This window comes from Syngnathus floridae, chromosome 18 (genome assembly GCF_059516105.1).
Source record: "Syngnathus floridae isolate MCC-2025c chromosome 18, RoL_Sflo_1.0, whole genome shotgun sequence".
NCBI classification, from domain to species: domain Eukaryota; kingdom Metazoa; phylum Chordata; class Actinopteri; order Syngnathiformes; family Syngnathidae; genus Syngnathus; species Syngnathus floridae.
In genome coordinates, this window is record NC_142430.1 from 2,566,571 (window position 1) to 2,688,466 (window position 121,896).

Sequence of the window (121,896 nt, forward strand, 5' to 3'; positions counted from 1 at the left end):
CGGAGTTTGTGATGCTGTGATAGCTCGCATGATAAGCAGCGGTGAAGTGAATTAGAAGACGCGGGACGGATTGAATAAATAGAAGAGAATCTTGTGCCCAAGTGGGAGGACAACCACCACAGTGCTGTATAATCTGCGTTCACTTACTCGACGTGCCGTCATGGATAAGCTAAATCCACTGAGCTCTATGCAACTGACTGGTAATCTTGCTGATAACTGGAAGCGTTTCAAGCAAATATTTAATATATATTTATCAGCAAGTGCAGCAGAAGGTGATGATGATGAACTAAAGGCTCACATTCTTTTGCATGTCATTGGAGAAGATGCTTCGGATATATATATATAATAGCTTTCAGATGGATGAAGCTATCTTTGGCATTGCTAATGACGAAGTTTGAAGAATACTTTGTGTCTAAACAAAATGTGACCTTTGAGAGATACAAGTTTTTCACACATGATCAGCAACAAGGGATACCTTTTGATCAATACCTGGCAGAGCTCCACACACGAAGCAAAAGTTGTGAGTCTGGCACTCTGACAGACTCATTAGTGAGAGACAGGATTGTTTGTGGTACAGCAGATAATGCACTGAGAGAAAGACTGCTTAGAGAAACTGGACTTACATTGGACAAGTGTCACTATGTGCAGAGCAGCAGAAATCACTCGAGCACAAGCAAAAGAGCTGCGGAGAAGTGACACAGCAGTGCATGATGTACATAAAGAACAGAGAAAGAAGAAAACCTGTACCAAACAAAAAGACCAAAAACAGAAATATACAGTGTTTAAATGTAGGAGATGTGGAAGCAGCCACAAGGCAAAATCTTGTCCTGCCTTTGGAAAATCCTGTAACAACTGTGGTAAAAGCAATCATTATGCAAAATGTTGCAAAGCAATGTCAAAACAGAAAGTCTATCCAGTTGAAGATGATGACAGCGAGGAGTTTATTGTGGATGTCGTACAAGCTTGTACACTGGAAAAAGAGCAATGGATTGTGCTAATCACAGTGAACGAGACAACAATACCATTTAAACTAGATACAGATGCTCACGTTAACCAAGCTCAGTGGCCTAGTGGTAGAGTGTCCGCCCTGAGACTGGAAGGTTGTGGGTTCAAACCCTGGCCGGGTCATACCAAAGACTATAAAAATGGGACCCGTTGCCTCCCTGCTTGGCACTCAGCATTAAGGGTTGGAATTGGGGGGTTAGATCACCAAATGATTCCCGGGCGCGGCACCGCTGCTGCTCACTGCTCCCTTCGGAGATGGGTTAAATACAGAGACAAATTTCACCGCACCCAGTTGTGTGTGTGACAATCATTGGGACTTTAACTTTAACTTTAACCTGTTATCTATAGAAGACTACAAAACACTGACTGTAAAGAGCAAAATCTATCCGGTGAAAACAAAAGTGACTGGATAGACTGGTGAGCGAGTTCCTGTCAAAGGCGGATGCATTGTTACCTTCAAAAACAAAAATCGACAGATAAGAGCACAGCTAGTGATTGTGGATATGAGAGTACAACCAATCCTGGGACATGCACAAAGCTCAATCTGGTGAAAAGAGTGTTTGTAGTGACTTCGACAGATACAGAAAAGACTCAAGACTTGCTAAAGGAGGTGTATAAAGATTGTTTCAAAGGACTTGGATGTCTACCTGGACTTCATAAGATATGTCTGGTTAAAAATATGACTCCTGTTAATAATAATAATAATAATAATAATAATAACAATAACAAGAATTTATTAAATTTGTATAGCACTTTTCAAAGACCCAAAGATGCTTACAGGGAAACAAGGCGAGGACGTACAGGGGGGGACAGGGAGGAGACAATAGGATAAAGTTAGGAAAAGGACACCGGTTATGGGTAGGGGAGCTTGAGACAAGAGGTACGTTTTTAGACGGGGCTTAAATATGGGGAGTGAGGGTTAGTCACAAACAGATTGAGGGAGAGGGATCCAGAGTCGGGGTGCTGTGCAGGAGAAGGCTCTGTCGCAGAAGGATTTGAGTTTGGATTTTGGAACTGTCAGACGTGAAGTAGTGGAGGATTGGAGGGAACGGGTGGGGCGGTAGGGGATAAGGAAGTCTGATAGGTAAGGGGGAGCCAGGTGGTGAAGGTGCAGGTGAGGAGGAGGATCTTGAAGATGATACACTGCTTGATCGGGAGCCAGTGAAGGGAGTGGAGAATGGGAGTGATGTGTTCGCAGGACCGGGTGTGGGTAAGGAGATGGACAGCAGAGTTGTGGACTAGTGAAGTCTATGGAGTGAGTAAGCAGTGATGCCAGTGAGAAGGGAGTTGCAGTTGTGCTGCCGGGATGAGATAAAGGCATGGATGAGGGATTCAGCGGCAGGGAAAGAGAGGCAGTGTCGGATTTTGGCGATGCGGCGGAGGTGGAAGCTGGAGGTCTTGACAACTGAGCTAACATGAGGGTGGAAGGACAGTGTAGGGTTGAAAATAACGCAGAGGTTCTGTGCCAGAAGGGAGAGAGTGATGGTTGAGGAGTCAATGGTGAGTGAGATGGGTCCAGTTTTATTGAGGGAGGATTTAGTACCTATGAGGAGTAGCTCTGTTTTGTCGCTGTTGAGTTTGAGGAAGTTTTGGGTCAGCCATGTTTTTATTGTAGAGATGCAGGTTTCAAGGTGGGTAAGGGGAGGGTTTCAGATGGGTGCGGTGCATATGTAGATCTGGGTGTCATCAGCGTAACAGTGGAAGTCCAGATTGAGTTTGCGGATGACATAACCAAGGAGGAAGAGGTAGCAGATGAATAGAAGGGGGCCAAGAACTGAGCCTTGGGGGACACCCTGTGTGACTGGGGAGAAGATGGATGTGTGGCCGGAGAGCGAGACGAACTGATTCCTGTTTGTGAGATAAGAAGTGAGCCAGTCGAGTGCAGTGCCCTCAACACTTAGTGGGCGCAGCCTTTGAAGAAGGATGGAGTGGATCATAGTGTCAATGGCTGCACTAAGGTCGAGTGGTAACAAGATGTTGAAGGCACCGGAGTCTGCAGAAATGAGGAGATGGCTTTAACAAGAGCGGTTTCGGTGCTGTAAAGTGTAAATTAAAGGTTGGAGATGGGACGGTAGTTGGAGAGGTTGACTGGGTCCAGGATGGGCTTTTTGAGGATGGGGGCGATGGCGGCAAGCTTATTGACAGTGGGAAAGTGACCAAGGGATAGAGACTGATTAAAAAGGGTGGTGAGGTGAGGGAGGAGGACAGGAAGGCAGGCCTTAGGGTCGTTGGAAGGGGGTCGAGACAGCAGGTGGTTGTCTTAGATGCGGTAATGATGTCCAGAATGGTGGAGGAGTTGACAAGGGAGAAGGCAGTGAGAGGGGGGAATGGCGGGAGGTCAGGAAGGGTGGGCAGGAGAGCAGGGGAGGTGGGGTAAGAGGAATTATTGATGGTGGCGATCAGAGAACTGTTGATTTAGGCGATTTTTTTGTTAAAGTTGAGAAGGAAAAATTTACAGAGGGCGGGTGAAGAGGGTGGGTTGGTGGCCAGTGGCTGGAGCAATTTGTTGACGGTGGAGAACAGGATGTGGGGGATCTGGTTGGTGCTGTGAATGAGGATTGAGAAGTAAGCGGATTTGGCAGCAAGAAGACCATCATGGTAGGAGGAGATGTGTTGTTTGAAGGCTTCTGCGTGGACAGTGAAGCAGGTTCTTTTGCAGAGGCGTTCAAGTTGACGGCCAGTTTGTTTCATGGAACAGAGTTCCAGGGTGTACCAGGGGGCAGAGTTGGTGAATGAGACAGAGGACGTTTTCCAGGGGGCTAGGGAGTCAAAGGAGTCAGAAAGGATGTTGTTGAGCATGATAGCGAGGTCATCAGGGGAGGAGGGGGTGGGGTCAGAGGGAAGGGCAGAGGATATGAGGTGGCAGAGTGTAAGTGGGTTTACTGTCTTGATGTTGCGGTAGGAGATGGTGTGTGTCAGGTTCAAAATCGGGAGAAAAGACTCAACATTCTGCCTCACTGGGTTTGTCTGCTGATCCTTTTGCTGATTTTGAACCTAACAGATTTTTGGGGGCTCGTCCGGGATCTCAATAGACCTACTTCGGGTTCCAACTGGCTTTTCGACGCAGGAAAAGCCCTTGGCCAAGGCATATAGATAGAGAAACCCTTTTCACGGGGCTGACTCGATCAGTCGGTTGGACGCCGGAGTGGTTGACGAGAACATCCGAGGGAAAGGCCCAGCAGACCGTGAGTATGAATGTTGATTCTGTTAAAAGGAATGAAAGTGCAGTGGCAAGAGGTCACTTGAAAACTTGACAATTCTAGACCCTATCAAGTGCATTTAGAAACAGTTAAATTCTGCATGGGATGGTGGAGTCCCCTGACGTAAACGTCAGTTAAATTCCACGGGAGGGCGGACTCCTCTGTTTTCTAAAGAAGTACAGGTATTTCGGAGCAGTTAAATCCCGCTGAGGTGTCGTGGGGCCTCCTAATTAACCTTCCTAATGTGTTAGCTTTCTGCTGCCATCTGTGGTGGTTTTTCTTAACCCTTGTTTAGCTGGTTTGGCTTCTTTATCCATGAAAAGATAGGTTTTATATCTACTTTGAGAAAAAGGTAAAAATAAGTTTTCCTTGCACAATGGGCAGGTTAAAGAGTTTGTTAAAATCCACGGGAGGGCGGGCTCCCCTGCTTGCCTGTGAGAATGCGCATTGTGTGTGTGTGTGTGTGTGTGTGTGTGTGTGTGTGTGTGTGTGTGTGTGTGTGTGTGTGTGTGTGTGTGTGTGTGTGTATGGTTTGATTGAGAGTGACCTCATTTGAGCTCAACAGTAAACAGTGGTTTTGTGTGGACGAAAGCAAGGATTCTCCGTTTCCTCCGGAGACTCACCACACATCGAATATTTAACCACTGTCCTGTGAATGAAGTTGGCTTTAGGACACTGTAGGTGCCATTCAAATTGCCAACTCCGAAATTTAGAAAATAAACCATGGGGACAGCAAATAGCAAACAAAAGCCGCTGCCCCGACATGAATTGAAATGCAAAGATTGGAAATTGATGGAAGAAGTTGACCCCGAAAATGTAAAATATCTTGACAAATGGATAACCGATTACAAATTTGATGGTCAGCTGAAAACGAATTCGTTGAATAACCTAAAGCAATCAATTGATGCTAAATGTGGTGTAAAGAGGAATAAAGACGGATATCATCTAATAGTAAAATGGGAATTGGAGGCTGAGAAGAGAAAATGTGGGCAGATAAGAGAAAAATTGAGAGATAGGGAAGACGAAGAAAAGATAAAAAAGAACTTGTTGCACAGGCAGGAGGATGATGAGACAGTGTCAGCGCGGGCTCGCTTGAAGGCCGAAGCTGACAATGCGATGAATGAGGATGAAAAAATGATCAATCTATAAAGACGGAGATTGCAGCACGCCAAAGCGAACCAATTTTCCCGTCTCTGTACCCCAAATTACCAAGCACAAATCATCCTCCTGAGTATGGTGCTTCTGCTCGTGGTATGTTGACGCGGAGCCGTGCTCGTGGTATGTTGACGCGGGGCCGTGCTAAGTTGGTTCCTGCGGCTGACGCAGACGCATACCCGATGATTGAAGTGGCAAATCCTCATGATGAGGGAGGACCCACAATTTTAGTATACAGAACATGGACCCACGCTGATATAAAATCAGCACTTGAGGGTATAGCGTTGCCCACTGAAGATGTTGATCAATACTGTACCGACATGAGACAACTCATTGCTTCGTACAATTTGAGAGGCGATGAAGTACAACAGGTTTTCATGGCATCCTTAACCAAACATTGGGCAAGCGTTAAAGGCACCTGGGATCCTTTTGATTCCCGGGGCCGTCCATTGGAATGTAACGGGGTGCCATTACAAAGAGAAATTGACCAACTATTGGGCAGGATAAAAATAAAATTTGAACGTAGAGCAAATTACACAGACATTGGCCGAACCAAACAAAAAGAAGATGAGTTGTTTGAAGACTTTAGACACAGACTCGAGAGAGTGTTCAAGGCCAATAGTGGCTTGGAGCATGGAACTGATGTTTATGACCAACAACTCAAAAATGCTCTACATGCAAATTCGCGACCAGCAATCCAAAGATGGATCACTAAACATATGATCACTTTCCCGACATCTACTGTTAGAGATTTGTTCACTCAAACAATATTTTGCAAGAACCACACGGGAGACAAGCAATTTCTTTTAGACACCTGCAGGTGGAGAGTTCACTCGCTCCAGAATGAAGTCTGAACCCTCGTTCCTGCGAGGGGATATTTATTAAGAGAAACAGAGTGGGGGTTTGGGTAAAGTGGCTAAAGCCCTTGTCCTCTAGTCTAAACATGTCAGGGGATGTTTTACGACCTTGTGATAAGGAGGACAAGGTAAGGTATTTATTACCTGTTGCATTCCAACATAATCCTATGATAAAGATAACCTGGAAAACCCTAACATCTCCCTCCTGTTTTGTCATATGATTATGCTACCCCAAATAACAAAGACAAGTAAGAAAAAAAACACATATATATGTATAATGAAGAAAGAAGAATAGGAAAAATAAAAAAAAACAATGATAGCAACAATTTCTGTCATGCGGTCACGTTTATTTTTCCGGTTTTCTGTCTCGTCGGTGTCGTAACTTTACTTCCTGTTTTATTTTGTCATCCCTTCCGTTTCAGTTCGTGTTTCCTTCCTCTGTGTTTGGTTGTCTTGTCTTCCCCGATCCTGATTGTGGCACCTGCGTGATTGGCGCTAATTGTCAGCACCTGCGTCCCAGCCCTTTTGTGTGTATTTAGTCCGCGTCTTCCCCTTGTCTTGTGCCAGTGTGTCTTGCCTCGTCCCGACCACCAGCGATTCTTTGACGTCCGAGCTCTCAGTAAGATTCCTCCGTTTTGTCTCGCCACAGAGTGACGCTTTTGTTAGTGCCTTGATCCCCATAGCCTTTTTGTCTCGCCACAGAGCGACGCTTTTTGTTAGTGCCTTGATCCCCATAGCCTTTTTTGTCTTGCCCCAGTGCGACGCTTTTGTTTGAACTTTTAGCCACGTGTTTCCCTCGCAAGAGGCGTTTTGAGTTGTACTTTTGATCAGTGTGTGTGCTGGAATAAATCAGAGAAAAAACGACTCTGCATCCGAGTCCTCCGCCTTGTTCCCTGCCTGACAACTTTCCAGTGAAGATGAGGCTTTACCTTAATACCCCAGATCAAACTTATTGTGTAAGCGAAAAACCTGCTGGCCAGATGTTATTAGCAGGAAAATTCTTACACGGTCCCTTTGGCCTAGGCGACCAGAATGCTATCTATAAAAAATAAAAAGAAAAACACAGAAACAATACATCATTGTATCCATCACTTGCGAAGCATTTTCGACGGTCAAATCAACAAGTTTCCGTAAAAAATGCTCAACAGAACAGCATCTACGCAATCCACGTCTCATTATCATCATCACATCTGTCACGTCTAAGAAGTTGTATATGTGCTCGTGTTTTCGTCAGCTGATGATGTTCTAGTCTGTAGGTGTGTTCCGTCACACACACTGGCGCACACGCTCGTGTCCAGTTGGCGGGCAGCATCGGATAAACCTTGTGACCACGAAGCCACCAGCCATTCTGTATGAAGTATGTTCCGTTCGATGGTGTAGCCATGTTGGTTGGAGAGCCCTTACACCTTGAAAACGGCTCTCTCATCCTGGCACACAGCGGTGACGTCCAAAGCTCCCATCCCATTTCCTCTTGGAGAGCAGTCGTCGTTAATGCATTTGTGGGTCCTGCAACCTTGGATGCAACACGTGTAGTCAGCAAGACTTGGAATGGTCCCTCCCGTCGTGGCTGGCCCAGTTCTTTCTTTTGATGACCTTGATGTAGACCTAGTCTCCTGGATTGATGGGGTTGTCGACCTGTGAGGAGGAAAGATCAAGCGGCAGTAAATTTGTCTTTGACACAGTTTGAGCGTCCTGATCATATAATCTGCCAAGGACTGCTCTTCATCTGTTGTTTGCAACTCTCGTAGTCAATTGTCGTGCCCATTTAACTGGCAAATAGGAGTGTTTGCGGGAAGAGTTTGAACACCTCCTAATGATTCCCTTTAACCAAAAACTATCTATGACAGGGGCGTTCCCATTTATTGCCTCCTGGTTTAAAAGAGACTCACACATGCCTTCTTTCTCCTCACACGCTCGCACCCACACAGGGCGTGCACACACACACACACGCACACAAACAAAGGGATTCTAATCCATCTCTCATGTAGCTTCTTTTGATAGAATCTCCTATCGGTAACTGTATAGCAGACGTTTTAGCATATAATCCCATACTCTGCTCTCTCGCTTCTACTTTTTCATGTCGGTGCAGTCGTAGGTGGCCCCTATTGCAGTCATCGACTTGTTAACTGTCGCCGTGTGACTCCTATGCATGATTGTGTGAATGTCAAAAATTGAACGTACCTAACTTTCTGACCATCCAACCTCCACTGTGGTACAAAAAACCTTACTATTGTATTGAGTAGGTACATTGAGCAACCTAGCTTCCTCCTGACTGCCAAATGTCCTGTTCTAAAATTTATATAACTCGACCTCTACGTCTTAAGCTTGATGAGCCAAAATATCAGATCTTGCTCTTGTTTCCTACCGTTTTAGCCTATTTGTTTTATCCAAATCCGTTCAATCTCTGATTATAATGCTTTTCTCTGTAGCCCTACGCATTTTTCAAATTTTTATTTATTTATTTATCAAATCTCCTCAGTTCTGTCAAACTCAGTGCACAATGAACCTCCCTTCCACTTTGAACCAAGCTTCACCAAATTTGGTAACGCCGTAGCAAGGAGTGCGATTTGGTTGTCGGACGCTCCAAGTCCATATCTTTTTGCCGCACTTCACCCTCTCAAGTTGGTGTTCTTTTGTTGTTGCTTCAGAGCGACCCCATCCATCACTCTTGAATGAGTCCATTGTTCAAATGAGTCAATTTTCATCATTGTGAGTTCCTCCGCTTTTCACTGTCTTTTCCGTCCCCGAGGATGTTGTCTGTCCTCCGGAGTGTACTTGTCCCCCTCCAAGCACAACAGTAGTCTTTTCTTGTCCTTCGCCAAAGGTCAAAGGTGCTTCAGAGCCAGGCACCATTTTGTAGTTTTTCATGGCTGCAGGCGAAGTATCGGATTGGGTTTCAGGGACCCTGACACTGAGAATGACAGGCTGGGACATCAAACTTGTAAGACTATCTCCAAATGTAGCTGCTTCCATCAATTTGCTGGTAACGTTTGTTTACCAAACTTCAAATTCTTCTAATAACAGCGGTCTCGTTTTTATATCGTAAATCCTTCAACTCATCCTATTTTTTGAGCTACATTTTATCTATAGTTCCAATTTAATCGGACAGTATGTTGTCTTCACTATCATTATTGAAAATCAACTCATCGAGGTCTGCGTTCCACATCAAGCCCTGATCTGTATGTCTTCACCTCTCACATGTTATTGTCATGCTTGCTCAAAAATGTGACTTAGAGAATGGTGCTGTGAATTCTCAATCTCCCCAATGAAATTGGATCCCACCTCGTAGTTCTTATCGTTCTCATGTTCCTGTTAGCCTGCAATTGTCCAAATCAAAAATGTTTTCTTTTAACTGTCTTTCTTTTGAACCTCTAAATCTCTCGTGTTGCGAACCTATCTACACCAGAACAAAAAATTTACCACAGTATAACACCAAATATATTCGAAAATTCATTGTAATAAAGTGTTGTATTCTTACTATCTTCCACTATCTCTCCTACTCACTCCCTCCTTTTGAGGCTTGGCAACGCCCATGCCTCACACCTTGACAAACTTTTTGGGAGAATGCGTTCTTTATTACATACAATTCCATCATCATTTAATTTGACTTTCTTTCCAAAAGGCTTCTCAATTTCCCAGTTGACACCTCTTCTACATGTGTTACTGGTTCTCCAGTTTTTTTCTCTAGTTAATTATCAATCCAAAAGCTACGTGTTTCTTTCTAACATTCAACCGGCTCAAAATCACTCTTTCATCAAAGTTGCTCTACTAATTTTCCATAGTAGTCGCCAACGACTTCAACCATTCAACCTTTCATTCAGGCAATCATTCATCAATGCTCATCATATGCATCTCACACAGTCTCCAAAAAGGAGTCATACTATCACATTGGTCCCAATTCATCCAAGCTCACCACACAACATTCATATATCATTTTAACTTAAGGTTTCCTGGTAGAACAATCCACCAATTCAAAGAAAACTTAACTAAAATAAACAACTGGCAAATGTATCCGAATTTTTTCTTTGTTTTTAAATTTGAAGAACTCAATCTCTCAGATTTAGCTTGCATTTAGAATTTTGTATAATCTTATAACACAACAGATCAATTATTCCTATTAAATGTAGCATTGCAAAATCTTAAATTCTCAATTTAGCTTCTTCCAATCCCTGAAAGCATGTTCTGTCGTTTTTTTTTTCCGAATTTCTCATGTGGGCTCGACACTTAACATGCACTAGTGTGGATTAGTTTCTGCTCGCAAACAGACTTCTCTCTTTTCCTCTCATTTTTTTTTGTCAAATTTTTTCTGTTCTGCGGTGTAAATTGAATAGACAACAGTCTAGCAAATTTCTTTATACTAAAAGTTTAGCCAATCTTCATCAATTTAACACATACGCACACCCATGCACAGCTCTCGCGTGCGGAAGGTAGGTCTCAGCAACAATGATTCGTCACAGGCTGGCCATTTCCTGTGGTCGATCATGAGCTGGTCCCTCCCATGCACACGAGGACAGCACATTCTAATTTTATTTATATATCTTCTAGAAGCAAGTCGTATTTCTTTACCACTTGATTTGCATATTTTAACTTTAGTGTAACACAATTTGATCTCTAGTCATTTGTAATTTGCCACCTCAAAAATATTATTATTATTATTATTATTAAACTCCTCTTGCCCCTCGCTTGAGCCGCGGCTTGAGCTGCGGCCTCGCACCCGCTCACAGGGGCCTTATTGTCTCCTGGTCTGACGAACACTTGTGACCTCATCAGTTTTCATCTTTCTAGCTTTTGTCTCTTGAATTCGTTCTCATCTCATTGTGAAGATTTCAACCACACTCTAGCACTTCTACCACTTCTTCCACATTTCAAATTTCCTTGTATTCCATACATATTCTTTCACTTCAGCATATATTGCATACAATTAAGAAATCTACTTGCCATGAACTTCTCATCTCAAAGAAGAGCAGAGCAAGAGATTTACCGTTCTTATTTCCCATCTTAATTTTAGTAGTTTAAGGTTTTACAATTTTTTTTTCAAATTTTTTTCATTGAGGATCCTCAATGCAGGTTTAAATTGACCTTTCAACAGATTACTAGCCTGTATTAATGCCGTGGATCAATGCTAGAACTGCTATTTAGTCAATTTATCCTACCAGTCACACACTCAATCACACAAACTCCAGCGCTTTTTTAGGCCTCATGGCTCGGACAAACCAAAGCCGTATCTCATAGCTCGGACAAACCAAAGCCGTATCTCATAGCTCGGACAAACCAAAGCCGTATCTCATAGCTCGGATAAACCAAAGCCGTATCTCATGGCTCGGACAAACCAAAGCCGTATCTCATGGCTCGGACAAACCAAAGCCGTATCTCATGGCTCGGACAAACCAAAGCCGTATCTCATGGCTCGGACAAACCAAAGCCGTATCTCTCGTGCACACAACTTCAGGCCTTTAACTTACTTGTCCCCTTGGTTCGTTGCACTGCCGGGTCCCGTCAATCCACCTCTGTCAGACGAAGGCAGACCTAAGATGCTGGCCCAGCGAAGAATTCTCTTCCCAGGACTTTCTTCTCCAGGTCCTCCTAACGGACACTGGCTTGTCGACAATGCAGCACGTCCTCCTTCGTCAGCCAGATAGCGGGTATGAGGGATCTCGGGTTTCGGCACCAAAATGTTAGAGATTTGTTCACTCAAACAATATTTTGCAAGAACCACACGGGAGACAAGCAAGTTCTTTTAGACACCTGCAGGTGGAGAGTTCACTCGCTCCAGAATGAAGTCTGAACCCTCGTTCCTGCGAGGGGATATTTATTAAGAGAAACAGAGTGGGGGTTTGGGTAAAGTGGCTAAAGCCCTTGTCCTCTAGTCTAAACATGTCAGGGGATGTTTTACGACCTTGTGATAAGGAGGACAAGGTAAGGTATTTATTACCTGTTGCATTCCAACATAATCCTATGATAAAGATAACCTGGAAAACCCTAACATCTACCTTGCCACAGTTCATTGATCATGCTATACACGCCGAAAAAGTTGTCAATGCAAAAAGAGCAAAAGAGAAGGGGAACACAGGCACCGTGTTTTTTGTTAACGGAGAGCAGTCTGAGGTGTTCTATCAAAATAAGGCCTTCGAACCACGCCTAGAGGGGCGTGGTCGTAACAAATTCCGTGGCAAGGGAAGAGGGGGGTACAGTCGTGATCCTCCCAATTATGGAACAAATGACCAGCCCGCCTCAGGTCAGTCAAGACGGTACAATGCTGGACCTCCTATTTGCTGGTCATGTGGGAAAACAGGCCATATAGCAAGAAACTGCCCAGATAATCACAAGGGTGGGAGTAGGCCTCCCTTATGACTAGCCGAAGGTCAAAATACAGTTGAAACAACTGTCTTGCCAACGGCTCCCCCTGTTGATGTAGATTTGAACATTCAAGATTTGTTGATGAACAATATTGAGAAGCCAGTGATAACTCTATTCGTAAACGGGACTCCAATAACCTTTTTGTGTGACTCAGGGGCATGTGTGACCACATGTCGTGACATACCTGCAGATGTGCAAAGTAACGGTAAATCCTTTTGGGTGAGAGCAGCAAATGGGCTGGCAACCCGAGTTCCCCAGTCTCGACCAGTTTGGATACGGGACCCAGAAGGGGGAAGTTGTTGCATTCCCATTTTGCTGATGCCCAGTTGCCCTATTAATTTGCTAGGTAGAGATGCTCTCACTGCCCTTGGGCTTTCCCTTGTGTCTCTTAACGGTCAAATTGTTGTCAAAAGGCGACACCAGTTACAGATTTTTGGTCAATTTCACTGCTACTATTTTTATTCATTGGATTTGGCTGATGCAGAAGTGATGGAATTTGGTTCCTGTTGGGTCTAAATACGATTAGACATTAAATCACTCGCTGGAATGAAGAGGAGAAGACAACCAGAACAGGTTTACTCGCGAGGAGAACGATAGAGAAAGAAATCTCAGTTACAACCTCCATCAGTTCTGAGTCCTTTCTCCACGTGCCCCTCTTTTTAATGTTATGGTTGCCCTGGTTACAGAGGCGTTGCTACACTAAAGGGAGGGGGGATTGTGTCTGTAGCAACGCTGATTAGCAAAAGAATGTAGTGTGGTGTGAATTAGCACTTCGTTGTTGGCTCTTGAACCCCCGCAGAGACCGTCCTCAGCCGTCTTCCCTCACAGTTGGCTGACTCCTTCTCGACTGTGGTCAAATACCCTGAAGCACGTTGATTGCCGCTTTGCTGTGGAACAAATGCAACTAGACCTTTGCTAACTTTGTCTACTTGGTAATTAACACATAATAATAATAATAAGTAACTTGTCCTAAACACTTCAACACACATTAAGCAGTTCCTTAAACAAACATTGAGTAAATATGGGATAACTTTTATGCAACTACTTCTAACTGTATGTAACCTTGAACAAAGAAAAACAGGTCTGATAAACTACAATCTATGAACCAAAACTATATCTAACTGCAAAGGAATGAAGTTCCTGTGAATCAAACAAAGAACATGTCACCTATGCAAATAAGCCTTGCTCATTGTTAGTGAAGGCCTCTTACGGGAATGAAAACACACAGACAACATAAGGACAGGAAGGATACAAATGGCTGACAGGGATCAAAAGACATCCCTATCACTAAAACGGAAGAACCTAGATAAAAGGAAAGATAAACTCGTAAAGTCGAGGCCTCCAGGTCTGGCAGGCCAAAGCTTCACTTAAAATTATTCCAACAGTTCCCCTCTTTTGGCCCGTGTGGCCACCCTTTTGCGCTGCCCTAAACAGGCAATGGAAGCCAATGAACTACACATAACTATGTGGCATAAAGACACACCTGGTCCTGATCACAACTACGAGAACATGCTTGAGGCTGCTACACCTGCCACCTTGACGACATCTTTCCTTCTGCATGATGGTGAGAGCCGTGCTTGTGTAGTCATACAAGCGGCTCCCCCTGCTGTGCAGAAGTTACACGTGTCTCCCACTCCGCTCCACATCTCTCTCTACAGGCCTCACACCGCAACATGGCAAAGTTTAGGATTTATGGCTGGTGATGCCTTGGCAGCTTCTGACTGGACTCAGGTTAATCCTGACTCCTTTTACAGTCCTTCCACCAAGCTCTTCAAACAAAATATGACTCAAGACTTGTCATTCATTAGTGGAATCCACGCTGATCCTGGTGTTGAGCAAACACCCTCATTTTGAGATTTTGTGTTGACGAGCACATCCTCGCTGAGGTCCCAAGTCATCTTTGGTCTGCGGGTCCTTCTGACGTTGGTTTCGTGAAAGGTGCACTTCCTGTTGTCATAAGACCTAAAACTGAATACCACCCTTGTGTGAGGCAGTATCCTTTAAAACCTGATGCCTTACAGGGTATAGCACCTGTTATTTCTGATTCATTAAAAGCAGGTGTTATTGTTCCTTGCCCGGATTCTCCTTGCAATACCCCAATTTTCCCTGTAAAGAAGGCACCCCCTTCTATGGGGTGGAGAATGGTGCAAGACTTGCAAGCTGTGAACGATGCTGTTATTCAGAGAGCACCTTGTGTCCCTGACCCGCATACCTTGTTGAATTAATTGACACCTGATGCAAAAATCTTCACAGTGATTGACATTAGCAATGCTTTTTTCTCTGTCCCTATTGCAAAAGAGAGTCAGTTTTGGTTTGCGTTTACATATGCTGGCTCAAGGTACACCTTTACAAGGTTACCACAAGGGTACTGTGAAAGCCCGACAATTTACTCACAGGTGATGGCAGCCAGCATGGCTAAATTTGTCCCGCCAATGGGAAGTCAAATCTTGCTTTATGTTGATGACATTTTGATAGCATCTCCTGATTTTGCCTCTTGCCAGAAAGACACGCTTGCAGTGCTGCATCACTTGGCAAGTGAAGGCCACAAGGTCAGCAAGAACAAGCTTCAACTGTGGTCCACTGAAATTAAGTATCTAGGCCACAATCTAAGTTCCCAAGGTCGATCCATAATTGAAAGCAGAAAAGCCTCTATTTTACAAGCTCCTAAGCCACTAACAAAGAAGCAAATGATGTCTTTTTTGGGTCTCACAGGTTATTGTAGAAACTGGGTACTTGATTGTGCCCAAATTGTTACTCCTCTGTCCAAATTGATGTATGTGGAAGACATCTCAATGTCCACTCACTTAAAATGGACTCCTGAAGCTGAGGATGCTTTTGTTTTGATCAAACAGGCTTTGGTCTCCAGCTCCACTCTAGCCTTACCCAACTATGATAAGGTATTTGTCCAAACTGTTGACTGCAAAGGTCATTACATGACCTCTGTTTTGCTCCAATCACATGGCTGAAAATTGCGTCCTATTGCTTTTTATTCCTCTAAACTGGACAGTGTTGCATGTGCTCTCCCACCATGCGTGAGGGCCGTGGTGGCAGCCTCCATGGCTGTGGAGAGCAGTGCTGGTGTTGTGTTGTGTTGTTTCATCCTTTGACACTGAAAGTTCCTCATGGTGTCTCGGCTCTTCTACTACAGACTAATATGACCTTTCTGTCGCCTGCGCATCATCTTTCTTGCATGGCTACGTTGCTGTCTCAGCCGCATCTGACCGTTGAACGATGCACGACACTCAATCCTGCCACTCTCATTCCCCTTCCTGACGATGGCGAATTCCATGATTGTGTCGACGCCGCCTAACAGATTGCAAAGGCTCGGCCTGATCTGGAAGATACGCCTCTGCCAGATGGTCATGTGGTTTTTGTTGATGGGTCTTCTAAGAAAAATGAATCTGGTGTGACCCTTACTGGGTATGCCATTGTTACTGCCGACGAGGTTTTGGAGGCTGCTAAACTGCCATCCAATATGTCGGCACAGGCCGCTGAGCTCATTGCTTTGACTGGGGCCTGCAAATTGTTTGCAAACAAGTCCGTCACGATCTGGACTGATAGTCAGTATGCTTTTGTTACAGTGCATGTTTTTGCTCAGCAGTGGAGCAACCGTGGCATGATAACTTCTACAGGGAAGCCCGTCTCCCATTCCGCAATACTAACTCAACTTTTGGATGCTGTCCAGCTACCTTTACAGGTAGCGGTTTGCAAGTGTGCTGCTCACAGTGCGAGCTCTGATCCTGTTTCTCTCGGTAATGCTTTTGCTGACAAATCCGCTAAGGCCGCTGCGGAAGGCCTGCTTTATTTTCCTCTCGTCTCTCACGGCTCATGATTCGATGTCACACATCTCCCCTGATGTGTTGCTTGACATGCAGTCTCAAAGCCCCTCCCAGGAATGACTCTCTTGGGACAGGCGGGGTGCGACTAAGAACACTGATGGTCTTTTTGTGTGACCTTTGGGCAAACCTGTCTTGCCTCGTAAATTGTTCAAATGGGCTGCTATTTCGAGTCATGGGGTCACCCATGTCTCGGCCGGGGGTATGGTGAAACAAGTTGAAGCTATTTATACGACATACGGCTTTGCAGCTTTTTCACAACGATTTTGCAGAGCGTGTTTGATCTGTGCTAAACATAACCCACAAGGCAATTTAAGACCTCAGAGAGGGAGATTCCCGGCTCCATTGTACCCGTTTTAGACAATACATATGGATTATATCCAACTACATAAATGTGAAGGGAAAGAATATTGATTGGTCATAATAGACGCATTTTCTAAATGGGTAGAAATATTTCCTACCAAACATGCAGATGCACTCACAGTGGCAAAGGCCTTATGCAAAGACATCATTCCAAGGTACGGTATTCCAGAAACAATTTACAGCGACAATGGTCCACATTTTGTAAATCAAATAGTGCATAACGTTGGGAGAATGTTCCACATAAATGTAAAGAACCATTGTTCGTACAGACCGCAGTCAGCTGGCCTCGTTGAAAGAGTTAACGCGACGATAAAAAACAGATTAAAGAAATGTATGGAAGAAACGAAACGACCGTGGACTCAGTGTTTAGACCTGGTCAAAATGTACATAAATATTACAAGTACAACAGGGCTAACTCCCTATGAAACTATGTTTGGAAGACCTTACAGGCTTCCTCAGTTCAAGAACATATGGGAGATCCCCGAGGAAGCCACGTTAGCTGATTATATGAGAAAAATGTTGGAACGTCAAAAGAATCTAACCAATAACACTGATGATGAACCCATTTCTCCGCAGGAAGACCCCAAAGTGGTACCGGGAGACTGGGTTTTGATCAAGAGTATCAAGAGGAAGAATTGGCATTCACCCAAGTGGGAAGGTTCCTTTTTGGTGCTACTCACGACACCTAATGCTTTGAAAATAGCCGAACGCAACACGTGGATTCATTTATCTCATTGTAAAAAGGTGATGTCCGCAGACCCAACCTAAGTACGGAAGGTGAGCAAAGTCTGGTAATAGTGCCTGATCCTGGTGCCAAGATCCAGGGTTGACACGAAAGCTAGCAGAAGCAAATTTCAAAGACACCAACCCGAAGCTCAGGGTGTTGACTCTGAGGAGATCCAAAACATGAGCATTAGAGAGTCATTTGGTGAGTGCTTTAATCGGGCTGTAGCCTGCGCAAAGTCTACCATGTGCTTTTGGTTGCTTTTGCTGGTTTGTGTTACCATTATATTTTTTTCGGGGGTTATTTTATTTGTATGGATAGAGTACCATGAGCCTCGAACATTCTTCTCTCAGGCAACTACCAACGCTAATTCTAATCAGTATGGCTCATGGGGAAAACTTGCTAGATATAAGCGCAACACTAAGTCCCCTTTTGATCATGTTGTTTGTAATCCAGGAACCGTCCGCGTTCCAACTTGCGTACCATGGCTTTTGTCTTGGACGTACAATAACTCATTAATGTTTACTGTGGCTCCTAATACATCTTCTTCTATTTTTTTACCTATGAAAAGTTTGAAAGGTTTTCATAATGGTCACCCCACTACTGGGGATAAATGGCTCGGATATTGGTGGTATTTAACTGGCCACCCGGTTAGCACCGACTGGGGCACCCTTGTCACCACACAAGTGCGAGAATATTGGCCCTCTGGTTCCAGTGAAGAGGCTGTGTTCTTTGCTAATTGAGTGACTTTAAAGAATCAGGGCACAAGCCTCCTTTTAACTCTTACACTCCCTGATGGTCGAATTCGTCCTCCAAATGCCACCTTGTTTAACACTTCTTGTTGGGGTTTTCAACTGCGGGCCTGGTCCTCTGGAATCGATCCTCACTTTCCTATTGCTATTTGCATTAATAAAACAATGTCGATCGCAGACCGTCCCGTCACGAATAATCACATCCTGTCAGCATGAGCAAAAATCACAAGTGTGCTCCTCACTGATGTAGACAGCTATTTTGTAGCCTCCACAGGAATAAGCGGTCAGACCAACAACTGGCTTCTTATGGCTGAGCAGGCCGCGAAGATGGCTAACACCATTTGCATTGCATGCATGGGTCCCATACCTCTTTTGAAAATCATACCTGCAAATATAGTTCCTAAGTGTGCTGTTGTTTTAATGTTAAGCTCGTCCATTTCACCCACTCATGATTGTTTTAAATGGGATGCGGTTTACCCTGTTGCCTCTATGACAAAGTATAAACCCCTTTTTTCGTCTGATGTAGCTAAGGGCAATTTTACATGCATTAGGTTACCTGGTACCGGTGAGAAGCTCGGCGCCCTACCTGCTCCATGGTGTGGGTCCGTGACCAATGTCACCGCCCCTTTTTTGCCCATTGTTCGTAGTGATATTTGGTTTTGGTGTAATAGTAACAAACTTTATGATAGGTTGCCTTTCAACAGCTCTGGAATTTGCGATTTGGTAACCCTATTGCTACCTGTTCATTTGATACCAATGTCCTCTTATGATCTAACGTCTTTTACTCAGTCCGTAGTGCCCAAGTTTTGGCCGAGAACAAAACGAAACGCCGAATGGCGGGGCACAGCTAATCCAACCTACATCGACGCCATTGATGTTCCTAGAGGAGTACCGGATGAGTATAGTAATCAGATAGCAGCTGGTTTGGAATCCGCCCTGTGTTGGTGGTGTACTCTTAACAAAAATGTTGACAGGATTAACTACGTCCATTACAACGTGCAGAGGCTTGGAAACTGGTCCGAGGCGGGTTTCAAGGCGGTCCACTCCCAACTGGCCGCTGCTTCCCTCATGGCTTTCCAGAATCGAATGGCCCTTGACTTGCTACTCTCAAAAGAGGGCGGTGTCTGCGCCATGTTCGGTGAGCAATGTTGCACGTTTATTCCAAATAACACTGCAGCTGGCGGAAGCCTGTCCCAGGCCCTTGAGGGTCTGCGGACCTTGAACGGGAAGATGAAGGAGCACAGTGGGGTGAACACGGAGGTTTGGACCGACTGGTTGAACGTGTTCGGAAAGTACCGCACCCTGGTTTCCTCTGCCCTGGTCTCCGTTGCCGTTTTCTCTGCCATTTTGACCTTGTGTGGATGTTGTTGCATCCCTTGTCTCCGATCCCTAATTAACAGGCTAATTACAACTGCTATCTCTCCACCAGCTGAGGCTTTCCCGTTGCTCCAAAGGGATGACCTTTCGATTTAAGGGGGTTCCTTCTCGAGTGACGACCCGGTCAGCGAATCTATTGTGGTAAACCTGTCCGATTTGTTTTCTGACCCGGGCTTTGCCGATTAAGACTCAATTTCCTCCCGAGTCTAAGTTGGTTCCTGCGAAATGTGATCCCTTGGCTGAAAATCTTTTTGAAGTGGCCATATGGGTGATGAGTTGGTCTCCGGGAACTTATGATAAAACAGGGGGGAATTGTTAGATAAATTGTACATATATGTTATCATGCGTTCCCTAATGAGTACTTATTAATAAGATTATTGCGCAGAATGCTTGCTGTTTCGCCTTGCAGACGTCCACCAGTCCACAACAAGTCAAACGATGCTGTCTGGAGCTTCCTGACCTTCTACACCTCTGGGAATCCAAGAAAGTTGCTGATAGCTCAATCCATTTTGTTGATGTCTGCACATGGCATTTTGTCCTTGCACTCCTTTCTCATGGCGTCCTGTCTGTGACTACTTGTTTCACATAGCATTTTGTCATGACGTCTTGTCTGTGACGACTTGTTTCACATAGCATTTTGTCCTTGCACTTTTTTGTTTCTCATGACGTCTTGTGAGTACTTGTTTCACATAGCATTTTGTCCTTGCACTCTTTTTTGTTTCTCATGAGACTAAGCCATGCTTTCCCCCCCACCTGTTAGGGGCTAGTCTCACATTGTGGTAGGGCATTCCAAATAAAAAGAGCGAGGGGTGTGACAGATCTTTAGTGTAGTCAGACTGCTGTAAGTCTGGATGCACTCCTCGCGAGAAAAGACTCAACATTCTGCCTCACTGGTTTTGTCTGCTGATCCTTTTTACTGATTTTGAACCTGACAGTGTGTTTTAATAAAAACAATAATAATAATAATAATAATGATAATAATAATAATAATAATATATCATTTATAAGGCGAATGACTGGAGAGCAGCAGCAGCAAGTCGCGCCAGCGTTCACTCACATCCGGTAGACAAAATTACAGCATATTATCGGAATGAAAAAAAAAAAGTGACCTACTCATACACTATATACAAAAAAGCTGTGTTAGCTTAGCTCAGGCGCCGCGCGGCTAGTTGGCGAGGGCCATGCGCGTGTCGCCGCTGAGGAAGTTGAGCACGGTCTGCACCAGCTCAGGCAGGTCGTAGCCGTGTTTCCAAGCCCAGTCACGTTTGACGATATCGGCGATGGCCTGCGGGACGGGTCCACGTTGTACGGGACCTCCAACTTGGGCACGTGCTTGCGCAGCTCCTGCACCAACAACTTTTTCACTTTACTTCTATGACCACTGATTGTACTTCTGCTGCTGTGTATGTATGTGTGTGTGTGTGTGGCGGGGGGGGGGGGGGGGGTTGTGTGTTATGTCTGTATTATGTCAATACTCTTATTACACACCGTGTGTGTGTGTGCGTGTGTGTGAATGTGAGAGAGAGTATTTTATTGTATAGTATTGCACATGTTTTATCAGCATGTTAGTGTTTGAATGACTGCAATGTGTAAGTGTGCATTGTCTGTGTTTATGTTGTGAATGAATATGTCAGAGAAAGAATTGTAAATTCAGTATGAGTAAGTTAGCTGTGTGTGTGTGTGTGTGTGTTGTGTGTGTTGTGTGTATGTGTGTGTGAGAAAGAAAGAGATTTATGTCAATGTCTTATTTAAATGTTTTTAGTTAAACTGCACATTGGAGACTGGTCAAACGCAATTTCAAACTTCTGTGGTAACCCTGTTACATAGGATTTTTGACAATAAAGTAAACTTGAACTTGAACTTGATCTGCAGATTGTCTCACTGCAAGCGCTGCCGCGCATACTGCTTGGACAGAGTCTGGCAAGGATAGAGCCACTGGATCCAATTTTTTTTTAATAAAATGCAATTGGTCTTAGTTTGCTGCCATGACTCTGCAGCAACACTGAGGTCATAAAGCCATTCCCTCAGTCTGCTGTTTGCACAAAGGTTTTATTGTAGTCTGGCAAGATAAGAGTTGTAGTTTCCATCAGAGCCTGTTTCAGCACTACAAAAGCATCATCTGCTACTGGTGTCCACATTATTTTTCTGTCATTGCCATGGGGACTCCATGCAAAATATTCAGCAGCGGTTGCGTCTTTTCTGCATAATGTGGGATCCATACTCTGCAGTAATTGCAGAGCCCCAAAAATGACATTAGTTTTATTGTTTCAGGTTTCGGTGCATCCGCAATGATTTGCTTTCTGGCTTTCTGTATCTGTCTTCCAGAAGCTGTCAACGTGTGACCTAAATAGTTCACTTCCTGTCTGACCCATTGTAGCTTGTTCTTGCTCACTTTATTCCCTGTTTTAGATAGTGTAACAATGCTAAGGAGTCTTTCTTGCAAGCAGCTTCAGTTTCAGAGGCTACCAGGAGATCATCTACATAAACTAGAAGTTGACTTTTGTTTGACATCTGAAAATCAGCCAAGTCAGGCAATCCCATTTATTGCCTCCTGCTTTAAAGGATATTGCTTAACTCTTGGACGCCACTCTGATCTTGGTTTGATCTGGACTGGAAGAATGGTTTTTAAAAATCCTACATCAGATGGGCCCTTTCTCCACAGTTTTTCAGGAAGCCCAGCCAATTCCCCCTCCTCCTTTTCATTCAAACAAATGTCAACTAGTCAGGGAAGCGCACAAGCGCATGCCCTACCAACAGCTACTTCACACACTGTTTGCTTCCACATGTCACAACAGGTACTGTAGCTCCACCCATCACCTTTGTCCTCATAATCAGTCACAGATCCAGCAAGTTTAATCCGGCAACTCACATCTGCCCATGTTATATATACTGTGAGGTTTAAACAATGAAATGTGGGGTACAGCCGACAACTTATAGTTGTCTTCCTGAGGAGCGGGCAGGAGCACAGCAGCAGCTGCAAATGACCTGCGATCAGTGTACAGAGCAGTGATTGTTAAAGTTACTTCTGTGTCACTGAGAAAACTTTCAATATAGTCATCTTGTGGATCAGTGAGAATATTCATGGTGACATGTAATACCTTACAAGTCATTTCTGATTCAGGTTGCGCCAATTGTTTTTGGGCTTCACTCAGCAAATTGCCTGGTAGCTTGGGATTCTCTTCAGCAGAGATGTCATAAGAACAGCAAATCCGCTCAGCTGCTTGTGCAGCATATAAATCTACATCTCTCACTCTACATGCTCGCATGCCATCTTTGACTGGGATTATTGCAACTCCCAATTGTTAGGGTTTTCAGGTTAGTTTGATCCTATGATTATGTTGGAATGTAACCTGTAATAATTAAACTCGCTTGTCCTGTCCTAACAAAAGTAGGAGGACAAAGTGCTAAGATCTTTTGAACTGATTGACTAGCTGCAGAGGAAGCAATCAAAGTTGTTTTGTTCACACAACATCGTGAAGGACCCCCTGCTGTGCTTTGATCAGCCAGGGGCTTCGGCCATTTGTCTACTCTGACCCCCACTCTCAACCCCCACTCTGTTTCTCTTAATAAATATCCCCTCGCAGGAACGAGGGTTCAGACTTCATTCTGGAGCGAGTGAACTCTCCACCTGCAGGTGTCCAAAAGGACTTACTTGTCTCCCGTGTGGTTCTTGCAAAATAAGTTGGAGTGAGCAAATCTCTAACATTTTGGTGCCGTGACCCGGATCCCTCATACCCGCTATCTGGCTGACGAAGGAGGACGTGCTGCATTGTCGACAAGCCAGTGTCCATTAGGAGGACCTGGAGAAGAAAGTCCTGGGAAGAGAATTCTTCGCTGGGCCAGCATCTTAGGTCTGCCTTCGTCTGATAGAGGTGGATTGACGGGACCCGGCAGTGCAACGAACCAAGGGAACAAGTAAGTTAAAGGCCTTAAGTTGTGTGCACGAGAGATACGGCTTTGGTTTGTCCGAGCCATGAGATACGGCTTTGGTTTATCCGAGCTATGAGATACGGCTTTGGTTTGTCCGAGCTATGAGATACGGCTTTGGTTTGTCCGAGCTATGAGATACGGCTTTGGTTTGTCCGAGCTATGAGGCCTAAAAAAGCGCTGGCGTTTGTGTGATTGAGTGTGTGACTGGTAGGATAAATTGACTAAATAGCAGTTCTAGCATTGATCCACGGCAATAATACAGGCTAGTAATTTGTTGAAAGGTCAATTTAAACCTGCATTGAGGATCCTCAAAGACATAAAAGAAATAAATAAGTAATAATAATAATAATATTTTTGAGAAAAAGAAATTATATAACCTAAAACTACTAGAATTAAGATGGGAAATAAAAACGGTAAATCTCTACCTCTTGACGGAGATGAGAAGTACATGGCGAGTAGATTTCTTAATTGTATGCAATATATGCCGAAGTGGAAGAAAAAGTATGGAGTAGAAGGGAAGTTGAGAGTTGAAGTGTGGAAGATAGTAGTTGATGTTTTAGAAGAGAGTGTGGAAAGAAAGAAAAATGGACTGAAAAAGAAAAGAAAAGAGAGAGAATTGAATTGTGCTAAAATGTGGTTGAAAGCTTCACAAGAGAGAAGAGAACAAATCCAAAAGACAGAAAGTTGAAAAGTGATGAAGCCGCCATTCAATTGAGATTTGAAAAAGAATTCTGGGTACATAGTGGCATCCCATTCAATGATGCAGATGAGAGTGCTTATCAGCAACATCTTAAAATTGCGCTCCTCACTGGTTTCCCCCCTGACTTGGGCAGTTGGGTGAGGAAACACTTGGTGAAAGCGGACACTGCTTGGTTTACAAAAAACATGCAGTGGCCCAGAGACGCTGACAAAGGGATTGAGAAAGGCAGAAGTTTTGATGTATTTCATCTAGATGATGATAATGATCTAAATGAAGATACAACAATCTTCTACCAAAGTTCCCAAAGGGGCAGAGGAAGAGTTAGATACCAACAACGTCGCAAGCCACCATTCAAATCAAAACCCCCATCAGATTCAGACAACTGTTGGAACTGTGGGAGACGAGGACACTTGGCACGAGAGTGTCGTTCTGCAAAGCAATATCAATCAAAGGGTGCAGGAAGGGGCAGAGGAAAAGCCAAATTTTTAGCATGACAAGCTTCCTCCTCTTTGACCGCTTATGCTCATACAGAGAAAGAAAGAATAGATGCCCATATGACAGAGAAACATGTCATTGTCAGATTATTAGAATTTTTTTAGATTATTAGAAGTCTTGTCCATCCAAGAAGTATGACAATGCTGTTTGTATGCCCAAATTACAAATGACTAGAGCTCAATTTGTGTTACACTAAAGTTAAAATATGCAAATCAAGTGGTAAAGAAATGCAACTTGCTTCTAGAAGATAAATAAATAAAATTAGAATGTGCTGTCCTCGTGTGCATGGGAGGGACCAGCTCATGATCGACCACAGGAAATGGCCAGCCTGTGACGAATCATTGTTGCTGAGACCTACCTTCCGCACGCGAGAGCTGTGCATGTGTGTGCATATGTGTTAAAGTTAAAGTTAAAGTCCCAAATTGATGAAGATTGGCTAAACTTTTAGTATAATGAAATTTGCTAGACTGTTGTCTATTCAATTTACACCGCAGAACAGAAACAATTTTGACAGATAAAAATGAGAGGAAAAGACAGAAATCTGTTTGCGAGCAGAAACTAATCCACACTAGTGCATGTTAAGTGTCGAGCTCACATGAGAAATTCGGAAAAAAAAAAGAAAAAAAAAAAAAAAAACGACAGAACATGCTTTCAGGAATTGGAAGAAGCTAAATTGTGAATTTAAGATTTTGCAATGCTACATTTAATCTGAATAATTGATTGGTTGTGTTATAAGATTATACAAAATTCTACATGCAAGCTAAATCTGAGAGATTGAGTTCTTCAAATTTAAAAAAAAACAAAGAAAAAATTCAGATTAATTTGCCAGTTGTTTGTTTTAGTTAAGTTTTGTTTGGACTGGTGGATTGTTCTACCAGGAAACCTGAGTTGAAAATGATATATGAATGTTGTGTGGTGAGCTTGGATGAATTGGGACCAATGTGATAGTATGACTCCTTTTTGGAGACTGTGTGAGATGCATATGATGAGCATTGATGAATGATTGCCTGAATGAAAGGTTGAATGGTTGAAGTCGTTGGCGACTACTATAGAAAATTAGTAGAGCGACTTTAATGAAAGAGTGATTTTGAGCAGGTTGAATGCTTAAAAGAAAACGTAGCTTTTGGATTGATAATTAACTAGAGAAAAAACTGGAGAACCAGTAACACATGTAGAAGATGTGTGAACTGAGAAATTGAGAAGTGTTTTGGAAAGACAGTCAAATTAAATGATGATGGAATCGTATGTAGTAAAGAACGCATTCTCCCAAAATGTTTGTCAAGGTGTGAGGCATGGGCGTTGCCAAGCCTCAAAAGGAGGGAGTGAGTAGGACAGATAGTGGAAGATAGTAAGAATACAACACTTTATGACAATGAATTTTCAAATACATTTGGTGTTATACTGTAGTAAATTTTTTGTTCTGGTGTAGATAGGTTAGCAACACGGGAGATTTAGAGGTTCAAAAGAAAGACAGTTAAAAGAAAACATATTGATTTGAACAATTGCAGGCTAACAGGAACATGAGAACTATAAGAACTACGAGGTGGGATCCAATTTCATTGGGGAGATTGAGAATTCACAGCACGATACTCGAAGTCACATTTTTGAGCAAGCATGACAATAACATGTGAGAGGTCAAGACATACAGATCAGGGCTTGATGTGGAACGCAGACCTCGATGAGTTGATTTTCAATAATGATACTGAAGACAACATACTGTCCGATTAAATTGGAACTATAGATAAAATGTAGCTCAAAAATAGGATGAGTTGCAGGATTCACAATATAAAAACGAGACCGCTGTTATTAAAAGAATTTGAAGTTTGGTAAACAAATGTTACCAGCAAATTGATGGAAGCAGCTACATTTGGAGATAGTCTTACAAGTTTGATGTCCCAGCCTGTCATTCTCAGTGTCAGGGTCCCTGAAACCCAATCCGAGACTTCACCTGCAGCCGTGAACAACTACAAAATGGTGCCTGGCTCTGAAGCACCTTTGACCTTTGGCGAAGGACAAGAAAAGACTACTGTTGTGCTTGGAGAGGGGCAAGTACACTCCGGAGGACAGACAACATCCTAGGGGACGGAAAAGACAGTGAAAAGCGGAGGAACTCACAATGATGAAAATTGACTCATTTGAACAATGGACTCATTCAAGAGTGATGGATGGGGTCGCTCAGAAGCAACAACAAAAGAACACCAACTTGAGAGGGTGAAGTGCGGCAAAAAGATATGGACTTGGAGTGTCCGACAACCAAATCGCACTCCTTGGTACGGCGTTACCAAATTTGGTGAAGCTTGGTTCAAAGTGGAAGGGAGGTTCATTGTGCACTGAGTTTGACAGAACTGAGGAGATTTGATAAATAAATAAATAAAAATTTGAAAAATACGTCGGGCTACAGAGAAAAGCATTATAATCAGAGATTGAACGGATTTGGGTAAAACAAATAGGCTAAAACGGTAGGAAACAAGAGCTAGATCTGATATTTTGGCTCATCAACCTTAAGACGTAGAGGTCGAGTTATATAAATTTTAGAACAGGACATTTGGCAGTCAGGAGGACGCTAGGTTGCTCAATGTACCTACTCAATACAATAATAAGGTTTTTTGTACCACAGTGGAGGTTGGATGGTCAGAAAGTTAGGTACGTTCAATTTTTGACATTCACACAATCATGCATAGGAGTCACACGGCGACCGTTAACAAGACAATGACTGCAATAGGGGCCACCTACGACTGCACCGACATGAAAAAGTAGAAGCGAGAGAGCAGAGTATGGGATTATATGCTAAAACGTCTGCTATACAGTTACCGATAGGAGATTCTATCAAAAGAAGCTACATGAGAGATGGATTAGAATCCCTTTGTCTGTGTGTTCTGTTTGTGAGTAATCTCTGTAAAATTGTGACAGTCTTGTTGTCGTTCGTCTGAACTTTGTATGCCGTTTTGTGTATGTGTGCATGCAGATGTGTGTGTGTGTGCGTGTGTGTGTGTGTGTTCACACCCTGTGTGGGTGCGAGCGTGTGAGGAGAAAGAAGGCATGGGTAAGACAATCTCTTTCAAACCAGGAGGCAATAAATGGGAACGCCCCTGTCATAAATAGTTTTTGGTTAAAGGGAAACATTAGGAGGTGTTCAAATTCTTCCCGCAAACACTCCTATTTACCAGTCAAATGGGCACTACAATTGACTACGAGAGTTGCAAGCAACAGATAAAGAGCAGTCCTTGGCAGATTATATGATCAGGACGCTCAAACTGTGTCAAAGACAAATTTACTGCCGCTTGATCTTTCCTCCTCACAGGTCGACAACCCCATCAATCCAGGAGACTGGGTCTACATCAAAGTCATCAAAAGAAGGAACTGGGCCAGCCACGACAGGAGGGACCATTCCAAGTCTTGCTGACTACACATCCAAGGTTGCAGGACCCACAAATGCATTAACGACGACTGCTCTCCAGGAGGAAACTGGATGGGAGCTTTGGACATCACCGCTGTGTGCCAGGATGAGAGAGCCGTTTTCAAGGTGTAAGGGCTCTACTACCAACATGGCTGCACCATCGGACGGGACCTACTTCATCCAGAAGTTCAGAGGCACTGCCTCACCTGCATCCTATGAGTGCACGTGCCTGTTCAGTACGGATCATGGTTTTGTGGTCACAAGAGTTGTCCGATGCTGCCTGCCAACTGGACACGAGTGTGTGCGCCAGTGTGTGTGACAGACCTCACCTACAGACTACAACATCATCAGCTGACGAAAACACGAGCACATATACAACTTCTTAGACGTGACAGATGTGATGATGATAATGAGACGTGGATTGCGTAGATGCTGTTCTGTTGAGCATGTTTTACGGAATCTTGTTGATTTGACCATCAAATATGCTTCGCAAGTAATGGATACGCTGATGTACTGTTTCTTTGTTTTTCTTTTTATTTTTTAATGATAGCATTCTGGTCGCCTGTGGCAACGGGGCCGTGTAAGAATTTTCCTGCTAATAACATCTGGCCAGCAGGTTTTTCGCTTACACAATAAGTTTGATCTGGGGTATTGAGGTAATGCCTCATCTTCACTGGAAAGTGTTGCTATCATTGTTTGTTGTTTTTATTTTTACCATTCTGCTTTCTTCATTATACGTATATATGTTTTCTTGCTTGTCTTTGTTGTTTGGGGTGGCATAATCATATGATAAATCAGGAGGGAGATGTTAGGGTTTTCAGGTTAGTTTGATCCTATGATTATGTTGGAATGTAACCTGTAATAATTAAACTCGCTTGTCCTGTCCTAACAAAAGTAGGAGGACAAAGTGCTAAGATCTTTTGAACTGATTGACTAGCTGCAGAGGAAGCAATCAAAGTTGTTTTGTTCACACAACATCGTGAAGGACCCCCTGCTGTGCTTTGATCAGCCAGGGGCTTCGGCCATTTGTCTACTCTGACCCCCACTCTCAACCCCCACTCTGTTTCTCTTAATAAATATCCCCTCGCAGGAACGAGGGTTCAGACTTCATTCTGGAGCGAGTGAACTCTCCACCTGCAGGTGTCCAAAAGGACTTACTTGTCTCCCGTGTGGTTCTTGCAAAATAAGTTGGAGTGAGCAAATCTCTAACACCAATCTAGTCATCAGATCCCGTCCCAGAATGTTTATGGGACATTTTGGGGATAAGACAATTGAGACTAAAGCCATGTTTCCTGTTTCATTATCTCTCACTTCAACTTGGTTGGAGACACTATCCTTGTGTACCTGCCCATCAGCAGACTTCACCTAAATTGTATTTTGGGAGGCCTTTAGATTTGGAACTTGAGTTTTCATTACTGTTTTACAAGCCCCGGTATCACACTAAAACTCTACTTCACTTCCTCCAATGTTTAAGGTAACATACCGTATTTGCCGGTGTATTGGTCGACCTTTTTCGATCCAAAATCGACCGAAAAAAATCGACCTCGACTTATACACCGAGTCATAAAATTTAACTTAGTATTCATCGCTTCAAATGTGATGGTAACCAAGGCCGTTTCTCATGCATCTCATTGTGCGTTGCACTTAGAAAATTTGAACCGGGCGGCGTGCGCGAGTGCGCGGCCCGCTGGAAGTCGAATGAGGCGCCGCGACCACCTCCGCGGTGCTTATAAACAGCCGATCCGCTCGGCGGGGGCTATTTTCGGCCACTTGGCTCGTGCGCACGGCCTCCCGGATGTGCCGGGCGGGTGCGCGAGCTCGCCGGCCGCTGGAAGTCGAATGAGGCGCCGCGACCACCTCCGCGGTGCTTATAAACAGCCGATCCGCTCGGCGGGGGCTATTTTCGGCCACTTGGCTCGTGCGCACGGCCTCCCGGATGTGCCGGGCGGGTGCGCGAGCTCGCCGGCTGCTGGAAGTCGAATGAGGCGCCGCGACCACCTCCGCGGTGCTTATAAACAGCCGATCCGCTCGGCGGGGGCTATTTTCGGCCACTTGGCTCGTGCGCACGGCCTCCCGGATGTGCCGGGCGGGTGCGCGAGCTCGCCGGCCGCTGGAAGTCGAATGAGGCGCCGCGACCACCTCCGCGGTGCTTATAAACAGCCGATCCGCTCGGCGGGGGCTATTTTCGGCCACTTGGCTCGTGCGCACGGCCTCCCGGATGTGCCGGGCGGGTGCGCGAGCTCGCCGGCCGCTGGAAGTCCAATGAGGCGCCGCGATCTCCTGCGCGGTGCTTATAAAGTGCCGATCCGCTCGGCTTGGAGCTATTTCCGGCCTCCCGTTGGTGCCGGGCGGCGTGCGCGAGCTCGCCGGCCGCGATCTCCTCCGCGGTGCTTATAAACAGCCGCATGCGCAAGGCCTCCCGGAATTTGAACACATTTCGTCAATAAATTTCGCATATTGAATTTTGAAGTTTAATATAATGCAACAATTGAGCTCGACTTATACAAAGGATATATCATAAAATCGTAAATTTCCGTTGAATTTTAGGGGGTCGACTTATACACCGAGTCGACCTGTACACCGGCAAATACGGTATGTTTTTTCTTTTAATGCATTCAAAATGTCCCATGCTGCATGGATATCCACTATCTCTTCCTCTGTGGGAGCACAGGAGATCAAAGGGGGGGGGAATCTAGTCATGCTGAATATTTGGCTTTTCCTCTGCCCCTTCCTCCACCCTTTGATTGGTATTGTTTTGCAAAACGACACCCTCGTGCAAAGTGTCCTCGTCTCCCACAGTTCCAACAGTTGTCTGAATCTGATGAGGGTTTTGATTTGAATGGTGGCTTGCGACCTTGTTGGGCTCTACCTCTTCCTCTGCCCCGCTGGGACCCTTGGAAGAAGACTGTTGTATCTTCATCTAGGTCATCATCATCATCGTCTAGATGAAATACATCAGAACTTTTGCCTTTTTTGATCACTTTTTCAGCATGTCTGGCCCATTGCAAAATTGTTGTCACACTTGCAATATCCACTTCTACCGAATGTTTCTTCACCCAGTTGCCTATTTCAGGGCGGAAATTAGTGAGGAGCGCATTTTTAAGCTGTTGCTGATAAGCACTCTCAGCCGCATCATTGAATAGGATGCCACTATGTACCCTGAATTCTTTTTCAAGTGAAAATGATCAGTATTTTCCCCAGGCTTGTGTTTTATTCCTGCCAAATGACCATAATTTGCTTGTCTTTGAAATATAGTCCTCACTCTTTGCACAAGATTATTCCATTGTGCTGCATACTCCCCTACCAACTGATTACCCCCAACGGGATAGGGAAAAGGCCCTTGATTATTTCTACCTGTATAAGTTCCTCTAACCTTTGCCCAGTCTTTACCCAAAGAAGACATCGCAGCTTCTCCCGCCTCATGCCCATTCAGTCTATAGGAATGTATGATTCCAGCCATGTCCTCTGCCCATTTATCTGGGTCTTCAGCAACAGGGGTAACCCCTTCAACTGCTTTTCTTGCATCTTCCAAAGTCCATGGCCGAAAAATATACGTATGTGGCGGTTGGCCTTCCCCTACAATAGGGTTTGGCACCTGTATCATTGGGCACACATCAACATTGTCTAAATTTTGGGAAAATCTAGCAGCAGTGATCAAACTTCTTGTTTGTACAGGACTTCTAATAATGCGACCCTGACTTTTTTTGCTGTTATATGGGGGAGGCTGCAAGTCTGTTAAACTTGGATACAAGTTTTGCGTACAAGCGGTAGGCCCCTCTTGCTCCTCTGCCTGAGCTGTGCCTTCAGCTGCGGCTTGAGCTGCGGCTTGAGCTGCAGCCGGGACACCGTGGCCTCTGTTAGAGATTCGCTCACTGCAACTTATTTTGCAAGAACCACACGGGAGACAAGTAAGTCCTTTCAGACACCTGCAGGTGGAGAGTCCATTCGTCGCTGTGCGTACAGCGATGTTCGAATGGAGGTCTGACTCTCAGCTCCTGCAAGAGCATTTTTATTAAGAGAAACAGGGTGGGGGTAAGAGTGGACTGAATAGAGAAAGCCCTTGTCCTCTAGTCGAAACATATCAGGGGTGTTTTATGACCTTGTGTAGGATGGGACAAGATAGGTTATTTATTACCGGTTGCATTCCAACATGATCATACGATAAGTCCGTTCTCCCCCCCCCACCATTGACCCTTTCCAGTTTGCGTACCGTGCCAAGCGGTCTTCTGAGGATGCCATCTGCCCTGCCCTCCACTCGGCCCTCACCCACCTGGAGAGAAAAGACTCATATGTGAGGTTGCTGTTTGTGGACTTCAGCTCTGCCTTCAACACCATTGTGCCGCAGCGACTCATCTGCAACTGGCTACTGGACTTCCTCTGTCAGAGGCCTCAGGTGGTGCGTGTTGGCGACAAAATCTCCGCCAGTATCACGCTGAGCACGGGGGCCCCCCAGGGCTGCGTGCTCAGTCCATTGCTCTTCACCCTGCTGACGCATGACTGCACTGCGACCTACAGCGACAACCGCATAGTGAAGTTTGCTGACGACACGACTCTGGTGGGTCTCATCACGAAGGGCGACGAGACTCGGTACAGGTCGGAAGTTGACCTTCTGACCACGTGGTGCAGGGACAACAACCTCCTGCTGAACGTAAACAAGACCAAGGAAATCGTTGTTGACTTCCGGAAGGGTCACACAAAACACCTGCTGCTGATCATCGACGGTGCTGTGGTGGAGAGGGTGAGCTGCACCAAGTTCCTGGGGGTGCACATCAGTGAGGACCTCTCCTGGTCCGCAAACACCGCGTCACTGGCAAAGAAAGCTCAGCGCCGCCTGTACTTCTTGCGGAAGCTCAGGCGTGCATGTGCTCCTCAGGCAGTCCTGTCTATATTCTACCGTGGCACCAGTGAGAGCGTCCTCACCAGTTGCATCGCTGTCTGGGGTGGTAACTGCACTGAACAGAACTTGAAGGCCCTGCAGCGCATAGTGAATATGGCTGGTAAGATTATTGGTGCTTCGCTCCCCTCCCTGAAGGACATTTACACCTCCCATCTCGCCCGCAAGGCAACCTCGATTGCGAGTGATGTGAGTCACCCGGCTCACTCTTTGTTTGACCTTCTGCCCTCTGGGAAGAGGTACAGGAGCCTGCGCTCCCGCACCACCAGACTCGCCAACAGCTTCTTTCTCCAGGCTGTTAGGGCCCTGAACTCACTACCCCCTTCTGCGTAGCGTGCGGTACTGTTGCGCTATTTTCGGGAATGTCTGCTGTACGCGCACTTGCTCCTTTTTTTTTTTTTGCTCCTCTTATTTATTTATTTATTTGTTGTGTTATTTATTCATTATTTATTCAGCACGCTTTTGTTATACTTGTTTACTTGTTTGTCTGTTGTGAGCCATGTCTTGTCACCGTGGGATGGGGGGAACGAAATTTCGGTTTCTTTGTATGTCTTTGGCATGTGGAGAAATTGACAATAAAGCTGACTTTGACTTTGACTTTGATCTCCCTCCTGTTTTATAATATGATTATGCCACCCCAAATAACAAAGGCAAGCAAGAAAATATAACGAAGAAAGAAGAATAGTAAAAATAAAAAACAACAAACAATAATAGCAACAATTTCCAGTGAAGATGAGGTTTTCCCTCAATACCCCAGATCAAACTTATTGTGCAAGCGAAAAACCTGCTGGCCAGATGTTATTAGCAGGAAAAGTCTCACACGGTCCCTCTGCCTTAGGGGACCAGAATGTTATCAATAAAAAAAGAAAAAGAAAAACACAGAAACAGCACATCATTGTATCCATTACTTGCGAAGCATTTTTGATGGTCAAATCAACAAGCTTCTCTAAAACATGCTCAACAGAACAGCATCTACGAAATTCACGTTTCATTATCATTATCACATCTGTCACGTCTAAGAAGTTGTATATGTGCTCGTGTTTTCGTCAGCTGATGATGTTCTAGTCTGTAGGTGTGGTCTGTCACACACACTGGCGCACACACTCTTGTCCAGTTGGCAGGCAGCATCGGACAACTCTTGTGACCACAAAACCACGATCCGTTTTGAACAGGCACGTGCACTCATAGGATGCAGGTGAGGCAGTGCTTCTGAACTTCTGGACCAAGTAGGTCCCATCCGATCGTGCAGCCATGTTGGTAGTAGAGCCCTTACACCTTGAAAATGGCTCTCTCATCCTGGCACACAGCGGCGATGTCCAAAGCTCCCATCCAGTTTCCTCCGTCTGCAAGTCCAGAGCGGGCTGAGTCGGCAACACTGATTGTGAAAGCTCGGTGTTGATATCCAACTCCTGGATATCGTGTGTCAGGACTCGTCCCCGATCGTGTCATAGTTCTGTTCGTGTGTCTGTGTGCTAGCCCCTCCCCTCCTGTGTGCCCATGATCAGTGTGATTATTCCCACCTGCCTCTCGTTACCTGTCGTGTATATAAGTCCTATCTGCCCCTCACTCCCTGTCGGATCATTGGTTGTGGTTGATCGGTGTTGGATTTACGTTGTGTGTTCCTGTCATGAGGTCTTTTTGGTTCCTGTTGTCGTCCGGTCTTGCTGTCATCATGTCCTGATGTCGTCTGGTTACACGTCCCGGTCAGTCATTCATGTTATTGTGGTTACGTCATGTCAGTTTGCCTTTTTTGAGTTCACCAATAAACCCTGGTCCAAGCTGCACCTGGTCGTCCTGTTCCATGCTCCACCCGACCGTGACAGAATGATCCGACCACCAAAACGACCAGCGCTTGGACCCCCCTCCACCACCAGCTCCCGCTGCGACGCCCGATCCACGTCTGAGCAGGTTCCAGCGCCGTGGGCTCCACAGCGGCCGTCGAACTTGCTCCCGCGTCACTGGACCCACGGTCGTCATCGGACTTCTTGCCAGCAACGCCGGACTTTGAGCCAGCTGCGCCAAACCAGCGATCGTCCCTGGCTCAACTCCCACTGCTGCGGCGCGTGTGACTCTTGCTGCTGCATGCGGTTCTGACTCTCCGTTTGTCCGAGTGTGGTTCGGTTCCCCAAGTCGCCGCCCGTGTGCGGTTTGCTCCCCCAAGTCACCGCCCAAGTGCGGTTCTGTCCCCCAAGTCGCCGCTCGAGTGCGGTTCTGTCCCCCAAGTCGCCGCCCGAGTGTGGTTCTGTACCCCAAGTCGCCGCCCGAGCGCGGTTCTGTTCCCCAAGTCGCCGCCCGAGCGCGGTTCTGTTCCCCAAGTCGCCGCCCGAGCGCGGTTCTGTTCCCCAAGTCGCCGCACGAGCGCGGTTCGGTTCCCCAAGTCGCCGCCTGAGCGCGGTTCGGTTCCCCAAGTCGCCGCCCGAGCGCGGTTCGGTCCCCCAAGTCGCCGCCCGAGCGCGGTTCGGTCCCCCAAGTCGCCGCCCGACCGCGGTTCGGTTCCCCAAGTCTTCGCCCGAGTGCGGTTCGGTTCCCCAAGTCGCCGCCCGAGTGCGGTTCTGTTCCCCCAAGTCGCCGCTAGAGTGCGGTTCTTTCCCCCAAGTCGCCGCCAGAGCGCGGTTCTGTCCCCCAAGTAGCCGCCCGAGCGCGGTTCGGTTCCCCAAGTAGCCGCCCGAGCGCGGTTCGGTTCCCCAAGTCGCCGCACGAGTGCGGTTCGGTTTTCCAAGTCGCCGCCCGAGTGCGGTTCGGTTCCCCTAGTTGTTTGTTTTTTGGGACGTCGGGAGCCGTCCCTTGTGGGGGGGGGTTCTGTCAGGACTCGTCCCCGATCGTGTCATAGTTCTGTTCGTGTGTCTGTGTGCTCGCCCCTCCCCTCCTGTGTGCCCATGATCAGTGTGATTATTCCCACCTGCCTCTCATTACCTGTCATGTATATAAGTCCTGTCTGCCCCTCACTCCCTGTCGGATCGTCGATGTTGTCCCGTTTGCTGTCCTTGTGGTTCCTGTCTGTTTCGAGTCTGTTTCTGTTTGCAATTCCTGTCGGTCAGTCTGTCATGTTATTAGTTTGCCTGTTCTCGTCTGTTTCCCTCGATGCCTCGTTCCACTTCCCTTTCCCCTCAATAAACCCAGGTCCAAGCTGCACTTCGTCGCCCTGCTCCATGTTCCATCCGATCCGTGACACCGTGTCCCTGTAAAACAATGCTCTAGACTTTCTTGCTACGTTTCACACAATAATAATGATGAGTAAATCATCAGATACCTCTCGTGCATACACTCCAACAAACGTTAAGTAGATGTGAGATAACTTGCATGAAGTCTACTTAACCAAACATTGAGTAAATATGGGATAACTTGAAAACTGTCTCGGTCAACAACAATTCATAAATAGAAACTACAAGGTATAATAGAGAAAGAACTTCTCTTTAGCTAGACAAAAAACAAAGGTGTTCTGTTCATAACTAGTGAGGGCCTCTCACAGATAAGACAAGGAAGGGAGTATAAGAACTCCCTAAAGCCTGGCAGATTCAAGATTCAAGAGTTTTTTATTCGCCATGTTTGAGCGTGCCAAACAAGGAATTTGACTTTGGTAAATCACAGCCTCTGTTCAACATTTAGGTGACTAACAACAACACTCAGGACATGTGAAGAACGAAAGATATTCTCAAACATCCCCTGATCTTAAACTCCCAAGAGGGCAAGGAAAAACTCAAAACTCCAGCTAGGGGAAATGAGAAACCTTGAGAAAAGACGGATGGGAGGGTCCCTCTTCTAGGATGACCAGGCTGCAATGGATGCAGAGAGGACACATAGTACAAACAGTGTAGACAAAAAAGGTGTGGAAAGCAGGATGTTATTGCACAGTAATGACTCTGAGACTCTAAGAGTGGTGTGAGTTCATCAGAGCGACAGCCTGGGGGAAGAAGCTGTCTCTGTGTCTGCTGGTTTTAGTGTACAGAGCTCTATAACGGCGGCCGGAGGGGAGTAGTTCAAACAGGCTGCAACCTGGGTGCGAAGGGTCTGTTGAGATGTTACTTGCACGTTTCCTGGTCCTGGACAGGTACAAGTCTTGGATAGATGGGAGGTTGATTCCCATTATCTTTTCTGCAGTCCTTATTGTCCGTTGCAGTCTGTGCTTGTCTTGTTTGGAGGCCGATCCAAACCAGACAGTGATGGAGGTGCAGAGGACAGACTGGATGATGGCAGTGTAGAAGGTCTTCAGCAGCTCCCGCGGCAGGTTGAACTTCTTGAGCTGTCTCAGGAAGTACAGCCTCTGCTGGGCCTTCTTCCGGACAGAGTCTATGTGGCCGGTCCATTTCAGGTCCCGAGAGATTGTGGTTCCCAGGAACTTGAAGGTGTCTGATGAGAGAATAGTATTACTGCGGATAGTGAGGGGTGAAAGTGGTGAAGGGCCTCGCCTGAAGTCCACTGTCATCTCCACGGTCTTGAGCGGGTTCAGGTCCAGGTGGTTTTGGCTGCACCAGTGGACCAGCCGCTCCACCTCCTGTCTGTACGCAGTCTCATCACCGTTCTGGATCAGTCCGATGAGAGTGGTGTCGTCTGCATACTTCAGGAGCTTCACAGAAGAGTCACTTGTGGAGAAATCGTTGGTGTAGAGGGAGAAGAGCAGTGGGGAGAGGACGCACCCCTGAGGGGCTCCAGTGTTGGTGGTCAGGGTGTCAGATGTGATGCTCCCCAGCCTCACACGCTGTCTCCTGTTGGTCAGGAAGCTGGTGATCCACTGACAGGTGGAGGCAGGCACCGCGAGCTGGATGAGCTTCTGTTGGAGGATGTCAGGAGCGATGGTGTTGAACGCCGAGCTGAAGTCCACAAACAGGATCCTGGCGTACTTTCCTGGGGTGTCCAGGTGTTGCAGGATGTAGTGCAGTCCCATGTTGACCGCATCATCCACCGACCTGTTTGCCTGGTAGGCAAACTGGAGGGGGTCCAGCAGGGGGCCCGTGACATCCTTCAGGTGGTTCAGTACTAACCTCTCGAAAGATTTCATGACCACAGATGTCAGTGCAACAGGTCTATAGTCATTCAAACCCATGATGGCGGGCTTCTTGGCCACTGGAACAATGGTGGAGCTCTTGAAGCACGCAGGCACCTCACACAGCTCCAGGGAACGATTGAAGATCCGTGCAAAGGTGGGCGCCAGCTGCTCAGCGCAGACTTTCAAGCAGGAAGGTGACACGCCGTCTGGGCCCGGTGCCTTCCTGATCTTTTGTCTCCGGAACATCTGGCGCACTTCCTCCTCGCGAATCTGGAGTGCGGGTGCGGCCTCTGCAAGAGAGAGAGTCGGTGACCACGGTGATGGAGATGTGGACAGAGCAGTTGTGGGGGGAGGTGAGTATGTGGATTGTGCTCCAGGAAGTCTCGTTGTGTGGGAGGACTGATCAAACCTGCAGTAGAACCTGTTTAGCTGGTTAGCGAGCCTTGGGCTCTCCACAGGACGGGGGGTTCGTTTCTTGAAGCCCGTGATGCTCTGCAGGCCTTTCCACACTGTTGAGGGATCAGGATTGGCAGAGAGGTGTCTCTCCAGGCTCTCCCCGTAACACCTCCTGGCTTTCCTGACCTCTTGGTTCAGTGTGTTTCTGGTCTGCTTGAACAGGTCCCGGTCGCCGCTCCTGTAGGCCTCCTCCTTGACTTTGCGCAGCCTCCTAAGGTTCGGTGTAAACCAAGGTTTGTCGTTGTTGTACGTGCAGAAGGTCTTAGTCTGCACACACAGATCCTCACAAAAACCGATGTATGATGTGACAGTGTCAGTGAGTTCATGCAAGTCTGAATCTGCAGCTTCGAAAACTCTCCAATCGGTGCAGTCAAAGCAGGCTTGGAGGTTCTGCCTTGACTCCACTGTCCACTTCCTGACAGTCCTCACCACAGGCTTAGAAGTTTTTAGTTTCTGTCTGTAGGCAGGGATCAGATGTACTAGACAGTGGTCCGAGAGTCCTAAAGCTGCACGAACCACAGAGTGGTATGCATCCTTAATTACGGTGTAGCAGTGGTCCAGTGTCTGTGCCCCTCTGGTGGGACACGTTATGTGCTGTCTGTATCTGGGGAGTTCGTGTGCGAGGTTCGCCCTGTTAAGATCACCCAGAACAATGATTAGTGAATTTGGTAGAAGTTTCTCCATGTCTGTCACCTGGTCAGCCAGCATCTGCGTGGCTTCACTCGCACGTGCGTGTGGTGGGATGTAAACAGCCGCCATGACGATCGAGGAGAACTCCCGTGGTGAATAGAACGGCCGGCAGTTTATGAAAAGTGTTTCTAGGAGAGGGCTGCAAAACTCTTTCAACACCATGACATCGGTACACCAACGTTCATTAATGTAGAAACAGAGACCACCTCCCTTTGATTTTCCGGAGAGCTCCGCGCTGCGATCTGCACGCGTTAGCCGAAACCCAGCTAACTTCATGGCGTGGTGGGGGGTTCGTTCGCTAAGCCATGTTTCAACAAAACACAGCGCGGCGGATCTGCTGAAGTCCGTGTTCCTTGAAGTGAGGAGCAGCAGTTCGTCCATCTTGTTCGCCAGGAAGCGGACATGCGCCAGATGAATTGACGGTAGGGCAGAACGGAACCCTCTCTGCCTCAGCTTTACGAGGGCTCCGGCTCGTTTTCCGCGTCGCCGCCGTCGCGCTAGCTTGTATAGCACCGCCGCTCCGGCTAAAATCTCCGACAAACAGTCTGAATCAGAGAGAACAGGAGAGAAAATACCAGAAGAAGACTGACCGATGTTTAACAGTGCTTCTCTAGTAAAAGTGATCCGGGATGGACAGCAGAAGACACAGAAAACACACAAAATAAGACAAAGAAACAGAGAGCGACTCACCGTGGCAGCCATCCGCGGCGCCATCAGATGACGTTGATATGTTGGCCTTGAGCGAAGGTATGAGACCTCTGGTTCAGGCGGCCAGCGCTTCTACAAAACTAATTATTCTAACATTTCCCACCTGTTCATCACATATTTGCTCAAATTCACACATCACCGTAAACCACCCCTTTTCTCGACTCTCAGTCGCCGGATCACATTCATGAGGACAAATATGTTTACACCAAAGGATAAACGTTGCGATGTCATCATTCAGAATCCCACGGATCTGGGAAAAGTCTGGTAACACAGATGCAGAAATTTTGCCATCAACATCATCACGTTGCCGCTCAGACATTAGGTATATCTGAGCAATCTCGTCCTCCATGGGCGATATTACTGTAGTGACGAGACGATTAAACAGAGCACGAAGACATGGTATGCAACATCCATACAAGGTGAGCATAGCAGCAAACACTGCAACTGATGGTAAAATTGAGGACACAAGGACGTTATACTTCCCAAAAGCAGTCATCCACTTGTAGTGCTCTTTCATCCTTGTTTTGAGGGCTCGCAGGCCTGCAATCGCCTCCGTTGGGCTCCCATCAGGGGCGGTGTCGTTCCGAATGAAGGTGCAGCATTGTTTTCCGAACATTGCGCAGACCCCTCTTTTCTCAGACAACAACATATCATGAGCATTGTGGTTCTGGATCGACATTAGGGAAGGCGTGGCTAGCTGTTCATGCACTGCCTCGAGCCCCGCCAGTGTCCGTTTGCCCAATTTCTGCATGTTGTAATGGATGTAATTTATCCTGTTCGTCGTTCACCAGCAGCAAATGGAGGACTCCCATCCCGCTGCAATTTGGTCATTTAATTCTTATTAATCAGGAACTCCTCTAGGGACTCCAATTGCATCAATTTCGGTCAGATCATCATCGCCTCTCAAATTTAAAGATATTTTGGTTTTTACCAGCTTTTTTCCCAGATCTTGGCATGTTGATGTTTATACAATTTTGCTTGACTACATTCTCTGAAAGCAATGGCTTCTTTTTTTTCTTTTTTCTCTCAATGGATTGATGGGGTGGTCGACCTGTGAGGAGGAAAGAAGCTAGGTTATCTATTACCGGTTGCATTCCAACATAATCATACGATAAGTGTACTGTTATCCCGTTTATTCTTTCGTTAAACGCTCTAACACTGCCCCCTAGTGACCGAATTTAGGTTAGGTTTCATTCGTTCATTCATTTCCGGTTACTCGACCCCCACTCAGCCACTACGCAGGTCGTACGCAGCTACCAGACAGTGCACATCGTCGCAGCGGGTTCGTGGCTCAGCCTTGGGGTATCTTAGTCTGTAAGTTATACATTCTAGTTGACTTTCTGTATATGTGTGTTTATAAAATGTACGCTAACATCCTAAGCTCCATTTGCCTGTGAATGCTACGCTAGTATTGCAAATGTGATTGTTTAGCGCTACTTTTGGCTACAATGCTATGCTAGGTTTACGCATGTGACGGTTAGGTAGGCTAATCGTCTCCATTTAAGTTTATATGTTTTCATTTCTACATCTTCTGTGATTTTGATGTACATTCTACTGATGCACTGTTGTTGTGTGAATTACAGTTTTACAAAATACCTGTACAAGAAATAACTGTCTGTGTGCCAAGTAAAGCAGCTACAAACTACGCGGCCGCAGCGTCCTTTTTCTTCAGTTGTTCGCTATCTGTCTAGCCTTGGCAGACGTCACGCCAGCGTGAGGACAGAATAATAAGGATAATCTGAAAAACCCTGACAGCCTCATTGCCTGACAAACATAGTCGCAGCCTCATCACTTTTCAACTTCCTATCTCTTGTCTTTTGGATTTGTTCTCTTCTTTCTTGTGAAGCTTTCAACCACCCTCCAGCACAATTCAATTCTCTCTCTTTTTCTTTCTTTTTCAGTCCTACCTTCCTAGCTACAAATGTCGGCATAACGTTTTTTTTCCAATCTTTTATTCAAACACAAACACATTCGATATAATAACACCATCAACTACAAGCCAACAAATACAAAATTAAAACATCAATGTTGGCATAACGTGTGTCGGCTGGCAATGGCATAGCGGCAATGCTGTCTGTCACTCATTCGTGAATCTTCGCGAACCACCAATCAGCAGCGAGTGATAGATGGAGGCGGGACTTTACCAGTCCGTGACGTAATTTCCCGTTCACGAACAGTCAGTGACGCAACTTCCCGTTCACGACTGGGTGAGAGACTATTGCCAACGGATCAGTGTGTAGTTGTTGTATTATAGAAAGAAATGTGTTGATTACCTGAGCCAATTATGTTTATATACAATATTTGTGTGTGTGTGTGTGTGTGGAGGGGGGGGGGGGGGGTTGTAGTTGTATTTTTGATGTGTATGGGTTGTTTCCACGGGATTTTGTAAAAAAAAAAAAAAAACGGATCAGTGTGTGTTTGTGAGGGGAAGGACGATAGCGTTGAACGATTCGTTTGAACGAATGTTTTGAGTGAAATGATTTTAAAGATTCAGTTTACTTAAAAGAGCTGGAATGCACATCACTAACTCGTTCGTGAACGGGAAGATACGTCATTTTCTTCTTCGTTTTGTTTTACGGCGAGCTTAAATGGGCATTACCGACACCCACTGGTTAAAGTCATATGAACTGAAAAAAGAACGAATCATTTTAGGAAGTGATTCGTTCACTATGCTTCACTGAAAAGATTCGTTCTTTTGAACGAATCGTTCACTCACGAGCTAACACTAGTATCTGCAGCACCTGGAGGGATGTATAGTAATCCCTTGTTTATCGCAGATAATTGGTTCCAAGACCACCCGCGATAAGTGAAAATCCGCGTAGTCACCCTCTCATATTTAACATACATACATTTTTTCTGTATCAATAAATGTATATTAAATACATTTATTAAATAAATAAGTGGTTGCTGCTTAAACTTAAAGGGCATTTCTTATGATTGAGGACCTTGTTTTCTAATACAAAAACAGAAATTGGCCTTTTTACAGACAAAAGCATGTTCTTTTTCAAACCAGAATGGCAAAAACTATAATACTAAAACAACAGATGTTATTACCTTTTAGCTGTGGTCTAATCTGTAGGACATTTTTTTTTTAAATATAAAAGCATTATCTCTCCCTTCTCACAGTCCAGTCTGCTTCTTTTCTCGTGCATCACATTCCCAGCAGTATAAAACAAGTTGTTTTTGCTTATCAAGCAGAGTGCGAATGTGTGTTGCAATAACTTGGTACAGAATTTGTAAACAAGTACCTGAAAAGTAGTAAAATATTGCTGTATGCCCCAGACTTTAGTCTGCAAGGACAGTGCAGGGCTGACATCACCAAGTAAAGACCCTGTTGTTTTCTTGGATTGAGCAGTTTAGCGAAGAGGAATGAGCAGGAATGCTTCAAGATGAGTGAATGGAAGAAAACTCCACTCCGGTTTTTGGTGAGGAATTAGCATTTTAGCTAAAATGCAGTTCAAATGCAGGTCAAGCAACATCCTCAGAGACTGAATACAGCCAAGAAGTTTATCAGACTGATAAGAGTTAAGAGCTGGCTACATTCCTGTGTTGCAAAATCGCGAGAAAACAAACAACACAGGCAACAAGTTCATTCTTATCCATTTTTTTCAGAATGCAACTTGAATGTTTGTGAACCCTTTCGCATGGATTAGCATTGTGGACAGTATTCATACATACAAATAGGACCATAAATATTAGGATAGCTGCAATATTCTCATTTAATTGGCTCAAAACATCGCAGTGGATTTGAAATGAAACGAACAAGATGCACTTCAATTGAAGATGTTCAGCTTTAATCTGGTGGTATTTATTCAAATCAGGTGAATGTTGTAGAAAATACAACATTTTGTAATTATGTTTCTCGCTTTTTAAGGGCTTGATCATTGTATTCCTAATAATGACAATGTTGATAACACACAGTGACTTTGATAAGTAACTTCATTCTGACTCCCGGTCTGGAACAAGTAACATGTTAGAACACGCATCATCATAAAAGTGGTCATATCAGATTAACATGTACTGCACTGGGACTGGTTCTGGTAGATCTAATGAGAGTTTTCTTTTTCTGTTTGGGGCCGGTCAGAGCATTCTTTTTGCAGCACGTTTGTGCGTGTTTTGTTAGATTCCTTCATGACAGATGAAGTAATAGAGGCCTTTGATCCCTTAATTTTTCTTCTTCTATTAGAACTGCTGGTTAGGGGTTTTATGTTAAAAATACTGAGGACTTTTTAAAGAAAAATATTGAGGTTCAAGTTTTGTACACTCTCGAGAAATGTCACAGAAGAAAGGAACAACGATGTTTAGGTGTGGAGGCAGATCATACACACCCATTTCTCAGTGGTATTCCAGCATACAAAAATACATGCCCACATTCTTGGGCAAGTTGAAACACTTTGGACCAAGTTTCAGACGGTGGGAAATGCAGTCGTCAGTTTAACGTTGCTGTATTTGACATTGTTTTTGCTATTGATTTATGACGAATGAAGATTTTACATGACACAAACTACAGGGTGGTGAAGGGGTTTTCTTCAGTGGTTCCTGCACAGGTTTCACTCTAGTGGCAGCACAAGATCGGGTTCCTTTGCTCCCCGCGTTTTCTGTGTTTTGGCACTCATAGTAACTTGGTACCTGTGTCTGTGGGGCTTTTGTAGTTGGGTTGGGATGTGCTGAGTATCTTGCTGCTCTTGTTAGAGGTTGAATGCAATTATATATCTGCACGATAAATCAACACCCACTGCAATAATGTCCATCATTTCCACAATTGGTGCGACACCTGCTCTATGTATGGATCTCACGATTAAAAAGTAATTAGATTTTTACTTTTTTTCTTACTCGGCTCAGTTCTGCTCGCCGCTTGTGGAGTTTGTGATCATTAAGTGCCGTCCTTTTTATCTGCCGAGGAAATTTACCGCGATTCTGCTAGTCACGGTATACATCCCGCCTTCCAACAACGAAGGCGACAGGATTGCGGCGCTTGGTGAACTGTACCAGGCTGGCAGTGAACAGCAAACACGGACCCTGACGGTTTCACCATCTTCGCTGGAGACTTCAATCATGCCAACCTGAAGTCTGTTTTCCCGAGGCTTCACCAGCATGTTACTTTTCCGACACGTGGAGACAGCTTCCTGGACCTAGTCTACTCGGCGCAAAAGGGAGCTTTCAAAGCCACCCCCCTCCCCCATCTGGGGCTTTCTGACCATCTCACTGTTTTGCTTTTGGCCGCATACAGACAATTGGTAAAGGCATCCAGGCGGGTTCGGAGGCGGGTTCGGGTGTGGCCTGAGGGTGCCTCCGATGCACTTCGTGACTGCTTCGACACCACTGACTGGGACTTGTTTAAGCAGGCAGCCACCTACAACGATTGGACGGACATAGAGGAGTATACTGACTCTGTTACCTCTTACATCACGAAGTGCATCGATGATGTGACTTCCTCGAAATCCGTCGTCACTCGCGCGAACTGGAAGCCGTGGCTGACGGGGGCTGTCCTCAGACTGTTGAGGGCCAGGGACAAGGCTTTCAGAGCGGGGGATGAGGCTGGCTTGAGGACAGCGAGGGCCGACCTGTCCCGAGGCATCAAAGAAGCGAAGAAGGCGTTCTCGTGCAAGGTCTCCACCCACTTCAAGGACAGCAAAGACGCACGTAGCCTTTGGCGGGGCATTCAGACCATCACGGACGACAAGCCCGCGCCGAGGAGCTGTGAGGGCGACGTCCGTCTGCTGAACGATCTGAACCGCTTCTTTGCTCGCTTCGACGCCCAGAACAGCACTTGCCCGCTGAAGACCACTCCCCCCCCCACACGAGCAGCCCCTGCGCCTCTCTGCCGACGGTGTGAGGAGGGCGCTTGCCGCAATTGACACCCGTAAGGCGGCGGGCCCTGACAACATCCCGGGTCGAGCGCTGAAGGACTGCGCTGGGGAGCTGTCGGGTGTCTTCACGGACATTTTTAACGTTTCCCTGCAGCAGGCCATCGTCCCCTCGTGTTTCAAGGCTGCCACCATCGTTCCTGTGCCGAAGAAACCTGCACCGCCCTGCTTCAATGACTACCACCCCGTGGCACTGACGCCCATCATCATGAAGTGCTTTGAGCGGCTTGTCATGGAGCACATCAAGTCCGTTCTCCCCCCCACCATTGACCCTTTCCAGTTTGCGTACCGTGCCAAGCGGTCCTCTGAGGATGCCATCTGCTCTGCCCTCCACTCGGCCCTCACCCACCTGGAGAGAAAGGACTCATATGTGAGGTTGCTGTTTGTGGACTTCAGCTCTGCCTTCAACACCATTGTGCCGCAGCGACTCATCTGCAAACTCGACGAGCTGGGCCTCAGTACCTCCCTCTGCAACTGGCTACTGGACTTCCTCTGTCAGAGGCCTCAGGTGGTGCGTGTTGGCGACAAAATCTCCGCCAGCATCACGCTGAGCACGGGGGTCCCCCAGGGCTGCGTGCTCAGTCCATTGCTCTTCACCCTGCTGACGCATGACTGCACTGCGACCTACAGCGACAACCGCATAGTGAAGTTTGCTGATGACACGACTCTGGTTGGTCTCATCACGAAGGGCGACGAGACTCGGTACAGGTCGGAAGTTGACCTTCTGACCACGTGGTGCAGGGACAACAACCTCCTGCTGAACGTCAATAAGACAGAGGATATCGTTCCGGAAGGGTCACACAACACACCTGCCGCTGATCATCGACGGTGAGGTGGTGGAGAGGGTGAGCTGCACCAAGTTCCTGGGGGTGCACATCAGTGAGGACCTCTCCTGGTCCGCAAACACCTCGTCACTGGCAAAGAAAGCTCAGGCGTCCATGTGCTCCTCAGGCAGTCTTGTCTACATTCTACCGTGGCACCATTGAGAGCGTCCTCACCAGTTGCATCGCTGTCTGGGGTGGTAACTGCACTGAACAGAACTTGAAGGCCCTGCAGCGCATAGTGAATACAGCTGGTAAGATTATTGGTGCTTCGCTCCCCTCCCTGAAGGACATTTACACCTCCCATCTCGCCCGCAAGGCAACCTCGATTGCCAGAGATGTGAGGCACCCGGCTCACTCTTTGTTTGACCTTCTGCCCTCTGGGAAGAGGTACAGGAGCCTGCGCTCCCGCACCACCAGACTCGCCAACAGCTTCTTTCTCCAGGCTGTTAGGGCCCTGAACTCGCTACCCCCTTCTGCATAGCGTGCGGCATTGTTGCGCTATTTTCGGGAATGTCTGCTGTACGCGCACTTGCTCCTTTTTTTTTGCTCCTCTTATTTATTTATTTATTTGTTGTGTTATTTATTCATTATTTATTCAGCACGCTTTTGTTATACCTGTTTACTTGTTTGTCTGTTGTGAGCCATGTCTTGTCACCGTGGGATAGGGGGGAACGAAATTTCGGTTTCTTTGTGTGTCTTTGGCATGTGGAGAAATTGACAATAAAGCTGACTTTGACTTTGACTTTTCTGTAAATTTACAGGCATAGTTAATAAACATTTCTGCTCCAGGACAAAAAATTTCGTTCCTCATAAATTTTAGTTTTTTTTTTTTCCTAGCCAGTTTTGACAAACCATAAATGAACATGCAGACCATTACAGGCAAAACAAAATCGAAATTTCTCTGTGATTGGCTGGCTCCTGGGTATCCCGATTCTTGCTCAAATTCATCTCCAGCAGACTCCAGCTCAACTGTGATCCCAAATAATGCAAAAGAAATGCAGACTATATGATTTTATAAAAGCTTTCATGGTACATTTTTTTAAATTATTTAATCATCTTTGATGTCATTTTATCTGGATTGCATTGATAATTTGGGTTGAAAAATAAACCAGCATGCCCTTCGTCACCAAGGTACATATTTTGGTCAAAGTTACCTGGCAGATTGAGACGAGGATTTCTTATGAATATTTTTAAGTTTTCCTCAGCTTACTGTTCCGCCTAACCGTACTCCCTCGGAGACATGCTCACCAAATGTTCATTCACTTTCTTTGTTATCACACATACCAGAGACGAGAAAATAACCTTTGGTACCAAGATCATTCCTTATTTCATAATTAATCTGTGTGTGTGTGTGTGTGTGTGTGTGTGTGTGTGTGTGTGTGTGTGTGTGTGTGTGTGTGTGTGTGTGTGTGTGTGTGTGTGTGTGTGTGTGTGTGTGTGTGTGTGTGTGTGTGTGTGTGTGTGTGTGTGTGTGTGTGTGTGTGTGTGTGTGTGTGTGTGCATGCATGTGTGCACGCGCGCACGGGCGTGTGTGTGTGTGCGTGCGTGTGTGTCTATCATCATGTTCGTCCTTCGCTTTCGAAGATGACCATATGACTTCACAGTGTCTTATGTGTATGGAGATGGCTGATGAGGCCAATACCTGCACGGAATGACCGGTTGCAGTGGGGGCAGGTTAGGGTTGAGGGCTGGTTGGGTGGGGAAGAAGAACTGTCATTTGTTTTGCGAAGCTGTCGTTTCCGTTCCGCTTCGTGGATGCGTCGCTTTTCAAAGTCTGCAACGCCGTGCTTGACTGCAGAGCGCCAGTTTGGTTGGTGTTGGGCATCGGCCTCCCAGGTCTCTAGGTCCAGACCGCAGCTTTTGAGACTGGCCTTTAGGGTGTCCTTGTACCGCTTCCGCTGGCCGCTGCGAGAGCACTTGCCAAGGTGTAAATCGCCGCCGTACAGAAGCCTTTTTGGAAGGCGTTCGTCTGGCATGCGGCAGACATGACCAGCCCATCTCAGCTGGGAGTGCTTGAGGATGGCATAGATGCTTTCCATCTCTGCCCTGTGGAGGACCTCAGTGTCTGGTTATCTTGTCCTGCCATCTGATGTTCAGTAGCTTCCTGAGGCATCTCATGTGGAAGGCATTGAGCTGCTTTGCATGTCGGCTGTAGACGGTCCATGTCTCACAGGCATAGAGCAGGGAGGGGAGGACAACAGCACAGTAGACCATGAGTTTAGTCAGCAGGCAGAGCCCTCTACGTTCCCAGACAGAGCTGCGTAGTCTGCCGAAGGCTGCACTCCCATGTGCCACCCTGTGCATGATTTCCTTATCTATATTGGCCATACGGGACAGGGTGCTACCTAGGTAGATGAACTTTTCAGCTGCCTTGAGATGTTCAGCATTCACGCTGATGAGGGGCTCAGTGTAAAGGGCTCCAGGAGCAGGTTGGTACATCACCTCTGTCTTTTTTGTGCTGATGGTGAGGCCAAAGTCAGAGCATGCTGTGGCAAAGATGTCCATGCTCAGTTGCATTCCCATCTGGCTGAATACATTGAGTGCGCAATCGTCCGCAAAGAGGAAGTCGCGGACTGTGGTCGTCTGCACTCTAGTTTTTGCCTGTAGTCTCCGTAGGTTGAACAGCTTGCCATCGGTGTGGTAGCACAGGTCTATTCCCATGTCCCTAAAACGGTATGCGTCTGTCAGCATGGCTGAGAACATCATGCTGAACAGAGTGGGTGCCAGAACACAGCCCCGCTTGACTCCGTTTTCCACCTGGAAGGGCTCAGATTATGCACCGCTGTCTTGGACTCGTGCCTGCATTCCATCATGGAACTCGCGGACCATGTGGATAAAGATGTTGGGACAGCCAAACTTTGACATAATCTTCCAGAGCCCCTCATGGCAAACAGTGTCGAAGGCCTTCGTCAGATCTACAAAGGTGGAGTACAGACCGACGTTCTGTTCACGCCACTTCTCTTGGAGTTGGCGGGCAGCAAAGATCATGTCAACAGTTCCACGACCCTGCCTGAATCCGCACTGGCTCTCTGGGAGGACAATTTCATGCTCAAGATGTTCTGTCAGACGGTTCAGCAGAATTCTGGCCAGGATCTTGCCTGCCACAGACAGCAGAGCAATGCCACGATGGTTGTTGCAGTCCTGCCGATTGCCCTTTCGCTTGTATAGGTGGACGATCGAGGCATTTTTGAACTCCTGAGGTAGCTTCCCTTGACTCCACTTGGTGCAAAAGAGGTTTGTCAGATGTTTGGTCAGGGGAGGTCCTGCATAGAGTTCTGCTGGAATTGCGTCAGCACCAGGTGCTTTGCCGTTAGGAAGTCCTCTGATGGCTTTGGTGACTAGCTTCAGTCGGTGGCTCATCAAGAGCAGTGTTGACTGTCACTTGAGGGAGGCGCGCAATGGCCTCATCATTGATGACTGAGGGGCGGTTGAGGATGCCACTGAAGTGCTCAGTCCAGCGCTCGAGGATTTTCTCTCCGTCTGTGACCAGGGTGTTGCCATCAGAGCTGAGGAGAGGGGGAGATCCTGAAGAGGAGGGACCATAGATGGCTTTGAGGGCGCTGTAGAAGTTCTTGCTGTCATTCTGGTCTACATCAAATAGACTGGAGAAACAGTGGTTTGGCAAATATTGTGTTGACGAATTTCTCAGATTTTTTCGAAACCCACGGTTTAAACAAACATTTGTTGCACATAATGCGAGGTTTTGGTTCATACATCTTGATAAGGAGAATGCTTGAACTAGGTATCAAACTTGACATTCTGATGCAGGGGAGTAAAGTTCTGTCATTTGTCGATTTAGACACAAAATCTCGATTCATAGACTCGCTCTCATTCCTGACCATGCCTCTAAGTGCAATGCCTAAGGCCCTGGGGTTTGAAGTTTTCCACACAAATTCAGCTCTTTAGAACATTTAAACTACGTGGGGTGTCACCCTGACCCTCCGTACTACGATATCGAGAGAATGTCACCCTCTCAATGAGCTATGTTCGATGAATGGTATGCCAAAGAAGCTAACGATGTGTTCGATTTTGCCAAACAGGCGATAGCCTACTGCGAGAATGATATTGACCTGTTAATTAATGCAGGGGTGTGAGAAATTCAGGAGCGAGTTTTTTGAGGCCACCGGAATAGACCCATTCAATGCTGTGACAATAGCCTCTGCGTGCATGAAAGTTTTTCGCACTAATTTCCTCACCCCTCAAACAGCCATTAGACTTTCAGACAACTATATGCGTCAGTACAAAGCTTTTTCGCATGACGCTATTCAATACCTGCAATGGATCATGCATAGCCAAAGTATTCACATTAGACATGCATTGAACGGGGGCGAGGTTAAGATAGATAACTACATGGTAGATGGATATTCTGAAATTGGGGGCGTAAAAAATAGTGTTTGAGTATTTTGGTTGTTATCACCACGGCTGCGCAGAATGCTACGACCTCTCTAAAATATGTCCGACAACAAAACGCCCCTTTCAGGAGAGGTTTGATAACACCCAAAAGAAAATTCAGGAACTACAGCTTAAACAGGATGTGTACCTTGTAATTTTGTGGGAGTACGGATGGTTGCAAATGAAAAAGTTGAACATAGAGGTGAAGGAATTCCTGAAAAAAGCCAAATTTCCTACAGCGCTCAAGCCAAGGCAGGCCCTCTTTGGGGGTCGAACAAACGCATTCGTTTTAAGATACACGGCAGAACCTGACGAGTGTGTGTTGTATGTTGATGTGACGTCATTATACCCTTTCATCAATAGTACAGGCATTACCCCATCGGTCATCCAACGATTATCCACGGGAATTTTAAAAACCCCAGGTCATATTTCGGTTTCATCGGCGCCACAGTCAACCCACCCCGTGGTTTGTATTTTCCTGTTTTACCCTTCAAAACAGCTAAAGGTAAACTCGTCTTCACACTGTGTCGTACATGCGCTGAGCGTAACAACCAGCAGACAGCGTGTACACAGAATGATGAGCAAAGATCGTTAACACGTATTTGGACAACCCCTGAAGTTAAGGCACTTGATCTCGGCTTCACAGTTGCAGATATTACAGAAGTATGGAGCGAGCGACACAATTTTCCGTGATTACATGCGAACATTTCTAAAAGGTAAACAGGAATTTTCAGGTTATCCGGCTCACGTGGTCAATCAGGCTGGTAGAGAAAGATACATAAAAGAGTATCAGTGTATCGAACTAGACCCTTCCAAAATTGCTGTAAACCAGGGAAAAAGACAAGTTTCAAAACTCTGTCTTAACAATATATGGGAGAAACTCCCGCAGCGTGAGAACATGACAAATACAAAAATTGTAACAAAATCTGAAGAATTTTTTGAACTTCTTTTTTCAGGTCTGTACGATGTGAAATTCTTCCACTTCATCAGCGAAACGCGTTCGATTGTACAGTATTGTTTCAACATAAACAATGAGATACCCGCATCAAAAACATCAAATGTGGCTGCAGCGTGTTTCACAAAAGCCTATGCACGTCTGAAAATGTACAGCTATTTAGAAATTTTACAAAGGAGAGTCCTTTACACCGATACACACACACACACACGTGCGTAGGGATAGAGAGAAATGTCAATAGCCAAACGGTTCAGTGGTGCCTCGTCTAGCAGCCTTCTTTTATCATACACCACACGAAGCCGCTTGGAAAATGATGTGTTTCTGAGATGAAACCCTCTCTTATCGCGAACAATGCTGTGTTGGGGGGCGTATAGTACATCTGAGGTTGCACCTGCTGTGTCGATGTACCCCTGAACCAAACCGAGCATGCTATCGAGATTGATGCTCTGACCGCTCTCGTGAGTTTGCTTGATTCCCTTCACCTTCATTACTGTGTGATCTGTCTCCCTCGTCCTGTAAGCGTATGTTTTTGGCCCTGCTGAGACAAATTCTAAAATGCTGTCATTCGAAAGCTCATCTATCAAATACGTGTGTCTGTGTGGAAATGGCTTTTAACCAGATTGAATTTGACCCTAGATTAGAACTTCCTTTTTCATCTCTAGTAGCAGGGCCTTCAGGTTGTGGCAAGACTTTCTTCGTAAAAAATGTATTGGAAAATCCTGAACATGTTATGAGAAAAAAAACCTGATAATATATTGTCTGGGTTTATACTTCATATTAGCCAATGTACGATGAGCTCAAAAACCTGAATAAAGACATCATTTTTATCAAGGGACTGCCTGAATCTTTTGATGACGAGCCGTTGCTCCTGCCACAGCAGCAGCATCTATTGATTCTGGATGACATCATCTTCCAAGCTTCGGATAATCCGGAAATGGTTCGACTATTCACCCAATATAGAAATCATAAAAATGTAAGCGTTATAATGCTAACACAGAATGTATTCCATCAGGGCAAATTCAGCCGTACTATTAGTTTAAACAGTAAATATTTGATTTTGTTCAAAAACCCCTGCGCTAAATTGCAAGTGAATGTTTTGGCGAATCAAATTTCTCCCAACAACCGGAAGTTTTTCCTGGAGTGTTTTGAGGATGCTACAAGGAAGCTGCACGGGTATTTAGTGATAGATTTGACACCTTCGTGCCCAGAACAATATAGACTACGTACAGGTGTACTACATAACCAGTGGCCTGTAGTTTATATCCCCAAACAATAAAACGATGACAAAGCTTTTAAAAACAAATTACTTACGTTACTCAAGTCTTTGTTTACATCCAAACCGACCAAACGTAAGCATTTACTCCTCAGAGGTCCTACGAGTTTAGTGAAAGCATTGTGTGAGATTGCTCTAAATCTTTTTAAAGGACATCTGCCCCTAAAATCAAAACTCTACAAGAAACTTAAAAAGCAAAAGAAAAATATCCGCTTTTTGGCTTATAAGAAAAATACTTTGAAGACGAAAAGAGCTGTGTTAGTTCAGAAAGGTGGTTTTATATTGCCTTTACTAGCCGCATTCACACTTGTTCTGGGAAACATCATTAGTGGTTTTATGAACAAATAATAAAAATGAGTTTGAAAACGGCGCAGAAAATGTACCTGGTCTCCTCTTATCAGCTCGAGAGGCTGAACCGGCCTGCCAAAACCTTTCGCAATACAGCCAAGTATTATTTGGATGAAGAGATGAAGCAGGTTTTGGATAATAAAAATGTAAATCAATATGAAAAGATCAAAATTTATCAAGCCCTGATGCAACGTTACATAGGGTTGGTCAAACAAAAAGACTCCGAACAAATTCATATTGCGATTCACAACAAAGGCAATGAGGCGGGTGAAAGAAAAAAGACCGATAAGGTGGCCGGTGAAGAATGGGAGGGTATCTGGGACGCCGCAGGTCCACGTTATCGGCGCAACACCATCTATGTGTTGAAAAGATTATCGGCAGAAGCTGTAGGGTGGATGCCGCTAAGTGAATTTATTTTTTGAGGAAAAACTGTCAAAGGCTCACATATGAGCAATTTGTTAAAACATTTAGCCGTGAGTGGAAAAACCCTAACCGGTCAACCGGGAGGATGGACCGAATTTCTGCGTACATTAGCACAACTTAATCTACCTAAATCAAGCGTCTCGAATCCCTTGGCTCGTGCTTTTAAACGTTTAAAATACGCTAGGGATGAAGATGAGGATGTTTCTTACGCAAAAGACATAAGCGTGATAAATAAAAGAAAAAGAAAGAAGACCTCACCGGGAGTAAAGTGGGTTAGTTATTACACGTTAGATACTCTATTGTTGTTACTGTTACTGGAAAAAAAAACGCATGACTCTGTAACTCTCTTTAACAATGTTTATTGAATAAAATAGATTTTATAAAACATTAACATGGTTTCAGACAATGACATTTTTTAAATTTATGCAATGAACATGATGTTTGTCCGCCACACATCTGGTCTGGCCTCCGACATTTTTTGACAAACTCGCTAAACATTGCGTCGTTATTCAGAGGATCAAGAGTGTAATGAGTCATCACTTCATGGTAAATAAGACCCCATCCACGTTGGCACAAATAATACACGCAGTGCTGACCGCAGGTGTCTGTCAGCTCGTGTTGCAGTTGGCTGTTCTGGTATTCTACCCGACTAGAATGCTTCTTCAGAAATCTGTATATACGTACTTGACGGGTAATATGGATTGTCCAATGGCAGACCAAAAGGGTCAAACAATTGGCGGAACCATCCTCTTCTAGAGTTAAAGCAAGCCAGTGCTCGCCGGGGAGGTGCCTCGGATGCATGTTTACAATGTAATGTCTAGGGGGTGTGTCTTTGACGTCAACTAACTCGTCTGATGCAAAAACACCTCCAAACAACGCTCTTTGCATCTGAGTCATAATCAAGTCCAATTCACGACCGTTCATAGTGTTAATAATAGTCCATCAATACTTCCCTCTTGGCATTAATCTCAATAAGGGAATCATAAGCCGCGTATACAATAAGCGTGGCTGTGTGCGGGAGCGGGGTACGAAAACATAAATCTATTCATAAAACACCGTTATTTACGGGTGACAAAGCCCCGGAGTCATCTGCCTGACTTAGATTGAAATCAAAAAGTGAGTAGCCTTGACTAAAATCCTGTTGATCGATACAAAGAGGTAAATCTTTCAAAAAATGCCCTGTCGCTGTGTAAAAATTATGAAAATCACATGTACATATCCCAGCTTCGAAATGGGGCTGAAATGCTTTGGCAGGTATTTGTCGACCTTCATGGCCAAGAGCCAAGTACTCTATGTTATGATGAAAAAAATTAAACTGATTTAAATTTCTCCGTCCCATGAAGCTGTTATGATTTACCATCGCTAATACAATTTGTTTAGGGATATGTCCGAGAAAGAGATTGTCTTGATGACAAATCCGCGAGTTTTGAGGTTCGGAGAATGTCTTCATATTGATTCTGGTTAATGGATACAATGCGTTACCTTTCTGTAAAGCTGTGGCGTGGTTTATTGCTACGGCTGGTGAGACTCTTACTTTTTTCACAAACAGTGATGCTCCTAGTATCTTGAGACACGAATCGCTGTCTGGAGCGCTCATGAGACAAAAATCATCAGGAGCTCTAGTTAACTTCAGACCCATATCCACGTTATTCAATAGATGGCGTTCAGAAAAGAAAATATCTCCATGAAGCGGTCCCGTTAGGTGGAATTCACGTGACCCTGCTATCAGCTGCGCGCGTCTGAGTAAACCCTCATTGACCCCCGCCCCTTCGAATGCGATGGAGTCCATACGACCTCTTGTATCCTTCGCAAACATTCCTGCTGTGAATTATGACTCCAAACAATCGTTTGAAAAGTTTAACAATAACTCAATTATGGACCGATAGGCGTGCGTGGCGCTAGATTGTGAGATTAGCCGCCCGCCCAGCGAAACATCTAATTGACTAAAAATTGTGTTTACTGGAAAATTTATAATACCAACTTGCTCCTGTGGCGGTAGATTAGTTCCATCTCTACGTGTTACTTTTAAACACATGTGTAGTCATGTGTCGGATGAATCTAAATATTTTGAGCTGTCCCCGGGTATAAAAAATTCAATTGGACCCTGATCCACAATGGCGGGTAAAGGGAGAAATTCCACAGAAGAAATGTCTTCGATGGAGAGTTGCGTCAAGGGGACCGAAAACAGATCCAAGCTTGAAAGAACACACTCTTGGCTTTTAAAATGTAGAAGGGCCATTTCAAGAGAAAATATGTCTTCCGTCACCCCCCACCTTTTCTTAACAATTGATCTGAGATCGGCCGAGCGCCTTTTTCTTTTAACGCTTCTTTTTCTCTGCCCACCAGGCTGCAGCCCTCTGCGTGATGAAACTGCAAGTCCCGAACCTTCTTGAGTGGTTTCCGGTTTCCGGTGAATCCTCTCTATGACCCGCCCGGCTACATCTTTCAAGACATCTCTCCCCACCCATTGTTAGATGTGGTCTGGTGCATATCGGAGTGTGGTGCGGTTAATGAAGCATACAGGTATGAGATTTTGTGATTTTTTTAATTGAATGAACATAGAAAAACAATCACTTCGTTGGTCACAATAGTTTATTACAAAAAAGAAAATTCAGTTAGTTCTTAAAAACAAGACACACATTAAAAACATGACTAATGAGTAGAAAAAAAATCTGTATAAAACACACAGCAGTAAAAATAAAAATAAAAACATGGTAAAAAAGAAATTCAACATGGTAAAAAAAATGTTTTTCTACAGCTCCTAAGATTTAACATCAGTGAATATAACACAGACGGTGCTACTTTAGACTCAATTAGGGTTTTAAATCTCTTTAGCTCCCCAGTTATATCGATTGGCAAATTATTATGCAAATGGTATTTAATACAGTCTATAAACAATGTTAGAACAGTCGCCAATTGTCTGACACCAATTTGGGTCCATACATTGAGAATAATGTTAATTTTTTTAGACAGCCCCCCCTATGACAGAGTGCACGACTAAAATATCCCATGGAGTTTTAAATGTTGATTCTGACAACGATCAAACTTTTGACATTATTAAAAGTATTTTCTCCACAAAAACATCCATCCATCCATCCATCCATTTACGCGGGTGTGCCGGAGCCTATCCCAGTCATCCTGCCTATCCATAACCTGGTGATCCTGAAAGGGGGATCCTTCCATCTGTGGTCCCTTGTCAATTTTTGGCTATGTGAAGCCCTTTGAGACTCTTTGTGATTTAGGGCTCTACAAATAAACTTGACTTGACTTGACTCATCAACGGGCAGTAGGCGGGGGACACCCTGAACGGGTTGCCAGCCAATCGCAGGGCACACAGAGACAAACAACCATCCGCACTCGCACTCACACCTAGGGACAACTCAATCGGCCTACCAAGCATGTTTCTGGGATGTGGGAGGAAACCGGAGTGCCCGGAGAAAACCCACGTGGGCCCGGGGAGAACATGCAAACTCCACACAGGGAGGGCCGGAGGTGGAATCGAACCCGCACCCTCCTAATGGTGAGGCGGACGTGCTACCCAGTGTTCCACCGAGCCGCCCTCCACAGAAACAGTGACACTCTTTTGTGAGATGACGCGCTCTAAAATATCTGTCCAATTGTGCAATCTTTAGTCGTATCTTACAGTCATTTTTCTCACAATATTTCCCATTGTTTCTTTCCAAAAGTTCTAAATAATAGATTGATTCCAATATTGCTCAACACCACGATGTCACTAAATTCTTGTTTGATAGACCTAAGACGAGCAAAGACCTTGCATTCGTGAGCTAGGTCGTACAAAATGGCAGCAGCCGTGTTGCGGATGTTTTTAAGAGAGGCGGATATCCTAAAATAGAAAAGCATGGTCGATAAAGTGTGGAGGAACTTAGCATTGCATAACTCAGCCGTTACTGTTTCATAATATGCATTAAAAATAAAAGCAGCGGTCCTCAATAAACAGGCATGTGTGATGCAACTGGCTAAGGTCGTCAAGGGTACACCCGTCAAATGTAATTTTTGCATGTTTAATTAATGCATCGTACAAAAGATGAACGACCATTAGTTTCACACGTATGTAATCTTCCACCACCAGCCACGAAAGGGACTCTACCTTCATAGCGTATTCATCTTGCTCAGCGTCGACTCTCGCAGGCGTTGATGTCAGCGGCGGTATTAGTTCACAGTCCATGTCAATCAGCGGGGAGTCCTGCATCGGAATGTTGCCCCCAGCGGTGGGTGAGGGTGGGCGGCCAGATCCATGTAGCCCGCAAAATCACAGTCACCGGTTACCATGACCTCTGGCTCTGGATTGAGCATGTGAGCAATGTCAGTGACAGATAATGGTGGCAAGTCCATACCGTTTTCAGGGTAAAGAGCGCATGCGTCGTCAAACAGGTCGATGGCAGGAGACGAGGACCAATGTTCATGCTGCTCTATCCCGTTTGATAAGCGGCTCTCGCCGCCGTACCCTGGGCTCGCAGGAAGGGTTGCAGGACTCTCAAACACCTCGAAGGTTGATGACGAAGCTCTGAAGAGACGATCGAACCGTTGATCGTCATAGCACAGCGATGGTAGCTGTCATCATCATCAGGTGTCTTGCCTGGAACAGGCATTGACGGCCATGGCCCTCCATTCTTCTCTGTCATCCGAAGCTTTCATCGTCGATTTAAGCATTGAATGTCTTTCCATGGCTTTCTTTGCAATTTTACAGACAGTAGGTTGCAATTGCTTTCTGTCCGAGCAGTGCCCATACTGGGCGGCTGTCCTGACCATTGTACCTAAGGGTATCCTCTGCTCAGAACGACGAAGTCCAAAACCAGTAACAAAGATACTCTCTGGCTGCCTTCAAACTTCATCGTGACCCTGACAAGGGGGGCTGAATGGGTACTCAGTCTTGCCCAAGGACCTCCCATAGGCTAGCGGAGGGAAGGAGCGCCTTACACTTCCTTTGTCAAAGCAAGCTCTGACCCGCCACCCGGTAGCTGTAGCATCGGTGATAAGAGGGCGCTCACCCCCTCAGCTGTCTGTGACATCGTGACGCTCGGTTCGGGCGTAGGCATCGGTAAGATGTCAAACCCCTCTGGTGCTGACCACGTTGTAGCCGCGGGTGGTGATTCTGTTGTAGCCAATGATAAGGCGGATCTCGACCCCTCAGCCGGCGCGTTTGGTCGTGGAGATGCGATGAAAGCTGTCTCGCCCTGGTTTGGCTCTGTGCCAGAGTTGTCAGGGGTCGACCAGAGTGTGATCGTACAGTGCGGTACAGTTTGCACACCTCTGGAAAGCTTTTCTCCTGGCCCGTTCTCCACATGTGGAAAACTTGGTAAAAGTCGTCTGGCGGGTCTTTTTTGAGCCATCTTCTTATTTCTCTGACGGGTAGAGCGATCTCTCTCTTGGTGGTAGGTTTGAAGGCTGGGTCCGAAAGCCCGCGCTTATACAGTTTAGACAGGTATGCTAATGACTACAGCCCCACCTTTCTGTGACACTAGGTAAAAAGAGGAGGGCTAGGAACGGTTGTGCTGAAGAGGCGTGAGGAGGGCAGGGTGGGGGGAGTTTAAAGTTATTTTTTAGTAAGGGTTAATCTGAAGTCAATTTACCGTATTTTCCGGACTATAAGTCGCTCCGGAGTATAAGTCGCACTAGCCATAAAATGCCCCAAAAAGTGAAAAAAAACACATAAGTCGCTCCAGAGTATAAGTCGCATTTTGGGGGCAATTTATTCGACAAAATCCCACACCAAAAACAGTCATGAACGAGCAACAACAGGCTAAACGATAGCAACAACAGGCTAAACGATAGGTATGCTAACGTGACAAACACAAACAAAGAGCTGAGAACGGGCCTGACGTAACATATAGAGTGATTAAGGACAACTATTACATGAATAACATGTTTATAAATTCATCGGTGTCACTCCAATTCATTAAATCCATCGATCGTTCTTTGTCAACAATGGGTGTGCACGGCTGAGGGCGCTTGCACTTCAAAACATTCCACAGGCTCATATAACGATAGATAAACTATATTTCAAATAACTATAATACAAGCCAATAATATTATCAAACCATCCGTGCACTTTAAATCCATTAAATCCATCGATCAAATTCCTCGTCCTTTGTCAACATCGCTGCGCGTGCGCCCTGACGTCAGCCTCGTCTTTATTCCACAGATCCAGTATATAACTATGTTGTAGCGTTAACAAAGTACAAGGATAGACGTGGGTTTGGTAAACGGCTCTTTATTAAACAAAACAAACTTCCAAGCGTGTGGTGGCGTGGACTTCCAGACATGAGAGCTCCATGGCATAGGACCGGGCGTGCGTAATGGCCATGTCCGAGCCCCACGCACCGTTCGCGGACAGCCACTCGGCCGAGCGCCGGCCCCAAACTCAGTAGAGTAGGACCGGGCGTGCGTAAAAGCCCTAATAGTTTTTCAAACCTTCTATGTCACTCCAAATCCTTAGTTCCTTCAAACTCTTTGTCCTCCGTGTCACTTAGAAATGATCACCGCTAATGATGCCGGCAGTCCTTATGTGGGTACGTTTGTATGTAAATAACCGCCGCGCCACTGACGTCACTTGAAATAGTAATCCATTGGTACATCACGGTTCTCCAAACTTTCTTTCTGCTGCTCGATTACTGTTTTCAGCTGCATATTTTACAACTTGAAGTTTGTAACCTGCAAAATATGAGTTTCTTTTTTGTGCCATTTTTCTTAAGCCCACCCAGTTGATGAGTCACGGCCAACGGTGAAATTTAGAGCGCCCTCATCCAGTTTCGTCTGAAAATATAATTTTTTGGGGTTGTTTTATCAAAGTCAAAGTCTCCTTTATGGTCGATTTTTTTTAATGTACTAAGACACACAAAGAGATTGAAATTACGTTCCCACTATCGCTTGGTGAGATAGTACACATATGCATACAAGCAACACAAAAAAAACCAAGAAGGCACAAACAATGAATAAATAAGAGTGTTGAATAAATGATAAATAAACAAATAATAATAAATAATAATAATAAATATAAGAGGAGCAAAAATGGAGCAAGTGTACATACAGCAGACAGTGGACTTGGATATGGTGCTTTAAAGTGTTAATTGTTTTATTTGATGTTTTCTCTATTTTTTATGTTTTGAATATGTTCAAGATAAAGATATAAAAGCATGTGAAGTGATCAACTATACTAAAAATAACATGGGAAGTGGTCAACTATACTTGTAAGTAAGTGATGTCTTAATGATCAAGTAAAAATTTGTGAAAAAAAACATATATAAGTCGCTCCTGAGTATAAGTCGCCCCTCCACCCAAACTATGAAAAAAACTGCGACTTATATTCCGGAAATTACGGTACGTTTCACTCCGATGATCTTTGTCCAGACACGGCTAGATAGAAAGAGTCCCGTAATACTGTCACCAAATGCTTGCATCCGTTTATACCAGACCCGGGCAAAATACGGCCCGCGGGCCATATCCGGCCCTTTGTGCGTCTCTGTCCGGCCCGCAATCATAAATTACATTTGATTACAACTTAATAAATTTAAAAAAATCTGTGTCGTACATGCAATACAACTGTGCTGCTTTTATTTTGAAAGGCGTCGCACTTCCGTGTAGCGTGCGTGCAAGCTGTGCGTGTAGGTGAACAGCGCGAAGTAATGCTGCCCTCAAAATCTGTGCTGACGCAAAGAAAAGAAATGTTGACAAGGAGTGCCGTGTTTTCAACAAGACATGGACTGCCAAGTATTTCTTTACAGAGCTGAAAGGTAAAGCCGTGTTCCTGGTTTGTGGCACACAGGTCGCTGTGTTTAAAGAATATAATTTGAGTCGCCACTACACGACCAAGCATGAGGAAAAATACAGAAATCTGTCTAATAAAGAGCGCGCAACAGAGGTTGATGCATTGCTAGCAAAACTGCAAGCCCAACAAGGACTTTTTATCAAACTTCACACCCACAGAGATGCAGCGGTCAGGACAAGTTTTGTCGTTTCCCGCAAAATTGCCAGAAAAAGTAAGCCGTTTACTGACGGAGACTTTATTAAGGAGTGCTTATTGGACTCTGTTGCATTGATATGCCCGGAGAAAAAGAGCGCATTTGAGAATGTGTCACTCTCCCGACGTACCGTAACAAGGCGGGTTGAGGACACATTGATATGTTTCTATAAATGTGTTGTAATTCACAGTTTGAGGAAAAGTTAAAGAAGTTAAGAATAAATTGTACTGATTAGTGATTTTTTTTATTTGACCTATACACCACAATTTCACATAGCCTAATATAAATATAAAAAGAATAATTGTAGCCTTGTAATTACCAGTACCAGCTATTTAAAATAAATAATTTAGTGCATATTACAATGGAATAAAGTTGAGCAGGTTTAAATTATCGTTGGTGTGGCCCTCTGACATAACTCAGGTTTTTCATGTGGCCCCTTGTAAAAATTAATTGCCCACCCCTGGTTTATACCATTCTGAAAGTGGTTCATTCACTATTTGAAAAACTCCACATTCGCTATTAAACATTTCTAGTGTCAGATACAGTAGATCGATTAGCTCACCATCTTCTGTTCCATCAACACTTTGAGGAGAAACTTTAAGCCGGAAAAAACATCTCCCGCTCGCTGTAATTCTTGAGACCCATGTTATATTCAGATCACCTTGTAATCCGTATTCATCAAGATATTCAATCAAAACCTCAGGTAGGAGTTGATTTAAAACACCCCAGTCATTCGAGTTCAACGAACCATACGTGCTGGCTGCCTCACAGTCGTTGGCTGGTCCAAAGCCCCCTTGGTTTCTCATAAAAAAAGATAGCTCGCCGACCTCATAAAAATTTTTAAATCCCCACAGAGTCTCCCGTGTTAGATACCAGTTTTGCTCAAGTTTTTCTGTACGAGGCTGTTGCATACGCTTAAGATACATATGTTTTTTCCTAGTCGCATCTAGCAACCCATCAGGGCCTTTATGGCAAAGATGAATACTGACCGGTGTTTCAGCTATCATGATTTGAGCTTCAGGTTTGCAGTTTAACACCAAAGCTTTATCTTAGCTCTTTTCTGTGAACTAGCCGCTCGACACTCTGGCGTAATATAGCCGCAGCAGGTCCAGCCCCTCTCTCAAACCACACCTCTGTGTATCACGTGTTTTTAGTCAGGACATGTTTTTAACTTAGGTAACTTTCATAAAACTATCTAAACAAATTGTAACATACAAAATATGCTGGAGGCACATCAAATATACTGAAATATAAGGCCTTCAGAGGCCTTCATCTGTCTCACTCTGAAATTAAATATTCCCAACACCTAGTCTCTTTCTTTCAGATAACTTCGTCAGCATATTGACGACGCTTTAATGACTCAACCTCAGCTCGAACTATTGTATGTTAAATTAGGTGTACCAACACCTTGCCTTTCTACTTCAGATGCCTTTTTCAACAAAGTTACACATAGACAACTCTGAGCCAATAAATGTTGACTCTCCTGGCTCTCCAATGACTCAACTATCGGAGGCCCCACAAGCTATTGTATGTCAAATTAGGTGCAGCAACACCTTGCTTATCTCCTTCAGATGCCTTTTTTTCAACAAAACTCCCCCCTTGACCCTTAGACGCATTGGTTGATAGCAAATCTAGCTCAGATGTATCACTTCTTTGGTTTGTAACCGTTTCACAAAAACGGTTGCAAATCTATTTCATCAATGTTTGTTAGAAAATCTGACTCCGCTGACGAGAGTTTAGAATGACCCATTATATTTCATTTTTACAAAACACAACGGAAGAAACATGGAATAGTGAAACGTAAACTCAAACTATTGAACGGACCCCGCTAACTATTGAATGTCAAATTAGATACACCAACATCCGTTGAATGTCAAATTAGATACACCAACATCTGGCTACTAATACAGTCCCCATACATGTCCCCATAAAAATGGCGCCAGCCAAAGATGGCGCCGTCTCGACTGGCGCCATCTTGGCGCCCGCCAGACTGGCGCCTATCTCATTAGCATATACATTTGCATACAATAGACATCAAAGGTTTATATAGACATCAAAGGTGTATACACTATTATATTGTGTTAGAACAATGGACTAAAAACTCAGCTGAACTCATTTGCCCCCCCTCAAAACCCGGACTGTTTCATTCCCCCACTCTGCTCCCTGGTTCTCTCCTCATCTACGCAATTTGAAAGCTAAAGGACGACAGTTGGAGCGGCTTTCTAGAAAAACTGGACTCACCATTCACAAATAAGTCATTCCACACCCACATTCTTCAATATTAATCAAATAAATTTTTATTTGCCAAGTTTGAGCATGCCAAACAAGGAATTTGACTTCGGTGCATCTCGTTTTCTGTACAACATTTAGGTAGCTAACAACATTCAGGACAACATGTGCAAAAATTGACAATTATTCTCAAACATCCCCTGATCTTAAACTCCCAGGAAAGGAAGGAAAAACTCAAAACTCCTACTAGGGGAAATGAGAAACCTTGAGAAGAGACCACAGATGGGAGGATCCCTCTTCCAGGATGACCAGGCTGCAACGGATGCAGAGAGTACAAATAATAAAGACAATTCAAAGATGAAGCGTCGAGAGCAGGATATTATTGCACAGCAATGTCTCTGAGACTCTACGAGTGGTGTGAGTTCATCGAAGCGACAGTCTGGGGGAAGAAGCAGTCTCTATGTCTGCTGGTTTTGGCGTACAGCGCTCTGTAACGCTGTCCGGAGGGGAGTACTTCAAACAGACTGCAACCTGGGTGAGAAGGGTCTGTAGAGATGTTACTTGCACGTTTCCTGGTCCAGGACAGGTACAAGTCACAGATAGATGGGAGGTTGGTCCCTGTTAGAGATTTGCTCACTCAAACAATATTTTGCAAGAACCACACGGGAGACAAGCAAGTTCTTTTTGCACACCTGCAGGTGGAGAGTTCACTCGCTCCAGAATGAAGTCTGAAACTCTCCCAACTGCAAGGACATATTTATTAAGAGAAAGAGTGGGGGCAAGAGTGGACTGAATAGGAAGCCCTTGTGCTCTAGTCAAAACATATCAGGGGGTGTTTTACGACCTTGTGTAGAATGGGATTCATTACCGGTTGCATTCCAACATAATCATACGATAAGGATACTCTGTAAAACCCTAACAGTCCCAATTATCTTTTCTAAAGTTAAAGTTAAAGTCCCAATGATTGTCACACACACAACTGGGTGCGGTGGAATTTGTCTCTGCATTTAACCCATCCCCGAAGGGAGCAGTGGGCAGCAGCGGTGCCACGCCCGGGAATCATTTGGTGATCTAACCCCCTAATTCCAACCCTTAATGCTGAGTGCCAAGCAGGGAGGCAATGGGTCCCATTTTTATAGTCTTTGATATGACCCAGCCGGGGTTTGAACCCACAACCTTCCAGTCTCAGGGCGGACACTCTACTACTAGGCCACTGAGCTGGCGCAGTCCTGATTGTCCGTTGATCCCAGGAACTTGAAGCTGTCTGTGGAGAGAATAGTATTACTGTGGATAGTGAGGGGTGAAAGTGGTGAAGGGTCTCGCCTGAAGTCCACTGTGATCTCCACGGTCTTGAGCGGGTTCAGCTCCAGGTGGTTTTGGCTGCACCAGTGGACCAGCTGCTCCACCTCCTGTCTGCACGCAGTCTTGTCACCGTCCCGGATCAGTCTGATGAGAGTGGTGTCGTCCGCATACTTCAGGAGCTTTACAGAAGAGTCGCCTGAGGAGCAATCATTAGTGTAGAGAGAGAAGAGCAGTGGGGAGGGGACGCACCCTGGGGGGCACCAGTACTGGTGGTCCGAGTGTCAGATGTGATGGTCCCCAGCCTCACACGCTGTGTCCTGCTGGTCAGGAAGCTGGTGATCCACTGACAGGTGGAGGCAGGCACCGTGAGCTGGATGAGCTTCTGGTGGAGGATGTCAGGAGCGATAGTGTTGAACGCCGAGCTGAAGTCCACAAACAGGATCCTGGTGTGGTGCAGAATGTAGTGCAGCCCCATGTTGACCGCATCATCCACCGACCTGTTTGCCCGGTAGGTAAACTGGAGGGGGTCGAGCAGGAGGCCCCTGAGGACCTTCAGGTGGTTCAACACTAACCTCTCGAAGGATTTCATGACCACAAATCAGGACGGCAGGTCTATAGTCATTCAAACCTGTGATGGCGGGCTTCTTGACCACTGGTACGATGATGGAGCTCTTGAAGCACGAGGGTACCTCACATAGCTCCAGGGAAAGGTTGAAGATCCGTACAAAGGTGAGTGCCAGCTGTTCAGCACAGACTTTCAGGCAGGAGGGTGACACGACGTCTTGGCCTGGTGCCTTCCTGACCTTTTGTCTTCAGAACATCTGACACACCTCCTCCTCGCGAATCTGAAGTGCGGGCGCAGTTTATGTAAGAGAGAGAGTAGGTGATGACGATGATGGAGGTGTGGACAGGGGGGTTGTGGGGGGAAGTTTGTATGGTGTTAATGTCGCTTGTGGTGCAGGAGGTCCTGTTGTGTGGGTAGACCGTTCAAACCTGCAGTAAAACCTGTTTAGCTGGTTTGCAGGCCTTGAAGATGCAATTTCCTCCGCCAGATCCCAATATTTTGCAGAGAAAATGCAGGGAACACCAGGGTCCTGTTCTCTGTGATTAACAATTCAACCCGTCCCCCTGACTCCCTCCCCCCACACTCCGTTGACCACTGTAACACCCTGATGTCCTTTTTTGACAATAAAATAGCCACCATCCACCAGCAAGTGACCCCTTACTTGTCGAGCTGTCCATCTCCTTTCTTCCCCCATCCCCCCTCTCCTTCACTCATGGCCAAAAGTCAGCACCAAGAACAGCAAAGATCTACGTGAGTTTGCAGATTTCCTAAGTAGAGTAGAATCAGCTATGTTCAAGGCTTACAAGTGTTGAAAGACTGCATAGAAAATCAGAGAATAGCGGCAAAGTTACCTGATTGACTAAGTGCGCGTTGGAACATAAAAGTGACTGAGTTCCAAGGTGAACATAAAATGTTCCCGGATTTCAGTTATTTTGTCAAATTTCTGAACAAAGAATTAAGAATTGCTTGCATTTCAATTACTTACTTACTGCATGCAATGAAGTTAATCGAACCAGATAAGAATCAGCTCAAACACAAGCCAAAATGGAACAACACGCCGAAAGCTGAAACATTCAGCACAAGCGCCACTGAAGAGGCAAATGTTATATATCTCTTTTGTAAGAAACCTGGTCACTCAATTCACAAATATCGAGGGATCTTCAAAAAGACAGTGGAAGAAAGAGTCAAATTTGTGAAGTATTGGCTGTCTAAAGCCAGGTCACCATTCCAAAAACTGTACTTCCAGGAGTGTTTGTAAAAAATGCCAAAAGCCTCATCCAACTTGTCTCCATCAAGACAGAGATACAGGAAACAAGGAACAAACACTAAAGGATATTCAAGACAGACCACATACAAAACAAGAAACAGACAAGGTGCCGGAAACACAAGAAAAAAAATCCACACAAGTTACCTCAAACAGAGTAGTGCAACAAAAGTCACAAGGATGTACTTCTTCAGTAATTCCCGTCTATGTATCAACAGTAGATGAACCAAAGAAAGAAAAACTTGTGTATACCTTGCTGGACACCCAAAGTGACACTGCATTCATCTTAAATGGCACAGCTAAGACGTTAAATACAAAGTCTGAGCCAGTCAAAGTCAAGATCTCCACGATGGCTTCCAAAACAAAGATCGTGTCAAGTCACAAGTTGAAAGACCTACAAGTAAGAGGGATAAACTCCAAAACAAGAATCAAATTGCCAACAACTTATATCATATTCCTACAAGTAAGACTTCAGAAAATTGGTCCCATCTGAAACATCTTGCAAGGGAGATGGCACCCAAGCTTCACTGTGAGGTAGGATTACTGATAGGATATAATGGTCCTCAAGCTTTACTACCTCTAGAGGTTATCAGTGGTGACAGAGACCAGCCATTTGCACAGAAATTCCTGCTCGGTTGGAGTATCATTGGCTATAGAGATATCGAAAGTGCACATGAAGACGAACTAGGAAAAACACAAGCTCAGATCTGAAGTACACTTTGTGTACAGAAAGAAAGTCAAGGATTTCCTGCTGAAATAGTCAAAGTGTTGGAGATGGACTTTGTTGAAAGAAGTGTTGAAGAAGACCCAATGTCGCAAAAATACATTTTGTTTCTGGCAAAAGTAAAAGACGGCATCAAACGAAAGCAAGATGGTCACTTGGAAATACCACTACCATTTAAGAAAAAAAGACCTGAATTGCCAAATAATATAATTTGCGTTGAACACCGACTGAAGTGTCTGGAGAGACGCCTCAAGAAAGATGAACGATACTTTAAGGATTACGTGGCAATCATGCAAGATATCATACAGAGGTGATGCTGAGAAAGTGCCAGAAGCTGAGCTAAACAACCATCCAGCATGGTACATACCTCATCATGGTCTCTACCATCCCCAGAAGCTTAATAAGATACGTGTTGTCTTTGATGCCTCAGCAAAGTTTCAAAATACATGTCTGAACGAACATCTCCTGTCAGGACCAGATCTCACAAATACCCTCATCGGAGTTCTGTGTCGCTTCAAGAAAAGACGTGGCCATCATGTGCGACATTGAGCGCATGTTTCATCAATTTCATGTTGCTCTACAAGACCAAGATTATTTCAGATTCCTATGGTGTGAGGATGATAACCTGGATAAGCAACCATCAGTGTTTCGCATGAGAGTCCACTTGTTTGGAGCAGCGTCCTCTCCTGGTTGTGCAAACTTTGAATTAAAGCATCTATGCCCAAGCAGAAAATAAGCTCAGTCAAGCTACTGTGAAATTTATTCAACGCGACCTGTATATTGATGACGGTCTGCTAAGTGTGGACTCGGAACAGGACGCTATTCAGCTTGTAAAAGAAGCTAGAGAACTTTGTGACACAGGAAAGTCAAAGCCAAAATCCGCTTTATTGTCAATTTCTTCACATGCCAAGACACACAAAGAGATCGAAATTACGTTCCCACTATCCCACGGTGACAAGACATAGTTCACAATGTACATGCAAGTAAACAACACAAGAAAATAAAACAAGAAGGCACAAACAATGAATAAATAAGAGTGATGACTAAATAATAAATAAACAAATAACACAATAAATAAGTACAGGTTGCTACGCAGAAGGAGGAAGAGAGTTCAGGATCCTAACAGCCTGGAGAATGAAGCTGTTGGTGAGTCTGGCGGTGCAGAAGCGCAGGCTCCTGTACCTCTTCCCAGAGGGCAGAAGATCAAACAAAGAGTGAGCGGGGTGACTCACATCACTCACAATCATGGTCGCCTTGCGGGTGAGATTGAAGGTGTAAATGCCCTTCAGGGAGGGGAGTGAAACACCAATAATCTTACCAGCCGTGTTCACTATGCGCTGCAGGGCCTCCATGTTGTGTTCAGTGCAGCTACCACCCCAGACAGCGATACCACTGGAGAGGACGCTCTCAATGGTGCCACGGTAGAATGTAGTCATGACGGCCGGAGAAGCACTTGCTCGCCTGAGTTTCCGCAGGAAGTACAGAGGGTGCTGAGCTTTCTTCGCCAGTGACGCGGTGTTGGCGGACCAGGAGAGGTCCTCACTAATGTGCACCCCAGGAATCGGTTGCTGCTCACCCTCTCTACCACTGCACCGTCGATGGTCAGCGGCAGGTGTTGGGCGTGACCCCTCCGGATGTCAACAACAATTTCCTTGGTCTTGTTGACGTTCATCAGGAGGTTGTTGTCCCTGCACCACGTGGTCAGAAGGTCAACCTCCAACCTGTACTGAGTCTTGTCGCCCTTGGTGATGAGACCCACCAGAGTCGTGTCGTCAGCAAATTTCACTATGCGGTTGTCGCTGTAGGACGCAGTGCAGTCATGCGTCAGCAGGGACAAGAGCAGCGGACTGAGCAAACAGCCTTGGGGGGCCCCCCATGCTCAGCGTGATGCTGGCGGAGATTTTGTCGCCAACACGTACCATCTGAGGCCTCTGACAGAGGAAGTCCAGTAGCCAGTTGCAGAGGTAGGTACTGAGGCCCAGCTTGTCGAGTTTGCAGATGAGTTTTTGTGGCACAATGGTGTTGAAGGCAGCACAGAAGTCCACAAACAGCAATCTCACATACGAGTCCCTACTCTCCAGGTGGGAGAGGGCCGAGTGGAGGGCAGAGCAGATGGCGTCCTCAGAGGACCGTTTGGCTCGGTACGCAAACCGGAAGGGGTCTATGGTGGGGGGGAGAATGGATCTGATGTGCTCCATGACCAGCCACTCAAAGCACTTCATGATGATGGGCGTCAGTGCCACGGGGCGGTAGTCATTGAAGCAGGACGGAGCAGGCTTCTTCGGCACAGGTACGATGGTGGCAGCCTTGAAACACGAAGGGACGATGGCCTGCTGCAGGCACCTGCACAAGTTTGTTAGCAAGAGCGAAGAAGTGCTCGCTACCATTCCAAGAGATGAACGTGCAGCAGGAGCAACCAACCTGGATCTGGCCCTCGGAGAGCCAAAGATGGAAAGGGCTTTAGGAGTCTAATAGTGTGTAACCTCAGACACATTTCGCTTCAGAGTGGTTATAAAAAAAAAACATCCCTTTACAAGGAGTGTTCTCCACAGTGGCCTCAGTATTCGAGCCACTCGGCGTTGTCGCCCCATTCATTCTCATCGTTGAAAAACTCCTCCAAAGAATGTGTCAGCAAAAGCTGGACTGGGATGGACCAATTCCTGAGGAGCTCAACCCTCAATGGGAAACTTGGCTTAAAGACCTCCAGAACCTGGCTGCTATCAAAACATCGCGTTGTTAGGTCCCATCAACATTCAACCAAGTGAATATTTGTCAGTTTTCACACATGTCCTGAGTGTTGTTAGTCACCTAAATGTTGAACAGCGGCTGAGATGTACTGAAGTCAAATTCCTTGTTTGGCATGCTCAAACATGGCCAATAAAAATTCTTGAATCTTGAAGTGCAACGGTATGAGTTACACAGCTTTTCAGATGCCAGTGTATCCGGTTATGGCATGTGTTCTTACCTAAGAACAATGACAAAGTCTGGAGAAGTTCACTGCACCCTTGTAATGGGAAAAGAAGGAGTTGCTCCTGCTAAAGTCATAGTCAAAGTCTGATTTGTTGTGAATTCCTTCACATGTCAAGACATACAAAGAGATCAAAATTTAGTTTCCTACGATCCCACGGTGGAGACAAAACATATTACACCCAATTGGTCCACAGACAAAACATTCAAGTAAACAATACAAAAAGTAAAAATAAGAAGGCAATACAATGAATAAATAAGAGCTGTTAAGAGTGCCTTTTGTTCCAGATCTTCCATGAAAAAATTGCACATGATGGCAGAAAGAGGGTCTCCCATGGGGAATCCCTCTTTTTGCCTGTAAATTGTGTTTCTGTATTGAAAGTATGCGGAGGTGGCGATGAAGTGGAGTAGTTGGGTGATGTCCTGTGCTGTTAGGTTTGTGCGTTTCTTAAGTGCCCTGTCTGCTGATAGTCTGTCATGTACTATGTGTATGGTGGCATGTGTGGGTGTTTTTGTGAAGAGTGAAATGACGTTGTGTGATATGAGCACATCATGAACTGGGAAAAGGCCAGAGTCATCCGCACTGAAGAAAATAAACATCAGCGTTGGATCAGGGAGGCCATTGAGATCCGCAAGCGGGGCCCGAGAACCATCAACAGGGATGAGGGAGCCTATATGCTCTCTACAACCTGGAACAGCATTCTGGAGAGGTGAATGGACAGCAGAGGGCGTGGCTCACCTGTCAAATCTGACAGGTGAGCCACGCCTTCATCCATCAGCTGATAAAGACGCGTCACTATCACATCTGTGACACTCTGATGAAGGCGGAAGAAACCGCCGAAACATGTCAGGTGAATAACCTAAAACAATTTGTTTGATATACATAAAAGAAACCAGTGAAGTAAGTGAATTTTGCTCCTCTCATTTACAATATCTTTCAGAAAGTAATAGTTTGTGTCACGTCTACATGTTCATAACATCAACAGTATTAACATGGCCACTTCATAGCTTGCTTTAGTCATATTTACTTTTGACTCGCAGCCTCGCGTGAAGAATCGCTGTTGTGATGCCAGTTCAGCTTGGCGCTGCTTCACTTTATCAGTACGGTCACTCCTTGTTAGCTTGTCACATGTGTTAGCATGTTTAGTCTGGTAGTGTCTCTTCAGGTTGAAATCCTTAAACAAGGCAACCGTCTCTTTACAAATTAAACAAACACAATTGCCTTGATTTTCAGTGAAGAAGTATTTTTATTTTCTTGTTATTTGTATATGGTTTGTAGAGGTGTCTTATTAATATTAAGTTACAATAGAAACAAAAGTAAATCCAACTTCGAGGGCACTTCCTGTTTCTCGGAAGGAAGCGGGAAGACGACGTCATGCTACAGCGCGATCGTTAACGGCCGACCTACGACGCGTCATCGCGAAGTTGAATAGGTTAAGTAAATTACCCGGTTGTTCACTAGCAGGCCAAAGTGGTATGTATGTTTTACTTTTACTTTTGTATTTGATGTGTATGTTTTGTAAATCTAAGTTTATATATGTGTTGTCTCACTGGTTCTACGGTGTGGCTGTGATGTCAAAGAACTAAGATCACAGTATACATCTGTAATAAAGAACTCTCGTCTCTTTCGTGGACAAACTGGGACAGACACTTGCAATTGGAGAAAGCCTTCGTCACCTTGAAGGATACAGAAGAGCTCGAAAGCAGTCCTTTCGCCTCTTGCAAGTGAGTATTTATTGAGAGAAAACAGGGTGGGTGTTAGAGATTTGCTCACTCCAACTTATCTTGCAAGAACCACACGGGAGACAAGCAAGTCCTTTTAGACACCTGCAGGTGGAGAGTTCACTCGCTCAAGGAATGAAGTCTGAAGCCTCCTTCCTGCAAGTGGATATTTATTAAGAGAAACAGAGTGGGGGTTGAGAGTTGACAGGTTTGGTGAACCCCCGGCCTCTGGTAAGATCAGCGCAGGGGGTGTTTTACGATGTTGTGGGAAACAGAACAACTTTGATTGCTTCCTCTGCAGCTGGTCAATCAAGCAGAGAATGCAACCACTTTATTTTCCTGCGTTGTGAGAGCAAGACAAGATTGGTTAATCATTATAGTCTACATTCCAACATAATCTTATGATAAAGATAACCTGGAAAACCCTAACAGTGGGGGTGAGAGTGAACAGGTTTGGTGAACCCTCAGCAGCTGATCAAATCAGAACAAATTTGATTGCTTCCTCTGCAGCTGATTAAATCACTGCAGCTTCCTCTGCAGCTGATCAAATCAATATAGTCTACATTCCAACATAATCATATGATAAAAATAAGTTGTCAACCCTAACAATGCTGGCTTCTAATACATGTTGAAAATGCACATTGTTTCTCATATTTGCTTAGGTACCTATTCTGGAATGATGAGTACCTTTGCCAGCACTCTGTGCTATGTAACACCAACGGTAAATTTTTCCTTCAGAAATATACACAACAGCATTTGTGCTTGAAGTAGAATCAGGCTGAACATTAACATAACCCTAACCCAAAAACACAAAAAAGAAGCTCTGTTAGCTTATGGCCTTTTGAGCTAGCCGGTCTGTATTTCCTTTAAGCTAGTGATAATAAAATAATACTTTTTGCATTACACTCTCACCCACTCACACACTCACGCACACACACACACACACACACACACGCGCATACACACACAACACTTGCAGTGGTCTCGTCCAACCTCCACATTCCTGTGTCGTATGTAAGGGTCCATTGTTTTAGTGTCCACTGAAGTAAATGTTTGATCACTCAATTGTGAGAATCGGCATAAAGAACATTTCACAGCACATTTGTTTGAGAAAGGAATGACTCGTACAAGGACCTGAGAAGCTGCTGCACTGCTATTCACATTGAAATTTATTTAAAATGTGGTGAATTCTCTTCGATGTTCTGCCGGTCTCCAAGATCAAACGGTGGACAGGTGGCTAGCTCAGGAAAGGAAAACTTCAGTGAAACACGGCTGATTGGGGAAAATTTTTATTCAACTGATGTCAGAATTGAAGTGTCTCTCTCTAGCCAAAAAAAGAAGTCCCCCTGTCTTCTCCCGCCTTGGGTCTTATACCCTGCGCCCCCCCTGGCCCGGGTCCACGCACACGAGGGCAGCAGGTCAACTTCTCCCCCGCCAGCTTGCTTTTTTGATTCTAACCAAATGGCCGATTCCTGTATTTTGGTGACAGGAAGTCTGCCTTCCTGGCCCCGGCCCCATAAAATCTCACGCGCGCGTAATCTGGTCACCTCTAAACTTAGAAGTGAAATATACATTGTATGAGACCTAAATAAAAATACACCAGAAGAACTACAGTACTTTGCTGTATGGCAGAAAGGTTCGACACATAATTGTCACGTCTCGTCCCCAGTTTTGCTATGTGTCTAGGTTGCCATAGTTTCTGTTTGCGTCGTCCCTCCCCTCCTGTGTCACCTCAATCAATGTAATCGTGGTCACCTATATAACGTATAACGTAGAGGGAACAAGACCCAGTGGCCGGCCTAAAAAGACCTGGCAGACGACCGTGGCAGCCGACATGAAGGCACTCGGCATCAACCACGAGATGGCCATGGACCGTTCCCGGTGGAAGAAAGCCATATCGAGAATCCAGTCTAACAGCGGCGCCTGGAAAGCGGACTTTAAACCGATGATGATGATGATGATGATGATGAGCTACTTCGTGTTTTGTATTTAAGTCCTGTCTGCCCCTCACTCCTCGTCGGATCATTGTTGTCGTCGTACTGTCTTGCTGTCGTCATGTCCTGCTGTCATCTTGTTTCACGTCCCGGTCAGTCAGTCAAGTTATTGTTTGTTAAGTCATGTCTGTTCGCCTTTTGAGTTCCCTTCAATAAACCCAGGTCCAAGCTGAATTTGGTCGCCCTGCTCCATCTGTTTCATGACAATAATAGCAGTATAATCTCTCTACAATAATAAACTGTCAGAATTCATACTTAATTTCAAAGGTAAATAAAATGGTTTTTTTAAATTAATTAACTGATCATTATTGTTTCATTTTAACAACGTAAATTCAACTATCTCAGGGTTTACTGTTGTAAGAACATAAGCAGGCGATTGAGAGGTGGTTTTATGCAGCAACTTCATATGGTGAAGTGCTGAGCTGCACGGCAAAGCACTGGTTGATTTTATGTTCCCACCCTTACCTTAAAGAGGAAGTCAAATAAAAAAATGTTTTTTTTCAATACGATGCGCCTCCAATCGTCTAAACATGGCATTCTGATTAATAGTTTGTAGAATAGCAATTTAGCAGAAAAGGAATGGAGGCGCATAGAACATAGGTCTTAAGACATTTTTAAACTTATTTCCCCCGTTAACTTTATTTGTTTGTCTTGGGAGAACATAAATTCACCAAGTTTAGGGTAGTGATGTGCATTCCAGTTCTTTTAGGTGAACTGAATCTTTAGAATCAGTTCACTCAAAACATTCGTTCAAACGAATCGTTCAATGAATCCCCCCCCCCCCCCAACCCGAACCACACACATAATAATAATTGACTCAGGTAATTAACACATTTCTTTCTATAATACAACACTTACACACTGATCCGTTGGCAACAGTCTCTCACCCGGTCGTGAACCGGAAATTGCGTCACTGACTCGTAAAGTCCCTCCTCCATCTATCGCTTGCTGGCACTGCTGATTGGTCGTTCGCGAAGATTCACGAGTGAGTGACAGACAGCATTGCCGCTATGCCATTGCCAGCCGACACACTTTATGCCAACATTGATGTTTTAATTTTGTATTTGTTGGCTTGTAGTTGATGGTGTTAATAAATCAAATGTGTTTGTGTTTGAATAAAAGGTTGAAAAAAAAAACGTTATACCGACATTTGTTAATTTCGGGGACACCAACTCATATAACAACGTAAAACACATCAAAGTCAAAGTCAGCTTTATTGTCAATTTCTCCACATGCCAAAGACACACAAAGAAACCGAAATTTCGTTCCCCCCTATCCCACGGTGACAAGACATGGCTCACAACAGACAAACAGTAAACAAGTATAACAAAAGCGTGCTGAATAAATAATGAATAAATAACACAACAATAAATAAATAAATAATTAATTAAGAGGAGCGTAAAAACGCGTACAGCAGACATTCCCGAAAATAGCGCAACAGTGCCGCACGCTACGCAGAAGGGGGTAGCGAGTTCAGGGCCCTAACAGCCTGGAGAAAGAAGCTGTTGGCGAGTCTGGTGGTGCGGGAGCGCAGGCTCCTGTACCTCTTCCCAGAGGGCAGAAGGTCAAACAAGGAGTGAGCCGGGTGACTCACATCTCTGGCAATCGAGGTTGCCTTGCGGGCGAGATGGGAGGTGTAAATGTCCTTCAGGGAGGGAAGCGAAGCACCAATAATCTTACCAGCCGTATTCACTATGCGCTGCAGGGCCTTCAAGTTCTGTTCAGTGCAGTTACCACCCCAGACAGCGATGCAACTGGTGAGGACGCTCTCAATGGTGCCACGGTAGAATGTAGACAGGACTGCCTGAGGAGCACATGCACGCCTGAGCTTCCGCAGGAAATACAGGCGGCGCTGAGCTTTCTTTGCCAGTGACGAGGTGTTCGCGGACCAGGAGAGGTCCTCACTGATGTGCACCCCCAGGAACTTGGTGCAGCTCACCCTCTCCACCACAGCACCGTCGATGATCAGCGGCAGGTGTGTTGTGTGACCCTTCCGGAAGTCCACAATGATTTCCTTGGTCTTACTGACGTTCAGCAGGAGGTTGTTGTCCCTGCACCACGTGGTCAGAAGGTCAACTTCCGACCTGTACCGAGTCTCGTCGCCCTTCGTGATGAGACCCACCAGAGTCGTGTCGTCAGCAAACTTCACTATGCGGTTGTCGCTGTAGGTCGCAGTGCAGTCATGCGTCAGCAGGGTGAAGAGCAATGGACTGAGCACGCAGCCCTGGGGGGCCCCCGTGCTCAGCGTGATGCTGGCGGAGATTTTGTCGCCAACACGCACCACCTGAGGCCTCTGACAGAGGAAGTCCAGTATCCAGTTGCAGAGGGAGGTACTGAGGCCCAGCTCGTCGAGTTTGGAGATGAGTCGCTGCGGCACAATGGTGTTGAAGGCAGAGCTGAAGTCCACAAACAGCAACCTCACATATGAGTCCTTCCTCTCCAGGTGGGTGAGGGCCGAGTGAAGGGCAGAGCAGATGGCATCCTCAGAGGACCGCGTGGCACGGTACGCAAACTGGAAAGGGTCAATGGTGGGGGGGAGAACGGACTTGATGTGCTCCAAGACCAGCCGCTCAAAGCACTTCATGATGATGGGCGTCAGTGCCACAGGGCGGTAGTCATTGAAGCAGGACGGTGCAGGTTTCTTCGGCACAGGAACGATGGTGGCAGCCTTGAAACACGAGGGGACGATGGCCTGCTGCAGGGAAACGTTAAAGATGTCTGTGAAGACACCCGACAGCTCCCCAGCGCAGTCCTTCAGCGCTCGACCCGGGATGTTGTCAGGGCCCGCCGCCTTACGGGTGTCAATAGCGGCAAGCGCCCTCCTCACACCGTCGGCAGAGAGGCGCAGGGGCTGCTCGTGTGGGGGGGGAGTGGTCTTCAGCGGGCAAGTGCTGTTCTGGGCGTCGAAGCGAGCAAAGAAGCGGTTCAGATCGTTCAGCAGGCGGACGTCGCCCTCACAGCTCCTCGGCGCGGGCTTGTAGTCTGTGATGGTCTGAATGCCCCGCCAAAGGCTACGTGCGTCCTTGCTGTCCTTGAAATGGGTGGAGACCTTGCACGAGAACGCCTTCTTCGCTTCTTTGATGCCTCGGGACAGGTCGGCCCTCGCTGTCCTCAAGCCAGCCTCATCCCCTGCTCTGAAAGCCTTGTCCCTGGCCCTCAACAGTCTGAGGACAGCCCCCGTCAGCCATGGCTTCCAGTTCGCGCGAGTGACGACGGATTTCGAGCAAGTCACATCATCGATGCACTTCGTGATGTAAGAGGTAACAGAGTCAGTATATTCCTCTATGTCCGTCCAATCGTTGTAGGTGGCTGCCTGCTTAAACAAGTCCCAGTCAGTGGTGTCGAAGTAGTCACGAAGTGCATCGGAGGCACCCTCAGGCCACACTCGAACCTGCCTCCGAACCGGCCTGGATGCCTTTACCAATTGTCTGTATGCGGGCAAAAGCAAAACGGTGAGATGGTCAGAAAGCCCCAGATGGGGGAGGGGGGTGGCTTTGAAGGCTCCCTTTTGCGCCGAGTAGACCAGGTCCAGGAAGCTGTCTCCACGTGTCGGAAAAGGAACATGCTGGTGAAGCCTCGGGAAAACAGACTTCAGGTTGGCATGATTGAAGTCTCCAGCGAAGATGGTGAAACCGTCAGGGTGCGCCGTTTGCTGTTCACTGACGGCCTGGTACAGTTCGCCAAGCGCCGCGGTCCTGTCTCCTTCGATGTTGGAAGGCGGGATGTATACCGCGACTAGCAGAATCGCGGTAAATTCCCTCGGCAGATAAAAAGGACGGCACTTAATGATCACAAACTCCACAAGCGGCGAGCAGTGCTTACATACCATCACAGAGTCCCGGCACCATTCTTATCGGATGTAGACGCATATTCCACCTCCTCGCGACTTTCCCCCTCGTACAATGGCACGGTCCGCCCGATAGCACGCTAGCCGCTCCAGATGCACCGCAGAGTCCGGAATGTTGTCACTCAACCAGGTCTCGGTGAACACGAGCACACAGCAGTTCCGCACCGTCCGGTTCGTAGACCTCAGCAGGCGAACGTAATCCATTTTGTTGTCCAGCGATCGAACATTCGCCAGAAGAATGGAGGGCACCGCCGGTCGCGCTGGGTTGGCCGCCAGCCTGGCCCGGACGCCTCCGCGCTTGCCCCTCTTCTGCTTCCTCGCACACCGTTTCCGACGACTCCCAACCGGGGGAGGAATAGCGGGTGAGGTCGGCGACGGATCAGGACGTAGCAGTCCGAGCGCCTTTAATGTCGACGCTTCAAAGTCCAGAACGCCGCAAAACCCACTTCTGCCGATGTCAAGCAGAACCTGCCTGCTGTACTTGTAGCACGGACGAGACGAACACACAAGACTGTCGGACGAACACTCATTAGACGAACAAATCACTTACTGACGTACTGACGGGACAGAGAGTGGCCGCTGCGTGTGCACGCGCCGCCATCTACAACACATATACATATTGTCATATAAAGCAGTTAACCAAATGTCTGATTTTTATGTTTTGATTGGCGAATATAAAAACAAGGAATCAAACACCAGAGAAGTTGTAACTTAAATGTTAATAATAATAATAATAATAATAATAATAATAATAATAATTATTATTATTATTATTAAAGTACATCTCAAACCAGCAATCTAATGTGAAACTGCAGTCGATATATTGGATAACAATATTTAGGCATATATTTGCATGCACGTTATTTCAAACCTACTATAAGTAAATCGTAAATCTAGATTCTGGTTTACATAGTTCACGCCAGGAGACGCAACACGTCCACTGACTGATCCGTTGATGCACAGGAAGGCAGTTCACTCATTGACTCGTTCGCGAACGGGAAAGCCAGGATTTGTTCCCTCACTGATCCGTTCTCGCGGTGAACTGGAAATGCGAATCACTCACTGAGTGATTCACTCGGTGAGTGATTCACTGTGAGTGATTCACTCAGTGAGTGATTTGTTCACTCACAGATTCGTTTGTTGGTGAACAGGAAATGCAATTCACGACTCGTTCGTGAACGAGAAGTTACATCATTTTCTTCTTCGTTTTGTTTTACGGCGTGGTGGCACCAGCTTCAATGGGCATTACTGACACCTACTGGTTAAAGTTATATGAAAGGAAAAAAGAATCACTTCCTAAAGTGATTCGTTCACTCTCGTTCACTGAAAAGATTCGTTCTTTTTGAACGAATCGTTCACTCACGAGCCAACACTAGTTTGGGGATTTTTTACCACTATATTTCTATTTGTGACATGGTGGATTACTATTCAGACCTTTGTTAATCCATGTGTGAGGTTATCAGTTTGAAAAAAAACTCAGAGTCGATAACCTCGACTGGACATTGCATGCTGCTGCAGTGATTTATTGTCGTCTTTTATGGGCATGCCTCAGTGGGGCTGGGTGAGTCGGGTAAGTGTTAGGTCAGAGATAAATAGACCCGTGAGGGCGGAGAAACGTATGTTAATGCGGCCATATCCAATGTGGAACATGGCACCATGAGTAAAGATGCCTCAGTTGCATTTTAGTTTTAGCAAACAGAAATTATTTTATACTTGAAGCCAAAAGAGTTCAGGACAAAGTATGTTTTAAGGTAGTATTTGACCAATATTGTTATTGTAACATTATTTGGTGAATAAAACTTTGCTGACTGTGTAGCTGATAGATATTGTGAAGTTCAATTTGGCATAACACTCCATTCCTGTGGTGAATATGTATATGTGTGTGTGTGTGTGTGTGTGTGTGTGTGTGTGTGTGTGTGTGTGTGTGTGTGTGTGTGTGTATGTATATATATATATATATATATATATATATATATATATATATATATATATATATATATATATATATATATATATATAATATTATTCATGCAGCCGGTAATCTTTTTCCACCTCATTTATTCACAACATGGACACAGAGCTCATGCTTCATATTGAACATTCCTTTACAAAAGGCAGCATGTGTGTGTGCAGTGTTTTTTTCATCGCACTTGCTGTCGTCTGCCTATGTTGAATAATCATTGTTGTCACCGTGCAAACTCAGTGGCCTTCAGAGACACGATGGACATTCTGCAGGGATTTTCCATCTCAGTGTATACATCTGTGTGTTGCATGTTTTTGTTGGTAAACAAAAACATGCGACACACAGATGTACATATATACAGTATATATGTACCACATTAAACGTGGCGGACGCGCTTACGTATCACAGCAACAAGTCAATGAGCTCAAGGCGGGGTCTATTTGTATTCAATGTCGATAGTGAATGGATTGCACATTCAAATCATTCGAGTCACACAAGCGTCACCGAAAGGTGTCAGTTGAGTGTTGAATACACTACCGACAACATCTCCAAGAACAAAGTACATATTTTCAACCGGATTACTTGAACCGCGTGGAATTTAACACAAAATGCTGAGGACAAAAGGGACAACAGCACTTCTGGTCCTGCTAATACTCGTCTTTCTGCACTCAAATGCCGTTATAGGTGAGTTTCTCCAGTCCGCCGACTTATGTTGATCTTCAAGTCGCCAATGTGAGGTTTTCTCTTGGTTGCATTCAACCACATACGTATAACCAAGTTTTCGTGGTGGTGGTAGTGGTAGTATGCGTGGGTGTGTGTGGGTGGTGGCGGTGGTGCGGGGGGGGGGGGGGGGGGGGTTGTGTTCTCGCCATTCTTGAAGACCTGCAACATAGCGTTAACGTCTGAGAAACGCTTTTAAAAACACCAGGAGTTGTAAATATTTTAATTATAGAACAGAGAGCAAAATATGCAAACTTGTGTAAATACATAGAATTTAAAGCCAGAAATGGAGAAAGATTGTAAAAAATAATTAAATACAAACATAACCTTAAATTCATTTTCTCTTCTTTTTACATTTCATATATAATTTTGATATTTAAATTGTAAAATTAATGAACATGCCAAATACATTAAAAAATATCCCTATTAGTAAATAGGGGTTAAAACTAGTCAGTTAATTGAGTTATTACCACGATTCATTTCAACGCCCTTTTAAATCCATCAATTTTTTAATCACGGGATTAAGACTCATTTTGGCTTAATATAATTTGTATTCTTTTCATGTACTGTTGCTTGGCCTAATATAATTTGTATTCTTTTCATGTACTGTTACCGCAGAAAAACTATACTTCATCAGATCTTGCGAGACCGAAAATAAACATCTAGTAGACCACACTGGTGGCAATAGTCTGGGCTTGTTATGCAAAGATTTCATCCATTTTTAGAAATAAAGGCGTCACGACAAATGGTGTGTTCATTTTTACAGGGTTAATATGGTGAATTAAGTTATATGGCCGCTAAGGTCAAAACAAACTTTAAAAATGGTTAGTTACACTATAGGCGGAGTCCTTGTTTGAATTTTATATGCATGTATTATTTTTTATATTGCCCATTTTTTTTTAATTCTTAGAATGGACTGTTGAGGGGCTGTTTGTGTGACTTTTTATGAATTAAATTCAATTCAATAAAAATAGTGTCTGCATAAGAAAATCAATCCTCTTCCACATGCATCAGTGTATCGATATTCATGTGGCAGGGTATCATTTGCCATATTTTTTTTACAATAAATGCAATGTGCCATTAGCTATGGTTTAACAACAAAACATTTGATTAATAGCTTTTAAATATTTTAATTGCTTGACAGCAATAGTTAAAACCCTTTATAGTTTAAGCGGCCCGTATGCGGCCCGCATGAGGATCCTGTGCGCAAAGTGAAAGTCAAACCACACCATTTGAAGACCTGGACATTGCTTGTCCCGTTCCACATACCTTTAAGGGTTAATTAAAAATGTCCCAAAAATATTTTCTAATTTCATAAATTTTCATGAATGGACCAAAGTTGCTTTGCTTTTATTTTGAAGTTGTCTCATTTCACGTACATAATGACGTATCAAGACGTGCGAATGATTGGATCGTTGTCACAAGTCACACGACTTTAGCCCAGAAAAATGTCTGCTCGTGCTTAAAATACAATGCTAGAAGCTGAATGCAGAGTTTTCAACAAATATTGGACAGTTAAGTATTTATTTACAGTTGTCAGAGGTAAAGCTGTATTTAGTTTGCGGGGAGCAGATCGCCGTGTTTAAGGACTACAATTTGAATCGGCATGACGAGACGAAACACAAGAAACTTGAATGATGCTGAAAGGGCACGGACATCGGAAGCTTTGCTAGCTAAGCTGCGAAAGCAGCAAGGCTTTTTTTTTTTTTTTTTTTTTTTTTTTTAACCAAGCTTCACACATCCAGGGATGCAGCAACCTCGACCAGCTTTGTAATATCGTACAAAATTGCCAAATACAGATAGCCGTTCTGGGAGGGGGAGTTTGTCAAAAAGTGCTTGATGGACTATGCCCTGAAGAAGGATCGAGAACATTGCGGGGAATCTGCAGCTTCAGCTGCAACACAAAGTAGCACATTTTGACTTTCTTCTTGTCTTTGGACAAAAGCTGTGATGCCCACGACACAGAGCAGTTACTTCCGTGGTATAACGTCATGCATGGACACACTGGGACTGAAATCGGACGGACTGGCAGGTGTTACAATGGACGGTGGTCTAAATCTTACAGGGAGAAATGTCGGACTTTTGAACGTATGCAAGATAGTGACAGAGATGATATACAGGACTGTCTCAGAAAATTAGAATATTGTGATGAAGTTCTTTATTTTCTGTAATGCAATTAAAAAAAACAAAAATGTCATACATTCTGTATTCGTTACAAATCAACTGAAATACTGCAGGCCTTTTATTATTTTAATATTGCTGATTATGGCATACATCTTAAGAAAATTCAAATATCCTATCTCAAAATATTAGAATATTATGAAAAAGTAAACTAGTAGGGTATTCATTTAATCACTTGAATCGTCTAATTAACTCGAAACACCTGCAAGGGTTTCCTGAGCCTTGAAAAACACACAGCTTGGTTCAGTGAACTAAATCACAAGTATGGGGAAGACTGCTGATCTGACTGCTGTTCAGAGGACCATCATTGACACCCTCCATCAGGAGGGTAAGACACAAATAGAAATTTCTCAAAGAGCAAGCTGTTCACAGAGTGCAGTTTCAAAGCACATCCACAAAGAGTCTGTTGGAAGGGGAAATGTGGCAGGAAACGCTGCACAACCAAGAGAGATGACCGCAGCCTTAACGACATTGTGATGAAGAGTCGCTTCCAGAATTTGGGGGAGCTTCAAAGACAGTGGACTGAAGCTAAAGTCTATGTATCAAAAGCCACTGTTCACAGACGTGTCCAGGAAATGGCCTACAATAGCTGTATTCTCATGGTCAAGCCACTTCTGAAGCGTCTGACTTGGGCTATGGCAAAGAAGCACTGGACAATTGCAGAGTGGTCCAAAGTCCTCTTTTCAGATGAAAGCAAGTTTTGTATTTCATTTGGAAGTCAAGGTGCCAGAGTCTGGAGAAAGGCTAGAGAGGAGCAACATCCAAGTTGCTTGATATCCAGTGTGAAGTTCTCAAAGTCAGCGATGGTTTGGAGAGCCATGCCAGCTGCTGGTGTTGGTCAACTGTGTTTCATCAGGTCCAAAGTAAATGCAGCTGTGTACCAAGAGATTTTAGAGCACTACATGCTTCCGTCTGCTAAAAAGCTCTGTGGAGATGATTTCATTTTCCAGCATGATCTGGCACCCGCCCACAGTGCCAAAACCACCAGTAAATGGTGTACATTATGGCATTAGTGTCCTCGATTGGCCTGCCAATTCCCCTGACCTGAACCCCATAGATAATTTGTGGGGTATTGTGAAGAAGAAACTGAAAGACACCAGACCCAACAAAGCAAAAGAGCTAAAGGCCGCTATTGAAGCATCCTGGGCATCCATAACACCTCAGCATTGCCACAGGCTGATTGCCTTCATGCCACGCAACATTGATGCAGTAATCCGTGCAAAAAGATTCCCAACCAAGTACTGAGTGCATTAATGGACATTTTAAATGTTTGATTTTGTTTTGCTGTTATAAATCTTTTTTTTTTACTTGGTCTGAGGAAATATTCTAATATTTTGAGATCGGATATTTGAGTTTTCTAAAGCTGTTTACCATAATCAACAATATTAAAATAATAAAAGGCTTGCAATACTTCAGTTGATTTGTAACAAATCTAGAATATATGACATTTTTGGTTTTTTTAATTGCATTGCAGAAAATAAAGAACTTTATCACAATATTCTAATTTTCTGAGACAGTCCTGTACATAAAAAAAATCAATGCTCATTATGTCATGGAAACCTTTTTGAGATGAATGACACAAGCGACTTTGTAATATAGCCGTGTATCTTTGTGAGTCTGGCGGTATAATTGTACCTCAATACTTCACAGGTCATGATACGATATGTATGTACCTTGATATTATTTGATACAATTTTACACAATGGGATACGGTACAAGTACAGTATGGCCTCACTGCTCCTTAGTTATGTTGAACACATCCATATACCAGTGGCGGGCCATGCATTTCACACCTAGGCCTTCAGTAGTACTCGATCTGAATCCATCCAACCCTCAATAACTATTTTATGGCTATAAAACTTCTACTGCAGGTACACCTGCGACACATAAAAAAGAAGCATTAAAAATAACCTGATCAAATTGCAATATTATTTAGGAACAACATTTTACTCACCAAAATTCCTGATTATTTGTCCACAAAATCCATCCTACCTTCTTTCCTCAAGAAGATTTCAATTACTCTGTTGTGCAGATTACCCTTGCATTTCAGTTCCATCATGAAGTCATTTTCTATCGCCATCGAAGCTAATGCTAATACAAGTTGCGGCGTTCCTCGGAGCCTGTGAGCCAGGAGTACCGCTCGTAGTTAGTGGACTGAAATTGGCGGACAAATTCTTTTCCTGGTTGTGACAGGCCTGCTGGCTTCGGAGTTGCCCGACCAGATTTGATAAAGTAAAGGGGCCTGGGGGCCAATAGTTTTTTCTGACATGTTTTAACTACAAAAATTTCATGCAAATACACACTGTTATAAAACAAATTTCATTGTCTCGATTGTCTTTTTTTTAAATGACGAAATAACCAAATATAAGCCACTCAGGCAGATGTGAACAACTCTAAAAACACATTCTGCCTTTCATTCATATCTGAAGAGTCAGATAACATTGAACAAACTGTATGAAATACCTTAAATTTACATGAATTTTAAATTATTTTTGACTCATGAACATTTGAAACAGGAGTTATAAGCAATGATAAGTTGTCTGTTATTATAAAAACTTAAAACACGTGAATTTTGCTCTTGTCATTTACAATATCTTTCAGAAAGTAATAGTTTGTGTCGCGTCTTCAGGTCCAGAACATCAATTGCCTTGTTTTTCAGTGAAGAAGTATTGTAATTCCCATTTCTCTTGAAAGTAACAGCCCTCAATGTCAACTTTCCTCGTTTTCTTTGCAGTCGCCACTGCAGAAAGGAGCGGAGAGGGGTGGTGCTTCCACCTTTTGGTGTTAGGAGGAATTACAGTTTCAAGTTTCACGATTTTTTTTTTATTCAGTTTGACAGTGCAGGCAGGCCATAAATAATACTGTGGACCGTATGAATGACCGGGGGCCGGATTTGGCCCGCGGCCCGGACTTTGGACATGCCTGATCCAATCGAAGCGTGTGAATACGCTGACGTTTCCATACACCTTCTCAGTTTGATCGACATTTATTTTATGCTACACGGCCCACAGAACTGATTGTGAATGCATCCAGGCAGATTTCTTTGACCCTGGCAGCAAATAGTGGCTGAAATGTGATTGGTTAAATGCTTAAATATGAAAATACACGTCTGGAGACAGCGCAACCAGGGGGCAGCAATGAAAGGAAGCGGACAGACCATTTGGAATTATCGGACAAAATATAAGTAACATCAGTCTGTGATTCAGATATTTTTAGGCCAGCAGAGAAGGCCTTGCAGGCCCTGACGGCCCACCACTGCCATATACACAACACAGTCCACAACACAGAGCAGTGACTTATACGTAATTGTCCGTGGGATAACGTCGGACTTAAAGATTACGGAAGAGCTGGCATGCATGCGGTCGATGAAAGGAACGACAACCGGGAGCAATGTGGTCGCGGAGGCACATGCATGCATGGATACACTGGAATTGAAATAGGACAGACTGGCAGGTGTCACAACGAACAGTTGTACATATCTTACGGGGGAAATGTTCGGACTTAAACATATGCAAGACAGTGACGGAAATCGACGCAGATCAGAATTGGTATTTTTGCATTGTATTATCCACCAACATGTGTTGTGCAAATCAGTGCTAAAATTACACTTTGTTATTGATGTTACTAAAATTGGAAACTTCATCAGGGCACTGGCATTGAATCACACAGTTTGTCACACAAAGAGCATGAGAGTGAATGTTGTGACATCGGCTTCCACACAGTTGTCAGATGGCTCAGCCTGGGCAAAGCGCTAAAAAGAGTGTGGAGTGCACACGCGAACTCCACTGACTGTGATTGAATCGCGTCACCAGAAAGACTAGCAACATATTTGGTTTGAACGCAGCATTACATCAATAAAGCCACGTTAATCACTGGTGCAAACTGTATACATTTCTATCAGTTACGCATATTTTCGGCACATTTGATTGTAGCTTCAGTTAGCATGCATGGATTAGCCATGCATGATATGAAAACAAAGCCCAGAACTTTGTATTTGACTAACATCTCACAGGACAAGGCACTAACAAAGTTATATGCAGACTACGTTCAGACGGATGGTTACACTATGAACGTGTTCATTGACTTGCCGTGACAGTGTCCAAAACACTACACCAACAGCCAAACCAAACGCAAGTCATACACACAGTAGCCAGAGACTGATGCTTTCTCTAAGCTAATGTTGCGTTTACATCAAATATGTTGCTAGCATTTCTGGTGATGGGATTAAATCACAGGCAGAGTGGTTTCCGGGTGCTGGCGCGCGAGTGCAATTGCATTAGATGTCATCCATTGTTGATATTAACAATACATTTCCACCATTTCTGTCAAGTGTTAAATAGCCAGAAACGTTGCTTTAGTGTGCGTGTGTGTGTGTGTGTGTGTGTGTGTGTGTGTGTGTGTGTGTGTGTGTGTGTGTGTGTGCGTGCGTGCGTGCGTGCGTGCGTGCGTGCGTGCGTGCGTGCGTGCGCGTGCGTGCGTGTGTGTGTGCATGCATTCGGTCCCAACTAGTTGGCGGTGAGCGAGGTGCTTGGCCAGATTGGACATGTTCCCACGCTGAACCACAGCAATTTTCAAATACCGTAATTTCCGGACTATAAGTCGCGTTTTTTTTCATAGTTTGGGTGGGGGGGCGACTTATATATGTTTTTTTTCACAAATTTTTACTTGATCATTAAGACATCACTTACAAGTATAGTTGACCACTTCCCATGTTATTTTTAGTATAGTTGATCACTTCACATGCTTTTATATCTTTATCTTGAACATATTCAAAACATGAAAAATAGAGAAAACATCAAATAAAGCAATTAACCCTTTAAAGCACCATATCCAAGTCCACTGTCTGCTGTATGTACACTTGCTCCATTTTTGCTCCTCTTATATTTATTATTATTATTTATTATTATTTGTTTATTTATCATTTATTCAACACTCTTATTTATTCATTGTTTGTGCCTTCTTGGTTTTTTTTTGTGTTGCTTGTATGCATATGTGTACTATCTCACCGAGGGATAGTGGAAACGTAATTTCAATCTCTTTGTGTGTCTTAGTATATTAAAAAAAAATCGACGATAAAGCAGACTTTGACTTTGATAAAACAACCAAAAAAAATTATATTTTCAGACGAAACTGGATGAGGGCGCTCTAAATTTCACCGTTGGCCGTGACTCATCAACTGGGTGGGCTTAAGAAAAATGGCACCAAAAAGAAACTCATATTTTGCAGGTTACAAACTTCAAGTTGTAAAATATGCAGCTGAAAACAGTAATCGAGCAGCAGAAAGAAAGTTTGGAGAACCGTGATGTACCAATGGATTACTATTTCAAGTGACGTCAGTAGCGCGGCGCGCCAGTTGTGTACATACAAACGTGCCCACATAAGGACTACCAGCATCATTAGCAGTGATCATTTCTAAGTACGGAGGACAAAGAGTTTGAAGGAATTAAGGATTTGGAGTGACATGGAAGGTTTGAAAAACTATTATGGCTTTTAACGCCCGGTCCTACTCTACTGAGTTTGGGGCCGGCGCTCGGCCGAGTGGCTGTCCGCAAACGGTGCGCGGGGCTCGGACATGGCCATTACGCACGCCCGGTCTGTCTGGAAGTCCACGCCGCCACACGCTTGGAAGTTTGTTTTGTTTAATAAAGAGCCGTTTACCAAACCCACGTCTATCCTTGTACTTTGTTAACGCTACAATATAGTTATATAGTAGATCTGTGGAATAAAGACGAGGCTGACATCAGGACGCACGCGCGGCGATGTTGACAAAGGACGAGGAATTTGATCGATGGATTTAATGGAATTAAAGTGCACGGATGGTTTGAGAATATTATTGGCTTGTATTATAGTTATTTGAAATATAGTTTATCTATAGTTTATATGAGCCTGTGGAATATTTTGAAGTGCAAGCGCCCTCAGCCGTGCGCACCCATTGTTGACAAAGAACGATCGATGGATTTAATGAATTGGAGTGACACCGATGGTTTTATAAACATGTTATTCAGTCGGTTTGCTCTGGCTGTCGGCAAAAAAAAGTTCCAATGAAGTTCCGTATGACACATGGTGCATGCTTTTCAACAAGGAGCAGATGGCCGACAAAGATCATTCTGTAATAATTCTACCAAGTTCATTTTGTCTTCACTTAGAGATCAGTTGACTGGTTCTTTTATGTCAGGTAAACAAAACAACCTGAATAATTGTCTGCGATGAAAGAAGCAGTCAACTAAGATCATTCTGTGTCTTGACTGGGCGAGACGTAACACAAATTTGTCATTAATCAGACGCCGGTGGGGATAGGGCAATGTGATGTTTCCTGCTTGCAATAACATGATGACACAGACAAAACAACAACTTTATGAATACCAGTTCTTTTATCCAACTCATGCATACTGCGTGCTCAGTCCGCTGCTCTTCACCCTGCTGACGCATGACTGCACTGGAACCTACAGCGACAACTGCATTGTGAAATTTGCTGATGACACGACTCTGGTGGGTTTCATCACCAAGGGCGACGAGACTCAGTACAGGTTGGAGGTTGACCTCCTGACCGCATGGTGCAGGGACAACAACCTCCTGCTGAACGTCAACAAGACCAAGGAGATTGTTGTTGACTTCCGGAAGGGTCACACCCAACACCTACCGCTGTCCATCGACGGTGCTGTGGTGGAGAGAGTGAGCAGCACCAGATTCCTGGGGGTGCACATCAGTGAGGACCTCTCCTGGTCCGCCAACACCGCGTCACTGGCAAAGAAAGCTCAGCGCCGCCTGTACTTCCTGCGGAAACTCAGGCGAGCAAGTGCTCCTCCGGCCGTCATGACTACATTCTACCGTGGCACCATTGAGAGCGTCCTCTCCAGTTGTATTGCTGTTTGGGGTAGTAGCTGCACTGAATACAACATCAAGGCTCTGCAGCGCATAGTGAACACGGCTGGTAAGATTATTGGTGCTTCACTCCCCTCCCTGAAGGACATTTACACCTCCCATCTCACCCGCAAGGCAACCACGATTGTGAGTGATGTGAGTCACCCCGCTCAGTCTTTGTTTGATATTCTGCCCTCTGGGAAGAGGTACAGGAGCGTGCACTCCCGCACCACCAGACTCACCAACAGCTTCGTACTCCAGGCTGTTAGGATCCTGAACCCTCTCCACCCTTCTGCGTAGCATCCTGTACTTTTGAGCCATATTCTGCTGTTTGCACACTTTCTCCATTTTTGCTCCTCTTATTTGTGTTATTTGTTTATTTATTATTTATTCATCACTCCTATTTATTCATTGTTTGTGCCTTCTTGTTTTTATTTTTTTTGTGTTGTTTACTTGGATGTATATTGTGTACTATGTCTTGTCACCGTGGGATAGTGGGAACGTACTTTCGATTTCTTTGTGTCTTGGCATGTGAGGAAATTGACAATAAAGCAGACTTTGACTTTGACACCCACACACACACACATGCATGCTCGCACGCACACGCGCACACACACACACACACACACACACACACACACACACACACACACACACACACACACACACACACACAACATTGAACAATTGGACAATAATTTCTAACTTTCAACATAGGAGTACTATACACTTTGAAGCAATTGTACTGTGCTAAATGGGTATATAGGGGGATTTATTCTGGGTTTGCGCTTTACAAACTTTGCACTTTACTAACTTGGTGGGTGGTTGCTCCAAATGCACTTTCATTGTTTTTTGTGACAATGATCATAATTATCTTATTCTGTCATCGGCATAAGAGTGAGATTCTAAGCATTTTTTTGTTACCAAATTCCATTGAAAAGCGATCCATCAATTTGCGTGAATGTGATAATATACATGGACCAAAACTGCCAAAATAAAAAAAATAAAAAATGAAAATGAAACAATAATAATAAATTTAAAAAAAACTCCACCCACATTAAAAATAAATCCATTCATCCATCCATCCATTTTCCATACCGCATGTTCCCTCAGGGGTTGCTGGTGTGCTGGAGCCTATCCCAGCAGTCATCAGGCGTTAGGTGAAGGACACCCTGAAGTGGTTGCTGTTAGGGATTTTCGCAGTCTTTCTACCTTTCCCAAGAACCACAAGACCGTTTGGCCATTTTACGTTTGCAAACGATGAGAGCCATCGCAACTTGTGAAACACATACGTGTCTCAAAGCTACGCCAATCTCTTTCTCTTTGCAGCAGCATTTTATTTTAAGAGAGTAGGGTTAGTCAGTGCAGAAGGGTCTTATCCCTTTGTCTACAAGGTTGTCTGGTCAAGATACTGGTCAAGTTAGACAAGTTAGTTAAGACGTTTGCACAACACACAAAGAAGGTGGAAAGTTTTAACAACCAAGAGTTTTGGCATTATTCCAAAACAGCATTTCTATGTAAGATCAAAATAAGTTGTCAACCCTATCAGTTGCCCGCCAATCGCAGGGCACACAGAGACTAACAACCATCCGCACTCACACTCACACTTCAGGGCAATTTGGAGTGCACAATCTGCCTACCATGCATAATTTTGGGATGTGGACGGAATCCAGAGAAACAACATAAAGGCACGAGGAGAACATGCAAACGCCACACAGGGAGGACCGAAACCGGACTCGAACCCGCAACCTCTGAACTGTGAGACGGACGTGCTAACCAGTCCCTTTAAAATATAATTATCAAAATAAAAACATACAAAAATACATACATCAATAAAACATTGCATTTCTCTCTGAATTTATCTTTTCAATTATACACATTTTTTAAATTTGTTTTTAATATTCACGTATCCATCCATCCATTTTCTGTACCACTTTATCCCCACGGGGTCGTGGGCATGCTGGGATAGGTCCCAGCGGTCATCGGGCAGTAGGCGGGGGACACCCTGAACAGGTTGCCAGCCAATCGCAGGCCTTAATTTTCACTTATTTATTTTTTATTTTAGTGCTTTTGGTCCTCCATAAATATGAGTTGGACATTTATATGGGGGGGTGGGAGGCAGCACGGTGGAGCACTGGTTAGCACAGGCGTCGGGAACCTATGGCTCACGAGCCAGATATGGCTCTTTTGGTGACGTTATTAAAAAGAATACATTAGTACACTCAAAAAATCATTGGTCTTAATTAAAATACATGCATTTAATTGTATCTAGCCTATCGTTTTTTTTAAATGGTATGGCTCTCACGGGAATTATTTGTAAAAAATGGGCATGTATGGTTCTGTTCGCCAAAAATGTTCTCGACCCTTTGGTTAGCACATCCGCCTCACTGTTGAGAGGGTGCGGGTCAATTTCCACCTACGGCCTGGCCCTCCCTGTGTGGAGTTTGCATGTTCTCCCCGTGCCCGCGTGGATTTTCTCTGGGCACTCCGGTTTCCTCCCAAATCCCAAAAAACATACTTGGTAGGCTGATTGAGCACTCCAAATTGCCCCTACATGTGAGTGCGAGTGCGGATGGTTGTCTCTGTGTGCCCCGCGATTGGCTGGCAATCGAGTCAGGGTGTCCCTCGCCTACTGCCCGATGACTGCCGGGATAGGCTCCAGCACGCCCGCGACCCCCGTGCGGACAAGTGGTATAAAAAATAGATCAATCACAGGGGCATTTATAATCCTTTAATCACCTTATTCCTTATGATTGAAAAGCTCAGAAGTGACTGCACATATAGTTCAAAGTCTGCATTTACTATCTATATTCTGTGATAATTAACACTCTGATGGGAACAGATTAATGGAGCTATGCATGGATGTATTTCAACTTCATATAGCTGATGATATAGCTTTTTCTGCTGGGGGCTCGGTGGCGCACTGGTTAGCACCTTCTGCCTCACAGTTAGGAGGGTGCCGGTTTGATTCCATCTCCGACCCTCCCTGTGTGCTGTTTGGATTTTCTCCCCGTGCCCGCGCGGGTTTACTCCGGGCACTCCGGTTTCCTCCCGCATCTCAAAAACATGCTTGGTAGGGCAATTGAGCATTCCAAATTGCCCCTAGGTGTGAGTGCAAGTGCGGATGGTTTTCGTCTGTGTGCCCTACGATCGGTCCCCCACCTACTGCTTGATGATTGCTGGGATAGGCGCCAGCACGCCCGCGACCCCAGTGGGGACAAGAGGTATAGAAAATGAATGGATGTTTCTGCTGGGTCTTAAAATCTTGAAAAACATTCTTTTGAGGTGACTGAATTTTCTGTTCTTGCGGGAAAAGGGTCATATAGTGTTCATGCGGTTATGGTTTTTTTTTTTTGGTATGGCGCCAACGTGAGTGGCAGCCTCCCAGCAGTGTTCTCTCTTTTTCTCTTTATGTCCTTCTTTTCTCCTTTTTCTTTCTGGCTTTTTGTCCATTCGGCGATACTGGTGCCTTCTACCGCACCTCGGTATTGCTTCGGATCGGGTATTTTTTTTCCCTGGGACCGGGATGGCTGCGCACATCGGTCGAGACCGGCGTAACTCTACGACAGCTTCCTGCTTATCCGGTCGGTGCTGACCGGGTCCCTCGCCTTGGCCTCGCAGCCGTGACCCCTGTGAGGAGTCTTCTCCCTCGTGCTCGTCGGAACCAACGACCTTCGTCGTGCTAGCCCCGTGGTGACCATCTGCACGTGCCCCGACTCGGTGCCCAGGACGCTGCTCACACGTTTGCCTGCTTTGTGATGTTTTCACCGATTCACGACCACGGTCCTTTGGGCGCTGTTGAACTGGACTGCCCTTACACCTGTCTATGGACCCCGTAGAGGCTATTTTGTGTGTTTTCGGGTGTTCTCTGATATTGAGGGGTGCTGGTTGGCCGTTGTTACTTTTTTCCTTTGTCTTTTTGCTTTGCTTTGCTTTGCTTTGTTTTGCTTTGATGGCTTTTATCGTTCACACTTTCTGGCTTTCTTCGTGGCGCCGTTGTGTGGCAGCCTTATGAGAGCCTATTGAGTTGTGCTCATGCCATCTGTGTGTCTTTTGTATACCCGCTCTGTGGTATGGATACTGCTGTGGCCTTAATTTCCCCACCCCTGGGGATCAATAAATGTTCAATCAATGTGTGAAGTTCACACTTGCTCAGGGGTCTGCTTTTCAGCTGCTGAGATCTTGATCATAGTATTATTGGTCATGTTGCAACTTTGATGTCATTTGATTACAAAGTTGATTAGAAAGTATTTCAAGTGATTTTTGTTAATTAATTTTACAGGCTTTTATCCCAGTGCACAGAACATGACCTGGAAATCCACGAACTTTAAAACCATTCTGACCTGGGAACCATTACCAACTGATTACTCATACACCGTAGAGTTCTCTGTGTAAGACCTTTTAAGAATCTACAGTTCTTTCAATAGCAACTTTTTGTTCTATTATATGACAAATCACTTGTTTTGCGCTGCTGGTATTTGTACAGTATATGTGTAATGGATTGTGTGTGGAACTTTTTGCAGGGTTGCCAAGGACAAACAGAGGAATTCTAATTGCATACGGATCTCAACAACTGTGTGTGATCTGACCAGTTCACTGACTGATTTAAATGCCTGCTATGTAGCTGATGTCCTGTCTGAACCCCCACTGGGAGTAACCTCTGACCTCACTGAGTTTCCATACACAAGCTCCTCACGATTCTGCCCTGCCAATGACAGTAAGTTAATTTTTAAACAACATAATTTAACTGGATCCTAGGATGGCAGCTGTGTGGCTTTCAAGAAACCAATGCAAAAGTTCAGTGCACATACCACGTACATACTGTACATTACAAACTTGAGAGAGGTTGAAAATATGCTCGTCATGTCTGACCCTAAGTTGGAGGATGCGATTAGTATGCGTTCGATACACCAAGTGTACAACGAGTTGTACAGCATTTCCAGTTCCAAGTTACTTAAGTTAGCAAGATTTTCTTCAATTTAGTGGTTATAATAATTGAATTCAATTGAATGTTTTATTTGGGCACAAACGTGAAGACAAAAAGAAAAAGACCCAAAGTAAATACAAATAAAATATTTGAGCTCGAAAAGGAATGTACTCCCACCCCAAATCAAACACTTAATAATGTGGTTTCTAATATAGTACAGTATAGTTTGATTAAGTTGGTGACATATTTATATCAAATCCAACAATGCATTACATGAATCCACATTTGCAATAATAAGAAGGCTTGTGCAAAAAGCGGCAAGGGTAGTCAGAAGAGGGTGGAGCGAACGTAAAATTTATTAAACATGCATACATGGATTCTCCCACTCTCCCCTTCCACTTGCCATCTCGCACGACCCTCACCCCGTCTCTCAAGCGCATACTCCTATAGCAAGTTGTCGTCCTGTCTTTCAACATTAATTTTACATTTTACATTAATTCCTGTGGATAAAAAATCACATCACGGAATGTACTAAATTTGGAAGTAGAGGTTTCACTATACCAGTAGTTTTTAACCTGGGTTCGGTCGAACCCTAGGGGTTCGGTGAGTCAGTCTCAGGGGTTCGGCAAGGCCTCCACTGTGGAGGTCCGGACACACCTGAATTATTGTGTAAATTTGTGACGATGCATATCTGAACCTGTCTCTCAAAGGCAACAGCAGAAGTCACACTGATTTGCAGGTACCATATTTTTCGGAGTATAAGTCACGTTTTTTTTTTTTTCATAGTTTGGTAGGGGGGGCAACTTTTAATGAGGAGTGGCTTATATGTGAATTTTTTCACAAATTTTCAAAAAAAAAAAAAAAGGGAAACCGCGATAAACGAACCGCAATGTAGCAAGGGATTACTGTAATTTGAATTTGAAGTGACGTCAGCGGCGCGGCGCGGCGGTTACTACCGGCATCATTAGCGGCTTTGTTTGTAAGTGACACGGAGAATGAAGACTTTGAAGGATTTAATGATTTGGAGTGACACAGAAGGTTTGAAAAACTATTATGGCTTTTGCGCACGCCCGGTCCTACTCTACGGAGCTCTCTTTCACCTCCGTGGATGGAAGTCGGGGGCCGGTGCTCGGCCAAGTGGCTGTCCGGGAACGGTGGATGGGCTCGGAAATGGCTTTTACGCACGCTCGGTCCTATTCTACGGAGCTCTCTTCGACCTCCGTGGCTGGAAGTCGGGAGCCGGCGCTCGGCACCTGGCTGTCCGGGGACGGTGGATGGGGATCGGACACTGCTCCTACGCACGCCCGGTCCTACTCCCAGCCCCCTCCGTGGCTTCAAGTGCCACCTCCGGTAATGGAAGTCCACGCTGCTACACGCCTGGAAGTCCACGCCGGTGCTTGGGGCAATGTGGCAGTGCAGTATTTATGTTATAATTATTTGATATATTTTATTTCGTGTAGCAACTTGTATATGTTTTTATCATTACAGTTCAGTAATTGTTGGCACGTTGAACTCTTGTTTTGTTAAATAAAGAGCCGTTTACCAAACCCACATCTTTCCTGGTACTTTGTTAACGCTACAATATAGTTATATGCTAGATCTGTGGAATAACGACGAGGCTGACGTCAGCGACGCACGCGCAGTGTTGTTGACAAAGGACGAGGAATTTGATCAATGGATTTAATGATTTGGAGTGACAGATGGTTTGATAATATTGTTGTTTATATGATAGTTATTTTATATATACTTTATATATCGTTATATGGCTCTGTGGAATATTTAGAACTGCAACTCACGACGAGTCCCGACATCAGCGGCGCGGCGCATACGTGGCATCGTTTTGTCAAACGCACCTCTTTTACTAAGGTGCCCCCGGCTTCCCGGTAACGGGTTTGTCTTGGCCGGGGTTCGGGGACTCGTCCGTAATCCAACCACCCGAGTTAAATTAACTCTACCGGAATCAATCTAATTTCTTTACGACGCCAATCCCTCTCAAGTCACCCGAAGCTCGAGCCGAGTAACTCCATTCGAGGCAAGACTTTGAAGTGACCGCGTCGTATTGATGGCTCCCCTTTTTCCTGTTTGAAGCTTTTATTATGTTACGGTTATTTTTAGATGACTTTGTTAAGACCTCAGGGATTCGTTTGCATAGCGCACCCTAGCACTAGTTTTGCCGAAGTAACAGTTGATATGGGTCCGTTCTACTTGGTCGCTCAAGTAGCGAGCCTACTATTTTTTTATTCGAAAGAGAATCGAATTAATAAAAGTGTGACAGTAATAGCATTTGAGAAGAAAGTTAATGCCCTTTACATTATTAATTCTAACTTCTTGTACGTATATCCAACACTTAACTGTCGGAGTGATTCATCCCACTCGATTGCTTTAAAATAAATAACAACTCACTTGAAACGAATCTAAATGTCCTACTCTAATTAGATTTGCCCTGTAATTAATTTGGAAGGCAAGTCTATTTTTCGTAATTGTCCTATTTAACTTTTGACGCGGCCCGACAAAATTAGAAACGGGCCTGCGTCCGACGGACAATCGAAGTACTTCTATCCTTCACCAACTCAAATAATCTGATTTAACCACCGTCGTTGTTTTATTCAAAGGAAGTAAATTTTCAAATGGATTAACATTTAACGAAATTCACTCTTCCCTCAAATAATCACGAAGGCTATTTAATTCTCTAAAATGTCCGAAGTTACTTTTTACGCGGCCCCACAGAAAGGGAAACGGGCCTGCGCCCTTCAAAGAATTAAAATACTTTCAATTCTACACCAATACAATAATTCGATTTAAACACCTTCGTTAATTTATTCAAATGAAGTAAATTTTCAAACGGATTGAAATTCACTCGTACCTCAAATAACTACGAAGGTTATCTAATTCTCTAAAATGTCCGAAGTTACTTTTTACGCGGCCCCACAGAAAGGGAAACGGGCCTGCGCCCTTCAAAGAATTAAATTACTATAAATTCTACACCAATACAATAATTCAATTTAAACACCTTCGTTAATTTATTCAAACGAAGTACATTTTCAAACAGATTGAAATTCACTCGTACCTCAAATAACTACGAAGGTTATTTAATTCTCTAAAATTGTCCGATGTTACTTTTGACGCGGCCCGTCAAAAATGGAACCGGGCCTGCGCCCTTCAAAGAATTAAATTACTTTCAATTCAACACCAATACAATAATTTGATTAAAACTCCTTCGTTACTTAACTCAGACGAAGTAAATTTTCAAACGGATTGAAATTCACTCGTACCTCAAATAACTACGAAGGCTATTCAATTCTCTAAAATTGTCCAATGTTACTTTTGTTTATTACGGTCCTATGTTATACCATAATAACCACCCGTACATCAATCAAATTGTCAAATCAACCACGAACAATCGATTGCACATTCTGTACAGATTGGCGCACAACGAAGTAGATGAATATACAAGACACATTTATTGAAGAAACAGGAAATAGAATTACAAATCTCAATTACTCCAAAAACCGAACAACTTCACTCACTGATACCCATGCTAATAAAATCATTCAATCCCAGAGCAATTCGATTGGAAAACACTGATCATGAAAGAGAGAAAAGGTAGATACCAGTTGGGTGCTATTTTTGGTGGAAGCAAAGTCGAGTGATCAGTTCGATCTTACTTCTAAAATCCAAATTAGAGAAACAGGTTGGCCTCCAGAGGACTGACGACCCGATGACTGTTCCCCCCCTCGCGTAAATACAGAAAAGTCGTTCCCCTCACCTAGTTCCTCATGCAAAGTTGTCCAGTCCAATTCTTTTGAGTAAATCCAAGTTAATCCAAGCAAACGATCCTGCGTCTCACACAAAGATCCCGGGACTTTGGAAAAATCTTGAAACTCCTTCGGGCTTCTTCACATATGAGCGCTCTTCGGGGGGGCTTTTCCCCTTCCTGTTTCATGAGAATAACTCTTTAAAGTTACACTCCAATCAACTCTGAAATTAAAAATCCAAACCTTTGATCGATATCTTTAAACAATTTATAGCACGCCACTATTCTCACAGTAGCGGGCCCCTTGATCAAATTGACTGATAATATTGCTTAAACTGTTACAGAATACATTTTAGCCAAGCAAAGGAATTAAAAATAAAAATAACATTTGTAGTTTCTCCAAACAATTTATAACACGCCGCTATTCTCACAGTGGTGGGCACCTTGATCAAATTGACTGATAATATTGCTTAAGCTGTTACAGAATACATTTAACCAAGCAAAGGAATTAAAAATAAAAATAACCTTTGTACTTCCTCCAAACAATTTATAACACGCCGCTATTCTCATAGTGGCGGGCACCTTGATCAAATTGACTGATAATATTGCTTAAGCTGTTACAGAATACATTTTAGCCAAGCAAAGAAATCAAAATAAAAATCACATTTGTGCTTCCATGCGTGACCCACAATCCGACACCGTGTTCCTGTTTTACTCCTATTTCTACTAGTTTAGCTTATTTTGGCCCTTTTTGGTCTCATGTATTGGTTTGGTGCCATCTCTTGGACAAATTAGGAATTTCAGCTCTGCCAATTTATTCAGTTATCCTTAATTCAAATGTTGTACCATCTGCTACTAAAATTTGGAATTTCAGCTCTGCCAATTTATTCAGTAATCCTTAATTCAAATTTTGTACCATCTGCTACTAGAATTTGCAATTTCAACTCTGCCAATTTATTCCTGTGAGCAATCCATATTCACCATTTGCACCATCTCTTCTCCCCCTCCCCCATTTTACAGGACAGTTTACATAAAGGACGATTTATGGATTTAATGAATTGGAGTGACACAGATGGTTTGATAAACGTGTTATTTATGTAATAGTTATTTGAATAACTCTGAATGTTACGTCAGGCCCATTCTCAGCTCCTCGTTTGTGTATATGTCACGTTAGTATACCGTATCGTTTAGCCTGTTGTTGCTGGTTCATGTCTGTTCTTGGTGTTGGATTTTGACAAATAAATTTGCCCCAAAAGTGCGACTTATATCTATTTTTTTCACTTTATTGTGCATTTTATGGCTGGTGCGACTTATACTCTGGAGCGACTTTTAGTTCGAAAAATATAATTTGTTTTGACTTCATGCGTTGTGTTGGTTGTGTTCTTTGAACAAGGTGATGTCCATGTATGGCTCATTCTGTGCACCAGTTATAAATAAACAATGTTGTGAATTTGAAAAAAATAATTTTTTCACTAAAGAGGGTTTTGGTGAATGCGCATATGAAACTGGTGGAGTTCGGTACCTCCAATAAGGTTAAGAACCTCTGCACTATACTGACAAAATCAATGAATAAGTGTCTAAATATTATTGGCTTGCCAAGCATGGAACAAGTTTTTTGTTTTGTTAAAGAAAAAACACTTTTCTTGATGATAAATATTGTTTATATTGGTATGTTGTTACAGTATTTTTTGAACTAAAAGTCGCTCTGGAATATAGGTCGCATTAGCCATAAAATGCACAATAACGTGAAAAAAATATATAGAAGTCGCTCCGGAGTATGAGTCGCATTTTGGGGAAATATATTCGACAAACTCCAACACCAAGAACAGACATGAATGAGCAACAAAAGGCTAAACGATAGGTATGCTAACATGACATAAACACAAACAAAGAGCTGAGAAGTTATTCAAATAACTATTGCATAAATAATACATTCATAAAACCATCTGTGTCACTCCAATTCATTAAATCCATCGATCGTCCTTTGTCAACAATGCCGGGTGCACGCCGCTGACGGCGGTTGCACTTCAAAATATTCCACAGGCCCATATAACGATATGTTAATTATATATCAAATAACTATTATATAAGCAATAATATTATCAAACCATCTGTGTCACTCCAGATCATTAAATCCATTGATCGTCCTTCCGGGTGCGCTCCACTGCCGGCGCTTGCACTTCAAAATATTCCACAGGCCATTATAACGATATATATATTTTATTTCAAATAACCATTATATAAACAATAATATTATCAAACCATCTGTGTAACTCCAAATCATTAAATCCATCGATCAAATTCCTCGTCCTTTGTCAACAATGCCGCGTGTGCGCCCTGACGTCAGCCTCGTCGTTATTCCACAGATCTAGTATATAACTATATTGTAGCGTTAACAAAGTACAAGGAAAGACATGGGTTTGGTAAACGGCTCTTTATTTAACAAAACAAGAGTTCAATGAGCCAACAACTACTGAACTGTAACAATAAAAACATATACAAGTTGCTACACGAAATAAAATATATCAAATAACTATAACAAATAGTTCACCGCCACACGGCCCCAAGCACCAGCGTGGACTTCCAGGCGTGTGGCAGCGTGGACTTCCATCCCCGGAGGTGGCACTTCCAGCCACGGAGGTGGACGAGAGCTTCATAGACCGGGTGTGCGCAAAAGCCATGTCCGAGCCCCATCCACCGTCCCTCGACAGCCACCCGGCCGAGCGCCGGCCCTCGACTTCCATCCACGGAGGTGAAAGAGTGCTCCGTAGAGTAGGACCGAGCGTGCGTAAAAGCCATGTCCGAGCCCCATCCACCGTCCCCGGACAGCCATGAAAAAACTATGAAAAAAAAAACACGACTTATAGTCCGAAAAACAAGGTAATTTTTTTATTGTAATATGCTTTGCAATGTAAAAAAGGCATAGGCTTAACAAGCTTTCGCTTCTTTCTATACCCTTTAGATTGTCTTGGTTTCTTGAATGTAATGAATGATGAATAAAATCTACCAACCAACTGACCAACCAAAATAAACTCTACTGAGGTAGCCCTATGGCTGTGTAATTAAAGTGTTACCTCTACTTACGAACGGCTATACTTACAAACTTTTTGAGATACAACCAGAGCCTCGCAATTTATTTGCATTAGCTTACAAACTAATTTTTGACTTCTGAACCAACGCATCATTAGTTTTGTTACAAAGGAGGCAGAGCAGATCATAAAAACAGGCGTTCGCGACACAGTGAATCAGGAAACAGGCATCGCGCTGCATAGCGGATCTGGAAAACACAAATCAGGTGGCATAGCAGAAACAGGTGGCAGGCATATCGAGGCAGACAAACCACCACAGACTGACGAGCTTGTGGGTTTTAACTACACACCCTAATCAGCCGGTAACAAGGGCACAGGTGGCAGCGGTCAGCACTGATTAGCGGGCAGCTGTTTGGCATTGGATATGTGCACCCCTGCGGACTAGGGCAAGAGCGCATCAGCCGGCCAGCACGGCAAGTGGACCCATGACACGTTCACGGTAGTTTTTTGTGAGTGTGACTTTTGGTAAAGCCCTAAAAAATGTTTCTCAGAGTCAGTTAAGCTTTAAAATGTTTAAAAAGTGTTGAAAAATATGATAAAGTCTTGAAGAATACTATTATAAAAGTCTTGGGTGGCTATTGTAACATATTGATTCCACATTGCGGATTTCCACCTATTGCGAGGGATCTTGGAACCAATTATCAGTGATAAACAAGGGATCACTTTTCAACTTACAAAGACGATCGCGGAACCAAGTAAGTTCATAAGCTGAAGTACCACTGTACACTCACTGATCACAGTCAACACCCAGGAAATGGTTGATCCCGTTTTTTAAACATTGAGTTCAAACTTAAAAACTGACAATCCACGCTATAGATGTCAAACTCAAGACCTGGGGGCCAGATACAGCCCGCCACATCATTTTATGTGGCCCACGAAGACAAATTTTTGTATCGAATTTGTGTCATTACTAAAATTACAAATTGTCTTCACTTTTTAAAAATAGAGCTATTGCCATCAATTTTGATTACCATTCGTCTTTTTGAATTATTTGAACAATATTTACTAGTCTCTGATTTCAAAACTAGTTATTCATCAGATTGTTGTGTAGCCCAGTGGTCTCCAACCTTTTTTGCGCCATGGACTGGTTATGCGTCAAAAATATTTTTGCGGACCGGCCTTTAAATAAATAAATAATAAATTTATATAAATAAATAATAAATTTATAGTAAATATAAAAATATGATGAAATAAAATGATACGACTGAAATAAAAACAAATATAAACGACATATCATAACACATCAATAAATAATATATATGTACGTATATATATATATTTTTTCCTGTGCGGCTTGGCGGCCCGGTACCAAGTGACCCACGGACCGGTACCGAGTTTGACACCCCTGATCTACGCCATTAAAAAGGCAGCACAGAGTCGCACTGGTCAGCACATCAGCCTCACAGTTCAGAGGGTGCAGGTTCAATTACAACTCTGCCCTCCCTGTGTGGAGTTTGCATGTTCTCCCTGTGCCTGCGTGGGTATTCTCCGGGCACATCCGAAAAACATGCATGGTAGGCTGATTGAGCACTCCAAATTGCCCGGAAGTGTGAGTGTGAGTGCAGATGGTTGTTCATCTCTGCGTGCCCCACAATTGGATGGCAATCAGTTCAGGGTGTCCCCCACCTACTGCCCGATGACTGCTGGGGTAGGCTCCAGCACGCCTGCAACCCCCATTGGGACAAGCGGTATAGAAAATGGACGACGGATGGCCATTGATCAAAGCTAACACTACTCTTTCTGCCAACAAACCACATCTGATCAGTCTCTTTTTCCAGCTGATATAGGCAGACCTGATTTCAAGCTAGACGTGAGCGACGACAAAAAGAAGACTACGCTGTATGTGACTGACCCACTTACCGCATTGTTTAAAGATGATCATCAGTTGAACATTAGAGACATTTTCTTAAAGAAGCTACATTATAAAGTCACATATCGTAAAAACAAGAGCTCTGGCAAGGTAAATTTCAGCCGTCATCAAAATCAGCGCCAACTGCAAATGAATGATGAGTTTATCATCAGCGAACTGTTATTTCTCTCCTAACCCTCTGATTTCAGAAAGTGTTCATATCTCAGACTAATGTAATAGAGATGACGAATCTGGATCAAGGAGAAAGCTACTGTTTTAACGTTCAGGCCTTCATTCCAAGCCGCAGCATCAATAAACAGCTAGGAAAATTGAGCCAAACTCAGTGCTCTGATGACGACAAACAATCCATCTTTGAGGGTAAGTGTTTGATGTGTTTTGCCAACCAAAGATAAGATACAGTAAGATTTATTAGTCTCGCAATGGGAGCATTCGCACTGTTTCAACAGCCATAGTGGTTATAAAAAACAGCATGCAAAGATGTTTGTCTCTTCTAGTAACTGTTTCACTGTCTAACTATCCTTGAACTGCTATATAGAGAGCAATGACTTGAAATGTAATGCACAAATAATAAAATATTGGTTGACAAAGTGTGCGAGCTACTGTTAAAATACTAGATTTCATAAAAATTACCTGAATGCCCTGAACAGCATAGGCAGTGTATCAGTGAATGAATGAAGAACTCTTGCTCCAAGCCCCTCGCTGACTCAGTTAGCTAGCCACCTCCCAGCCGTGTCGCCCCGCCTGCCATGTACCATAGAAACACCTTGCATGCTGCCAGACCTCTTTGTGGCTGCCCGTTCACAGTCCATCCAGCCAGAGCAGGAAATGCAGCAATGTATGTTGCGCTGCCAGTCCAGCCAGTGTGCGTCGTTGCTCTGCCAGTCTGCTTTGTGCCTCAATTATACATAAATAACTGCAAGACAACCTCCGGAGGTTGGCTTGTTGAAATATAAATCTGTATTTGGAGCACCGGACTTCCAGTGATATGTGGCCAGCCGAGTGTGGCACCTTGTTTTCGGATAGGCGCTGAAGGGAGTATGCCATACGTTGTGTCAGGGGAAATGTAAGTCAAATGAACCCTTACCGATTTCAATGAAATGTATAACACCCTATGAACAATTCAATTTATAAAATGCCTCCCGAAATGCATTGGTAACAGATGAAAGAAAACAGACAGGCATGACAAGCGCTACTATGACTTGCGATTATCAATTTCAATGTTTCATGACTGGCAGAGGCTGGGATGTGATATTGTGGCGGACCTCACCCAGCAGGCCTACAGTTAGGAGTGGGGTGATATGTTTGTCCTTTGTGATGCCATGATGTCTTGTTGCTTTTAAGACTTATAACTAGCCACAGGTGTTGGCAGACATCCATCCGTCTTCTTCCGCCTATCTGGGGTCGAGTTGCGGCGGCAGCAGCTTTAGGAGGGACTCCCAGACTTCCCTCTCCCCAGCCACTTCGTCCAGCTCATCCCGGGGGATCCCAATGTGTTCCCAGGCCAACAGACACAGTCTCTCCAGCGCGTCTTGAGTCGTCCACGGGATCTCCTGCCGGTGGGACATGCCCGGAACACCTCCCCAGGGAGGCGTCCAGGAGGCATCCTGAGGAGATGCCCGAGCCACCTCATCTAGCTCCTCTCAACATGGAGGAGCAGCAGCTCTACTCCGAGTCTCTCCCGGACGACCGAGCTTCTCATCCTTTCTCTAAGGGAGAGCCCAGACAAGAAACTCATTTTGTCCATCTGTATGAATCTTGTTCTTTAGGTCACGACCCATAGCTTGTGACCATAGGTGAGCGTACATCGACCGGTAAATTGAGAGCTTTGCCTTTTGGCTCAGCTCTCTCTTCAACACAATGGACCGGTACTGAGTCCGCATTACAGCCGACGCTGGACTGATCCGCCTGTCGATCTCACGCTCCATTCTTCCCTCGCTCGTGAACAAGACCCCAAGACACTTGAACTCCTCCACTTGGGGCAGGATCTCATCCCCGATCCTTTTCCGACTGAGGACGCTGAACTCAGATTTAGAGGTTCTGACCCTCATCCCGACCGCTTCACACACGGCTATGAACCGCTCCAGTGAGAGCTGGAGATCACGTCTTGAAGAAGCCAACAGCACCACGTTGTCTGCAAAAAGCAGAGATGCAATGCTGAGGTGTCCAAACAGGACACCCTCAACACCTCGGCTGCACCTAGAAATTCTGTCCATAAAAGTTATGAACAGAATCGGTGACAAAGGGCAGCCGTGGCGGATTCCAACCCTCACTGGGAATAAAATCCGACTTAAGTCAAGTCAAGTCAAGTCAAGTCAAGTTTATTTGTATAGCCCTAAATCACAAACAGTCTCAAAGGGCTTCACATAGCCAAAATTGAGAATTATTCTCAAAGCATCCCCTGATCTTAAGCTCCCAAAAGGGCAAGGAAAAACTCAAAAAAACCCTGCCAGGGGAAAATGAGAAACCTTAAGAAGGGACCTCAGATGGAAGAATCCCCCTTTCAGGATCACCAGGTTGTAATGGATGCAGAGAGGGCACAAGTAATACATAATATGAAAATCAATGAAAAAAAATGGATGTCGGAGGTGCCCTCGATTGTCCTGGCAGTGTCTTCAAGGAGGTTGAGCTGCAGTTTCTTCATCTTGAATTGGTCCCCGAGAATCCGGCTAGCCGCTATCAGCTTTTGAGCCGCGGAGGGGGTGGGCAGAGAGAACAAAACAAACTCCGGCCAAATCGGCCACTACAAGTTAGTTAAAGGCCATCTCATAGAAATGTGTCTTTAAACGTGTCTTAAATGTTTCTACTGAGGTAGTAGTTCTAATATCCATTGGTAGGGCATTCCAAAGCTCTGGAGCCCGAATAGAGAATGCTCTAGACCCTGCAGACATTTTCTTGGCCCTCGGTGTAACTAAAAGACTAGCGTTTTGCGAACGAAGGTTACGAGACGGAACATAAGGAACAACTAGGTCGACGAGATATGAAGGCGCTAAGCCATGCAGTGATTTATAGGTTAGTAGAAGAACCTTGAAGTCACATCTTAAATGGACCGGGAGCCAATGTAATTTGGCTAATATTGGGGTAATGTGATCAAATTTTCTTGACCGTGAGAGCAGCCTCGCAGCGGCATTTAGCACTAACTGTAGACTTTTGATACTGGACTTAGGAAGACCAGAGAATAATACATTACAGTAGTCCAGGCGCGACGTGACGAACGCATGTATAATAGTTTCCGCATCCCCGGTCGAGAGGATAGGACGAATCTTAGCAATATTACGAAGGTGAAAAAACGCAATCCTGGTTATATTCTTAATGTGTTTTTGAAAGGAGAGCGTTTGGTCAAATATTACCTCGAGATTAGTTCCCGTATCACTCTGAGTGATAGTACGGTTATCTATAGTTATAGTGGTTTCCTTAAATAAGTGTTGATAACGAGTAGGACCAATTATCAACATCTCAGTTTTATCTGGGTTAAGACGAAGGAAGTTGAGAGACATCCATTGCTTGATCTCCGCAAGGCACGCCTCGAGATTACAACAGTCCCGCAGATCTGTCATCGATAACGGCATATATAATTGGGTGTCATCCGCGTAGCATTGAAAGCTAATATTATATTTACGTATTATGTCCCCAAGCGGAATCATATAAATATTAAATAAAATCTGTCCGAGTTCCGATCCCTGTGGGACACCACACGTAACATTATAGAGCTCAGAGGACGTATTGCCATGGACCACTCGGTGCGTGCTGTCTGATAGATAGGAATTGAACCAGCTTAGTGCTGACCCTGAGATACCAACACAACTTTTAAGACGCCCTAATAAAATATCAAAGTCTCCAGTGTCAAAGGCAGCACTAAGATCGAGTAGTAACAATACAGACGACGTATTTGAATCCATAGCTATGAGGAGATCATTCGTCACTTTAGCAAGTGCTGTCTCTGTGGAATGATTTGCTCTAAAACCAGACTGAAAAGAGTCATATCGATTATTAGCGACCATGTAATCAATAAGCTGCTGCGCTACTACTTTTTCGAGAAGTTTTGCTATGAATGGGAGGTTTGAAACTGGCCTATAATTACTGAGACAGTCCGGGTCAAGATTTGCTCGCTTAAGTAGCGGTTTAATAATAGCGGTTTTAAAGGCTGTTGACACTATCCCAGAGGAAAAAGACAGATTGATTATATTTAAGACGGACGGTCCTAAAATTGGAAATAATTCTTTAAGTAGTTTGGCTGGAAGCGGGTCGAGTAAACATGTTGTTTGTTTAGCCGTACTAACCAATTTTGTAAGCATTTCAAGGGACATGCTTTTAAAATTTGAGAGGGTTATTGCATGATCCCCAGCGCTAGTAACCAGCGGAGCGATTGGAATGGTATTCTTGATCTCGTCCCTAATGGACTCAATCTTTTGAGCAAAAAATTTCATAAACTCGTCAGCTGAGTGGAAGGAGCTATCGGGGGTCGGCTGGCGCAGAGTTAGCTTTGCCACCGTATCAAATAGGTATTTAGGATTGTTTTTATTAAGATTGACTTGCGAAAAATAACGAGTTTTTGCTAAAATAAGCGCATCTTTATATTTCAGGAGGCTGTCCTTCCATGCCTGATGGAAAACCTCAAGTTTGGTTGAACGCCATCTGCGCTCATGCTTTCTACATAATTGTTTAAACGTACGTGTTTCATCTGTGAACCACGGAGTTGGCCATCTACGGCGAGTTTTCAGACGTAGCGGTGCCACAGAGTCGATGGCTTTTAATAATGTCGCATTGAATTCATTTGTAAGATTATCAATAGAGCCGCTGTATGCGGGAAACATGGCGGTTGCCGGCGACAGTAACTCAGATAGCGCAGTTGCAGTCATGGAGTTAAACTTACGGCTGCTATAATTCTGATTGCTCTCTTGTCTTTGACAAGGAACTAAAATTTCAAATTTTATTAAGAAATGATCAGACAGAACAGTAGTGTATGGCAGTACTGCTATATTTGAGGTTGCTAGTCCCCGGGATAATACCAGATCTAAGGTATTTCTTATGCGTTGCTGCCTGTACAGCTTGCGTAAAACCAAACGTATCGATTAAAGTTTGAAATGCCGAAGTCAGTGGTTCTGACGGTGAATTCATGTGGATGTTGAAATCACCCATGATAACTATATAATCTGCATTTGTCACTAGATCAGCCACAAATTCTGAAAATTCATCCAGGAAGCCAGAGTAAGCGGTGGGCGGTTAATAACAACAAGATAGAATGACGGTAACACAGTGGATCGCACAATGAGAACTTCAAATGTTTTAAATACGTGAATTGAGCGCGGCCTAAATCAAAGCTCAGAATTTGAGATGAGTGCGACACCCCCACCCTTTTTTAGAGGACGTGCCACATGCGAGCTCACAAAATTTGGAGGCAATGCCTCGTTAAGTGGCAGCAGTTCATTAGGTTTTAACCAGGTCTCGCAAAGACCAAAAACGTTTAGATTATGTTCGGTGATAAGGTCATTAACGAGAACTGCTTTCGTATGAAGTGATCTAATATTCATAAAACCGAATTTAAGTGTAATCGGTTGATCAGGGTGCGTATCTATCGAAGGATTTTTAAACGGGATGCGAGTAAAATTGTGTTCTCTAGGCCTAATATCAACTCTCAAAAATTTATGAGGGCGGTGGGATGAAACGACCGTGGGAATTTGATGATGAATATTTGTTACACATGTGAAGTTATCTAAAACAGGCACCGTTTCATCAGCAAGACCGGTCAGGACGGACTGATTGGATTTGTCTACTACCCCAGTAGAAAGTGTGTTTATGTGTACTGCAGCACTATTTAAACTGTCGGGCTCTCGTCTACACGAGGAGCTATGTGTATGCTGAAAGTCTAGCCTAGCGCTAGTTAACTTTAACTTAACAGACTCCAAACCCATCCTCACAGGTGGTCTAATCACCTGTGCCCTGGCCTGCTCTAGAGTGACCTGTCATGAGTGGCTCAAACAGTAATCTATATTCCTTGAAAGAGTGAAGGCGCCTTCACGGTTAGGGTGAAGGCCGTCCTTCCTCAGCAGGTCGGGGCGGCCCCAGAAGGATGACCAGTTATCTATAAAATACAGTCCCTGCTTTTTACAGAACCCAGCCATCCATCGATTAAGGGAGACTAATCTACTAAACCTCTCATCAGTGCCTCTCCCAGGCAGGGGGCCAGAGACAAATACTCGATGCCGACTCATCTTTCTGGCAAGATCACAAGTCCTCGCTATGTTTTTCTTTGTGATCTCTGATTGTCTCATCCTAACATCATTGGAGCCGACGTGTATCACTATGTCCAAGTAGCTAGTGTTGGTGGAACTACGCTGTTGACTAGGCCTATTGCGAGTCAGCTCCCTAAGATTAGCTTCTATGTCGGGTGCTCTGCCCCCAGGAATACACATTACAGTGGCTGGATTTTTAAGCGTAATGTTTCGGGTAATGGAGTCGCCTATGACCAAAGTGCGAGGGCCAGTAGACCGAGATGACTTTGGACGGCTATGCGTCTTACCTGGCTCATTGCGATTAGCAAGCCGCTTGGGGCTAATGCTAACCGGGCTAGCGGGCTGACTACAGCCCGCGTCTGTGTCCGCCGCAACTACTGTTATTGCACTCTTCTGCTCTAACTGGCGGACACGTCCCTCTAGCAGAGACAACCTCTCTAAGAGAAGGGTGCAGTTGGTGCACGAAGCCGTACATACCTCTTGGTCCTCTGCCATACTTTGTGTCCGAAGAGCGACGATCTGTCAGAACAACCCGGAAGTGAGTTGTCTAGTGAGTGTGTGGACTTACTGCCGGAAATGCGAACCAAACTCTGACATCGATGATACAGGGACCGAACCGCCCTTATCAGTTGGTTCGGCACCCCGTACTCCCGAAGCACCCTCCATAGAACTTCCCGAAGGACACAGTCAAACACCTTCTCCAAGTCCACAAAACACATGTGGACTGGTTGAGCAAACTCCCATGCACCCTCGAGGATCCTGCCGAGGGTGTAGAGCTGGTCCACTGTTCCACGGCCAGGACGAAAACCACACTGCTCCTCCTGAAGCCAATATTGAACCTCCCGACGGACCCTCCTCTCCAGCACCCCTGAATAGACCTTACCAGGGAGGCTGAGGAGCGTAATTCCTCTGTATTGTAACACACCCTCCTGTCCCCCTTCTTAAAGAGGGTAACCACCACCCCGTCTCCCAATCCAGAGGCACCGTCCCCGATGTCCACGCAATGCTGTAGAGGCATGTCAGCCAAGACAGCCCCACAACATCCAGAGCCTTTACGAACTATGGGCGGACGGTTCTTTTTTAACTACCTCAGTGACTTCGACCCCAGAGATTGGAGAGTCCACTTCAGAGTCTCCAGGCCCTGCTTCCACAATGAGGCATGTCGGTGGAATTGAGGAGGTTTTTGAAGTATTCTCCCCACCGACTCACAACCTCCCAAGTCAAGGTCCGCAGCACGCCACCTCCACTGTAAACAGTGTTGACGGTGCACTGCTTTCCCCTCCTGAGACGCCGGATGGTGGACCAGAATTTCCTCGTAGCCGTCCAGAAGTCCATGGCCTCGCCAAACTCCTCCCACGCTTGGGTTTTTGCCTCAGCAACCGCCAAAGCCGCGTTCTGCTCTGCCATCCAGTACCCGTCGGCTGCCACCAGAGTCCCACAGGCCAAAAGAGCCGGATAAGACTCCTTGTTCAGATTGACGGCCTCCCTTACCACCTGTGTCCACCAGCGGGTTTGGGGGTTGCCGCCACGACAGGCACCGACCACCTTACGGCCACAGCTGCGGTCGGCTGCCTCAACAATGGAGGCACGGAACATGGTCCACTCGGACTCAATGTCACCCGCCTCCTCCGGGACGTGGGAAAAGCTCTGACAGAGGTGGGAGTTGAAGCTCTACCTAACAGGGGATTCTGACAGACATACCCAGCAGACCCTCACGGTACGTTTGGGTCTGCCAGATCGGACCGGCATCTTCCCCCACCATCGGAGCGAACCCACCACCAGGTGGTGATCAGTTGACAGCTCCGCCCCTCTCTTCACCCGAGTGTCCAAAACATGAGGCCGCTAATCCAATGACACAACTACAAAGGCGATCATCGAACTGCGGCCTACGGTCTCTTGGTGTCAAGTGCACACATGGACACTCTAATGCTTGAACATGGTATTCATTATGGACAATCCGTGTCGAGCACAGAAGTCCAATAATAGAACACCGCTCGGTTTCAGATCGGGGGGGGGGGGGGGGGGCTTTCTCCCAATCACGCCCATCCAGGTCTCAATGTCATTGCCCATGTGAGCATCGAAGTCACCCAGCAGAATGATGGAGTCCCCAGAAGGAGCGCTCTCCAGCACTTCTTCCAAGGACTCCAAAAAGAGTGGGTACTCTGAACTGCCGTTTGGTGCATAGACACAAACAACAGTCAGGACCCGTACCCCCACCTGAAGGCGGATGGAGGCGACCCTCTTGTTCACCAGGGTGAACCCCAATGTGCAGGCGCCCAGCCGGTAGGAAACAAGTAGGCCCACACCTGCTCGACGCCTCTCATCGTGGGCAACTCCAGAGTGGAAGAGATTCCAGCCCCTCTAGAGAGGGCTTGTACCGGAACCCAAACTGTGTGTGGAGGCAAGTGCGAATATGTCTAGTCGGAACTTTTCTGCCTCGCCCACCAGCTCGGGCTCCTTTCCAGCCAGAGAGATGACATTTCATGTCCCAAGAGCCAGCTTCTGCAGCCGGGGATTGGACCACCAAGGTCCCCGCCTTTGGCGGCCGCCCAGCTCACTTTGCACCCGACCCTTTTGGCCCCTCCCAAAGGTGATGAGCCCATGGGAAGGGGGACCCACGTCTCCTTTTTGAGTTGTGCTCGGCCGGGCCCCATGGGTGAAGGCCCGGCCACCAGATGCTCGCCTTCGAGCCCAACCTCCAGCCCTGGCTCCAGAGGGGAGCCCCGGTGACTCACGTCCGGGCGAGGGAAAACGAAGTCCATTTATTTTACTCATCATAAGGGGTTCGAGTGAGCCGTGCTTTGTCTGGCCTCACCTAGGACCCTTTTGCCATGGGTGACCCTGCCAGGGGCATGAAGCCCCAGACAACATGGCTCCTAGGATCATTAAGACACGTAAACCCCTCCACCACGATAAGGTGACGACTCACGGAAGCAGACAGTCATGGAATAAAGACGTGTTCCTCACTTCTGCCACAATATAATTTCAATTTTTTGCTCTTTTACTGTATTGGCAACTGCTGGCTTCCCCTTCTATTGACTCCAGCTAACAATGTGACGTAGGCCTTAAGGGGGACCACAGGGCAACAAAATGTCTTCTAATACAAAAATAGCTCACCGTATTACTTGAAAATGTTATCTGATTTAAGGATCAACATTTGAGATGTAGTCAATAGAGTTGATTTTAAAGCATTTAGCGCTTCACTCAAACTAACAAAATAGTGTTTGAAGAAACTTATTGTACATTTCATTTTATTTTTGTTATAACACAGTGTCATATTCTACTAAATAACACACGAGCATATTGGTAACAAGTCTGAAAGGGATTGTGTGACAGATTAGACGGGACAGCCAAATGCCGCACGAGGAAGACTTTATTGATTTGAGGGAAAGGGGAAGTGGAATGCTGGAGTGCTGGCTGGACAAGGGTGCTGGACTGGCATGCAGTTCAGTGCCCTGTATCACAGATGTCAGCATTTGGATGACATTGCCGGTACGTCAGATTAATTTCCAGTCAGGGTTGGACTTCGTCAAGGCTGCCCTTCGTCGCCGATTCTGTTCATAATACTTTTGTGGACAGTATTTCTAGGCTCAGCTGAGGCATTAAGGATGTCCGGTTTGGTGACATCAGTATCACATCTCTGCTTTTTGCTGATAATGTGGTGCTGTTGGTTTCTTCAAGATGTGATCTCCAACTCTCTCTGAAGCGGTTCACAGCCAAGTGTGAAGCGGTTGGGATAAAATTTAGCAACTCTAAATCTGAGACCATGGTCCTCAGTCTGGAAAGGATGGCATTCCCTCTGCGGGTCGGGTATGAGATCCTACCCCAGATGGAGGAGTCCAAGTAGCTTGGGGTCTTGTACGATGGAGCGGGAGATTGACAGGTTGATTGGCGTCTACTGTGATGCGGACTGTATTTGTCTATTGTGGTGAAGATGAAGCTAAGCCGAAAGGTAAAGCTCTTGATCTACCAGTCGATCTATGTTCCTATCCTCACCTGTGGTCACGAGCTGTAAGTTTTAATAATAATAATTAATAATTCATTAAATTTGTGTAGCGCTTTTCAAAAACCCAAAGACTCTTACAGGGAACAAGGCAAAGACATACAGGAGGGGAGGGGGACGGGGAAGAGACAATGGGATAAAGTTAAGAACAGTTAAGTTTCGACCGAAAGAACATGATCCCAGATACAAGCGGCTGAAATTGGTTCCCTCCGCAAGGTGTGCGGGCTCCCCCTTAGAAATAGGTGAGAAGCTTGGTCACCTGCGAGAGACTCCGAATCGAGCTGCTGCTCCTCCACACTGAGAGCAATCATGTGAGGTGGCTCGGTCATCTGATTAGGAGGCCTCCTGGACATCTCTTTGGTGAGGTGTTTTGGCTATGTCCCACCAGAAGGATGCCCCGGGGACAACCCAGAACACGCTGCTTCCCTGCTGAAGCTGCTGCTTCCACGACCTTAGTCCTGATAAGCGGTAGTGAATGGATAGACAGACGCACTGACGGACTTTGAGGCAAGGTTGAAGCACATGAACATATGTGTAAGCAAGACATTGTATTTTGTGTCAGGCTGTGTTTTTGTTTATATGCTCTATATTTGTCATTAACTCATCTGATAATGTATCTCAACTGTCTTTTTTTTTTCATACAGTGTATCCAGTGGGTGTGATTGCAACTGCCATCGTCCTGATCTTGCTGCTGATCATCATAGCAGTTGTAACAATAGTTTGCTGCAGGGGCAAGAATAGCGCCCTCAAAACTGAAAAAGAAGGAATTCCACTTCGGAGTATATAGAGCAGGGGTGTCAAACTCTGGTCTGTAGTGTAATTATATTTGGCACACAAAGACAAATTGTGCATTGACTTTGTATCAAAACAAAAATTACAAATTGTCTTCGCTTTTATAAAATACAGCTGTTGCTAGAGAATTTTTATCATTTTTTTTATTATTTGAACAGTTTTTACTAGTCTCTGATTTCAAAATTACCGTATTTTCCGGACTCTAAATCACTCCGGAGTATAAGTCGCACCAGCCATAAAATGCGTAATAAAGAAGAAAGACTTATATAAATATATAAGTCGCACCAAAGTATAAGTCACATTTTTGGGGGATATTTATTTGATAAAATCCAACACCAAGAACAAACCTGTCGTCTTGAAAGGGAATTTAAAATAAAAATAGAATAGGCAACAACAGGTTGAAGGTACGGCATGCTAATGTTAAATAAACAAGCAAATGAGAACGTGCCTAACGTAACATATTGTTCCAATAACTATCGCATAAATAACATCCTAACAAGTTTGTCGAATCATCTGCGTCACTCCAAATCATTAAATCCAACGAAATCTTCATCCTCTGTGTTAATTATAAACAACTCCGCCAACCCCGCAAATAGAAGATGTAGCGCCTTCTCTTCTACGTGGCTTACGTCAGACTCATCATCAGTTGCAGTTCCAATTATTCCACCGGCCTAGAGCGCCCTCATGCAGTTTAGTGTGAAAACAACATTTTAAATTATATGTGTTAATAATTTCATACATAAGTCACTCCTGAGTATAAGTCGCACCCCCAGACAAACTGAAAATAACTGCAACTTATAGTCCAGAAAATATGTTAGTTATCAGTTTGTTGTGTAGCCTATGCTGTATATAATATAAGACGTTCATAGATGTATTTGGGTTAGCAGTCATAATGGCCCTCAGACGGAAATTATGACTACGATGCGGCGCACAACAAAAATTAGTTTGACACCTCTGAGAGGGTTCTCGTCGCAGTCACTTTTATGGTACGCAGTAGCTACGGATGTAGTTCAATGGGTGGACATGAAACTAGTTCCAAGATTTCTATTTAAATGTGAGAATCAATATTTTGGTTTCTATGAAACTGCTTTTAAGATTTTGGGACGCTTTGTGGACTTTTTCACCAAATAACATAAAAACTAGTGTATCACTGAAAAGTCTTGCCAGTCGATTCTTTGCTGCACAAGTCATTGCCACAATTTTTGCCATCCCATTGATTCAACCATTGCCCAAGTTTTCTTTTGTTACTGTATTTAATATTATCATTCTCCTCATCCTCCTCCTCCTCCTCCTCCTCCTCATCATCATCATCATCATTATAGTTATTCTGTTATAATACTCTTGCTATTTTAGAGTTAATGATTTTTTAAGTATTACTTTGCAACTGAGAATTGTGTGACACAACACGTTTTTTTACTCTTCAAAAGCAACACTAATGAGCAAAACTGTAATTTAATAAATATATTCACCCTATAATAGGCTACAGCACACCCACAAATCATTATGCTATATAGATCTAGACCAGGGCTAATGATGTCCGGTCGTCAAGATCCAGATCCTTCACGTCAACACACCCGATTCAAATGAGGGATCATTATTAGGCTTTTGCAAAGCTTGTTGATGAGCTGTTGATTTGAATCAGGTGTGTAGAAATAAGGATAGACCACAAAGAGGCTGGATTGGAGCTCATTGGACTTGGGCACCTCTGAAACCATGAAACTGGACAGTAATCATAGGCTGGTTTCAAATCTATTCATTGCGAAAATTCTTGAAAAGGTCATAGCGCAGCTACTTAATGATTATGTGGTTGCTAACAATCAATATGAACCTTTTCAGTCCGGTTTTACAGCTAACCACTCTACTGAGACAGCTCTTGCAAAAGTGACCAAAGATCTCCTAATAGCTATGGAATCCAACACTTCATCGCTACTATTATTACTCAATTTTAGTACTGCCTTTGACACTGTTGATCACAACATATTTATTAGATCGCCTTAAAACCTGCGTTTGAATTTTGAGGTCAGCACTTTCTTGGTTTAGTTCTTGTCTTTCAGAGAGGACCCATCGCGTAGTCAATGGCAACACAACCTCTGAGCTCATTAATGCTACATGGGATCGGTACTTGGACCTATACCAGGGGTGGGCAATTCCGGTCCTCAAGGGCTGGTGTCCTGCATGTTTTCTATGTCACCCTGTTGCAACACACCTGATTCAAATGGTCAGATTATTAGCAAGGTCTGCAGAAGATGGATAACAATCCTGATCATTTGAATCAGGTGTGTTGCAGCAGGGAGACCTATAAAACATGCAGGACATCGGCCCCCAAGGACCGAAATTGCCCACCCCTGACCTATCCTATAAACAGATTCTTTTGTTCAGACAAATAAAAGTTTTAGTTGTTACCTACTAAAAGTTTCGACTGTCGCCGGCTCTGAGGAAGACTGGAGTTACAGTTCAAACTGTCAGCAGGTAACAACTAAAACTTTTATTTGTCTGAGCAAAATAATCTGTTTTATAATCATTACATAGACATGATGAATGTCATCGAAATAATCAGACCTATACTGTTTAGTATTTACATGATTGCGCTTTGGGGCATTATACATAAATATAACATTAGTTTTTATTGTTATGGAGATGACACCCAATTATATATGATGTTAGAAATGATAAATCTGCGGGATTGTCGTAATCTTGAGGTGTGTTTTGCTGAGATTAAATGATGGATGTCTCTCAATTTCCTACTTCTTAACCCAGATAAAACCGAGATGTTGGTAATTGGTCCTGCTTGTTATCGGCAACTTTTTAAGGTAACCACCGTAAAGATAAATAAATGTACTACAGTGATCCCTCGTTGCTGATAATTGGTTCCAAGAGCCCCGCGACAGGTGAATATCCGCGATGTGGAGTAAATATTTTTATGATATTCACACAAGATGTTAATTGTATTTTTAAAGATTTTATTGCATTGTTAAACACTTTATTGTATGTTTAAACACTTTTTAAACATTTTAAAGTAGCACTGACTTTTGAGATGAGATCTAAGGCGGATTACTCCCTTGCAGACACTGCCATGACAACTGAGGGCATCTTCCTGCAGCTCTTCATTTTGACTATGGACATCTACTTAACTTTTTCTTTGGATTGTTTTATATTGTGTGTTCAATGTTGCCTACTCTACATTCATTACAGCTTGGTCATCCTGGAAGGGAGATCCTCCCATCTGTGGTCCCTTCTCAAGGTTTCTCACTTTTCCCCAGTTGGGGTTATGTGAGTTTTTCCTTGGCCTCCTGCTAGTTAAGATCAGGGGATGTTGAGAATAATTGTTAACTTTAGTCATGTGAAGACCTTGGAGACTTGTCTGTGATTAAGGTCTATACTAATAAACTTAACTTGACTTGGACACACATCATGTCTGGCAAAATATTAGTTTATTGTTGTTGTGTTTTTTTAAATTGAGTAGTGTACCCATAATTTTTTTTTAAGAAACTATCCCCAGTTGTATATTTCACCAAGTTCACAGAAAAATTGAAGGCATATATAACAGCCCAATACCTCCAAAACTGCCTGTTGGAGCCAGATACTATACCTGTGCCAAGCTCTTTCGGGCAAACTCTTGCCACTGAGTGCTTAACGGAGGTTGACCGCGAAGAAAGAGGCTTCCAGAGGTCCAGCAACTGGTTGAGCGACTGCAAGTCCTTCCCCGGGACCCGACGACCAGCGAGAGCGACAAATCGCTGCACTATCAGCTTACCCAAGCCCGGTGACCAATGAGAGCAGCAATTCTAGCGGTGGGTGATCTCCGGTCAGCTAGTGGCGCTTCCAGAGGCCCGGTGACTGGCTGAGTGGCTGCGAGTGCTTCTCCAGGACCTGGCGACTAGCGAGAGCTGCAAACTGCTGCACCACTGGCCAGCCCAGGCCTTGCGATCAACGAGAGCGGAAATCCTAGTGGAGGGTGCCCTGCAGGTGGCCAGTGGCGCTTCCAGAGGCCCGGTGACCGGCCAAACGGCTACAAGTACTTCCCCAGGACCCAGCAACTAGTAAGCGCGGCAATTCACTTGCACCATCGACCAGCCCAGGCCTGGTGACCAACAAGAGTGACCATCCAAGCAGCAGGTGCCCTCCAGGCGGCTAGTGGCACTTCCAGAGACTCGGTGACCGGCCAAGTGGCTGCAATTGCTTCCAGTCACCAGCAGGGGAGGATCACGAGTGGAGAGCGGCACCGCATGTCCTTTCCTGAGACCTGGTGACCAACGAGAAAAGTCAAAGTCAGAGTCTGCCCTTGCCTCGTTCTGTTTTTCCAATGCGATAGGCTCGTTCCACATCAATCTAGATTGGCATTTGCAATTGTAGTCGGAGAACGGGAGCAGCTAACGCTAGCATTATCGACCTGCCCAAGCCCGGCGAGCAATAAGAGCAGCAATAAGAGCAGCAATCCTAGCGGCGGGTGCCCTCCAAAGACCCTATTACCTTCAAAAGAGGCAGGCCAATGTACAGAACCCAGCGAATTCATGACCCCAAAACAAAAATCCAAGCTGAGGACGATTACATGACAGTTTCACAGGTAAACGATCTATTACAGTAATAGGAAAATCTATTCTTTGCATTTAATAAACTAACAAGATTACTTAAAGTTAAAAGTTAAAGTCCCAATGATTGTCACACACACAACTGGGTGCGGTGAAATTTGTCTCTGCATTTAACCCATCCCCGAAGGGAGCAGTGAGCAGCAGCGGTGCCGCGCCCGGGAATCATTTGGTGATCTAACCCCCCAATTCCAACCCTTAATGCTGAGTGCCAAGCAGGGAGGCAATGGGTCCCATTGTTATAGTCTTTGATATGACCCGGCCAGGGTTTTAACCCACAACCTTCCAGTCTCAGGGCGGACATTCTACCACTAGGCCACTGAGCTGGTTCAAGGGTTATGTCAAATTGATCCTGGACTCAAACAACACAAGATTTGACAATTCCGAAGGAACTGCAAGAAATTAAGAGCTGCTTGCAGTTCACTCAAAAGGAAATTGATGACATCAAAACACATCTAGGTAAAAAAATAAATAAATATGCAAATAGACATTTACAAAATCTGTGACAGTGCATTTAACTATCAGACAAACTGGACTATTTAGAGGAACAATAAAAAAGAAATAATTGGTTATAGATAGATTGGAAGAGACACCTGAAGAAACTTCGACTGGTACTAAGAAAAAACGTTAAAACAAATTCAAAGAAAAATTACAAATACCAATCTAGATTGATGTGGAATGAGCCGATCGCATTGGAAAAACAGGCAAGGGCAGACCCAGACCAATTATTGTCACAATTGAAAAATATAAAGACAAAACCATGATTCTACAGAAAGTGAAATACCTCAAAGGATCAAAGATATATATATATATATATATAAATATATAAATAAGGACTTTACTAAAACTGTACAATAAAAAAGAAAGGAATTGATAACTTAATTGAAAGCAGCACATAATAGAAGAGAAATTGCCTAACTGCGATATGATAAATTCATTGTTCACCCCCGGACAAGTACACCAAAACATGTCAAGCAAAAACAAGCTAGCCATAATATTCTTTTGTTCAGACAAGTTGCAAGATCTTACCTTAATAGCTTTTTCTGACAGTTTCGGCAGTAACTTCCGCCTTCATCAGAGAGTGTCACATGATGTTGTATGCGACACGTCTTTTCAGCTGTCGTTACTACGAGGGCGTGACCCTCCTGTCAGATTTGACAGGTGGGTCACGCCCCCTGCTGTCCTCTCGCCGCTCCAAAATGCTGGTCCAGGTGTGTGAGAGCATGTATGCTCCTTCATCTCGGTTCATGGTGTATTGTCCATTTTTCCTGATTTCTATGGCCTCCGTGATCCAGCGGTGGTGTCGATTCTCTTCGGTGCGGATGACACCGTGGAAGTCATGCGTGGAACCCTCCTGACTTGTAGATGATCCTCCAGTTTTCGAGCCAGAGTCATCCGCACCGAAGAGAATAGACACCACCGCTGGATAAAGGACAGCAATAACAATAGTGTGAAGGTCTTCACCTTCACACTAATAATAATAATAATAATAATAATAATAATAATAATAATAATAATAATAAAGGACAGGAATAACAATAGTAAGAAGGTCTTCACCTTCACACTTATAATAAAGGACAGCAATAACAATAGTGTGAAGGTCTTCACCTTCACACTAATAAAGGACAGCAATAACAATAGTGTGAAGGTCTTCACCTTCACACTAATCCATCATGGACAACACCTCTCTCCCCCTCCATGAGATTGTGCGGTCCCTAAGCAGCTCCTTTAGCGGCAGACTTTTGCACCCTCAGTGTAGGAACGGTTCCGCAGGTCCTTCATTCCCTTTGCTGTCACTTTACAACATGCATGCCACCTGATAAAATCAATGTGTTTCGTCTCTACTAGCAGCACTTGTGTTTGTCCTTGTCTGTTATTTACCCTTTTTTGTAATTCTGGCACTTGTTTTATTCTTGCACTTGTATTATTCTTGCACTCATATGCGCTGCTGTGACAAGTGAATTTCCCCACTGTGGGATGAATAAAGTTCTATCAATTATATGGAATTTATTTATTTTACCGAAATACTCATTCAATTTTTTAAAAGTTCTTAGAGACCAGCTCAGTGGCCTAGTAGTAGCTGCTCAGCAGGGGGCCTGTAAAGTGCCATGGTAACTGTATCTAATAAAGGAAAATGTGTTTTTGGGAGTTTGCAAACATATTTTTTAAGGTTGTGTTAAACTTATAATCATATTAATATCTAGTATTGAAGTGCTCGTGTGGATTGGTGGGGGCCGAGGAATGTGCAGGCAAACTGCATGAACTTGTTTTCTTGGAAGTGTTGTGTATAGGCCCAGACAGGGAGTACCGGACGAGATAATCTCAAGGTCGGTGAAGGAACGAGAACAACAGCACATCTATGGGA

At 44.7% G+C, this 121,896-nt stretch overlaps 1 protein-coding gene, 1 long non-coding RNA gene and 1 pseudogene across 5 annotated transcripts; 1 reads left to right on the forward strand and 2 right to left on the reverse strand.

Moving 5' to 3' along the window:
• Positions 1–3,055: 3,055 nt before the first annotated feature.
• On the reverse strand, positions 3,056–3,804 carry LOC148382163 (uncharacterized; annotated as a pseudogene).
• A 37,208-nt stretch (positions 3,805–41,012) lies between these two features.
• On the forward strand, positions 41,013–116,102 carry f3a (coagulation factor III, tissue factor a). 3 transcript variants are annotated; one of them, XM_088360388.1, is made up of 7 exons: positions 41,013–41,194; positions 56,309–56,485; positions 94,563–94,671; positions 94,804–94,997; positions 103,829–104,010; positions 104,109–104,277; positions 114,798–116,102. In XM_088360388.1, the coding sequence occupies exons 2-7, from the start codon at positions 56,437–56,439 to the stop codon at positions 114,938–114,940; spliced, it is 846 nt and encodes a 281-aa protein (XP_088216514.1). In that variant the 5' UTR covers positions 41,013–41,194; positions 56,309–56,436; the 3' UTR covers positions 114,941–116,102. The 3 variants fall into 3 exon arrangements, with proteins under 3 accessions (XP_088216514.1, XP_088216515.1, XP_088216513.1); XM_088360389.1 differs by lacking the exon at positions 41,013–41,194 and adding an exon at positions 42,073–42,087; XM_088360387.1 differs by lacking the exons at positions 41,013–41,194; positions 56,309–56,485 and adding an exon at positions 80,967–81,202.
• On the reverse strand, positions 101,381–120,879 carry LOC148382165 (uncharacterized). Of its 2 annotated transcripts, XR_015854094.1 has the most exons (3): positions 120,561–120,879; positions 118,535–119,188; positions 101,381–101,801 (listed from the first exon to the last, which is right to left on the reverse strand). It is a non-coding gene; the product is annotated as an uncharacterized LOC148382165 (long non-coding RNA). The 2 variants fall into 2 exon arrangements; XR_015854093.1 differs by lacking the exon at positions 101,381–101,801 and having other exon boundaries at positions 118,358–119,188.
• Positions 120,880–121,896: the final 1,017 nt, after the last annotated feature.

What these genes read in the sequence shown, in the direction of transcription:
- f3a (XM_088360387.1), top strand. Translation starts at nt 81,127, where the DNA reads ATGCTGAGGACAAAAGGGACAACAGCACTTCTGGTCCTGCTAATACTC. An exon ending in GCACTCAAATGCCGTTATAG is followed by an intron (nt 81,203 to 94,562) that starts GTGAGTTTCTCC and finishes TTAATTTTACAG; the next exon opens with GCTTTTATCCCAGTGCACAG. An exon ending in AAAACAAGAGCTCTGGCAAG is followed by an intron (nt 104,011 to 104,108) that starts GTAAATTTCAGC and finishes CTCTGATTTCAG; the next exon opens with AAAGTGTTCATATCTCAGAC.